The 118,990-nt window shown below is 44.7% G+C and overlaps 7 protein-coding genes, 1 long non-coding RNA gene and 1 pseudogene across 15 annotated transcripts; 7 read left to right on the forward strand and 2 right to left on the reverse strand.

Annotated features, from left to right (window-relative positions):
• The first annotated feature begins 3,500 nt into the window (after positions 1-3,500).
• LOC110486464 (matrix Gla protein) lies at positions 3,501-8,119 on the forward strand. 2 transcript variants are annotated; one of them, XM_021558090.3, is made up of 5 exons: positions 3,501-3,720; positions 5,702-5,796; positions 5,900-5,929; positions 6,169-6,271; positions 7,580-8,119. In XM_021558090.3, the coding sequence occupies exons 2-5, from the start codon at positions 5,736-5,738 to the stop codon at positions 7,728-7,730; spliced, it is 345 nt and encodes a 114-aa protein (XP_021413765.2). In that variant the 5' UTR covers positions 3,501-3,720; positions 5,702-5,735; the 3' UTR covers positions 7,731-8,119. The 2 variants fall into 2 exon arrangements, with proteins under 2 accessions (XP_021413765.2, XP_021413764.2); XM_021558089.3 differs by having other exon boundaries at positions 3,520-3,720; positions 5,705-5,796.
• Positions 8,120-11,940: 3,821 nt separating this feature from the next.
• Positions 11,941-13,722, forward strand: LOC110486465 (bone gamma-carboxyglutamate (gla) protein). Its single transcript, XM_021558091.3, has 4 exons — positions 11,941-12,097; positions 12,331-12,378; positions 12,554-12,647; positions 13,394-13,722. Exons 1-4 carry the CDS (start codon positions 12,037-12,039, stop codon positions 13,494-13,496), a joined length of 306 nt encoding a protein of 101 aa, XP_021413766.1. The 5' UTR covers positions 11,941-12,036; the 3' UTR covers positions 13,497-13,722.
• A 722-nt stretch (positions 13,723-14,444) lies between these two features.
• On the forward strand, positions 14,445-20,882 carry LOC110486466 (WW domain-binding protein 11). 2 transcript variants are annotated; one of them, XM_090196630.1, is made up of 13 exons: positions 14,476-14,684; positions 16,088-16,146; positions 16,764-16,850; positions 17,105-17,136; positions 17,230-17,323; positions 17,449-17,645; positions 17,770-17,903; positions 18,001-18,152; positions 18,262-18,501; positions 18,634-18,756; positions 18,969-19,253; positions 19,390-19,575; positions 19,843-20,882. In XM_090196630.1, exons 3-13 carry the CDS (start codon positions 16,787-16,789, stop codon positions 20,490-20,492), a joined length of 2,157 nt encoding a protein of 718 aa, XP_090052756.1. In that variant the 5' UTR covers positions 14,476-14,684; positions 16,088-16,146; positions 16,764-16,786; the 3' UTR covers positions 20,493-20,882. The 2 variants fall into 2 exon arrangements, with proteins under 2 accessions (XP_021413767.3, XP_090052756.1); XM_021558092.3 differs by lacking the exon at positions 16,088-16,146 and having other exon boundaries at positions 14,445-14,684.
• Positions 20,883-21,166: 284 nt separating this feature from the next.
• Positions 21,167-24,208, forward strand: ddx47 (DEAD (Asp-Glu-Ala-Asp) box polypeptide 47). The gene is made up of 11 exons (XM_021558094.3): positions 21,167-21,345; positions 21,663-21,756; positions 21,900-22,088; positions 22,180-22,251; positions 22,361-22,551; positions 22,671-22,787; positions 22,887-23,033; positions 23,171-23,308; positions 23,415-23,485; positions 23,581-23,710; positions 23,798-24,208. Exons 1-11 carry the CDS (start codon positions 21,211-21,213, stop codon positions 23,966-23,968), a joined length of 1,455 nt encoding a protein of 484 aa, XP_021413769.2. The 5' UTR covers positions 21,167-21,210; the 3' UTR covers positions 23,969-24,208.
• A 528-nt stretch (positions 24,209-24,736) lies between these two features.
• On the forward strand, positions 24,737-91,678 carry LOC110486468 (myosin-10). Of its 5 annotated transcripts, XM_090196633.1 has the most exons (41): positions 24,790-25,193; positions 26,265-26,637; positions 38,782-38,938; positions 59,492-59,519; positions 61,709-61,811; positions 62,225-62,257; positions 65,459-65,551; positions 65,998-66,061; positions 66,902-67,000; positions 67,224-67,367; positions 67,453-67,548; positions 68,509-68,627; positions 68,778-68,930; positions 69,053-69,226; positions 69,312-69,485; positions 70,298-70,412; positions 70,982-71,044; positions 74,685-74,878; positions 81,198-81,319; positions 81,650-81,719; positions 81,954-82,114; positions 82,272-82,380; positions 82,540-82,671; positions 83,006-83,212; positions 83,370-83,507; positions 83,620-83,743; positions 83,836-84,007; positions 84,663-85,020; positions 85,163-85,369; positions 85,455-85,559; positions 86,093-86,245; positions 86,396-86,644; positions 86,779-86,991; positions 87,170-87,382; positions 87,514-87,675; positions 87,901-88,029; positions 88,164-88,376; positions 88,577-88,785; positions 89,069-89,177; positions 89,709-89,881; positions 89,987-91,678. In XM_090196633.1, exons 2-41 carry the CDS (start codon positions 26,293-26,295, stop codon positions 90,141-90,143), a joined length of 6,039 nt encoding a protein of 2,012 aa, XP_090052759.1. In that variant the 5' UTR covers positions 24,790-25,193; positions 26,265-26,292; the 3' UTR covers positions 90,144-91,678. The 5 variants fall into 5 exon arrangements, with proteins under 5 accessions (XP_036797053.1, XP_036797054.1, XP_090052759.1 ...); XM_036941158.2 differs by lacking the exon at positions 70,982-71,044 and having other exon boundaries at positions 24,737-25,193; XM_090196631.1 differs by lacking the exons at positions 24,790-25,193; positions 70,982-71,044 and adding an exon at positions 25,675-26,162.
• A 4,928-nt stretch (positions 91,679-96,606) lies between these two features.
• Positions 96,607-101,020, reverse strand: LOC118938553 (ubiquitin carboxyl-terminal hydrolase 37-like). The gene is made up of 12 exons (XM_090196634.1): positions 100,425-101,020; positions 100,231-100,316; positions 100,089-100,131; positions 99,792-99,911; positions 99,501-99,632; positions 98,521-98,659; positions 98,257-98,393; positions 97,993-98,086; positions 97,817-97,896; positions 97,460-97,597; positions 97,283-97,356; positions 96,607-96,856 (listed from the first exon to the last, which is right to left on the reverse strand). The coding sequence occupies exons 1-12, from the start codon at positions 100,901-100,903 to the stop codon at positions 96,720-96,722; spliced, it is 1,659 nt and encodes a 552-aa protein (XP_090052760.1). The 5' UTR covers positions 100,904-101,020; the 3' UTR covers positions 96,607-96,719.
• Positions 101,021-102,898: 1,878 nt separating this feature from the next.
• Positions 102,899-104,340, forward strand: LOC118938307 (myosin heavy chain, embryonic smooth muscle isoform-like; annotated as a pseudogene). Its single transcript, XR_016485992.1, has 3 exons — positions 102,899-103,051; positions 103,581-103,737; positions 103,832-104,340. The product of XR_016485992.1 is annotated as a myosin heavy chain, embryonic smooth muscle isoform-like (transcript).
• A 7,112-nt stretch (positions 104,341-111,452) lies between these two features.
• On the reverse strand, positions 111,453-112,745 carry LOC118938306 (uncharacterized). The gene is made up of 3 exons (XR_016485451.1): positions 112,033-112,745; positions 111,769-111,862; positions 111,453-111,672 (listed from the first exon to the last, which is right to left on the reverse strand). It is a non-coding gene; the product is annotated as an uncharacterized LOC118938306 (long non-coding RNA).
• Positions 112,746-116,496: 3,751 nt separating this feature from the next.
• LOC110486470 (myosin heavy chain, embryonic smooth muscle isoform-like) lies at positions 116,497-117,845 on the forward strand. The gene is made up of 3 exons (XM_090196635.1): positions 116,497-116,700; positions 116,984-117,092; positions 117,499-117,845. Exons 1-3 carry the CDS (start codon positions 116,531-116,533, stop codon positions 117,733-117,735), a joined length of 516 nt encoding a protein of 171 aa, XP_090052761.1. The 5' UTR covers positions 116,497-116,530; the 3' UTR covers positions 117,736-117,845.
• Positions 117,846-118,990: the final 1,145 nt, after the last annotated feature.

Consider the following 118,990-nt stretch of genomic DNA (forward strand, 5'->3'; position numbering starts at 1 on the left):
GGCACTACAGTCAAAAACATGAAAGGACAAGGACTGGCACTACAGTCAAAAACATGAAAGGACAAGGACTGGTACTATAGTCAAAAACATGAAAGGACAAGGACTGGCACTATAGTCAAAAACATGAAAGGACAAGGACTGGTACTATAGTGAAAAACATGAAAGGACAAGGACTGGCACTATAGTCAAAAACATGAAAGGACAAGGACTGGCACTATAGTCAAAAACAAGAAAGGACAAGGACTGGCACTACAGTCAAAAACATGAAAGGACAAGGACTGGGACTACAGTCAAAAACATGAAAGGACAAGGACTGGCACTACAGTCAAAAACATGAAAGGACAAGGACTGGCACTACAGTCAAAAACATGAAAGGACAAGGACTGGCACTACAGTCAAAAACATGAAAGGACAAGGACTGGCACTACAGTCAAAAACATGAAAGGACAAGGACTGGCACTATAGTCAAAAACATGAAAGGACAAGGACTGGCACTACAGTCAAAAACATGAAAGGACAAGGACTGGCACTACAGTCAAAAACATGAAAGGACAAGGACTGGCACTACAGTCAAAAACATGAAAGGACAAGTACTGGCACTACAGTCAAAAACATGAAAGGACAAGGACTGGCACTACAGTCAAAAACATGAAAGGACAAGGACTGGCACTATAGTCAAAAACATGAAAGGACAAGGACTGGCACTACAGTCAAAAACATGAAAGGACAAGGACTGGCACTATAGTCAAAAACATGAAAGGACAAGGACTGGCACTATAGTCAAAAACATGAAAGGAGAAGGACTGGCACTACAGTCAAAAACATGAAAGGACAAGGACTGGCACTATAGTCAAAAACATGAAAGGACAAGGACTGGCACTATAGTCAAAAACATGAAAGGACAAGGACTGGCACTATAGTAAAAAACATGAAAGGACAAGGACTGGCACTATAGTCAAAAACATGAAAGGACAAGGACTGGCACTATAGTCAAAAACATGAAAGGACAAGGACTGGCACTATAGTCAAAAACATGAAAGGACAAGGACTGGCACTATAGTCAAAAACATGAAAGGACAAGGACTGGCACTATAGTCAAAAACATGAAAGGACAAGGACTGGCACTATAGTCAAAAACATGAAAGGACAAGGACTGGCACTACAGTCAAAAACATGAAAGGACAAGGACTGGCACTATAGTCAAAAACATGAAAGGACAAGGACTGGCACTACAGTCAAAAACATTACAGGACAAGGAAAGGCACTACAGTCAAAAACATGAAAGGACAAGGACTGGCACTACAGTCAAAAACATGAAAGGACAAGGACTGGCACTATAGTCAAAAACATGAAAGGACAAGGACTGGCACTATTGTCAAAAACATGAAAGGACAAGGACTGGCACTATAGTCAAAAACATGAAAGGACAAGGACTGGCACTACAGTCAAAAACATGAAAGGACAAGGATGGCACTACAGTCAAAAACATGAAAGGACAAGGACTGGCACTACAGTCAAAAACATGAAAGGACAAGGACTGGCACTATAGTCAAAAACATGAAAGGACAAGGACTGGCACTATAGTCAAAAACATGAAAGGACAAGGACTGGCACTATAGTCAAAAACATGAAAGGACAAGGACTGGCACTATAGTCAAAAACATGAAAGGACAAGGACTGGCACTATAGTCAAAAACATGAAAGGACAAGGACTGGCACTACAGTCAAAAACATGAAAGGACAAGGACTGGCACTATAGTCAAAAACATGAAAGGACAAGGACTGGCACTACAGTCAAAAACATGAAAGGACAAGGACAGGCACTATAGTCAAAAACATGAAAGGACAAGGACTGGCACTACAGTCAAAAACATGAAAGGACAAGGACTGGCACTATAGTCAAAAACATGAAAGGACAAGGACTGGCACTATAGTCAAAAACATGAAAGGACAAGGACTGGCACTATAGTCAAAAACATGAAAGGACAAGGACTGGCACTATAGTCAAAAACATGAAAGGACAAGGACTGGCACTATAGTCAAAAACATGAAAGGACAAGGACTGGCACTATAGTCAAAAACATGAAAGGACAAGGACTGGCACTATAGTCAAAAACATGAAAGAACAAGGACTGGCACTATAGTCAAAAACATGAAAGGACAAGGACTGGCACTACAGTCAAAAACATGAAAGGACAAGGACTGGCACTACAGTCAAAAACATGAAAGGACAAGGACTGGCACTACAGTCAAAAACATGAAAGGACAAGGACTGGCACTACAGTCAAAAACATGAAAGGACAAGGACTGGCACTACAGTCAAAAACATGAAAGGACAAGGACTGGCACTACAGTCAAAAACATGAAAGGACAAGGACTGGCACTATAGTCAAAAACATGAAAGGACAAGGACTGGCACTATAGTCAAAAACATGAAAGGACAAGGACTGGCACTATAGTCAAAAACATGAAAGGACAAGGACTGGCACTATAGTCAAAAACATGAAAGGACAAGGACTGGCACTACAGTCAAAAACATGAAAGGACAAGGACTGGCACTACAGTCAAAAACATGAAAGGACAAGGACTGGTACTATAGTCAAAAACATGAAAGGACAAGGACTGGCACTATAGTCAAAAACATGAAAGGACAAGGACTGGCACTACAGTCAAAAACATGAAAGGACAAGGACTGGCACTACAGTCAAAAACATGAAAGGACAAGGACTGGCACTACAGTCAAAAACATGAAAGGACAAGGACTGGTACTATAGTCAAAAACATGAAAGGACAAGGACTGGCACTACAGTCAAAAACATGAAAGGACAAGGACTGGCACTACAGTCAAAAACATGAAAGGACAAGGACTGGTACTATAGTCAAAAACATGAAAGGACAAGGACTGGCACTATAGTCAAAAACATGAAAGGACAAGGACTGGCACTACAGTCAAAAACATGAAAGGACAAGGACTGGCACTACAGTCAAAAACATGAAAGGACAAGGACTGGCACTACAGTCAAAAACATGAAAGGACAAGGACTGGTACTATAGTCAAAAACATGAAAGGACAAGGACTGGCACTATAGTCAAAAACATGAAAGGACAAGGACTGGCACTACAGTCAAAAACATGAAAGGACAAGGACTGGCACTATAGTCAAAAACATGAAAGGACAAGGACTGACATTTTCATAAAGTGTTGATGATAAATAGTGGAGTCAGTCCGTGTGGAGTTTGTATGCTACTTGCTCTTTTCATGCCATGCTGTCATGTTGGTAAACAGCAGTAAATATTGTCAGGTAGCTGTGATAGAGCAGGTAACTCCGCTACTGGACTTCCTCTCTATTCCTCTCCTCCATCCCGCTCTCTTTCTCTGTTTACACCCTGTCTGTTTTGCTTCATTCCACTCCACCTTTCCATAATCTGTTTTTCAGTGAACGTGTGAGTGTGTTTATAGAAGAGAGAGGGAGAGAGTGAGTTAAAGTGTGGTCTGATTGAGGAGGTGGAATGGGCTGATAGAAAGAAGGGAGGAGAAAGAGAGAGGGAGGGCTGAGAAAGAGGGAGTAGGGGGAAACAGACGGGTGGGGGGAGAAGAGGTATAACAGTATATAAGCCTTGCTATACAGAATAAAGAAATATCAACCAGAGAGAAAGACAGAGAGAGAGATTGTGAAAGAAACTTTACCAACAGAGTTGACACCATAACTACCTTCTTAGGGTAAGTACAACTATCTCATAGGTTTATAGCTACATAACAATATACTATCCACAATATACTAAAAACAAGATATACATTTGATATAGGTAACTTTGACTTAACTCTAACAGAAATCCCATAAAGGAGGTTAATGTTTAGGTGTAAATACTGGCTGTCACTTTTTGCAACTGAGAATGAAGTGTAACTGTAAATAACAAAACAAACAGACTTTTATCCATTAAAATAGTAATACAGTGAGATGCATGGGTACAGCCTTCAGTTTGTTTGATGTACTACTGAGTGCTGAGTGAATAGGGCTCATTAGCCTGGTGGTGCAGTTCTGTGGGTTAGTAGCATCCTGCATGTGCCTTCCAGGCTGCAGACACGCATAAAAGGCTGCAGACGATGCTGTCAGCACCTCACTAACACAGACACACACACACCCACTCCTTGATATCCTCGTAACCATTTTGCCTGTAAGGTCTGTGAGCTCCCTCCCTGTGGGCCAGCTGTGCCCCATGCCTGGAGGGCTGACGTGTGCCGTTGGGTATGTAAAGGAGGGGCGTTGTACCAGGTTGTCATCCAAACCCTACAAACACAGGAGACGACAGGGGTTTGTTCGGAAGGTTGGGGTCTTGTTGACATCTGGGATGGCTATTTGTACAGGTGTCAGAAACGTGGCAAGGTCACTGTGTGTGTGTGTGTGTGTGTGTGTGTGTGTGTGTGTGTGTGTGTGTGTGTGTGTGTTTGGTTTTCACCAGACATAATGGGATCCGTCCAAAACGTTGACTCAGGTTTGCCAAAAAAAACCTGGAAGCACCTGGATGATAATCAAGACTCTTGGAAGACTGTTCTAAGGACAGATGAGTCAAAAGTATAACTTCTTGGACGACATGGGTGCTATTATGCCTGGCGAAAACCAAACAATGCATTCCACCATAAGAACCTTACACCAACGGTCAAGCATGGTGGTGGTAGTGTGATGATTTGGGGATGCTTTGCTGCCTCAGGACCTGAATGAATTGCCATAATAGAAGGAAACATGAATTCTGCTAAGTATCAGAGAATTCTACAGGAGAATGTCAGGCCATCCGTCTGTGAGCAGAAGCTGTAGTGCAGCTGGGTCAACACACAATAAAATCTACATGAAAATGGCTAAAAAGTAACACATTTGAAGTTTTGGAATGGCCTACTCAAAGTCCAGACCTAATCCCAATTGAGATGTTGTGGCAGGATTTGAAACGAGCAGTTCATGGTTGAAAACCCACAAATGTTGCTGAGTTGAAGCAGTTCTGCATGGAAGAGTGGGCCAAAATTCCTTCACAGCGGTGTGAGAGACTGATCAACAACTACAGGAAGCGTTTGGTTGGAGTCATTGCAGCTTAAAGTGGCACAACCAGTTGTTGAGTGTAAGGGGGCAATTACTTTTTCACACAAGGGCACTGGGTGTTGCATAACTTAATTTCTGAAATAAATTAAATATGAATGTAAATGTTTGGTTATTTGTTCACTCATGTTCCTTTTATCTAATATTAGGTTTTGGTTGAAGATCTGATAACATTCAGCAACATAAATATTCCAAAGTAGAGAAAATGAGAAAGGGGGTAAATACTTTTTCACACCCTCGTATGCCCAAAGAAACTCTGTCTGTACTTCCTGTCTGTACATCACATGAGGGACCTTAAAATCCAGTCACACAAAAATAGCATTGGTTTTAGGAATTTGTTTTGCCCTCTACTCTAGAAATACATACATGTATAGGCCTAGATATTACTATTTTTGTTGACATTGAGAAATAGTGTGTAGTCAATGGATTTATGGCTGCGCTAACATGTACATAAACCCACATACAGACCCATGTAGAATCTTTACCGCCAGTTCACTCGTTTTATAGCTCAGTCACAGTCCCTAACGTACAGTAACGTCATGCGCTCCCTCCATGCCTTCTTTCTCTCGTGGTGGTGGTGGTATTATGACACATTTTAACATGTCTTCTCTCCAGCAGACCAAGAGACCGACAGACCGCCAGAGTGAGGATGAGGACTCTCCTCCAGTGTGTGGCCCTGTGTGTCACCATCTCTCTCTGCGTCTGCTACGGTACATTTCTACAAATCAACACTACGTCAATTCAGAATCTTTTTAGTAAACCTGGTGATCTACAGTGATAAGTCACAAATAACTTTCCCCTTCTTTTCCACAGATTCTCAAGAAAGCACGGAATCCTTTGAAGGTGATTGACCTTCAGATTCTCATGGCAGTAAAACATTCCCACACATTTGATGTATTATAAAAACACTATATTTGTATATATTTTTTTATTTTATTTCATCTGATTTAGAATTCCAGACTAACTAGGCCATTCTGTGAATTCAATATGATTTTGCCACTGAAATCTATATGCCCGCCCCTGTTGAGATGGGGGTAATTTCTTCTAATAAAATGGTTTAATTTAGTTCCATTGCATTCCAGATGTGTTTGTCAGTCCATACCGAGCCAACTCATTCATCAACCCACAGAGTCCACAGAGGGGAAGTGCCTACAACACTCCATCAAGAGGCAGCACTTACAGGAGGTACCACACACATGATCACTGGCCTACACACAATACCCCATAATGTCAAAGCTGAAATGTCTTGAATCAATAACTATTCAACCCCTTGTTATGTTAAGCCTAAATAAGTTTAGAAGTAAAAATGTGCTAAAAAAGCCACATAATAAGTTGCACGGACTCACTCTGTGTGCAATAATAGGTTTTAATGTGATTTTTGATTGACTACCTCATCTCTGTACCCCACACATACAATTATCTGTAAGGTCCCTCAGTTGAGCAGTGAATTTCAAACCCAGATTCAACCACATAGATCAGGGAGGTTTTCCAATGCCTCACAAAGAAGGGCACCTATTGGTAGATGTTGTTTTTCTGTTTTTAAAGCACACATTCAATATCCCTTTGAGCATGGTGAAGTTATTAATTACACCTTGGATGGTGTATCAATACACACAGTCACTACAAAAGATACAGGCGTCCTTCCTAACTCAGTTGCCGGAGAGGAAGGAAACTGCTCAGGGATTTCACAATGAAGCCAATGGTAACTATAAAACAGTTGCAGAGTTTAATGGCTGTGATAGGAGTATCTGAGGATGGATCAACAACATTGTAATTACTCCACAATACTAACCTAATTGACAAAGTGAAAAGAAGGAAGCCTGTACAGAATACAAATATTCCAAAACATGCATCCTGTTTGCAAGGCACTAAAGTAATACTGAAAAACAAAGCAGTTAACGTTTTGTCCTGAATACATAGTGTTATGTTTGGGGCAAATCCAATACAACACATTACTGAGTACCACTCTCTGTATTTTCAAGTATAATGGTGGCTGCATCATGTTATGGGTATGCATGTAATCGTTAAGGACTGGGGAGTTTTTCAGGACAAAACATTTACGGAATGGAGCTAAGCACAGTAAAAAAAATCCTAGAGGAAAACCTGGTTCAGTCTGCTTTCCACCAGACATTGAGAGATTATTTCACCTTCAGCAGGACAATAACTTAAAACACAAGGCCAAATCTACACTGGAGTTGCTTACCAAGAAGACAGTGAACATGACCATGTTTTGGCTCAAGGATATGAATGCTTATGTACATTTATATTTTTGTATTTAAATGCCAATATATTTGCCAACATTTCTAAAAACATGTTTTTAGAAAAAATATCAATTAAAACCATTTAGAATTCTGGCTGTAGCACAACAAAATGTGGAAAAAGTCAAGAAATATGAATACTTTCTGAAGGCAAAGGTAGGCCTCTGTGTTCTTTGTTTACCTGTGTTTCATAATGGTTGACTGTGATTGTAGTTGACTTGTGTCTGTGTTTCAGAACAATGAAGTCTCCAGCGGAGAGGCGCTCGGAGACATGTGAGGACTACTCTCCCTGTCGCTTCTTTGCCCATCGCTATGGTTACCAGCTGGCCTATCAGAGATATTTTGGAGCCAGGAATCCAGGCACGACGGGGAGCCGTGGATTCTGAGTCCCTGTCCATCTTATCATAGCAATTATTCCTGCTATTGATTTACTGTACGCTCATTCAACACACTCTGACATTACGTAACAGGATATTGGTTCGGTGATGTAACAGTGAAAGAGATGTGACAAATATATGAAAACATATCAGTGAATCAATTACGAATATAGTGAGCAATATTCTTGCGTATTTATATAATTCAAGCTCCATTTATTGTATAACTTTATAGCCTACTCACAATCACCACACCCTCAAAGAATAACTGCTTTCAGAAATCTGTGTTTGTGAAGATTAGCTTCACACCCACCTCCATTGTTCCATTTTTCCATCCACACTAAGACAACCGTCTCTGTCTAACCCATATGTATTTATATGTATTAAAAAGTGTTTTTGAAGAGTTTCTTACATTCATTGTCTAAATCCTATGGTGTCACGATATTCCTCAGGGGGGCTTAGTAACCTTACTTGTGGGTTACAGAATTCCACCTCATTTGGTTCCACGTGTTACCGAATTTCAGCTGAATAGGATTTTGAATAGGGAGCAAATGTGTGAACGCTAATAGCTGTCCCAGTTTGACCAGTGTGTTAGCAACAAATCAGAAAAATGTAGTGTGGAAACAATAAAAGCTAAGGGAAGCTACATTTTTGCACCAGCATGACAACGTTTGCACCTGTTTTTAAACTGTAAGTGTAAATGATGTTCAAAGTCAGTTACTATCTGTTTGATTATCCAATAGTTTGTATGGCCTCATCTTCCTCTTTTGGGATGTAAATGTATATATTTTTGGTAGCTTTTTCCCTAACTTTTGCAAATGGGAGCATCAATGGTATCATTAGAAAATGTTAATTTCCAGGTCACATACACAAATAAGTAGTCAGCTGGTCACTGTTTATGTAGACAAGACGCAGCTCCTTGCCCTACCATAAAAACCCGAGGTCATCTGAACACAGTGAATGTCAGTCTCTAGAAGACGAGAGAGACACAAGCAGGACATTGGATCTGGTCATGGCACACCCACGAACAGTGGTGTAAAGTACTTAAATAAACATATTTTCAAGTACTACTTAAGTCGTTTTTTGGGGTATCTGTGCTTTACTTGACTATTTATATTTTTGACAACTTTTACTTCACTACATTCCTAAAGATAATATTGTACTTTTTACTCCATACATTTCCCCTGACAACCCAAAGTCCTCCCTACATTTTGAATGATTAGCAGAACAGGAAAATTGTCAAATTCAGGCACTTATCAAAAGAACACGTGGCCATCCCTACTGCCTATGGTCTGGCGGACTCACTAAACACAAATGCATCTTTTGTAAATAATGTGTGAGTGTTGGAGCGTGCCCCTGGCTATCCGTATATTTTAAAAACAAGAACATGGTGCCGTGCGCTTTGCTTATTATAAGGAATTTTAAATTATTTATACTTTTACTTTTGATACTTAAGTACATTTAAAACCAAATACTTTTAGACTTTTACTCAAGTAGTATTTTACCTGGTGACTTTCACTTTTACTTGAGTAACTTTCTATTAAGGTATCTATACTTTTACTCAAGTGTGATAATTGGGTACTTTTTTTCACCACTGCCCACGAATGGGCAATCACATTGATGTTTTTTTGTGATTCTGCAGAACCAAAATGTTCATAATTAAGGCTTTGCTAGGATAGATTTCTGAACTTTGTCCCTACATGGAGGAACGACACCAGCACTGACCCAGACCCTGAAATTGCACACCGCAATTTGGGGCCAATTCAGCGGTCCAGAAGTCCGACTTGGAAAGAAACTGAGAGAGCAAAATATAGAGGGAAATTTCCCTTAAGAGTTTAGGTTTTTACGTAACGCTACATTCTGCAATGCTGTCAAGCAATAATATGCTACTTAATTAAGAAGTTGAACATGAGTGGGGAAAAGGTAACGAGTAATATAATAGAATGGAACAGAATAGAATATAATGGAGCAGAATAGAATAGAATGAAGCAGAATAGAAAATAATGGAGCAGAATAGAATGGAGCCGAATAGAATAGAATTTTGTTCTACTTCAGTAGTTGAACAATTTATGTGTTTTAGTTATTATATGCGTATCAATGCTCCATACAGGCACTGGATATTCCCGTCCATGTGTATTACTGGTGAATGAATACACAATCAACAATCAATCAAAAAATTGCTTTCAGTTTCTTCATATAGGAAATTACTGTGGTTTGTTATAAAAAAAGCAAAACCTCTGATCAAAAGTCTGTCACAAAATGACGGGTGGCGTTTTCTCTTCTTGTTCAAATAGTATCATATGGTTTTATCAACCAGTAGTTAGTTAGTGGTTTGAATAGGATTTCGTGTGGGCATGCTTTAAAACTCGGACCTCTTGAGGTTGTCTGGTGGTACTGCACATTTAAAGGAGTGTTGTCTTTATACAGTGGGGTCTGAAATTATTGACACCCTTGATAAAGATGAGTGAAAATTACTGTATAAAATAAATAATTCAAATACTGAGCTGTATTCTATGCTAAAAAAAATGGGACATTTTCATTCTCTATTTTCATGTCATCCAACAAATGTAGACGCCTGGAGTTTGCTAAACAGCATTGGCACTTGTATTGGAATCAGTGCTATGGTCAGATGACATGAAAATAGAGCTCTTTGGCCACGTACACCAGTGGTGGGTTTGGCGTAGAATTGAGAATGCATAAGCAGAAAAGAACCCCATACCAACTGTAAAATATGGTGATGGATCTTGAATGTTATGGGCTATTTTGCTTCCACTGGTCCTGGGGCCCTTGCTGAGGTCAACGTCATCATGAACTGTACCCAGTTCACGGACATTTTAGCCAAAAACTGGTTGCCAGGAGGTTGAAACTTGGCAGCAAGTGGATCTTCCAGCAAGACAATAACCCCAAGCACACGTCAACATCCACAAAGAAAGGGTTAATTGGCTACAAAATCAACATTTTGGAATGGTCATCTCAGTCTCTAAACTTGAAATCCATAGAAAACCTGTGGTTTGAATAGAAGAGGGCAATCTATAAGCCCAGACGAAGGATATCAAGGATCTGGAAGGATTATGTATGGAGGAATGGTCTAAGATCCATCCCAACATGTTTTCCAACTAATAAAATAAAATGCCTCATTGCCATTATCCTAGCAAGGTGAGTTATTGAAAGGTATTGAAAACAGGGATGTCAATAGTTTTTACCCCTAACTTTTTGAGAAAAAAAGTATTACTTGAAACAAAATGTCTTTCTCTGAAGAATTATATTAGCATTGGTGTAAAGTCCTTAAGTAAAAAAAACTTTAAAGTACTACTTAAGCAGTTGTTGTGGGTATCTGTACTTTACTTTACTATTTACATTTTTGACAACTTTTACTTTTACTACATTCCCAAGGAAAATAATGTAATTTTTACTCCATACATTTCCCCTGACACCCTAAAGTACTTGTTACATTTCGAATGCTTAGCAGGACAGGAAAATTGTCGGAGTGTCGGAGTGTTGGAGTGTGCCCCTAGCTATCCGTAAAAAAAATCTAAATAAGGCCGTCTGGTTTGCTTCATATATAAGGAATGTGAAATTATTTCTACTTTTACTTTTGATACTTAAGTATATTTTAGCAATTACATTTACTTTTGATACTTAAGTATATTTAAAACCAAATACTTTTACTAAAGTAGTATTTTACTGGATGACTTTCACTTTTACTTTAGTCATTTTTTATTAAGGTATCAAGTACTCAAGTATTACAATTAGGTACTTTTTCCACCACTGTCTATTAGTATAAGATAATAGCGTTTCCACATTTTTTGAGCAACAATTTAACTCAGTAATATGATCAAGGGTGTACATTTCGGCCCCCACTGTGGGTGTGGGAGTTATTAGACACATGTACATATGTTTTTACAACAGTTGAGTATAAAAGTTGGAACACTATTTTTTCATGGGGTTTTAAAAAAAATCGTGTTTTTTTAAAGCATGACCTCACCAAAAAATATGATGAAGCATAAATGTAGAATGTTTTTTCAAATGTTTAGAATATATGCTAAATTATTTGAGAATTCATGGTGTGTGTGTGTGTGTGTGTGTGTGTGTGTGTGTGTGTGTGTGTATCTGTTTACTCGTGCCAGTGTACATTTGCTGTTGTTGTGGGTGTATGATACATGATTCCTCAACCAATCACAAACTCAAGATATTGTGAGGGTCATAACTATAAACTGAGTGTGTGTTCATGTACTGGTGAGAAAGACAAGCAAGACAGAACAGTCTAAATCTCATACTTGTTGATCGTCCAGATCGTGAACCAACAGCAAAGAGAAAGATGAAGACCTTGGCCATCCTTGTCCTCTGTGCTCTGGCATGTGTGTGCCACTCTATTGGAGGTAAGAGCAGAGATAGAGCGACAGCGTTAGTCAAGGTTCTGCACCTGTGCAAAATGTGCAACTATTTTTTTGAATTTCAGCATAAATGGAATAAGGAAAATAATCAAATAAATAATGAAACTTCATATAAATGTTAAAGAATAAATAAAATATGTAAACAATTTATAATGTTGTAGTTGTGTTTTCAGATCGAGATGATTAATCATGTACAATACTGTTTCCTCTCTACACAGACTCCTCTACCTCCACTGCCTCAAAGCCTGCAAGTGAGAAAAGAGTGGGTAAGAAACATCACTAGGATAATTAGTACCAGAATTGCAGGGGTCTGATTGTGTGTACTGTAATGTTGATGACCAGTCGTAGATGCACTGAACATGGTTATTCTAAGTGCAGTGGGATTACACTTGTTTAAATTTATTTCATTTTAAAAAGTGAATATGTTCTATGACCTTACAGGTGTGTTTGTTAAGAAGGACCTGGCCTCCACTTTGGTGCGACAGAAGAGAGCCAGCACTGCCCTTGCAGACTTGTCCCTGACTCAGCTGGAGAGGTACAGTACTGTTCTGTTGTCCCCTGTCTGTCATCTGATAGCCTGGCACACAAGGTTGTTTTCTACAAGGTGCCGAAAGTGTTCCACAGGGATGCTGGCCCATGTTGACTCCAATGCTTCCCACAGTTGTGTGAAGTTGACTGGATGTAATTTGAGTGGTGGACCATTCTTAATGCAAACTGGAAACTATTGAGTGTGAAAAACCCAACAGTGTTGCCATTCTTGACACAAACCGGTGCGCCTGGTACCCTGTTCAAAGGCACTTAAATCTTTTGTCTTGCCCATTCACCCTCTGAATGGAACACACACAGTACACAATACATGTCTCAATTGTCCCAAGGCTTAAAAATCCCTCTTTAACGTGTCTCTTCCCCTTCATCTACACTGACTGATGTGGATTTGACAAGTGACATCAATAAGAGATCATAGCTTTCACCTGGTCAGTCTATATCATGGAAAGAGCAGGTGTTCTTAATGTTTTGTACACTCAGTGTATGTGTTTTGCTGTTAATCAATGTTTGTATGGGAACAAGCATAATTTCCACTTCATTTAAGAATCATTTAAGATGAAATGTGCTCAAATCTTCAGGGAATTTCCTGTTGTTATGGAGTGAAAAGCTAATTATATAAGCCTCTTTCTTCACACTGGATAATATCCAGATTTTCATCTGGGTTTTTTTCTTCCTCCTTTCTTCTTTCACCTCTTCCTCTTATTTGATGTAAACTGCCCAACCCTTCATTCCCAGTCTGAGGGAGGTGTGTGAGCTTAACTACTGGTGTGAGAACATGATGGACACAGCTGGGATCATTGCTGCCTACACCGAATTCTATGGACCAATCCCATACTAGATGTCAACCCACTCCACAAACCAACTTCTATTCTGCAAGGCTTTTTGGAGAGAAATAGGTGTAATGTTCTGAGGATGAAACATCTGAATAAATCTAAATAAATGAAGTATAAATTGCTACGGTGTTAGAGGGAGAGCGAGAGAGAAAGAGGACAATGAAAAGTTATTAAAATAACTATTTGGTAATATTCTGTAGTGTAGTATGGTCAATAAAATTATCTAAACAATGTGTCTTTCATCAAATAATTTCATATTACATAACAATATTCTAACAATGTTATAACATGATATATTGTACGAGATCTGTCATTTCCTAAAGGGAACAAATGAGAAACAGATTAGGCTACACACTTAACGGAGACCTGAAGAAATGACCTCTGTGGTATCAAAGGCTGGTAAAGACCTTGATGCAAAAATAGTGGAGCAACTATAGTGGAGCAAAAAGTTCCATTGGCATGACATTAATGACTTTGTTTACAAATATTGAAAGAGAAAAGTTACATGTACAGATCTTCAGCACCTTCATGAATATAAAAAATCTATGACAGCTGAAAACATTTAGACTACATTGAATGTGATATTGCATGAACAAACATATCTATCTACCTGTGGTGCCTCTGTCAAAACAAAGACACGTTCAAATGCATAAATGATCCCAAGGCTGGGGCATTTAACTTGGTCATCCCTGTCAATAATGTTCGTATTTATGTAAGGTCATCTTGCCTTAAGATTGGTGTAACCTGGCCATTCTACCCCCCAAAAATATGTATAATACAATGCAAAAGGCACTCACTCACCTGCAAGAGAACTTGGTTGAAGCGTAGGCTATTCGTAAGAGTAGCAGTAGCAAAGGTTGCAGGTTCACCCAAAACTGCAGACATGAAGCAAAGACATTGAGTGCAAAACTGCAGTCTACTAGGTCAGCCACTGGGGGGGTTGAGCGTATTTTGTTTGACCTTCTTTTTTGGCGTTTCCGGTTTATCTCACACGAGACTTCCGCCCTAGCTCGCGGCAATCAAAACATGGTGAACTGCATCAATTAGCCAAAAGCGTTTATGTCAGTGTGATCTAAAAGGGTATCACATACATTAGTTTGATACAGGCAACGACATTTATAGTTGACCATTTACCCGATTGGAAAGTAAGAGAGGGGAAAGGCAAACTGCCCACAGTTTTCACGTGGATAAAGGTAGAGTCAATTCAAGTTGGCTTTCTCGTTACCTGTTCATCGAGCTAGTTGACTGGCTAATTTAGCTAGCTAACGTTATGCTGATGTGAAACCTGCAGAATTTGGTGATATAGCTACCGTTGGTTACAAAATTTGCTAACTAACTATTTAACATTTCAGTAAATTAATATTGGCGAGTATTTGCATCATCTATAGCTAGCTAACATTATAACTTGTACAGCGTTGCTAGCTAATTTAGCTAACGTTGGTTGTTAGTTGGGACTAGTTAACGTATACTTCTGACTAGCTGCTATTCAACCAATAATTGTCTTGTGACATTGTGCTGGGAGACGAACTTGTATGTACAAGTATGTTTCTCAGCACAATGTCAAAAGGCAATTCATTATTGGTTTAATCGCAGCGAGAGTGAAAGTTATTTATAATAAGGACCTCTCTGAAATGGATGGCCCTCCCTAGAGCAAAACATATTTCCTCCCCTATAGCCAAAATAATAATCAAAACAAAGTGGATAGCAGAGAACATGTCTAGCGTTTACTCACTTCTTGGACATACCATAGCCTTAAAGATTAATATTTTTTAAATTACAGGCTAAGAATGAACATATGCCTGTGTTCATCTCATCATATTTCTCCAATGCCAAATCAATGTGTCTTGCTTGCAATGAAACTGCCCCTGCTTGCAAGTAATACAATCTGAGACCTCATTAGGAATCTGAGCATGGTGCTTTCCAAAGTTAGGCCTAATTTATCACCCCAGACAGAGTAGACCTACCGATGCAGAAAAATGGAAGCTTTAACTGCTCGCTACTCTTCTTCTGTAGCTCAACCCAATGAGAGGTCAGAAGTGTTTACCTAAAAGCTGTCTGGTTTTAAACATCTTATATTGTATAGGAAGTGAATAACTTAATCAATTGATAGTGACAGCATTAGATTACTTCCCAAGCAAAGGACATTTTTTGTGTGTTTTATGCTAGAAACAATGATATTCCCATATGCATCGGAGTCACGTCTTTCCTGGATATTTTACAGCTTGTTTCTAGCATAAAGCATCGTGGACCAAAGCACTGTTATAGATCACTTTATATAATCAGATTTGTTTAGTCTTTTCTGCCATTTTCTTCAATAAAAAGCTGGCTTATGGCATAACGTCTCCTACCCCATCAATTTGTGTCTTGGTTTTAACTTAGCCTACCTCTGTGTCAGTGAAGTGCTGTTATTTAAAGAGTGGATGGGGGGGAATTGATTGACATAGCAGTCTATAGCCTAAGTGAGTCTGCCAAACATGTAGGCCTACCTCTTATTTCTTAAATAGGCTCCAACACAAAGCCCTCTTGTTGTTAGTAAACTAATTAAAATTAAGAATGTTGAAATTAATTATGCCTACTTGAATTTGCCTACTTTCAGCACAATGAGCTGTCCATTTTCTGATTGATTGTGCCGCTGCTTCGTTTCAGCACCACATTGTAAGTTACTCAAATCTTGCTTATTGTGAGGTCAATAACTCTGATAAATAGGCCTACATCATCATTAATCAAATCAATTATAGTAGTAGCAAGCTATAACAGTTGACCTCCGGTCCTCCTCATCTTCGCACTCTCCTTCTCAAACTTATCTGAACATATCCTATAGCAGTGTTTCTCAACCCTGGTCCTCTAATACTCCCAACAGTACACCGTTTCGTTGTGGCCCTTAACAAACACACCTCATTGAGGGCTTGATGATTAGTTGACAAGTATAATCAGGTGTGCTTGTCCAGGGTTACAATAGAAATGTGTACTGTTGGGGGTACCAGAGGACCAGGATTGGGAAACACTGTTCATCCGTAAGAGTGCAATTTTTGGAAGAAGCCCCTGACTCTCCCTATGAACTGCCACCATAGGCCTACACAGCACAGCCATTGGTTAGGAATCACACAAAATGTTTTTGATCAGCAAGAGCAGAGCAGGCTGGGGCTCATGGTTGGAATATCCATTGCAGGGTGTAATGCAGCCTAGTTTTATTTACACCATCCCAGCAGCTATCTTAGAAATATAACTTTATAGATTTTTATTTTCAGTTGATACTGTATCTTACTTGGCAGGGTGAAGGAGACGCGCCATCACCATGGGGCGACGTTCGACCTCCTCCACCAAGAGTGGGAAGTTCATGAACCCCACCGACCAGGCCAGTAAGTAACGTCATACCCTTTCCGTCGTCATGACTGCTCACATCATACGTTCACCTCAACTTGAGCATGAACACATCCGTGGACACCCATTGTTACTTAAGCTTCAGGGGATCCCATGTATGTGAAAGGAAAATCATTTCAGTGTCTTATTGAGCTCAGCAGCACTATGAACAATAGTAAATGCATCAACGTAGAGGAACTGTCAGGTAACAGTTTCTACATCAAACCTAATGCGGTGCCATTTTCCTCTTCAGGGAAGGAGGCCAGGAAACGGGAGCTGAAGAAGGTAAGACCTTGGCTGACAATTTGAATGTCAATGACAGGTTGACTTTGTATTCTGTCTATAAATCTCACTGTGTTCTTCTTTGCTGCGCCACAGAACAAGAAGCAGAGGATGATGGTGAGAACAGCTGTACTGAAGATGAAGGACCCCAGACAGATCATCAAAGACATGGAGAAGCTGGATGAAATGGGTGAGCCATTGCAAACGGGTTTTAAACAAGGTTGTGCGTTTATTTGTCTTCCAAAAGGATCTTGCTAATAATTTTATTCTCTCCTGTTCACATCTGTTCTCTATCTGTTATTTTTTCTGTGCCAGAGTTCAACCCTGTGCAGCAGCCGCTGCTGAATGAGAAGGTGCTGAGAGACAAGAGGAAGAAGCTACGGGAGACGTTTGAGCGCATCGTACGTTTGTACGAAAGAGAGAACCCAGACACTTACAAGGAGCTACGCAAACTGGAGCTGGACTATGAGAGCAATCGCGGCAAGCTGTCACTCTACTTCGACTCAGTCAAGGTGTGTATGCTATGCTGATGAACATGTATGAATTGCACAGATAAACCGAGCAGTGCTGAGATCATGTCATAATTGTTGCTGTTGTTCACTACTCACACTTCCTCTTCCTCGCTCTGTCAACTAGAATGCTGAACTGGTGGAGGTGGATAGCATCCCACTCCCAGAGATGCCCCACGCGCCTTCCAGCATCCTGATCCAGGACATCCCCCTGCCTGGGGCCCAGCCTCCCTCCATCCTGAAGAAGGGCTCCTCGTTTAGGTGGGCAGTCCCCTGAATTTACAGTGCTGTCTCAGTATCATTCCTGTGGACCATACCACAACCCTACCAGCTGCTCTGTAATATCTCTCTTTCTCAGTAAGGGGATCAGTGCCTCCATGTCTGCAGCGGTGGCAGGCGTCCCTCGGTTACCCCCTGGTAGGAAACCCCCAGGTCCCCCACCTGGCCCCCCACCGTCTCAGGTCCTCGCGCTGTACGCCTCACGTAGGGCCCAGTTTGCAGCAGATGCAGGTACTGCATACACACCTCACCTCTGCATGTTCGTACATGGGATCAGGAGGAATAAATATGCTTCATTCTACTTTCTTATCCAAATCCACCTTTCTCTGCCTACAACCAGATCTGTCCAACCAGGCCTCTGACATGGAGAAAGCCCTGGACACTATGCTGATGGGAGGAGAGAGGGACAGTGGGAGCGAGAGCGATGGAGAGGATGGCGAGGAAGACGACAGCGACTCTGAAGAGGACAGTGAAGGAGATAGGGATGAAGGAGGCGAGGTTGACAAGAGGATGATGGTGGACCGGCAGGAGAACGATAGAGAGAAGGGCAGAGAGGAGGACAGAGGGGACAGACATGCAGGTGAGAGGCGGAGCCTTGTCCGCATATGTGCATGCTTGATCACCCCAAGTGTGTTGGGTTCTGTCTTCAAGTCTGCACTGCTTGGTGTTGTGATATGGCGTTTTACACAAGGTTGTGTGATATGTTTTGCAGGACGCAGTGTGCGGTTTGCAGACATGCCCCCCTCAGCACCCAGGGAGAAGAGCAAGAAGAAGAGGATTGTGAAGAAGAAAAAGGCCATCACTCCACTGCAGGCTATGATGCTTAGGATGGCAGGTATTGTGTCTTCTTCAGTCTTCACACAACACCACTACCACACTTGAACAGGACTTGTGATGCAGATGAATGATTGGATTGTTGACACTATTTTGGAGAATGACCTTTAAAGAGGTTTGTATTCGCTGGAGGATGATTTCTCCATGGGAACTAGGTTATACTTTCTTCCTTCATCCCTTTTTCACTCATCCCCCTTTATTATTTGTCTACAGGGCAGTCCATCCCTGAAGACGAAGAGGAGGAAGAGGAAGTTGAGGAGGAGTACACTGACTCTGACGACTCAGACATCGAGGATAGGGGACCACCAGGTGACAACCAATCTCATCTTATACCCAATCAGCGCATGCCTCCACCCTCTGGACCAATGGGAGGACAGCAACCACCTCTACACATGCAGGGTCCACCAGGGACAGGGCCTCCACCGTTGGGACCACCCCCAGCTCCTCCAATGAGGCCTCCTGGTCCGCCCTCTGGCCTGCCTCCCGGCCCTCCACCCGGTTAGTTGGTTTTATGTGTAGTAATGATTGGAGTAGAGTGTCATCTTGTATGACGTTGCTTCATTACTATCAAATTACTAAAACAAAGCACTATGATGTGATATGTCATATGATATGTCTTGTTTGTCATCCTAAGGTGCTCCCCCGTTTTTGAGGCCGCCTGGTATGCTAGGTGGTCCAAGGGGACCGATGCCCCGGCTACTGCCCCCAGGCCCCCCTCCAGGTCGTCCCCCTGGCCCTCCCCCAGGCCCCCCTCCAGGCCTCCCTCCTGGTCCTCCACCCCGGGGACCCCCACCCAGACTGCCTCCCCCAGCTCCCCCAGGTTTGTGTGGATGCGTGGATGTATTTTTTTGCCTTTAATTGGAATTACATATGACTTTATCCCTTCTCCTTAAACACAGAACATTGTCAAAACATACAAAAACAAATGTAACATAACTACAGTTCAGCAGTACCCAAAGTTAACAGTAATAAAAATATATGTCAACATGGCACATACCTCAAGCTAAAATGAATGTAAAATAAAGCCCATGCTTAATAAAGCAGGATTTCCCCCCACTCTAATCTCCTCTCTTCTCGCTTTCTGTAGGCATCCCCCCTCCACCACGATCTGGCCCCCCACGCCAACTCGCCCCTCCCCTCTCTCTTTTTCCCCCGCCGCTTAACTCCAACGTACTCAGCGCTCCCCCCAGCATTGTCCACCGCCAGAAACCCGGCTCCAACCCAGATGGCTCCCATAGCAACCCCAATGCCTCCATGCTGCCCCCTCCTTCCATGCCTATGTCCATGCGCCCAGGGATGCAAATGCCCCCTCCCCCTGGGACAAGTGCCCCGCCGTCGGGCACAAACCCCACCAGCCACCACCATGCACCAACCATCGAGAAGCGGGCCAACATCACCTCTATCTCAGCCGGAGGCAGCAATCTGGCAACAGGCCAGGGGAGTGGCGGAGCCACCATCTCAGCCAAACCCCAGATCATCAACCCCAAGACAGAGGTCACCCGCTTCGTGCCCACGGCGCTGAGGGTGCGCAGGGATAAAGGGGCCGGGAGCGGAGGAGGGCCTATGGAAAAGAGAGGAAGAAGAGAGGAAAGGGTGGGAGGCCAGAAGCAGCAGTCGATGGCTGCCCCCATGGGGTCGGCCAACCCTACTCAGATGGGCCCAGTCTCTCAGCCCAACATGAAGACCAAGGACCAGATGTATGAGGCCTTCATGAGGGAGATGGAGGGACTCCTCTGAGACTGACAGGGGCTGCGGGGTGAAAAGGGTGGGTGTGTTGAGAAGGAATGAACAGTAGGGGTCATGAAGAACGTGTTAGTGATACCATCAAGCAGATGCTGTTCAGAAACACATTGGTTCCTCTAAATGAAGCAGAAAGGCTTTGTTTTTCACAATGAGACAAGAATCTCCTCCCTATCAACTTACTGTACATGGCTATGATAATTTGGCTCAATCTTTGTGAAAAAGCTAGTGTTTTTTATGACTGTCAAATGTTTATTTTATAGTTGAACTGAGAAACGTGATGGATTTCAAAGAAAGAAAGGGGGCGTTTGTAGGAAAATCCAAATGAGTGTGTATATGCTTGTCTGAAATGGTTAGGCCTGCAACTAAATAAATACTTAAACTCAATTAACTATTTTCAGTCCAATCTTTTTTTAAGCATCTTTTCATAAGTCAGACTACAAATTAATAAACCACCATGATGAACAGGCTCATTCAGCAGGATGCAACGTTTTGGATCATTCAGATGGAAGAACTATGTTGGATAAGGAATCACATCAGCTCTATTCGTGACATTTATATCTGCAACGTTTGACAACTGAATGTGGTCTAAACATTGCAATTAATTGAAATTATTTATGAATTCAGCGGGGAACATCAAGTCCCAGAAATCCTAGCATGAAATCCATTTCCGTACATGCGTAGTTTAGCGTAGACGGCATGTTTGCAAACAAGCATGGCGGACGACTCGGGAAAAAGTGTTGCGATAAAAACAGATGGCGCAAAGGATGAAGATTCTAGTAGTGATGATGATAACAGTAACGTTAATATCGCGGAAAATGACAAGCCAGTGAAGACCTTCAAAGATCTGGTGAGTAACGCTAGCTAGCTAAATGGAAATGGTGGATAAGCTTGGAAGCGAGCTAACGTTAAGAGCATATCAACAAACCAACCTACCGCTGATAAGTTAGCAAGTTAACTGTCTTTCAACCACCAACATACAGTTCAGCATCCTACGCTTCACCAGGTAGAGAGTTGGGTGCAGCTGTGAGGTGATGTGATGTCATTGACAGGCATTTAAAAATCGGGCGCGCATTCAGCCATGCGATTTGTGTAGATGTGTAACATAAACTCCATATTCTAACGTGTTTACATATTCCTGCTATGGCATGCATCTGTTTAATATAGGGTGTAACTGAAGTGCTGTGTGAAGCTTGTGAACAGTTGGGATGGAAGACTCCTACAAAGATCCAGGTAGAGGCCATACCTGTAGCCTTACAAGGTGAGTTCAGTTGGATGGAGGTGGTTGAATGTTCTTGTTTGTTTGTGAGATGTATAAAACGGTTGGTAAAGACCTGTCCTCTCGGGGGAAGGTCTCATGTCTGTCTGTACACTCACGATGCACTTTCTTCTCTCCTATCTCAGGAAAGGATGTAATTGGCTTAGCAGAGACCGGCTCAGGGAAGACCGGGGCGTTTGCTCTGCCCATCCTGCAGTCACTCCTCGCTTCCGCTCAGAGGCTGCACACGCTCATACTCACCCCCACCAGAGAGTTGGCTTTCCAGATAGCAGAGCAGTTTGAGGCCCTGGGCTCCAGCATCGGAGTCAAGACCGGTACGTGGGCATTGGAAGGAGTAGAAACATATTTGATGGAACTCAAGTGTCATGTGACTGTTGTTTTAACTCGTATTTTTTTCTGTTTCAGCTGTTATCGTTGGAGGAATTGACATGATGTCCCAATCCCTGGTCCTGGCCAAGAAACCTCACATTGTCATTGGTGAGAAAATAACTTAATCCAACCTACCCCTTTCAGTTGCATAATATGGTACCATCTTTTAAGTGCATTCCTGGTTGATACGGTGTATTCACCATGTATGTCATAACAGCCACCCCCGGGCGGTTGATAGACCACTTAGAGAACACAAAAGGCTTCTCACTGCGAGCACTGAAGTTCCTGGTGATGGATGAGGCAGACCGGATCCTCAACATGGACTTTGAGACTGAGGTAGACAAAATCCTAAAGGTTATTCCCAGAGACCGACGAACGTTCCTCTTCTCTGCTACCATGACCAAAAAGGTAACCACGTAATAGCTCCTATTATCTATTCCTTTTAGCTTTTCATTTGAGACTTGTCAGAGTATCTTTAACATCTGGCCTGTCACACTAACCCTTCTATGTCTTCTATATTTACCAAGGTCGCCAAGCTGCAGAGAGCAGCTCTGAAGGATCCAGTTAAATGTGCCGTTAACACCAAGTATTCAACAGTAGAAAAACTTCAGCAGTACTACGTCTTCATACCCTCCAAATACAAAGTACGTTAAGTTTGATGTTCTAATGGTAATTTGTCTCTGAGAAGTCAGAAGCTGTGTATGGTTAGTGTTGGATTGTAAGTTAACTGGCTGTGTCTCCAGGATTGTTACCTGGTGTCCATCATCAACGAGCTGGCTGGGAACTCCTTCATGATCTTCTGCAGTACGTGTAACAATGCCCAGCGTGTGGCGCTGCTGCTCAGGAACTTGGGCATCACTGCCATCCCCCTGCATGGGCAGATGAGTCAGGTACCCCCCTTATCCAAACACACTACTGTCTACCAACATACTCACTCCAAATATCATACTCTATAACACTTCCAAATGTTTTACACATCAGTGGAATCTGCATGTATAAATAATAAATGTCTTTCTCTGTTGGTCAGAACAAACGTCTAGGGTCGCTGAACAAGTTCAAGTCTAAGTCTCGCTCTGTGTTGCTGGCGACGGACGTGGCATCAAGAGGACTGGACATTCCACATGTAGACTGTGTTATTAACTATGACATCCCAACTCACTCAAAGGTATCAGTCTTGCTTGTGTGAATGTTTCTCCCTGTCTGCAGTCTCTTCAATGAGGGACCCAACCGAGCAAGTTTAGTGGCATTTTACCGTGTGTGTTTGTACTCAGGACTACATCCACAGAGTGGGGCGAACCGCCAGAGCAGGACGGTCTGGAAAATCAATCACATTTGTCACACAGTAAGGGCCACCTTTATGCTCGCTCTCAACCAATCTTATTGAAATTGGTGACTTTGTCCAAAGATTTTCTTCTGGTTGACATATTGACCTCTCAGGTATGATGTGGAGTTGTTCCAGCGAATCGAAACTCTGATTGGCAAGAAGCTGCCTGCCTTCCCCACGCAGGAGGAGGAAGTGATGATGCTGGTGGAGAGAGTGAGCGAGGCGCAGCGATTCGCCAGAATTGTGAGTCTCAATCAGTGTCTTTTCAGCAATGTCGTCATCCATTGTGATAGCTCTAAAGTCAGTCACAATAACCTCTTTCCCTCTCAGGAAATGAAGGAACAAGGAGAAAAGAGGAAGCGGCCCAGAGGAGAAGAGGGGGATGACACAGAGCAGTCCAGCGGTGTGAGGAAGAAAGTAAGAGGTGGCGCTGGTGGTGGCGGAGGGGGGGGCGGAGGAGGAGGAAAACGTGGTGGAGCAGCATGGAGAGGAGGACGTTAAAGTTGCCAGTAGAGATACACAATACTGTACATGTTGTCAGATACTATGTAATTTTCTTCTTGATATAAAACATCAACATCATCACAACCACCACATCATGGAGACAGGCTATTTAATTACCGATCACTTGTTCAATTTACTAATCAATATTTCCATTTGTAATAAAATGTTTATGTAAAATCAAGCTTATGTTCAGTGAGTTGTGTTCACAATTTGATAATAAAGCTTGGTCAACATGAATGGAATCCTGGTATGATAACATCTTCATGAATTTGTATTAAATCTTTTGAAAGTAGATTAGCAATGCAGGTGACATGAACAGGGTTGAACTATGTTTGTGGAATAATAGCGAAAATAGACTTTAAACCAACAATGACCTATATTTCCCAGAAGAGAATGGTACAAATAAGCCCCACCACTTTGGACACAAGATGGGGGTGTTGCATATCATGATATCTAACCAGTTATTATGTGGTAGCTCATTGTAACATTTGTACCATGTCAAATATCACTCCATGCAATACCCGATGAACATACAAAAAACTTTAGATCGTTATTTGCATCAACAGCGTGTTAATGACAAGGAACAAATATGTGCATTGTTATTTCATGCACTGGTCATAAGGATTTAATCGGGCGCTTTTTTTCTCATGTTGAGGGTCAGGTTGAAAACGGTGTCAGGAACAGGTGGAACGATGGACCAGAAATCATTCCTCTGAAAATAGTTGGTTTTCTCTAGGGTCGTTATTTTTAGCCAATAGGAGGCAAGGGTACTAGAGACTGCAGCATGAGAATCCAATTGTGTTTTAGCCGCATCTAGTAGGCGTGTGCAGTGCATAGACTTTCACAACTAGATACTATATTCACCTCATGTGGCTTCAGAATAAAACACGATTTGTATTTGTTTATCATTAGACGTCTGTTTGTCAGAGGATATCAACACTGTAGAAAATCTAGCACGTAAAGCATCACAATGAGCTATTGAATTCGGATGAACTGATCTATTGGTCAATATTCATGTCTGCACAACCCATCGTAGGCGGAGTAACAGCGGTCAGATCTGTGCGGTTGAGGGGCCCAACCGTAGGGGCAGTGTCTTTGGTGCATACCAAAGCCTAGACAGATGCCTGAATATCAATTGTGTTGTTGCAGAAAGTGTTATTAAAGAGGGAGGTCGGTCTATTCCTGTGAACAGTTGTCCTCGTTTCTTCCGTCACAGCACCAGGTAAATTACCAGCTCTTTTAGGAATAATTGTAATTCTACATGGTTATATTAGCAACTTGAAGACTGTCCGGCTGGATGGATTTAGGCTAAATTGCGTAACTGTGGAGGTACTTGCAATGATGTCGCTATATTACGTTCAGGACTATTGATTACCCAGATACGTTGAATTAAAATATGTTTAAGGCATATATTGCGTTATATTTATTGAATATTTTAATTGAATGAAATTGAAATGATGACTTTAGAGATGTTGCTACACCAAAATTGACTCCCTTGACCAGTACAGCTCGCTGCATGATTTCAGAAGGTTTCTGTTATTATCAAAGTGGTTAAATGTCAGATAACGTGCAGCTATCTGAATCTACGTGATCTATAATAGTGATATAGGTTGTTCAGGGACCTGCTGATCTAATAAATACATGTTTATTGTCTATGTTGATTGTCATGTGTGGACCGATTGCGTACCATTCACAACACCGTTACACCAGCGCGCGAGGTGGCTCTAGTCAAGTCAGAGTAAGACGCGTGTTATTAAATGAGTCAACAAAGGCAAATCAACAACAACAAAAAATACAATTGTTTGGTACTTTATTCTGAATACATTTGTTCAACACGTTGAATACTCTACCTGAAAGTGAGGAATTGCTTTCCATGTTTGGCTGCAAACATCTACTTGGATGAGGAATTTGTGATAAATTATGCTGTAAATAACAATGACGTTGTAGGCCTATTTTTGCGTGTACAGATACAATGTAGCAGTAGTTCAATCTTCTTGGTGTAACAGTTGGGATAATGGGACAATTCTCAGAGTGCAATGTATTTCTCATCCCTGGATTGAGGTACGTTTTCCCGAGCCATATTCGTGCAGGCTCCATGGTGTCTTAATCTACACAGGAATTCTGTCTAACCCCAGTGCAGCTGTAAGCAAGCGGGTCGGATCTGCTGGCTACACCTAGACTTGAAAAGGGGGTAACTTTAATGTCACCTTGATAAATGCAATGCCTGAGAGTGCTTAACATCATGACAAACATGTTGCTATACTGAGTTTCTGTCTGTCTCTGCCTCTTCCAGGTGCCACTCTTGCTCTGGTACCCCCAAAATGGCTCATCGAAGTGGGCTGGAGGACCCGGAGCGGTACCTGTTTGTGGACCGCGCTGTCGTCTACAACCCGGCCACACAGGCTGACTGGACAGCCAAGAAGGTGGTGTGGATCCCTTCAGAGCGTCATGGTTTTGAGGCGGCCAGCATCAAGGAGGAGCGGGGAGAGGAGGTGGTGGTGGAACTGTCAGAGAATGGCAAGAAGGCCGTTGTCAATAAGGACGACATCCAGAAGATGAACCCGCCTAAGTTCAGCAAGGTGGAAGACATGGCCGAGCTCACCTGCCTGAACGAGGCCTCGGTGCTGCACAACCTCAAGGACCGCTACTACTCTGGCCTCATCTATGTGAGTGGTTGTGTTGTTGTACACTGTTAGAAAAAAGGGTTGCAAAAGGGTTAGGATAACGCTTTTTGGTTCCATGTAGAACCCGTTTGAGTTCAATGTAGAACCCTCAGTGGAAAGGGTTCTACCTGGAACGAAAAAGGGTTCTACAAAGGGTTCTTATATGGGGCCAGCTGAAGAACCCTGTTAGGTTCTAGATAGCACCTAAAATAAACACAAATACTGATCACAGTCTATAACCGTTTCCAGATAGTTCAGACCGATGGTCAATTCTCTCTCTGTATCTAGATTACCTGCCATCTTCTTTACTTTCACCTTTAAAGGTGACATTTCTACCATAAACACTGGTGGGTCAGTTTGTTTGTACGACCCCATTCCTTGAGGTTGCCCTGTTTGATCTCTGAGCTGTCTGTGGGGCTCTCTCATCTAATGGGGTCCCTGGGTAGTAAAGCAAACACATTTGGCCCTGTGTGTTGACTATGGAGCCCCAGGGCAGGGTGGCAGACTGGGAGAGGCACTGGCCCACCTCCTGTCACTGCTGCTGCTGTGCTCTATGGCCCAGACTGGCTGCGATAGGTCTGGTTCATTTTTATAGTCGTGAGCCTTTGTCCTCTCACACATGAGCCGTCGGTAGAAAAACCTCCTAAAATCCCAGAATTCCATTAGACGATAGCCAGTGTCAATGATGTATATGATGTCACGCATTTAGGGAGATTCTAAAGCTACCCCCTCCATTCTGGATTCCGTTAACTTTTTTAAAATCTAAGCACACGTGCAATAAAATCCAACGTCCGAGTTTGCATTGGTTTAAATTGGGTGCTTTCACTGTGTGTGAGTTATCTGCAGCTATGTTTCGGTGCTGATGTGTCTAGCTAATGATGTCCTATATACAGTGTATCGTCGTGATCTTGACCCATTTAGTGACATGCGTTCCAGGAATAGAATGTGGATTGGTTATCACCAGAGACATGGTGACGGGGATTCTGGAGGAACTGCAGTCTTTTTGATTTATCTTCTCTACCAGGCTTGATGACGAATTCCACTAGATAGTAGCTTTATGCTTCTCCATGTTTCTTGAAGGCTCTCTTCATCTTTTGTTGAATATTGGCCGTAGTGAAAAATAAACTACGCTGAACAAAAATCTAAACGCAACACGCAACAATTTCAAATATTTTACTGAGTTACAGTTCATATAAGGAAATCCGTCAATTGAAATAAATTCATTAGGCTCTAATCTATGGATTTCTCATGACTGGGAATACAGATGTGCATCTGTTGGTCACAGATACCTTTAAAAGAAATAGGGGCGTGGATCAGAATCTGTCAGTATCTCGTGTGATCACCATTTGCCTCATGCAGCGCGACACATCTCCATCGCATAGAGTTGATCAGGTTGATTGTGGCCTGTGGAATGTTGTCCCACTCCTCTTCAATACTTGTGCAAAGTTGCTGGATATTGGCGGGAACTGAAACACGCTGTCGTACTCATCGATCCAGAGCATCTCAAACATGCTCAGTGGGTGAGCTGTCTGAGTATGCAGGCCATGGAATAACTGGGACATTTTCAGATCCTGGAATTGTGTACAGATCCTTGCGAAATGGGGCTGTGCATTATCATGCTGAAACATGAGGTGATGGCGGCAGGTGAATGACACAACAATGGGCCTCAGGATCTCGTCACGGTATCTCTGTGCATTCAAACTGCCATCGATAAAATGCCTTTTTTTTGTTGTTGTCTGTAGCTAATGCCTTCCCATACCATAACCCCACCTCCACCATTGGGCACTCTGTTCACAACATTGACATCCGCAAACCGCTCATCATCTGCCCGGGACATTTGAAACCGGGATTCATCCGTGAAGAGCACACTTATCTAGCTTGCCAGTGGCCGTCAAAGGTGAGCATTTGCCCACTGATGTCGGTTATGACGCCGAACTGCATTCAGGTTGACACCCTGGTGAGGATGACGTGCACGTAGATGAGCTTCCCTGAGATGGTTTTTGACAGTTTGTGTAGAAATTCTGCAGTTGTGCAAACCCACAGTTTCATCAGCTGTCTGGGTGGCTCGTCTCAGACAATGCCGCAGGTGAAGAACCCGGATGTGGAGGTCCTAGGCTGGCGCGGTTACATGTGTTGTGAGGCCAGTGGGACGAACTTTCCCCGCTGCTACTCTAACTGCCTCGATGCATACAAAGCCCTCTCCCACCCTCCCTTCGGCAAATCTGACCACGACGCCATCTTGCTCTTACCGTCTTATAGACAGAAACTCAAACAGGATGTACCAGTGACTAGAACCATTCAACGCTGTTCTGACCAATTGGAACCCATGCTTCAAGATTCAAGAAAGATTTGGGAATATGGCTGAATATAAACAGTGTAGTTATTCCCTCCGCAAGGCAATCAAACAAGCGGAATGCCGTTACAGGGACAAAGTGGAGTCTCAATTCAACGGCTCAGAAACGAGACGTATGAGGCAGGGTCTACAGGAAATCATGGACTACAAAAAGAAACCAGCCATGTCACGGACACCGACGTCAAGCTTCCAGACAAACTAGACACCTTCTTCGCCCGCTTTAAGGATAATACAGTGCCACTCTCTCGGCCCGCTAACAAGGACTGCGCGCCCTCTCCTTCTCTGTGGCCGACGTGAGTAAAACATTTAAACGTGTTAACCCTCGCTGGCGCAGACGGCATCCTTTGCCGCGTCCTCAGAGCATGCGCAGACCAGATGGCTGGTGTGTTTACGGACATATTCAATCGCTCCCTATCCCAGCCTTCTGTCCCCACATGCTTCAAGATGGTCACCATTGTTCCTGTACCCAAGAAGGGAAAGATAACTGAACTAAATGACTTCCGCCCCATAGCACTCCTATCATCATGAAGTGCTTTGAGAGGCTAGTCAAGGATCATATCACCTCCAGCTTACCGGCCACCCTAGACCCACTTCAGTTTGCATACCGCCCCAACAGGTCCACAGACGATGCAATCGCCATCTCACTGCACACTGCCCTATCCCATCTGGACAAGAGGAATACCTATGTAAGAGTGCTGTTCATTGACTACAGTTCAGTATTCAACACCATAGTACCCTCCAAGCTCCTCATCAAGCCTCGCCCTGTGCAATTGGGTCCTAGACTTTGACGGGCCGTCCCCAGGTGGTGAAGGTAGGAAACAGCATTTCCACTTCGCTGACCCTCAACACGGGCCCCACAAGGGTGCTTGCTCAGCCCCCTCCTGTACTCCCTGTTCACCCACGACTGCGTGGCCATGCACGCCTCCAACTCAATCATCAAGTTTGCAGACGACACAACAGTACTGGGCTTGATTACCAACAATGATGAGGCAGCCTACCGGGAGGAAGTGAGGGCACTCGGAGTGGGGTGTAAGGAAAACAACCTCTCACTCAACGTAAACAAAACAAAGGAGATGATCGTGGACTTCACGAAACAGCAAAGGGAGCACCCCCCCTATCCACAGTGGAGAAGGCGGAAAGTTTTCAGTTCCTCGGCATACACATCACAGATAAACTGAAATGGTGCACCCACACAGACAGTGTTGTTAAGAAGGCGCAACAACGCCTCTTCAACCTCAGGAGGCTGAAGAAATTTGGCTTGTCACCTAAAACGCTGACAAACTTTTATACAGATGCACAATCAAGAGCATCCTGTCGGGCTGTATCACAGCCTGGTACGGCAACTGCTCCACCCTCAACCATAAAGCTCTCCAGAGGGTGGTGTGGTCTGCACAACAACTGCCTGCCCTCCATGACACCTTCAGCATCCGATGTCAGAGGAAGGCCAAAATGATCATCAAGGACAACAACCACCTGAGCCACTGCCTGTTCACACTGTTTTTGTCAGTGGGAGAGTGCCCCACGGGGTGACCTCCCTTCACAGTGGGGCATAACCCATCCCCAGCTGTGCTGTACACTGCTGCCCCAGGCGTTGTGTGTCTGAGCTAGGATTGGCATGCAGAGGGAGCCCCGTGGGTAATGTGGCTCTGTGCGTTGTGGTCAGTGAGGCCCCAGTACGGCATGGTGGCGTAGCCTTGGCTTCATGTGAAGTCAGGGAGTTGAGCCAGTCCAGTGGGTAACAGGCTAACCGGAAAGCTAGCTAGCGATGCTACAACCAGGCCTTTGTGTCAGCATATAATCCCCAGCTGTCAGAAAGCCTCAGCATTCTTTCATGAAAAAAGCGTCCGTCTGTCTTCCGCCCACTTCATTGCAATATGTCTGACTGTCCTGTCTCCTTTCCCACACTCACTCTCTAATTTATGATTTCTCTCTTTTCTCTGTCCTAATGCTCTGACCAACGCCAATAACCTTATTCCTGCACTTCTTTGGGTGTTTCAAATGTTTGATTGTTCAAACATTTAATAAATGTAATGCAGTCTTGGCTGAGCTTCAATCAATCAATCAAATTTATTTTATATAGCCCTTCGTACATCAGCTGATATCTCAAAGTGCTGTACAGAAACCCAGCCTAAAACCCCAAACAGCAAGCAATGCAGGTGAAGAAGCACGGTGGCTAGGAAAAACTCCCTAGAAAGGCCAAAACCTAGGAAGAAACCTAGAGAGGAACCAGGCTATGTGGGGTGGCCAGTCCACTTCTGGCTGTGCCGGGTGGAGATTATAACAAAACATGGTCAAGATGTTCAAATGTTCATAAATGACCAGCATGGTCGAATAATAATAAGGCAGAATAGTTGAAACTGGAGCAGCAGCACAGTCAGGTGGACTGGGGACAGCAAGGAGTCATCATGTCAGGTATTCCTGGGGCATGGTCCTAGGGCTCAGGTCCTCCGAGAGAGAGAAAGAAAGAGAGAATTAGAGAGAGCATATGTGGGATGGCCAGTCCTCTTCTGGCTGTGCCGGGTGGAGATTATAACAGAACATGGCCAAGATGTTCAAATGTTCATAAATGATCAGCATGGTTGAATAATAATAAGGCAGAACAGTTGAAACTGGAGCAGCAGCACAGCCAGGTGGACTGGGGACAGCGAGGAGTCATCATGTCAGGTAGTCCTGGGGCATGGTCCTAGGGCTCAGGTCCTCCGAGAGAGAGAAAGAGAGAAGGAGAGAATTAGAGAACGCACACTTAGATTCACACAGGACACCGAATAGGACAGGAGAAGTACTCCAGATATAACAAACTGACCCTAGCCCCCCGACACATAAACTACTGCAGCATAAATACTGGAGGCTGAGACAGGAGGGGTCAGGAGACACTGTGGCCCACTCCGAGGACACCCCCGGACAGGGCCAAACAGGAAGGATATAACCCCACCCACTGGGGTACAGCTTCTGTACTTGTGGAGGCCAGCTGCCTCTTGGTTGACAGGATGTAGGTGGTATCACTAATGGAAAAACCCCTACTAATTAGCTGTCTTGTCATTCTTGTTTGGCTAATATGTTTCTTTGAGGTTCGAGAACAAGCTTTCACTCGCTATGTGTATGCATAAAGGGTACATTAACCCTCTCTCAAGAGTGGCATTGTGTTCAGGCCTCCCACATAGTCATATCTTGAGTGCTTTGTTGTTGTCATGCCATTGCTCCATGGAGAACTCTTTTGCATGTAAACAACTTAGGTGTTACCATGAACTTGGCAAACACACACACACAAACACCATGGATACCAAACCAGCACCAGGCTTTTCATGGATCATCATGCAGTTACAGTGGTTGTTTTTGAATTAAATTATCCAGAAAGAGTGAGCAACAGCTTCTTTATTTGATAAAAAATATTCTGTTTTGAGAAGGTCTGAGTGGCTTTGTGTTTAAGCTGGTGGTTAAGGTCATGGGCTAAGAGCTATGTAACATTAGTGCCTTGCATTTACAGTATATGCCACAATTCCACTTAAGGCATAGCTCTCTTTCTTTCAGTTTCCCAGGTATTATGAATATGATTATGTTAAAGCCCATTGCATTATCAAATCAAGATAGTTGAACACCCTGCTACTGACTTGAAACTCGTTTTCATTCAATATGTCTGCGCAAAGAGTATTGATCCTATTTCAAAGCATACTTTGAAGGGTTATTAGCTTTTATGAATATGCACTGTCAAGGTCATTCTCCACAGATCAATGGACTAGGCCGTCCTCACCTTGCTGCAGTCGGGGTGCTATTAATTCCAAATGGCAGATGAAGGTGACTGTTATGTCTGCTGTTGCCTGTGTGTTTCTCCGCTGTTACTAAGCCACTGCATCCCTCCCCGGATCTGATTTCACAGTGGAAATATCCCCTTCCCTGGAGCATGGTGCGTGGAGAGCAAGCTAACCTGACCCACTCCCTCCAGCAGCAGGCCTGGCCTACCACTCCGTCCTCCGCTGAAGAGGCTGCTGCCTCCAGCCCCTCCTGAGAGGGAGGGAGAGTGGGGAGGGAAGGGGAGAGGGATTCACATTTTGGTGAGAGGGAGAAAGAGAGGCCTCCTGAGTAGAATGTACTGTAGAATGCATTTATTAGTGTTCTGCAACGTAGCTGAATTTGTGACTGGAGACAAATTATGCATCTATAAGGTATTGTAGGTCTACCCAGAGTAATGGACAGTGTTAACAGTGTTAACTCGCTATTAACACACACTCACATTTAACCTGAAAGTAAGCATAATCAGTATGAAGGGAAAGTGTTATTTTAAATCAATACTGTTGATTATGTTATTATAGAGTTATTATCAGGAATAAACCAGAAACATTGTTGTTTCATCCTGGTCTGGTGTCTAACCATCTCGGCCCTGCTGCAGTCTGGTAGGATGCTACAGTAGGCTCTGAGAGGATTGCTGTGGGTGCAGCCAGGTAGCTCTGCCTAGTCATGGAGGCACTGCCACACTATTAATAGCTCCTGCTTTCAGATCAAGGGAATCCATTTTTAATTAGCTACAATATGGAGCTTCAAGTTAGAGTTACAGAGGGCTGGCTTCTCCTATTAACCTCCCATAAGGTTTAGAAGGAGTGAGCGGAGGCTGATAGAATCATTATGCCCTGCTTCTCTACCAACAGGGATTCTTGTCAGCTCAGCTGCCTCACAGACCAGCTCCGATGAACTGAGACCACCTCTCTCTCTCCTTCCTTTCCCCTCTCTCTCTCTCCTTACAGCCTACTCTCTCTCTGTTTCTCTCTCTTCCTTCCCCTCTCTCTCCTTACAGCCTACTTGCTCGCTCTTTCTTGCTCTCCTTCCTTTCCCCTCTCTCTCCTTACAGCCCACTCTCTCTCTGTTTCTCTCTCTTCCTCTCCCTATGTCATTGTCAGTGTTTGGCAAGGCATTCCCCTGAAAGAGCTGACTGGGCTCCTCTTACATCATGAGCATGCTCTCCAGGGCCGCTTGTCGGTGGCTGGGCTGCTGAGTCATTATCCTTCTGCCTTAATTGCTTGGCTGACTCCTGATTGTTAAGACAGGGTTGCATCTTATGGCTCACACATAGACAACCCATGGGCTGTCTCTCTGTGGTTTAGGATAAGGTCTAGTATGCCATATATTTTGGTGGTCTCATAAAAGTAGAATTATTTATTGTTATATTTCTATTGTGGTCACTTCTGCCCATTGCCTTATCCAGACCCCTTGGAAGAGGTGAATGGAGCCACTGGGCCTCAGGCATGAAATGAGAGTTCTTATAATTAGAAGCCTTTTAAACAGAGGCTCCGTCAGTCATATTTGGTGTGTTACCTCTGTGTTCTATGAACTTACTCTCCCGCTCGCCAAAGGGGTTCATTGGCATGTGAAATGGATAATAAACAAAAGAGAAATAAACAATCAGAATTGAACAGTAAACATTACACTCACAAAATATTATAGCCTTGCACAGTTAAAGTACAAAAGGGAAAATAAATAAACATAAATATGGGTTGTATTTACAATGGTGTTTGTTCTTCACTGGTTGCCCTTTTCTTGTGGCAACAGGTCACAGATCTTGCTGCTGTGATGGCACACTGTCGTATTTCACCTAATAGATATGGTTGTTTATCAAAATTTGATTTGTTTTCAAGTTCTTTGTGTCGGTGTAATCTGAGGGAAACATGTTTCTCTAATCAGCTTCCACCTCAAATCAAATTGTATTTGTCAAATGTGCCGAATACAACACACGCCAAGTAGAGTAGACCTTACCGTGAAATGCTTACTTACAAGCCCTTAACCAACAATCCAGTTTTGAGAAAAAGAAGAGTTAAGAAAATATTTACTAAATAAAGTAAAAAGAAAGCAACACAATAAAATAACAATGACGAGGCTATAATGTGCGAGGGGTACAGGTTAGTCGAGGTAATTGAGGTAATATGTACATGTAGGTAGGGGTAAAGTGACTATGTATAGATAATAAACAGGTTAGTCGAGGTAATATGTACATGTAGGTAGGGGTAAAGTGACTATGTATAGATAATAAACAGGTTAGTCGAGGTAATTGAGGTAATATGTACATGTAGGTAGGGGTAAAGTGACTATGTATAGATAATAAACAGGTTAGTCGAGGTAATTGAGGTAATATGTACATGTCGGTAGGGGTAAAGTGACTATGTATAGATAATAAACAGGTTAATCGAGGTAATATGTACATGTAGGTAGGGGTAAAGTGACTATGTATAGATAATAAACAGGTTAGTCGAGGTAATTGAGGTAATATGTACATGTCGGTAGGGGTAAAGTGACTATGTATAGATAATGAACAGGTTAATCGAGGTAATTGAGGTAATATGTACATGTAGGTAGGGGTAAAGTGACTATGCATAGATAATAAACAGGTACATATTACCTCAATTAACCTGTTTATTATCTATGCATAGTCACTTTACCCCTACCTACATGTACATATTACCTCAATTAACATGTAGGTAGGGGTAAAGTGACTATGCATAGATAATAAACAGGTTAATTGAGGTAATATGTACATGTAGGTAGGGGTAAAGTGACTATGCATAGATAATAAACAGGTTAATTGAGGTAATATGTACATGTAGGTAGGGGTAAAGTGACTATGCATAGATAATAAACAGGGTAATTGAGGTAATATGTAGGTAGGGGTAAAGTGACTATGTATAGATAATAAACAGGTTAATTGAGGTAATATGTACATGTAGGTAGGGGTAAAGTGACTATGTATAGATAATAAACAGGTTAATTGAGGTAATATGTACATGTAGGTAGGGGTAAAGTGACTATGTATAGATAATAAACAGGTTAATCGAGGTAATTGAGGTAATATGTACATGTAGGTAGGGGTAAAGTGACTATGTATAGATAATAAACAGGTTAATCGAGGTAATTGAGGTAATATGTACATGTAGGTAGGGGTAAAGTGTCTATGCATAGATAATAAACAGCAAATGGCAGCGACATAAAAAAAACTGGTGTTAATGCAAATAGTCCAGGTAGCCATTTTATTAACTGTTCAGCAGTCTTCTAGCTTGGGGGTAGAAGCTGTTCAGGAGCCTTTTGGACCTAGACTTGGCCCTCTGGTACCGCTTGCCCTAACCCTATGACTAGAGTGACTGGAGTCTTTTACAATTTTTAGGGCCTTCCTCTGACACCGCCTTGTATAGATGTCCTGGATGTACTGGGCCATACGCGCTACCCTCTGTAGAGCCTTGCGGTTGGATGCCGAGTAGTTGCCATACCAGGCTGTGATGCAACCTGTCCGGATGCTCTCGATGGTACAGCCGTAGAACATTTTGAGGATCTGAGGACCCATGCTAAGTCTGCCTACGGCGCCATCTCTCAATAGCAATGCTTACTGAGTCTGTACATAGTCAAAGCTTTCCTTAATTTTGGGTCAGTCATAGTGGTCAGGTATTCTGCCACTGTGTACTCTCTGTTTAGGGCCAAATAGCATTCCAGTTTGCTCTGTTTTTTAGTAAATTTTTTCCAATGTGTCAAGTAATTATCTTTTTGTTTACTCATGATTTGTTTGGGTCTAATTGTGTTGCTGTCCTGGGGCTCTTTTCTGGATTTTGATAGTCAGTGGGTATCATCCTAATTCTGCTCTGCCTCCAAACAAGACCAAATTTGTTTGGTCCAAACCAGACCAAATCTGAACCAATCATAGACATCTATGTTTCACAAGTTGGGACAAAGTGACAAACTACAGCACAGTAGAGCTCAGTATAGTACAACACAGAACAGTACAATAGAGTACAGTACATTATAGTGTACTCAACTCTAGTGTGCTGTAGTGTACTAAACTATCCGCTACTTTTCTTTGCTGTACTGTGCTGTCCAAACTTGTGAACCCAACTGTAGTTTGTGACTACTATGATTTTTCATTTTAGCCAATTAAATTCCAGCAATGTTGTTCCCGATTTCTCTGAAATTTCGTTACAGATTTTGGTTTTAATCACTTAATAATTCTTGAAAAAATAATAATAATGAAAAACACTAACTAATTGCTAGTCTACCTTTACTTGTTACTTCTATGAACTTTCATTATCCTCCCTACTCATGATGGAGAGAAAGGAGAACATACAGTATCTTAAAGATATGTGGGGGGTTTTGTAACGGAATTCCAAGGCACAAGGCAATGTTTCTTACAGAAGGCAGAACAATTTCTCCAAAATGATTTTTAAAAAGTTTATATTTCTTATAAGCGTCCGGATTAGTGTCTGGCTCCTTGAAAGTGGCAGCTCTAGCCTTTAGCTCAGTGCGGATGTTGCCTATAATCCATGGCTTCTGGTTGGGATATGTACGTACGGGTCACTGTGGGGATGACGTTGTCGATGCACTTATTGAGGAAGCCGATGACTGAGGTGGTATACTTCTCAATGTCATTTCATTTGATGAATCCCGGAACATATTCCAGTCTACGCTAGCAAAACAGTCCTGTAGCATAGCATCCGCATCATCTGACCACTTCTGTATTGAGCTTGTCACTGGTACTTCCTGCTTTAGTTTTTGCTTGTAAGCAGGAATCAGGAGGATAGAATGGTGGTCATATTTGCCAAATGGAGGGCGGGGGAGAGCTTTGTGTGCATCTTTTTTTCCTCTGGTTGCACATGTGTCATGCTGGTAGAAATGAGGTAAAACGGATTTAAGTTTGCCTGCATTAAAGTCCCTGGCCACTAGGAGCGCCGCTTCTGGATGAGCATTTTCTTGTTTGCTTATGGCCTTATAGAGTTGGTTGAGTGTGGTTTTAGTGCCAGCATTGGTTTGTGGTGGTAAATAGACGGCTATGAATAATATAGATGAGAACTCCCTTGGTAGATAGTGTGGTCTACAGCTTATCATAAGGTACTCTACCTCAGACGAGACTTCTTTAATATTTGATATTGCGCACCAGCAGCTGTTATTGACAAATAGACACACACCCCCGCGCCTCGTCTTACCAGACGTAGCTCTTCTGTCCTGCTGGTGCATGGAAAATCCTGCCAGATCTATTTTATCAGTGTTGTCGTTCAGCCACGACTCTGTGAAACATAAGATAGTAGTTTTTAATATCCCGTTGGTAGTATAATCTTGATCGTAGGTCATCCATTTTATTTTCCAATGATTGCACGTTGGAAAATATGTGTTATTGTATTATTCTAGCATGGCAGTGGTGAATGTGTGTGTGTGTGAGGGTAGGGAGGGATCATTCCACTCTTTAGTGGGAATGTCAAGCCCCAGTCACATGAGAATGAGCTAATGTCCCACCAAGGCCTCTGTCATTTCTCAGAACATTAGCCACAGGGCTTGATAAGGAGGCACTCACTATGGCCGTGGAGTTCAGACTGTTTAATGGGGAGGCGTCACTAAGGAGCTGCCAGGTTTTACATTCAACTGGATAGTTCATGATAAGCTAGTCTACTATTTGACTGCCTTTCCCACAACTATTTCTCCCACTTGATCCATTTTCTACTATTGCCTCTATGTAAGGGACTAAAATGTAGAATAATGATTTAATTATTACACTGACATTTTGCAGACCACTTCAGAGCCACTCTAGAGTTAGAAAATGATGATTGAGTAATTATTTTGAATTATGCATGATGATTGAGTTCAACCACAGAGATATTGATCACTTCTCAGACTAACAAGTGTTTATCCTCCTAGATCACACAGTACAATGGAAACTCATCTTGGAAAAACTTCCGGTCCCATTTTAACCTCTTCTAGAGATAAAATCTGTATTCATAACTTACTCTTATTTTGTTAATTTACTGTATTTGTGTTTTGTTTCTCTCTCCCCCCCATAGACTTACTCTGGGCTGTTCTGTGTGGTGATAAACCCCTATAAAAACTTGCCCATCTACTCCGAGAACATCATAGAGATGTACAGAGGGAAGAAACGTCATGAGATGCCACCACACATCTACGCCATTTCAGAGTCAGCATACCGCTGCATGCTCCAAGGTAAACCTCCCCTCTCACTCTGTTTTGTGCAGTGTTTGGAAGGTATAGCTCCTTCCTCAGTGGTCTCGTTCCGTCTCTCTCTTTTGCTGCGACGCAACGGGCATAAAGTGTGACTGGCAGGTGCCCTGCTGAGTTGTGGATTGCGTGGGTTTTGCTGCATAATCCAGGAGATTAGTGTGTGAGGTTACAGAGTCAGGGAGGCAGTGGCATCGTTAGTCATGGTTGAGCTGCCCCCCTGCCTCTGACAGACTACTTATTGACGTGGATCTACTGAGACAGACAGACTATACTGTACCACTTATAGACTACGTAATGTGTAAAAGCTCAACAATAGGCTTGTAGTTTCACAAACCACAAAGAGTACAGTCTATCTGCAAGTTGTGTACATTGTCTGCAAAACATGAATGCCTCAATTTCAGACCATGGCATGTATTTGTTTGCGTTAAGTTAAAAACCACTTGGCGCACATAATTAGCCTTCCTTGAGGCCCCTCTACTGCCCTGCCGACTGTCCTGTATCCCAGGTGGGATGGCATATGCTCTGGACCAGGACCTCACTGGCTCTTTTGCAGATAAGAACCAGTTTAATTAGAGGTGAAAGTTCAGCCTGTTAACATTGATGGCCACTGACTGAGGGACTTGGAGAGTGTGATCCCAGGATCAAGACTTAAGATGCTATTAACTCAACCTGGGATCCTAGGGAAATGTACCACTCACTGTTAATATTCTTCCTCCAGTGAGACGTTCTATCTATCTCTGGCTCCTTGGAAAGGGATACTTTTCAATAGATACAGTGTGTGTTCAGTTTCAATGAGTTCAGAGTAACGTCAGCCTTCTGTACAGTCTCAGTGGGTCTGGTTTTGCCTTCTCAGCTAAGTTCTATTTGATGGAGCCTGGAGCCTCTCTGTCATTACAGCTCCTCAGGCTGGCCCTAACTGGATATATCCAGAACTGTGGCTTGCTGCTCTGGCTGTTCTGGCTTCCACCCTACAGTACTGCTGTCACTATCACTGCTACTGCAGCTTAGAGCTACAGGAAGAGAAAGAATCTCAGGTCTTTTCATCTTCAGGAAGAAGCTGCGCTATTCTCTTTGTACCGGGAAGGGTGCTGGACACATGCCCCCTTAGCAGCCTCGTCCCTGTGTTAGAATTTAGACATTTTTCTTTATTTCTACTATTTTCTACATTGTAGAATAATAGTAAATACATCAAAACTGGGAAATAAAATATAAACTCATGTAGTAACCCAAAAAGTGTAAGAATTTAGATTCTTCAAAGTAGCCACCCTTTACCTTGATGACAGCTTTGTACACTTTTGGCATTCTTTCAACCAGCTTCACCTGGAATGTTTTTCCAACAGTCTTGTTCCCAGTCAGTTCCCACATATACTGAGCACTTGGCTGCTTTTCCTTCACTCTGCTGTCCAACTCATCCCAAACCATCACAATTGGGTTGAGGTCGGGTGATTGTGGAGGCAAGGTCATATGATGCAGCACTCCATCACTCTCCTTCTTGGTCAAATAGCCCTTACACAGCCTGGAGGTGTGTTGGATCATTGTCCTGTTGAAAAACAAATGATAGTCCCACTAAGCGCAAACCAGATGGGATGGCATATTGCTACAGAATGCTGTGGTAGCCATGCTGGTTAAGTGTGCCTTGAATTCCAAATAAATCACAGACAATGTCACCAGCAAAGCACCATCACAGCTCCTCCTCCACGCTTCAAGGTGGGAACCACACATGCAGAGATCATTCGTTCACCTACTCTGCGTCTCACAAAGACAGCGGTTGGAACCAGAAATGTCAAATTTGGACTCATCAGACCAAAGGACAGATTTCCACCGGTCTAATGTCCATTGCTCGTGTTTCTTGGCCAAAGCAAGTCTCTTCTTCTTATTGGTGTCCTTTAGTAGTAGTTTCTTTGCAGCAATTCGACCATGAAGGCCTGACTCATGCAGTCTCCTCTGAACAGTTCATGTTGAGATGAGTCTGTTACTTTAACTCTGAAGCATTTATTTGGGCTGCAATTTCTTAGGCTGGTAACTCTAATTAACTTATCCTCTGCAGCAGAGGTGACTATGGGTCTTCCTTTCCTGTGATGGTCCTCATGAGAGTCAGTTTCATCATAGCACTTGATGGTTTTTGCGACTGCACTTGAAGAAACTTCCAAAGTTCTTGAAATGTCTCTTTGCTTATTTCAGCTGTTCTTGCCATAATATGAACTTGGTATTCGGCCCCCTTGAACTTTGCGACCTTTTGCCACATTTCAGGCTTCAAACATAAAGATATAAAACTGTATTTTTTTGTGAAGAATCAACAACAAGTGGGACACAGTCATGAAGTGGAACGACATTTATTGGATATTTCAAACTTTTTTAACAAATCAAAAACTGAAAAATTGGGCGTGCAAAATTATTCAGCCCCTTTACTTTCAGTGCAGCAAACTCTCTCCAGAAGTTCAGTGAGGATCTCTGAATGATCCAATGTTGACCTAAATGACTAATGATGATAAATACAATCCACCTGTGTGTAATCAAGTCTCCGTATAAATGCACCTGCACTGTGATAGTCTCAGAGGTCCGTTAAAAGCGCAGAGAGCATCATGAAGAACAAGGAACACACCAGGCAGGTCCGAGATACTGTTGTGAAGAAGTTTAAAGCCGGATTTGGATACAAAAAGATTTCCCAAGCTTTAAACATCCCAAGGAGCACTGTGCAAGCGATAATATTGAAATGGAAGGAGTATCAGACCACTGCAAATCTACCAAGACCTGGCCGTCCCTCTAAACTTTCAGCTCATACAAGGAGAAGACTGATCAGAGATGCAGCCAAGAGGCCCATGATCACTCTGGATGAACTGCAGAGATCTACAGCTGAGGTGGGAGACTCTGTCCATAGGACAACAATCAGTCGTATATTGCACAAATCTGGCCTTTATGGAAGAGTGGCAAGAAGAAAGCCATTTCTTAAAAATTTCCATAAAAAGTGTTGTTTAAAGTTTGCCACAAGCCACCTGGGAGACACACCAAACATGTGGAAGAAGGTGCTCTGGTCAGATGAAACCAAAATTGAACTTTTTGGCAACAATGCAAAACGTTATGTTTGGCGTAAAAGCAGCACAGCTGAACACACCATCCCCACTGTCAAACATGGTGATGGCAGCATCATGGTTTGGGCCTGCTTTTCTTCAGCAGGGACAGGGAAGATGGTTAAAATTGATGGCAAGATGGATGGAGCCAAATACAGGACCATTCTGGAAGAAAACCTGATGGAGTCTGCAAAAGACCTGAGACTGGGACGGAGATTTGTCTTCCAACAAGACAATGATCCAAAACATAAAGCAAAATCTACAATGGAATGGTTCAAAAATAAACATATCCAGGTGTTAGAATGGCCAAGTCAAAGTCCAGACCTGAATCCAATCGAGAATCTGTGGAAAGAACTGAAAACTGCTGTTCACAAATGCTCTCCATCCAACCTCACTGAGCTCGAGCTGTTTTGCAAGGAGGAATGGGAAAACATTTCAGTCTCTCGATGTGCAAAACTGATAGAGACATACCCCAAGCGACTTACAGCTGTAATCGCAGCAAAAGGTGGCGCTACAAAGTATTAACTTAAGGGGGCTGAATAATTTTGCACGCCCAATTTTGGCGTTTGAAATATCCAATAAATGTTGTTCCACTTCATGATTGTGTCCCACTTGTTGTTGATTCTTCACAAAAAAATACAGTTTTATATCTTTATGTTTGAAGCCTGAAATGTGGCAAAAGGTCGCAAAGTTCAAGGGGGCCGAATACTTTCGCAAGGCACTGCATGTGTCATTTCATAGTTTTGATGTCTTCACTATTATTCCACAATGTAGAAAATAGTAAAAATAAAGTAAAACCCTGGGATGAGTAGGTGTGTCCTGACCTTTGACTGGTACTGTCTGTGTCTAGTTTTTTTAGCCAGAGCTTAAAGCGATGAGCAGTAATCCTTCCTGCTTCTTAGTTCTATTGAGGAGTTGAGTAGTGTTATGATATTGGCCAGTGACCTCACGTATTCAGTAGGTCAAGTGCTTTACCGGTTGGTCCAATTCAAACACCTCTATCCCCCCACCTCACCCAAAGTCTCATCACTGACTTCCTTTGGTGACCCCCATCCACACATACATTATGGTGTCTTAACCAATGATAGCCATGAAACCCTTGTGACCAATCACCCCCCCCCCCCCCCCAATCATACTTTCCATTAACTAAATATAGGCTTAGTCCCTGCACAGAGCACTCACCCATTGTGGCCAGCCTGCCTTCCAGTTTCAACATGAGAGGTGTTTGAATTGGGGCCCCATGTCAAATCTACCCCCCTCATTGCCCCACTGCCCACAGTCCTGCCACATAGTGGTCATTGTGTACACTCCCTATGGGTTCTACTGTGGAATGAGGTCATCCCTTGTCTTAGCGATCCGCAGCATGCTAAGAACTGAGTCATCGTGGTAGTGTCATGGGCCTCAGATCACTGCGGAGTGCAGACTGTCCGGCTGCCTGAAGAGGGATGCCTCATTATGGATATGAGTGTGACCAAAATAACATTCCCGCACTGGCACATCACACAGAGGAGTTAGTGTGTCAGCTCACTTTCTGAGTAGCTGACCTTATATTGACAGCATATTGTATCTTGCACAGTTGAATAACTTATGATCTGCGTAGTGCTTACAGTGTGTTATACAGATTATTTCATTTGGGAGTGGAAAGGCTGCCTCTATTGATGTTTCAAAAGCCATCTCAGGCTTTTAGGGATCCCCCACTGTTCTGTAATGGCTCTCTTTCTTCTCCTCTCAGGAACTAAACAAGCCAACCTATCTCATTTCCACTTCTTTTCTTTTGTTCCTTATTTTGTTCTGTCTTTTTTTTCCCCTTCTCTTCAAAATGTTCTGGCTCGGAGGACGTTGAAGGAAAAATTCCACTCATCCTGCCAGGGCTTTTCTGGGACCCTTTCACTTACAGCACTGTTAACTGAAAGATACAACCGGGTGGCTTTGTGCGCTCTCTTTACCCAACGTGGTTCCTTTGTGAGGAGAACACAGGAGGACAAGTGTGTGGAATGTCTGTGTTCTGACTTCAGCCCAGACTATGGCTCTAGCATTGCTATGGAAGGTTCACAGACCATTCTACAGTTTATTTTCTGCCTCAACCAATGACCATCTCTCTCTATCTCTGTCCCATTCTCTTCTCCCCTCATTTACAGTAACAGCGTCTCTGGCCCTCTGGCTTCAGTCAGGGGGTTAGTCAACCGAACCGTACCGAGGCCTCACTGCACCTAAGCTGTCAGCAGGAGCACAGCTTGAATAGTTCTAGGTGCTTATTATGGGATGTAGCCCTTTCCTCAGGTCATTTGTTTGTGTTTGACACTCTCTGTCTCTCTCAGACACATGTTTGAGTCTCAGGGACTGCTACAGACGAGGCTCCCTCTCTCTGCTCTGACCCCCTCGTCCGAAGCACGCTCTGCTGCTGACGTGCTCCTGCACTCCAGAGCAGACAGGAGAGAAATGGGGCGGCCTGTATTGTGGCTCACAATGGGGGCTTTGTGTTGCCTGGAGAAGGGGCCAGGGTGCAGTATGGGGAGGACCGACAGGGCTGGGAATAGAGGGTCTTGTGTTGGGGCAGAGAGTGTTGACTGCAGGGAAGAGGTCAGGTCTGAGTGACAGGACAGGTGTGAAGGGCCAGGCAGGACGGGGGTATGGTGGAAGAGGGGACCCTCTCTCTGTAGTGAAATAACTCTGTGTTCCTTGGTGGATGTACTAGAGTTTCAGACAAATGGCAGTGTACACACACACACAATCCCACTCATATAGACACATGTTGGCAGATGCTCCCCTAATGGCAGACAGCTGTGGAGTTCATTCAGTATAAAATTGTATTTCTGTTGGCAGACTCTTGTCATAGATCTCTGATCTCAGACAGCCATGAACTGTTGAGTCTCTCCAATAGGGGGAAAGAATGCACCCTTAATAAACCAGAGACATGAACATGTTCTCCTCAGTTCACTGGTTTTTAGAGGTTTCACTGGTGGGAGGGAGCAGAGTCTGAGATTACAGACCGGGCTTGAATGGAGACCCCATGAAAGCCCTTGACGATGTGGGGAGTTTGCTCAACATACAGTTGAAGTCAGAAGTTTACATACATACACCTTAGTCAAATACATTTAAACTCAGTTCTTCACAACTCCTCACATCCTAGTAAAAATTCCCTGTCTTAGCTCAGTTAGGATCACCACTTTATTTTAAGAATGTGAAATGTCAGAATAATAGTAGAGAGAATGATGTATTTCAGCTTTTATTTCTTTCATCACATTTCCAGCGGGTCAGAAGTTTACATGCACTCAATTAGTATTTGGTTGCATTGCCTTTAAATTGTTTAACTTGGGTCAAACATTTCGGGTAGCCTTCCATAAGCTTCCCACAATAATTTGGGTGAATTTTGGCCCATTCCTCCTGACAGAGCTGGTGTAACTGAGTCAGGTTTGTAGGCCTCCTTGCTCGCATACGCTTTTTTCAGTTCTGCCCATAAATGTTCTATTGAGGTCAGGGCTTTGTGATGGCCACTCCAATACCTGGACTTTGTTGTCCTTAAGCCATTTTGCCACAACTTTTGAAGTATTCTTGAGGTCATTGTCCATTTGGAAGACCCATTTGCGAGCAAGCTTTAACTTCCTGACTGATGTCTTGAGATGTTTCTTCAATATCTCCACATAATTTTCCATCCACATAAATTTCCATCCTCATGAAGCCATCTATTTTGTGAAGTGCACCAGTCCCTCCTGCAGCAAAGCACCCCCACAACATGATGCTGCCACCCCCGTTGGGATGGTGTTCTTTGGCTTGCAAGCCTCCCACTTTTTCCTCCAAACATAGCGATGTTCATTATGGCCAAACCGTTCTATTTTTGTTTCATCAGACCAGAGGACATTTCTCCAAAAAGTAACATTTTTGTCCCCATGTGCAGTTACAAACCGAAGGCTGGCTTTTTTTTTATGCCAATTTTGGAGCCGTGTCTTCTTCCTTGCTGAGTGGCCTTTCAGGTTCTGTCGATATAGGACTCGTTTTACAGTGGATATAGATACTTTTGTACCTGTTTCCTCAAGCATCATCACAAGGTCCTTTGCTGTTGTTCTGGGATTGATTTGCACTTTTTCCTTCCTGAGCGGTATGACGGCTGTGTGGTCCCATGGTGTTTATACTTGCGTACTATTGTTTGTACAGATGAACATGGTACGTTCAGGTGTTTGGAAATTGCTCCCAAGTATGAACTAGACTTATGGAGGTCTTGGCTGATTTCTTTTGATTTCTTTTGATTTTCCCATGATGTCAAGCAAAGAGGCACTAAGTTTGAAGGTAGGCCTTAAAATACATCCACAGGTACACCTCCAATTGACTCAAATTATGTCAATTAACCTTTCAACATTTTCTGGAATTTTCCAACCTGTTTAAAGGCACAGTCAACTTAGTGTATGTAAACTTCTGACCCACTGGAATTGTGATACAGTGAATTATGAAATAATCTGTCTGTAAACAATTGTTGGAGAAATTACTTGTGTCATGCACAAAGTAGATGCCCTAACCGACTTGCCAAAACTATAGTTTGTTAACAAGAAATTTGTGGAGCTGTTGAAAAACGAGTTTTAATGACTCCAACCTAAGTGTATGTAAACTTCTGACTTCAACTGTACGTGCATGGCTATGAGTGACAGTCCTGTTATTAAATAAATTATTATCATAGGTGCTTTATTACTGTATATGTTAGAGGTTATCGGGCTGTTCTAAGTACCTTTACAGAAAAAACACATGATTTCACATGTGGAAAATCACATTATTTCCCATGAAATTTCACGTGTATTAATGTGAAGACATGTTTTGTGGAAAGCGTCACGCGATCACGTTTTCAAGTGTAGTTTCATGTTATCACATGTTGCCACGTTATCGTATTAACTTCACATAAGATCACATGGAGACGTGTTTTTGGACACAAATTCATGTGTTTTTTCCGTAAGGGTCGAGAGGGAAGCTCAACCACCTCAGGTAGAATGGCAGCTTCCCCAGCGCTGCAGGTCTGTCCAATGTTTTACCGGGGCCTGTGTCTTGGGTGGCCACACAATGCCACCTATCCACCCACGGTCTGGGCATGCAGGGCACCACTGGAGACATGGTGTTGGGTGGGTGGGTGAAGAGCGAGAACCAGCAGCATCCGTCTAGAAGTGTTTTCATTGGTCACACATAGCTGGGATAGCTGCAGTCTGAGCCAGGGAGATGAGGTTACCTGAAGCTGCTGCCCCTCACTCACTCCCTCCCTCCCTGGAGCTGCCACCAGCCACTGTTTAGGGCAAGGAGGGACATGTAGGACAGTACACAACCAACTCTTTCTAACAAACACACATTTAGTGGACCTCTGGGGATAAAGTAGCAGCAGTGCCTGAATGTAAATATGCTCCATAAAATGAGAGCAAGGGATATGTCTTGGGACTATTTGAAAGTGACATGCATGGAAAGTGGGCAGATGAACAGTGACAACCAGGTCACTTGGTAATGTGATCCATTCTGACATGGAGGATCTCTGTGGAAGCAGGGAGTGTTTAGATCACTGTCTGGAGAATGTAGCAGTGACTACACCCTTAGAATGTAGATATGTACGGACAGGACTGGACTGCATGATTGCCTCATGGTACACTGGGACAAATCTCTTGGAATATCTGAAGTTGCAATTCAAGGAATTCAGATCAACTACCTGGGTGTACAGTATTACCCCCGATGGCAGCAGGTGTTCTATGCTCAGACTCAACCTGTTTTCAGCATATTTAAGAGTGGAGACAGGTTTGAGTCATTCTGTAGTTCTCACAGTGATGACTGTAGGCTGGGGCTCTGCCAGACTGGGCTCTCTGTAGGTAAGATGAATAACAGTCTGTTTTACAGGGGACTGCATTCTAAACAGCATGAGGTGCATCCGTGTTTAAATCAGTGATGGCTTTCTGTTGGGTTAGTGAATGGGTCCAAACAGGGATGAGCTGTATCAGACGTAGGGATTGGATCTGAACAGGGACTGTATCAGACGTAGGGATTGGATCTGAACAGGGACTGTATCAGACGTAGGGATTGGATCTGAACAGGGACTGTATCAGGAGCAGGGTAGGGTGGCTCCCCCTCTCTATTGTGACTAGCCTAAACATTGAGAACATGAGTGTGTGTGTGTGTCTTCTGCTATTTTGGTGCTGCTGGATGTCTGTCGGGGCAATGGGCTTAGTGAACCAAAAGGAACATTGAATCTTGCTGTTGGTGTGTGTGTACAACACTGCTCAGAAACATAATTTCTAATGCACGTCCCTTGCATGGGTCTCTACTTTGTCTGACCCACCTAACCCTCCAGTGAACAGTAATACATCTGTACTCCTCCTTTGAAGTGAGACCATGACTTCTCATTCCACTCTCCTGTACCTCTATATCTCCTCTCAGAGCAGCTTGCGGTGAATTCAGTGGAATAGAGACATTGTATTCCAGTTTCCAATAAGCCCTAGGATGTTGACACCAGCAGCAGGGCTACATTAGAACCCCATGATGAGCCTCTGTTACTGCTGTTACACATTCACAGGTGTTTCTCATTTCACCCCGCATCAGAAGCATGTGGAAAATGTGCTTTGTGAGGTATGAGCAAAGTGTGTGTGTGTGAGGCCGTTACCCTCTGTGGGGGTCAACAGGCTTAGGTGTGGGAGGAAGGAAGCCTCGCTAGGTGTGAGGGAGGACAATGACTTCCTTCCTTTAATGTGCAGTCTCGCTCTCTCTCTCTAGTCCCACTGGTCACTTTACACAGCCTCCCTTCCCTGTCATATCCACTAGACAGGGAACAGTCCTTCTTTCTGACCCTTATTCCGTTCCTACCAATGATCTCAATTTCCACTGTAATTGAGTCAAACCAATAAAGTAGTCTCTCTCATAGGATCGGAAGCTATTTATTGTAGCTACAGTAGTTACTGTAGCTACAGTAGTTACACATTCCATTCCGGCCTACAATGCCACATCTAGAATACCCTCATCTGTGTATCTGAGTTGACTGATGCCATCCTACCTTGCCCACTGCATGCCCAGGTCTGGTCCACCACGCTGCTCTCTATGCATTACTGTCAGTGGGTTTCCATGGCCTTGAAAGGTGCAGTCTACAGCTCCCCTCCCCCTCTGCCCCCTCACCTCTTCCCCTTTACCCCTACCAGTTGCTGTGGGCCAGTTAGCCTGGCCACCCTCTGTGACATCACAGGAATGTCCTCGCCCCAGGACCCCAGCGTTGATGGTGAGGGGAACCATGGGCATCCGAATTCCAACAGTCATAACTGATTACTGACTGCAGCCCACAATGCACTGCTAGCTGGCAGAACTGGAGGGTCTTCTTCTGATCTCACACTTCTCAGCTTTGTGTCAAACTGGTCTGAAAGTATCACTTTGTAGGTATTTTAATGAGACAAAACCTGGTAAAATATGTTTAAAAAATGAGAAATATTACCCAGTCTCCATTACAACATTCATCAGGCTTGGCGAGCTCTTCATTACCACCAGGATATATGACCAGAATCACCCTCAGACCAAGGAAGAGTCATACTGTGTTGTGAATGCTTTAATGAACTGTGCATGTCGGCCTCTCTCTCTGGCCCAGTCCTCTCAGCAGCAGCACTCCACAGTGTTAGTGTGGGTTATCATAACAGCTCAGAAGCCCAGAGGTGACAGTTACACAGAGCAGGTACAGAGAGGACTAGCCAGATCTAATTGTGTGTTTACCAGTTCACCCGTCTGAGAATGTAGGCTGGTGTGTGTGTGTGTGTGTGTGGAGGGGGTATTGAGATTGGACTAGGCTCCCTGCGTCGCAGCATTGACAATACAGCAGTGAGAAACCCCAGACATGGCAGGGACCTCACTCTCTCTCACATAGACACTCAGTCTTTTGTTCCTCCGGCTTTAAGTACCCCTGGAATCCATCCTGACTGCTCTATATGAGTAAACAGGCCACAGCTCTTTCTATTGCTACTGCTGTACTGACCAGTCCTAGTAGATGATCCATGCCTCTGCTCTACTATGTCTGATGAGTGTCTGTGTGTGTGTACAGGGTGGGTAGGCCTGGGTAGTGCTATACCCTTTGAGTTATGGGGAATACTGGCCATCACTCAGGATTTCTGATGTGTGCAAAGTGGTAACCATGGCTCTAGAATTAGCACTGCGTTTGTTTCAGGTTTTATGACTTCTTTTATTAAGCTAATTTAGAGAGCAGGAAGAAGGATGTGGAAAAAGAGTGTAGTATCCAGTTGAAGTGGTGGTGAGGCGGTTTTGTCATACCAGCTCTCACCCTGTCTCCCCTAGTCTGTGATCATATTTCACTAACTACAGACCCCATGTCAGAATATAATAGAGGTCGACCGATTATGATTTTTCAACGGCGATACCGATTATTGGAGGACCAAAAAAGCAGATACCGATTTAATCGGCCAATTTTTTTTTTTCTTTTTTCTTTAAAAACATGTACATGTATTTGTAATAATGACAATTACAACAATACTGAATGAAAACTTATTTTAACTTAATATAATACATAAATAAAGTTAGCCTCAAATAAATAATGAAACATGTTTGGTTTAAATAATGCAAAGTGTTGGAGAAGAAAGTAAAAGTGCAATATGTGCAATGTAAGAAAGCTAACGTTCCTTGCTCAGAACATGAGAACATATGAAAGCTGGTGGTTCCTTTTAACATGAGTCTTCAATATTCCCAGGTAAGAAGTTTTAGGTTGTAGTTATTATAGGAATTATAGGACTATTTCCCTCCTATACCGTTTGTATTTCATTAACATTTGACTATTGGATGTTCTTATAGGCACTTTAGTATTGTCAGTGTAACAGTATAGCTTCCGTCCCTCTACTCGCTCCTCCCTGGGCTCGAACCAGGAACACAACGACAACAGCCACCCTCGAAGCAGCGTTACCCATGCAGAGCAAGGGAAACAACCACCCCAAGGCTCAGAGCGAGTGACAGTTTGAAACGCTATTAGCGCGCGCTAACTAGCCAAACATTTCACTTCGGTTACACCAGCCTCATCTCGAGAGTTGATAGGCTTGAAGTCATAAACAGCGCAATGCTTGACGCACAACGAAGAGCTGCTGGCAAAACGCACGAAAGTGCTGTTTGAATGAATGTTAACGTGCGTGCTTCTGCCTACCACCGCTCAGTCAGATACTTAGATACTTGTATGCTCAGTCAGATTATAGCAACGCAGGACACGCTAGGTAATATCTAGTAAAATCATCAACCATGTGTAGTTAACTAGTGATTATGATTGATTGTTTTTTATAAGATTTTAATGCTAGCTAGCAACTTACCTTGGCTTACTGCATTTGCGTAACAGGCAGTCAGTCTCCTTGTGGAGTGCAACGGTCGTTATTGCGTTGTATTAGTTAACTGTAATGTTGCAAGATTGGATCCCCCGAACTGACAAGGTGAAAATATGTCGTTCTGCCCTTGAACGTGGCAGTTAACCCACCGTTCCTAGGCCGTCATTGAAAATATGAATGTGTTCTTAACTGACTTGCCTAGTTAAATAAAGATTAAATAAAGGTGTAAAAATATATACTTTTTTAAATCGGTGTCCAAAAATACCGATTTCCGATTATGAAACTTGAAATCGGCCCTAATTAATCAGCCATTCCGATTAATCGGTCGACCTCTAGAATATAACCATTATTTTCTCTGCCTTTTTGACTTGTTTGAATTTGGAGTGGTCCAGCAGGAAGCGTGGAATGGAGTAGGCTACAATCCATACTTGGGCTTTACTGTACTTCTACGGTTAAAGATTAGGGAGGCTTGGACATGTTTTGGGGAGTAGATGGGAATGTTGAGAGATTAGGGGGCTAGTTGAGGGAGGAGGGGAGAGGTTGAGGGGGTAAAATGGGTGGCCTGGGGGGGGGGGGGGGGGGGTCTGGAATGTGTGGAATGAGTAGATTAATTTGTCGGATCCCCAGTCTGTCTCCTGCTGCGTGGCCCAGGGTGGAGATGAGGAGAGGGTTGTATGTCTATGTAGACCTAGATGTAGACCTATGTACACCTACGCAGACGACACCATTCTGTATACTTCTGGCCCTTCTTTGGACACTGTGTTAACTAACTTCCAGACGAGCTTCAATGCCATAGAACTCTCCTTCACTCATGCTGCCAAACATACCCTCGTAAAACTGACCATCCTACCGATCCTCGACTTCGGCGATGTCATTTACAAAATAGCTTCCAACACTCTACTCAACAAATTGGATGATGGTCTATCACAGTGCCATCCATTTTTGTCACCAAATCCCCATATACTACCCACCACTGTGACCTGTACGCTCTCGTTGGCTGGCCCTTGCTTCATATCTGTCGCCAAACCCACTGGCTCCAGGTCATCTATAAGTCTTTGCTAGGTAAAGCCCCGCCTTATCTCAGCTCACTGGTCACCATAGTAGCACCCACCCGTAGCACGTGCTCCAACAGGTATGTTTCACTGGTCACCCGAATGCCTTTCCTTCCAGTTCTCTGCTGCCAATGACTGGAACGAATTGCAAAAATCACTGAAGCTGGATACTCATATCTCCCTCACTAACTTTAAGCATCAGCTGTCAGAGCAGTTTACAGATCATTGCACCTGTACATAGCCTATCTGTAAATAGCCCACCCAACTACCTCATCCCCATATTGTTATTTATTTATTTATTTATTGCTCCTTTGCACCCAGTATCTCTACTTGCACATTCATTTTCTGCACATCTATCACTCCAGTGTTTAATTGCTAAATTGTAATTATTTTGAGACTATGTCCTCTTTATTGCCTTACCTCCCTAATCTTACTTCATTTGCACACACTGCATATAGATTATTCTATTGTATTATTGACTGTACGTTTATTTATTCCATGTGTAACTCTTGTGTTTTTTGTCTCACACTGCTTTGCTTTATCTTGGCCAGGTCGCAGTTGCATCTCTTTCATTCCCGTAGTTGTTGCATGCTGTGTGGAGCAACAGACAACAAGGCCAAGGACATGTTTGTTTCTACCCAACCATTATCTGAACTGTTTTTCGTTGGTAGGGGTATAGGTTCTCCCCTGGTTATAGTGAACTGTTCACTCTGAATTGATGGCAGGAGACTGAGATCAGCCTTCCTGAGCGTTCAGAAAGGGTTTTTCAGTAGTCCACAGCTTGATGAATGTATGGACTGATTTGACCCTGTCCTCTTGTTAGGCCCAGGATAATGGTGGCTTGTAACTTCATTGGGAGGAAACAAAAACTGTGCTGGAATTGCTGATTAATCGATCAAATCAAGGACCTGTGGGTCGCAAAAGAGCTTTTGTTTTATTTCTGAGTAATACTTTGGCTCTGTGCCATGGCTGCAGAGGGAGAGAAGGACTCTGTCAGAGGACGGAGAGAATAAGAGATGAGAGCAACAGTCGGGAGAGAGATGAGCCAATAGAGTGTGAAATTGGTAGAACAATTTTCATTGGCCCCGTCCTGGGTATGTGAAACTGGTACTCTAGGAAACAGCCAGGGATCGAGCATATATGGGCAGAACAGATGGATTCAGTCAGACAGCCCTCTGTGCATGGGAACAAGAGAGACAAAGTCAATGGTTTGATCAATATTTGGTGGCTGTTCAGAATGGAGGAGCTACTGGCTCACTTCACCAGGCAATGGGTTTGGATCAGTTAGTTGATTGATATGAATGTATGGAGCCAATAGATTTCTCTTTCATATGATAATATAATTATTAGCCCTATAGTGAGTATAATAACACAATGCATACTAAATGAATGATTTTGTGGTAGGTATAAAGTATCTATCCTATGTAATAAAGATTACTTTCCCCATTCACATAATGACCTTTAGCTAGCATGCTTTCTGAGAACGTGGAGATCATATGAGCCATGTATTACAGAATGACTTCAGCTTATTGGGTGTCTGGCTCTGTGCTCTGATTGTGAAATGCCTTTTTATAAATGGCCCACAGAGACAGGTAATTGAAGTCAATATCAGATTTATTTATTTATTTGGCTTTAGAAGAGAATTAAAGATGATAAATGACCGTTTGAATGCCTAACCCTTCGTCATTGGAGAGGGAGTAAGGCAGGTGTCAAGGAGAGAATATTAGAACAAGAGAAAACAGGAAGTAGGTAGAGACCAGCATACCATTTTATATCAGTGACTGGATCGACGAATCAATGGCTGAGGTCATAATTATCGCTGACTACCGACGTTCAGCTGCCATTTTGAAAAACGCGATTGGTCTCTGATGTGAATCATATTCTGATCATGTATATCTGAGTTGATGTAGCTCGGTGTTGGGTGCTTCGATTCAAATCGATCACAGCTACAATGTCTGGTTGAAAATCAACAGGACGTGGATGATAACCATCTGAGTTTCATAGAAAGTTATTCTCATGAAAACCCAGTGAAAAGCTCTGTCACGGAGAGGGAGAGTAATCAAACTGGAGCTCTGGAGTCTGGTGTGTCGTCAGGAACCTGGCCACTTCTACTCAGCAACCCATCGATCATCCCTCCTGTTTTACTATTCTCATCAGACGCATGCAAGTAGAAACAGACCGTGAGTCTCTGGGAGGAAAAAAGAGCACCACAGGTCAGAGAAATCGGAGCGCTGAACAATATGGTCATTTATCAGTGCGACTAGTCGCCAGCAGCAGTTCACACTATAGTGACATAACAAAAGGTCGTGCCTATAACACCTGGTAGACATTCAGGTAGCCAGTCAGTTCTCTGATGAAAGGTGACCGACATGAACTATTTATCATTCCAACCATCATTTGAGTTTAAAGATGATCATCCGTAGAGTTATATTTGTTCCTGGGACTCATTGTTCAAATCTGTCATGAGGTCACAGTCCCGGATCTGTGGGCTTAATAAAACCATGTAAGCTCAAATATAATATGGGCTTGGGCTGGGGAGCAATGTACCCATGACGCAGGGTCTAGCAGTGACAGCTGCCCTCTGTGGCTGTCCAATCTGTTAGTCAGAGGGACATGGGGCTGGTAAGGTAAACACAGTGACCTTAAAGGGTATCCAATGGTGACCTTCAGTGTGGCTGAGTCACCCACAGGCCTCCACAGGCCCCCTCATACTGACAACACCTCATACCATGGGCCACCAGGGTGAGTCTGAATGGAGCTGAGGCACAATGAGCTTTTAGGGAGTGAGGACAGAGCTATGACAGAGACACAGAGGGAGGGGGTTGCTATAGGACCAGACTTGTAACCAACACATACTAGCTCGTGTCCCTCTGATCCCTTTTGAGAATGCTCTGTTTAATCTATAACCATCCACTGTGGCTGTCACGATGTCAGTTTTCAGCGTTTGCGACATGCCTTTCTCTTCTAAAAATTGCAGTGGATTCATTAGCTATTCATGATGCACATGCACACAAAGAATCGGTGTGTCCTCAGTTCACCCCTTTCCCACTCTCTCCCTGGCTCAAAGCGTCGCCCCCAGGGTGGGTAGATTTAGGGGCGTCAGGCAGGCTGCTGGTTCAGCAGACAGTGTAGGGGATACGCTCTGCTGGCGACAGAGACCACTCACAGCGTGGTTGTTTGTAATGCCGGGGCTACACAGACATAAAGTTGGCTTGTCACATTAAAATATCAGTGTAACCTACAGCAGAGGGGCTGTGAAATCCAACCCCTTCAGAGATTGGGGAGCACAGCAATACTGGTTAGATATAGATGGAGGTGGTAAGAGGTGTTGGTATTAGTGGAGAGGTCATTCCTCCCATTGATATTAATGTTCAGGAATTCAAGGTACAATTGAAGTCGGAAGTTTACATACACCTTAGCCAAATACATTTTAACTCACAATTCTTGACATTTAATCCTAGTAAAAATTCCCTGTCTTAGGTCAGTTAGAATCACCACTTTATTTAAAGAATGTGAAATGTCAGAATAATAGTAGAGAGTGATTTGATTTCAGCTTTTATTTCTTTCATCACATTCCCAGTGGGTCAGAAGTTTGCATGCACACTCAATTAGTATTTGGTAGTATTGTCTTTACATTGTTTAACTTAGGGCAAACGTTTCGGGTAACCTTCCACAATAATTTGGGTGAATTTTGGCCCATTCCTCCTGACAGAGCTGGTGTAACTGAGTCAGGTTTGTAGGCCTCCTTTGCTCACACACGCTTTTTCAGTTCTGCCCACAAATTTTCTATGGGATTGAGGTCAGGGCTTTGTTTTGCCACAACTTTGGAAGTATTCTTGGGTCATTGTCCATTTGGAAGACCCATTTGCGACCAAGCTTTAACTTCCTGACTGATGTCTTGAGATGTTGCTTCAACATATCCACATAATTTTCCTGCAACATGATGCCATATATTTTGTGAAGTGCACCAATCCCTCCTGCAGCAAAGCACCCCCACAACATGATGCTGCCACCCCTGTGCTTCACGGTTGGGATGGTGTTCTTCAGCTTGCAAGCATCCCCTTTTTCCTCCAAACATAACATTGGTCATTATGGCCAAAGTTATATTTGTTTCATCAGACCAGAGGACATTTCTCAAAAAATTACAATATTTGTCCCCATGTGCATTTGCAAACTGTAGTCTGTCTTTTTTATGGCGGTTTTGGAGCTGAGGCTTCTTCCTTGCTGAGCGGCCTTTCAGGTTATGTCGATATAGGACTAATTTTACTGTGGATATAGATACGTTTGTACCTGTTTCCTTCAGCATCTTCACAAGGTCCTTTGCTGTTGTACTGGGATTGATTTGCACTTTTCGCACCAAAGTGCGTTCATCTCCAGGAGACAGAATGCGTCTCCTTCCTGAGCGGTATGACGGCTGCGTGGTCCCATGGTGTTTATACTTGCGTACTATTGTTTGTACAGATGAACGTGGTACCTTCAGGCATTTGGAAATTGCTTCCAAGGATGAACCAGACTTGTGGAGGTCTACAATTTTTTTTTCTGAAGTCTTAGCTGATTTCTTTTGATTTTCCCATGATGTACGAAGAGGCACTCAGTTTGAAGGTAAGCCTTAAAATACATCCACAGGTACACCTCCAATTGACTCAAATTATGTCAATTAGCCTTTCAGAAGCTTCTAAAGCCATGACATCATTTTATGGAATTTTCCAACCTGTTTGAAGGCCCAGTCAACTTAGTGTATGTACTTCTGACCCACTGGAATTGTGATACAGTGAATTATAAGTAAAATAATCTGTCTGTAAACAATTGTTGGAGAAATGACTTACCAAAACTATGGTTTGTTAAAAATACATTTTTGGAGTGGTTGAAAAACAAATTTTAATGACTCCAACCGAAGTGTATGTAAACTTCAACTGTACGTTTGGAGGATTTCCACAGGAAATGAAACAACCTCTGTATAATAACTCAAGGCGAGACCCAGAGGCAGACGGTTGGAGTCTTAGATGTTCAATAATCAAAAAGGTGTAGGCCAGAGAAAGGTTGTGGACGGGCAAAAGGTCAAAACCAGATCAGAGTCCAGGAGGTACAGAGAGGCAGACAGGTTTGAGGTCAAGGCAGGCAGAATGGTCAGGCAGGCGGGTACAGAGTCCAGAAACAGGCAAGGGACAAAACCGGGAGGACTAGAAGAAGGAGAAAGAGCAAATGCAGGAGAATGGGGAAAAACTGCTGGTTGACTTGGACATACAAGATGAACTGGCACAGAGAGACAGGAAACACAGGGGTAAATACACTGGTACAGAGAGACAGGAAACACAGGGGTAAATACACTGGGGAAAACGAGCGACACCTGGAGGTGGTGGAGACAATAATGAGGACAGGTGAAACGAATCAGGGTGTGACACTGTCGATCTTCCACAGGAATGTTGAGGACTCCGTCCTTACAGCTTCAGAATGTTGTCTGCATTTTAGGAGAAAAGGTTATCCAAACACAGAGGGGCCTCCGTGGCTATGATGTTTGTCCACATTACAAGATGTTTCCATCTGGACTCAAATAGCTTCCTACCCAGAGACCCTCATTGTGTTGACTCCGTGTGTTATATCCCTCCGGATGATATACCTTCTGGTGTCACTGTGTCATGTCAGCTATGTCGCCTATCCCCAAATAACTTTGTGATTTCATTTCCCATACATTCTGGGGTTGAGAGAGTGCCTGTCACATCATTCTGACAGGTCCTGTTCCATTACATTTTTGGGGCTGATAGCCACTCAGATATACTGGCATGCCTCCACAACACCCACTAAAGAGCTTCATCAGAGTCAATCTATGGAGTTGAGTTACTGTGTGTCCAGTCCACAGAGCAGGTTCTTGTTAGAGGAGATGGTGAATAGATGCTGAGTCATGAGTGGGCTGAGGGGGTGAATAATGAGAGGCAAAAGGAGAATCACGAGGAGAGCAGCTGCAGCAGGTATTTCTCTGGCATTTCTCTATTTCTCTGGCAGAGCCCTGATCTATCTAGAATCTGTCTCTATCTATGCTTCTAACCCTGGTCCTGGAGAGCTACCCTCCTGTAGGCTTTTACTACAACCCCAGTTGTAACCTCGTTGATTCAGCTTTTCAACCAGCTAATTATTAGAATCAGGTGCGCTTGATTAGGGTTGGAGCAAAAACCTGGACGCGGGCTCTCCAGGAACAGGGTTGGAACAGGGCCTTTGGTCTAATGCTTTAATATTTCATCATTTATGCCCGCTGAATTCATATTCATTAATAAATAGGCCTGTTTAATTTTGTCTGGCTTGCCGTTCCAAATGAAATGGAATATTGATTTAATTTAGTAGCCCCCAATTGTAGCTAGCTAGGGATCTTATCATACCGCCGTTGGCAGAATAAAAGGTTATGGAAACACTATTATGCACAAGTTTCAGAGCACCTGTATATCCAGCTACATCTGAGACTTAGGCCCAGTACTCTTTAACCTCATCCGTTGCCTGTGTTTACTGGATTAAACACTTGCCTTGCAGCGTGGAGAAAGACGCTTGCCAAGTTGGCGGCTTTCATCTGGGTTTCCCTGTAACTGGGTGTTCAACTTTAGTAGTTCTGTCGTATTGAATATCTTGTTTTTCAATATATGGATGAAATTAGGGCATGATTTGATAATATCAAGCACCTCCTCAACCACAGAGCCAGGGTGTCAGAGCAGTCCTCTGTGGATCCTAGGATTTGTAGTCTACATGGCTGCCCTCAGAGTTTAGGACTAGGCATGTCCAATCTGCTATGGATCGAAATCTCTTTTGAAATCTCTTTTGAAATGAAAGACGTGTTAAGATCTGACCCTGACCCTGATGGTTATGACTGTCTCTCATACAGCTAGAGTCTTTATGAATGGGCTGTAAGGCTGATCTGATCACACTCCACAGTGTCTGCTGGGGCAGAACAGGACCACACTGTCACTGCAGGCCAGGGGACTCCTGTTGACATAAACACTGCATGGGGGGGTGTTCATTTCTTGTCTGGATGTCATGAAATGGCCCGTGTGTGTGTGTGTGTGCGCACTATCTGTAGTGGAATAGGCTGATTCTGACTCCGTCTTTTTGTTTTTTTTCCCCCCACAGATCGTGAAGACCAATCAATCCTTTGCACGTGAGTATCCTACTACTCTGTTGGGATCATTTCTCTAGACATCCTTTCCACTCACATTTCAATGAAACATTTTACATGATTGAAAACAGCTTGCTTTTCAAATCAAATTGTATTTGTCACATGCGCCGAATACAACAGGTGTAGACCTTACTTTACCGTACCAAGCCCTTAACCGACAATGCAGTTCAAGAAATAGAGTAAAGACAATATTTCCTCAATAAACTAAAGTATAAAATAAAAAGTAACACAATAAGATTACATTTCAATAACGAGGCTATAATACAGGGGGTACCGGTACCGAGTCAATGTGCAGGGGTACAGGTTAGTCGACGTAATCAAATGGTGGTAATGACATTGACTAAATTTAACATATCAAAAAATGTGTTATGTGTATGTTTCAGTGTTCCACATCAGAGGTGTATTATCAGCCCAATCCTTTATCTAAACTGCATCATGCTAATGCACCTGATGACGCCTGATGATGTTCTCAGAGGCCTCTTCTCTGCTCCGTCAGTATGCTAGCTGTCCTGCTCCTGAAACATTACCTCATTAAACTGCCCAGTAAGGAAAACAGATCGCCTCAGCCTGCCAAGTCCTGCTCTGACACCATCTCTCCAAGAGGACTCAGAGGGTAGAGGTTGTTTTTTTAAGGTGGGCCGATTCCAGAGGAGACTCAGTGGCTTTATGAGCTGGAAAAGTAACCTGTCTGGCGCTGAGACTGATGTGGCTGCACCTTCAGTAGGGTCTCAGTGACGTGCCCCCTCTTTTCCTTGAGTTCACTTTTGGAGATTTCCTCCATGCAGAGTTGCACCCCAGTCACTCCTTTCAGATTTACAGTCGAGCTCTTAGACTCGGGGAAGAAGGCAGAACAAGCCTACAGTATGTGGGAGTGAAGTGAGCAGCATTAGCATCTGTTAGTTGCTGCTGGTTTTCAGTTATGGACTAGATCTAAAAAGCTTTATGATGTAGTTATGTAACTAAGTTGGCCTTTGAGAAACTTTGTGCGAGTTCTTGAGTGCTATATGCCAATGATCTCATTTAGACCCTCCCATTATCACAGAAATAAGCACACCAATCTTACATCATCTTATAAAGTTGTCATGTCCAATCAGAAACCTACTCTGTTGTACTATCTGAGAGAGAATCCAGTCTTCCTGTCATTGAAAACCAGTGAGGACTGGTTTACATGACGATTAAGTAATTTGGTTTACAGAACAGGAAGTGATCCACTGGGCCACAGACCTGTGGAATCTCTCACCTTAAGAGTGTGACACACTGATGCAAGAGTCACAGGCCTCACACACTGATGATCTGGCTACCTTGTGCTTGAACAAGAAGAGTGACTAATTCAGAAAGTCAGTCTGCTTGGAATGAAGAAAAGTATGTCCCATGCCCAAATCTGATGTTGTCATTTCAACCTAAAACATCTCACTGTTCTCACAATTGTAATGTGACATCAAATGAATCTGAAATGGCATTTGATTAACATATATTACACTATACCCCCATATCACCCATATACAAAGTGTAGAGGAGGAGACTCACATTGAGTTGCACTCTGGCCATTTATCCATTAAGCCAGCATTCTGTGTGGAGAGCTAATAGCTGGCTATGGTAAAGCCACGGGTATGTGGCTGTGTGCTGGTTCTGGAGGGGAGTGAGAGTTGGGTCCTGGCGGACGTCCCTGTCATTAGAGCCAGGCCAAAAGCAGAGCCTAGAAACCCTGGAGACCTGCCCACCCAACCACAGGACCCTGGAGTTCAAATCAGACAGAGCAGAGCAGGCAAAACAAACAACAGTATCAGACTCTCTAGTCTATAGTATGTCCCAGGGCTGAGCAGAGCCACCCCATCTGACATGATGAGCCTATGGGCTGGGCTGGGTCGTTTATGTGTTTTGACTGTACTTGGTTGAGATTATATGTGGAAGCCTTCCAGGAAGCTTGGCTCTGTCTGGCAACTAAAGGCACAGTTATAACAGTAGACAAAGGGTTATATAAGTATTTGCTGGAAGTGTTCAACAGTGCTGAAATGTTATTTATTTTATGAGGCCTGCTTGGTAGTAGACTAGACCAGTTTCTTTGCTCTCCCTCATCCCTCCACCCCACCCCCCTCTCTCTCTCCCCATCCTCTCTTCCTCCTCTGTCTAATCTGATATGTATTGGTCCTGTCTGTCTCCTCCTCACACAGAGGCGAGTCGGGTGCCGGCAAGACAGAAAACACCAAAAAGGTCATCCAGTACCTGGCCCACGTCGCCTCGTCACACAAAGGACGCAAAGACCACAACATTCCTGTGAGTGTTACCATTCCCTACTTCCCTGTTCCCTTCCTGAACTCCTCCTGTTAAACCCTCCAATGTGTCCATGCTGGATCCAAAGGCAGAGGCTTTACCACAGTGTGTACTCAACTTGCTTCTAAACAATGTGTTCTAGTTTAATGACCACTGATGCTAATGGCTAACGCAGCTCCTCCAGTAGAGTCTAATCAGTTTGTTGTTGTGTACCGCCTGAACCTGAACGGTCTCCGCTCCAGCTCTGTGGTGCTCAGTGCCACTCTGTCAGAGCCTAATGTTAGCAGGATAATGTTAGCAGGATAATGTTAGCAGGATAATGTTAGCCACCAGTAGGTTCACTGCTTATGGCTTGTGTTTGACATAAGCACCTCCAGGTCTAACCCTTCCCTTTGTTTATTACCTGAAACAAACAGCCCGAATCCCCTAAAGCGTTGAACAAGCTCCAGGCAAGTGTTTCCCCACTTTCTAAAACACTTGTGCTCCGTTTGGATGTTTTTGCATGCCCTTCCCGAAATCAAACTGTACTGGCTGGTATATGTGGTATTTGTTTGTGCTGGCAAAACGTTTAAGTCTGCTATCAAACCGACAGACTTGCATTACATTGTGTTTTATCAGTTGTTTTAGGTTTATTTTAAGGAAATGCCCAACAGTGTCAACATACAGTAAGCCTTAAAAAGGGAAACAAATATTTTGTCATTTGAAACACAGTGGCTGTTAATTTGCAGTGACCTTACAATAACTAACCCCATATGCATGTGCTTTTTGTGGTTAGGTTCTACTCATATTTATCTTTGTTATTCCCACTTTGAATGTCCATGGCAATGAGGGGATTTGGTGTGAACTGTGAAATCACATCAGACTGTGGCTCTCCAAACCCTCTTCCACAACAGCCCTCTAATATCTCAACCATTCTCCTTTATTCATGCTAGCTTTTCATTTGATTTAGCTCAGAAAGCCTTTGGCATAGCTTCAAATACCTTTCATGCACGGTTAATGCCCACGGCCACACGAATACGGTTTGTGTCCATAATAACACCTGACTGCTCATTCACACACCGTGGATTCCTGTCCTACAGTACAGTCTGTGAGTAGCTGTTGCTTTTGATTGTTCCTAATCAATAAGCACATGTTGGGTCAGTGATGTGGGAATGCTTTGACCTTCCCATCTCCATCGCGATCCTCACCTGGACATCTTGGGGAATGAAATGAAGCTACTATTGTCTCTCTGCTGCATAACATGGGCATGCTTCAGTAACAATGGAGTTACTCACCTGGGACTAATACACCGTGCAGAATGTTTCAGCTTGATTCATGATCCACTGTTCCCCCACAGAGACTTCTAACATTACATCATTCTTTCCAACTGAATACTCCACTGTGCATACTTCTGAGTATAACTGAGATACAGTATTTACTGGCCCTCATTGTCCCCCCACTCAGTTTGCCCAGGAGCTATTTTTCTTTCCCAAAGCCTTTTTTCCCCCTCAGTAAAGCTATGCTTTGCTGAAGCAGATGCTGCTATGATTAAACACCCCGGTTTTACACTCACCCAGGTTGTGTATATGTACTACACAGTGTTGATGTGTGGCGATATCCTGGCTGTAACTCTGTACCTGGGTCCCTGTGCCAGAATACACCAGTCCACTACAGCTCACTGCTCTCCCACACCACGCTGCCTCTGTGTCCAGTTAGGATCCCTATGAGCACGGGCCAGAGGAATGTGGAGCGAGGGGATGATGGGAGGGAGGAGAGGGGAGGCTGGGGTCAAAGTAGCAGATCTGATAGAACAGTGGGCCCCAGACACCCAGTAGCCAGGAACTTGGGGCTTTTTTTGTGGGGCAGAGCAGTGGAAGTATTGCATTGATCTGATACAATGTGTGTGCATTAGGGAGGTAGGGAGGTATTGTGCAGTGTAGTAGGTAAAGGATAAGAGAGGGAGTGATATGTCCACATCACCCTTCCCTATCGTCCAGCCATCAGGAGAGAGCAGTTTGACTGGAGCAGCTCTCTGACTCTGATCCAGACAGTGGGAGGAGGAACTCAATACCCCCATGTGATCTGTACAGTTTAGATCTGATTTCCACCCTGAGTTGAAATCCTGAAAGAAAAATAGTCCTCACGTCCTGTTCTGCCCCGCCAGGCACCCCGACTCCAGTCTCATTCCTGGAAATGATTTATATGTGGAGTCATTGGGGCGAATTAAACACAAGCTACCCCGATGATGCTCCCATCTCTTACATTGACATGTTTAACTATTCAGAAAACATTTAGTCAAGAATGTGTCTTGTCCGGAACCAGGGGTTTAGTGTATGTATGCTCTGTAGTGTGTTTCTCAAACTCTAGAAACCTGAGTTATAGGATGTGCTTCAGGGTTGGCTGCGACACATCTACGCGGTAGAGGCTGCAGTATGTTTAAGTGGGCCAGACCCCAGTCCTTCGGGCAGCAGCCCTACTTCTCTCTGCACCACTCTCTCACTCACCCGTATGTAGGCTGAGCCTGTCCCACATATCTGTGGTGGGGCTGGGCAGCGCTACCCCCCAACCTTTAAAATCACAGAAAACTCTGGCCCACTGGGTCAACAAAAACCAGGCCCCAGTGTCCCATCACCGTAGAGAAACCAGGGTGGTACAGGCTGGCTGGTTGCAGTGCTATTTCTGTTGTGCCCACACAGCCAGCGCCCTGGTTAAAGTGGGTAAAGGGGGCGAGGTGCGGGATGGTGGAATGCCCCCACCGCTCGAGGATTTGGGAAGTAGCCACCGCCCCATCACAGCAGTGCCTCCCGGAAGTGGAGGGTGCATGTGAGCAGCGTCACAACCACAGGAATGTTCTCACCACCCCACAATCTCACTTTAGTTACTTCAGGCAGTGCTGCTTTTTACCCTCTGTCCTCTCTGTATGTGGGGAAGAAGTAGACTAGTGGCCTCTCAAACCCTGTGAGACAGTTGGCTATGCCCTGTGGTTGGCTATGCCCTCCAACCTGTGATGGACATGACCAGCAGCATATAAACAGCATATAAACCTCTGTCTACATGATTCATACAGTAGGCTTGTATTCGCTCTGCTCAATAGCTCGAATTGATCAGTTGGTGTATGTTTTGAGATAATATTATTAAACTGTATAATATTTAGTCCCAGATGTTAATATGAGCATAACACGACCGCCACATCTGATTTAAGAGCATTATGATCAGGCCCTTTGAGGAGGATTCTAGTGCTGCACCATTTTGTGTTCAGTCAAACAAAAATTATTTTTCTCTCCAAAGACTGGTATTGATATTGAGGAATGCATTATTAAAGAAAGCCTCAGTCAAGAGTGCACTGAACCTTCCGTTTTGCAGATGAGCTGAACCATATGGTTTACATTTAGTGTTTCTCAACATTGCATGAAATAATTGGGTACAATGTCGTCTTACTGACATCATACTTTTAATGGGTTATTCATTCAGTAGAAATATAGCAGATGTCTACTGCATAACAGAGGTTCCATTCTCACACTCTCTTTACTTCCCATGTCCACCCTGTGGTGAAAGCAATGGCACTTGTCCATTCCGATTTGAATACATCTTTCATTAGCGGTTCATGGCTGGTTTAGGTAGTGGCGGTATTAACTGGCTCTATATCACTCAGTTTCTCCCTCACTTTACAGGGCGAGCTGGAACGGCAGCTTCTGCAAGCCAACCCCATCCTTGAATCCTTTGGCAATGCCAAGACGGTGAAAAACGACAACTCGTCACGTTTTGTAAGTTCAAAAAGCTACACTTGGATACAAATAGTCTTGAATGTGACAGTTGTACTGTATGTTTTATGTACACATTTGTAGACGGTCTACACACAGACCCTCTGTGTAAATAGGTATTGTAGGACCTGCCTCTCCAGAATACAGTGAAAAAGTGTGTGAAGGAGAACACTGTCTGCTAAAGAGCACGGCAATGTGCTTTCCATGTTCCATAATCCTGGCACACACACACACACACACACACACACACACACACACACACACACACACACACACACACACACACACACAGTGTATCCCCACTTCCGACCAGACCTGACATTCTACGTCACGGATGTCTGCAGAAGTGATACTGTTGACTCAGTGGGGACTTTTGGGCTCACAGAGGCCTACAATGTCACACAATGTTTAGAACTGCTGCCTTACACATTTTGTATCCTTCCCTACAGGGCAAGTTCATCAGAGTCAACTTTGACGTGACCGGCTACATTGTTGGGGCCAATATCGAGACCTGTATCCTCAAAGATGGGAGACTGGGAAGTGAAGGGGGAGGGGATGCAGGAGTCTGCAGATACAGTACATACATAGTCGGGGTTTGGCTCAAGGGGCTCTGGGATTTGTGCCACACTTCAATTCAGAGTGCTCACCAGATTGTAGATAGACTTAGGTTCTTAGAGCTAGATATATTCATACTCAGCCTTTGTTTATTCATGATTAGGTTGACTTTGGAGAATACTGGTTTTCGTTTTCTAAGATTGAATTATATCTGGTCGTTATGCTTGTGAGATATGTCAAATTTGTGTCCCTCAAGAATAGCATGTTGTGCAAGATTTGGCGTTGCAGAAAGTATGATTTATAAAGCAGTGTGATGTGTGCTATACAGGCATTCCTCTTTCTGAGATGGTGGTAGTCAAGGTTTCTGGAAACACGGACTAAATAGCAACCCACTCAGTGGGCATTTCAGTCTCCTGTAAAACTAAGGTCCAGTGATGTGCACAGTTGAGCTCTTGCCTGAAGCCCAAAATGGTCGCTCTTTAGACAAAACACCCTGTATTCAGACACAAGTGATCAGAAACACAGGACTTTACCGTTTTAGGGCCAGCAAATTATGCCCAGTATCTCTAGATTGGGACCGCATTTAACATATTAAAGTCTATTGAGATTGGCATTAACAGAAATAAACACTTATTATTTTACAGTATATCATACGAGTATAGCAAGAAGCAGCAATTCATACCAATCCATTGTATGTTTGAGAAGATTCTGCTAGGCATGGCACAATAACCAGTAAGCCATTTACCAGCACAGGAATGATGGCATTGCTCCTTTGGACCTTGACTCCCTGACTACCAGACCTCCTGGAGAAGTCCAGGGCCGTTCGCCAGGCCAAAGACGAGAGGACCTTCCATGTCTTCTACCAGCTTCTGGCAGGAGCCGGGGAGCACCTCAAAAGTCAGTATCTTATACACCATTCCAATTATAATGATTGTCAGTAGTGTCTCCTGCAAGAAGAATCACAACAATGTCTATTATTTTCAGTTTGTCAGTGCTCTGCGCCAGAAATGGCTCGAACAGAAATAATACCATTTCATTATTTCTCCTCATGTTATAAGTCTTGGCTGTTCTGTTATACTACTGGTTTTTGATTTGTCTCCCTCTACCCCTCTCCTTTCAGCCGACCTGCTCCTGGAGGGCTTCAACAACTACCGCTTCCTGTCCAACGGCAACATTACCATCCCTGGCCAGCAGGACAAGGACAACTTCCAAGAGACCATGGATGCCATGCACATCATGAGCTTCTCCCATGAGGAGATCGTATGTGAGTACACACACGCTAGACCATACATGTAGTATCAATGTCTGTCCTTGCCTCTTGTCTGATTCACTCTCCCTTGTGGTTGCAGGCATGCTGAAGGTGGTGTCTGCAGTACTACAGTTTGGTAACGTTGTCTTCAAGAAGGAGAGGAACACAGACCAGGCCTCCATGCCCGAGAACACAGGTGATGCTATACCCTCAGAGGCCATACATAATCCAACCAACACTCCAGGACTTTGAAATCATCCAGCTTATGTTTGACCATTTCTCACCACACAGCTGAAAAAACATTGTCCCAGTTTACAGTGAGCTTACTCTCTGGGCTGCAAGTCTTCAACATTGATCATCCTCCCACAATATGCTGCTCAGTCTCAAAAACAGTCCACTCACTTGGTCCACGTAACTTACTGCAGAACAGCTTCATTAAAATGATGCTGTAATCAGTATTGGGTCTTAGTGTGAGTCCGCTGGAATCACAACACTAGCAGAGTAGAGTCATCCTTCACCGTTGTGGCTGAGACAAGGATAGCAAAGCGTCAGCAGCTCCAGATGTCTGTCCTTAGTACAGTATGAAGTCTGGCAGCGCAGAGACACTTCACTGAACTGAGGTCAGATTCCTAGGAACTCCTGCAGTGACAGTGTCTTGGCTGGAGCTCTTTGTCCGGTTTTTGTTAATATAAAGACATGCAGGCACATTGTAGCGGTCCATATCAGGTATGTTATACCCTGGGGCTCATGCTACGTGTCTGTATTTTACTTCAGAAGGAGATGGATAGTATTTCTTTCTGGCACGTTGCTCTGCATTAATGGTCAGTTGATAACGGTAAACCATGCAGTTTGGTTGTCATTAGGAAAATGGATGTGTCTCTGCTGAGATTTATCCTTGGTGATTTTGACTGATGAATCATACATCAGACTGTGGCCATATCCTTGGGTAGCTGGGGTGAAATGTAGCGGTAGTGCTTTACTGAGGTCTTTCATTACATATTCCTGTCTGACATTTCCCCAACTGTTTTGAATTGAGACTGGTTAGGCTGCATACAAAGCTCTCTATTTGTACTGTATAGAAGGCTCTGTCTGTGCCCATTTCCAGGGGCAACACTGATGGGTCACTAGTAACCCAATGTCCTGTCTCTCCTCCCAGTGGCTCAGAAGCTGTGCCACCTGCTGGGGCTGAATGTGATGGAGTTTACCAGGGCCATTCTGTCCCCCCGCATCAAAGTGGGCCGAGACTACGTCCAGAAGGCCCAGACCAAAGAACAGGTAGGAGCTGTTCTCCAGTTCCCATCAGTTGTACACTCCTGTTTATGAATTCACTAACACTGATCTATGCAGGTCCATGAAGTTGGCCTTAGCAGAAACAGACTGGTACCCAGCACATTGTCGTCTATCGCTCTCTGGTTCTCTCCTCAGGCTGACTTTGCAGTGGAAGCCCTGGCCAAGGCCACATATGAGCGTCTGTTCCGCTGGCTCGTCCACCGCATCAACAAGGCCCTGGACAGGACCAAGAGACAGGGAGCCTCCTTCATCGGCATTCTGGACATCGCTGGCTTTGAGATCTTTGAGGTAAATTTATTTTCAAGATCATTCATCTCTTGTTGCAGACATATAATCATGTCCAAGAGGGACTGTCTTGTCTTATTGATCTGTAATACTCATCTCTTTCTCTCCCCATATCCCTCCTCTAGCTGAACTCATTTGAGCAGATGTGCATCAACTACACCAACGAGAAGCTGCAGCAGCTGTTCAACCACACCATGTTCATCCTGGAGCAGGAGGAGTACCAGAGGGAGGGCATCGAGTGGAGCTTCATCGACTTCGGCCTGGACCTGCAGCCCTGCATCGACCTCATTGAGAGACCGGTCAGCTTTTCATCTTTACACATATTTTACTCAGATTATGTCTGAGGAACTTCATCAGATTCTTCTCCTTTCTCTCTGTCTGCAGACCAACCCTCCAGGAGTTCTGGCCCTGTTGGATGAGGAGTGCTGGTTCCCCAAGGCCACTGATAAGACATTTGTAGACAAGGTGCTCCAGGAGCAGGGCACCCACCCCAAGTTCCAGAAACCCCGGCAGCTGAAGGACAAAGCCGACTTCTGCATCATTCACTACGCTGGCAGGGTACGTCCACACAGAGCCTGGGTCTTAATACACTGAAATGACTTCCTCTCCTCAGCTCGTCCTCTCATATCGTATCATTGATTGGTGAAAACAAGGTATTTCTGCCATATGAGCTCCCTTTTTCTGCTGAGGGCCTCATTCATTCAAAGAAACTGATTTGCCATTGACATTTTTGTTGCTTTGCCTGGTTAGGTGTTGGAGTGTTGGAAAGATGAAGCAGTGTTTTTGAAATTAGAATGATTGTTCAGCTCCATAATGTCTTGAGAAACATGTTTGTTTTCTGAATGACGTTGTAACCAGTCAATGTTAAAGTGCTGCCTTGAGGCAGCAGACATGTCTCCACTAAAGCTCTAGTTAACAGGTAATTGCCTTAGCACAAAAGTCCAGTTCTGCTCCCAATCTCCACATCTGGTTCACGTTGGTGTGAGACCGATTTGACACTGTTACATAATCAAGGATTTTTCAACTTTCACCTCAGTGTGGTCTCCCATCTGCAGAGGGCCTGTGTACATTCCAGGCCAGACTCCACATGAAATAAAGTTCAAATCATCTTCATCCATTTTCTTATTAAATTTGTCACACAAAATTCAGATGTACATTTTGTTCTGGTCACAGCACCAGTAGTCCTCACGCATGTTAAGACTTAATAAATAGGTTTTGTTTACAGCGCATAAACTCATTTTCTCTTGACCAGGTATCTATTTAATTTGTTCAGACATGAAAGTCAGTGAGACAAGATTATAGGAAGCTGTTTAACACGATGTACCGGTACACATAGCCTGTTTAGCTTACGTCTGTCTGTCTCTCCTCAGGTGGACTACAAGGCTGACGAGTGGCTGATGAAGAACATGGACCCTCTGAACGACAACGTGGCCACGCTGCTCAACCAGTCCACTGACAAGTTTGTGTCTGAACTGTGGAAGGACGGTGAGTGTCCCATACTCTCTTCCTGTTTGGACCATGTAGTTGTCACTTTGTTTGAGTTTGTTTGAAGAATCCCCTTAAAACCTGGAACTTAGGACAGTGTCTATGGAGGGAGTATTTTGTACGCACTCTCATCCATTAGACTTCTTGTCTGGTTCATATTCAGCTGCTCGCTTCTCTGTGATGAGTATTGCCAGCCAAAATATTGTGCGTTTGTGAGGTAACCTGAAATATCCGCTCGTAAATCTCCTCCCGCCTTTTATTTCCCCATTTGGCACATCCACTTGTTTTAAAAAGCGATTGAGTTTCATTATGAGTCATTGGACATCTACAATGTATACAGAAACAACCAATAGAAAGGAAATGACTGAATTGCTTTGTTTTTGTGCATGGAATATTCTACTAGACCAGTAACAGCAATATGTCTGTCCTTTACAATGTACACAACTAATCGTTGTTTGTGTGAGTGTGTATGCGGTAACATAATACGAATAAATCTGTGTCTGCATGGATGTTTATGTAAAGCTGAGTTGTCCCTCACATCCTCCCCTCTCTCTGTTTCTGAGCTGTAGACATTCAGACCTTTCAGAGAGCCTCTTTCTATGACAAGGCCTCTGGTCTCCTTGAGCCTCCAGGTGAATGCACACGTTGCTGCAGCTTTGTAGGGTTCTTCCTGCTCGCTCACGGCTGCACTCTGCACCCTTAGATGCACCCACCGCCTCTAGGCTTTGCATGACCCATAATGCACTGTTGCTAACCAAGACCGTACCTTTCAGCGATGCTGGTTTGTCTGGTGCCATTCTGTCTCAGTCAAATCTCAGCTCAGATTGTTTATTTGAGATACCTGCACAAGGAAACACCAGGATTGTTATAATTTGTTTGGAAGAGGTAGGACCTTGAAGAATACTAGCATGGAGACATCTGCTGGTGTGGAGTAAATGTATGAGAAAAAGCCTGGACATTGCCAGGGCCATGGCTGTTTAATGTATTCAACACTCACCTGTAAACTGACGACAGTAAGGCTTGGAGCTGACTGGAGAGTGATGGATAGAGACCGACTTCCACCTCTTTCACAGGATAGTTTAGCTACAGATCACACTGACTTTGCTGGATTTCATAATCCCTTTAGCATGAGCTAAGCCTATTTTTTGAGGGTACATTTCTTAGCAACTTTAACCTGCATGCCAGACCACTGATCTGATTTCCATAACCTTTTATTTAAAAATATAGATTGTGAAATGAAGCTTTGCTTATAATATCACCCTGTAGATATCGGTGAAGCTGATGTGGAATGACAATGATTGAAGGAGAAAAGATTCATCAGTCAGTGTCACTTAACCTTCGCACACACTCCTTAAACTTCTGTCACCCTTGGATATTGAAGTAAATCCGAGCAGTCACTGAGAGTTAAGGGGAGAGTATGATTCAAAAAGTTGTAATGATTCAGCTCTGTTCCTGTTCCAATCAGTTGTCAGTCTTGACCATTGCCATATGCTTAGAAGCCTGGTTCTGGTTCTCCAAATGGATCAGGGCCCTTTTCATCTGATGACTTTATCCTTTGCACCATCTATGAAGAATGTGTATGCATATGTCCAGATTCTTTCATAATAAGGCAACTGAAGCTTACCATGCCAATGAAGCTTACCATGCCAATGAAGCTTACCATGCCAATGAAGCTTACCATGCCAATGAAGCTTACCATGCCAATGAAGCTTACCATGCCAATGAAGCTTACCATGCCAATGAAGCTTACCATGCCAATGAAGCTTACCATGCCACATTTAAGGACAGCCAACTACACTGTGAAACCATGGTTTCCTAATAAGCCTCTAAAATCACATCAAAGAGGCATGATGCATCCCTGCCAAGGGAAATACTGACTGACCCCAACAGAGGATTTCTGAAAGATATTTCAGTACAGTATATAGATTCAGTAGTATAGCTCTGATTTATAGCCCATTGCAGCACGGTCTGTATGTGTTCACCCTCGTTCACCAAACAGGTCAATTTCAGCTCTGCTGTGTACCTTATGGAAAGAGAGATGGCAATTACGTGTTCATAATTGGAATTGGTGAATGAAAGATATATTACTTTTGGGTTTTGTTGTGCTCTTTGTGACATATCATTCTCTCTGAATACAGAAAGTAATTTATCCCCCAATGTGTTGCTCTAGTGTATGATAATTCACACTTATCCTTCGGTAGCAGTATTTCTCCTTTTATGTTTTTGTTAAATCAAATGCATTAGATTGTGTCATTTAATTACATTGAGACACCCAGTCGGGGTTCCATTTCCATCTAGTTCTTGTTTTGAAAATGATATCGCTTCTTAACTATACAGTGCCTTTGGAAAGTATTCAGACCCCTTGACTTCAAGCCTTATTCTAACATTTTTTCATTTAAAAAAAAAAATCTCCGCAATCTACACACAATCCCCCATAATGACAAAGCAAAAACTGTTTTTTTGATATTTATTATAAATAGAAAACATTTTTCAGACCCTTCGCTAAGAGACTTGAAATTGAGCTCATGTGCATCCTGTTTCCATTGATTATTTTTATATTATCTTGATTGGAGTCCACCTGTGATAAATTCAATTGGACATGTTTTGAAAAGGTACACACACCTGTCTATATAAGGTCCCACAGTTGACAGTGCATGTCAGAGCAAAAACCAAGCCATGAGGCCAAAGGAATTGTCCGCAGAGCTCCGAGACAGGATTGTGTCGAGACATTTCTGCAGCACTCCACCAATCAGGCCTTTATGGTAGAGTGGCGAGACGGAAGCCACTCCTCAGTATAAGGCACATGACAGGCCGCTTGGAGTTTGCCAACAGCCACCTATAGACTCTCAGACCATGAGAAAAAATATTCTCTGGTCTGATGTAACCAAGATTCATCTCTTTGACCTGAATGCCAAGTGTCACATCTGGAGGGAACCTGGCACCATCCCTACGGTGAAGCATGGTGGTTGCAACATCATGCTGTGTGGATGTTTTTCAGTGGAAGGATCGAGGCAAATATGAACGGCGCAAAGAACAGAGAGATCCTTAATGAAAACCTGCTCCAGAGCGCTCAGGACTTCAGACTGGGGCAAAGGTTCACCTTCCAACAGGACAACGACCCTTAGCACACAGCCAAGACAACGCAGGAGTGGCTTCGGAACAGGTCTCTGAATGTCCTTGAGTGGCCCAGCCAGAGCCCGGACTTGAACCCAATCTAACATCTCTGGCGAGACCTGAAAATAGCTGTGCAGCAATACTCCCCATCCAACCTGACAGAGCTTGGGAGGATCTGCATAGAAGAATGTGAGAAACTCCCCAAATACAGGTGTGCCAAGCTTGTAGCGTCATACCCAAGAAGACTCGATGCTGTAATTGCTGCCAAAGGTGCTTCAACAAAGTACTGAGTAAAGAGTCTGAATACGTATGTATATGTCATATTTCATTTTTTTATTTTTTTTATAAATTAGCAAACATTTCTAAAAACCTGTTTGCTTTGTTATTATGGGGTATTGTGTGTAGATTGATGAGGGGGAAAAAACGATGTAATACATTTTAGATTAAGGCTGTAAAGACAAGGAGTCTGAATACTTTCCAAAGGCACTATGTTAGTAATACTCTGAGGAATGCCTTTTTTAGCCCGGAGGTTGTTTTGTCTGTCCTAAATGGAGACAGCCAACTGGTCTCTAAAGGAAGGTGAGCTGCCACACATCACATTGAATAATAACATCTCTTCCCTTCAGTTCCCCTTGATCTCTGCAAAGAACATTGCCTCATATATTGATGCTATCTGAATATGCAAACAAGATGGTATTGTTGATATTTTTCTCTGTATTCTATGACAAGAACAACAACTGATCTAGCTAGTCTATTTACATTCAAATAAAACCAATTGACTGCAGTTTATGTAACGGCGGGGGTGGAAAGGTCAAATAAAATGGCTGTGCTGTTCTTGGAAAAACAGCTGCATTATGAACATGTTTTGAGTTTAGTTGGATTAGGTTTTGCAATAGCTTGGTTCAGTCTTGTTTACTTCGTCTGCTTTTAATGAACACGTAGTCATGCTAGGGCCAACCGCCCATCCCACCCACTCTGGCTGTTAGTCATGTTGTATACATGTTACGCTTGGAAGCCCTCATCTGACCTGGTCATGCCTCTAGTCCTTTGCTGCTTGATTATACAGTATATATGTTTAGTTCACGCAACAGTCACCCCTCTACCAGCGTCTACCCATCTAACTCTGCCCTTGTCTCCTGTCCCTCTTTCTTCTGTCAGTGGACCGTATCGTGGGTCTGGACCAGGTAGCAGGGATGAACGAGACGGCCTTCGGCGCAGCCTATAAGACCAAGAAGGGCATGTTCCGCACGGTGGGCCAGCTCTACAAGGAGTCTCTCACCAAGCTCATGGCCACACTGAGGAACACCAACCCCAACTTTGTCCGCTGCATCATCCCCAACCACGAGAAGAGGGTGAGCAATGAGCAGCACACTAAGCTCCCCCTTTCATTGAACACCAGTCCCTCCCCCCTCTGCCCATTGTAACCCAGACTACAGCCCCTCCACCACCCACCAGAACCACTGTAGCCCAGACTACAGCCCCTCCACAACCAGCCATCAGAACCACTGTAGCCCAGACTACAGCCCCTCCACAACCAGCCATCAGAACCCTTGTAGCCCAGACTACAGCTCCTCCACAACCATCCACCAGAACCACTGTAGCCCAGACTACAGCCCCTCCACAACCATCCACCAGAACCACTGTAGCCCAGACTACAGCCCCTCCACCACCCACCAGAACCACTGTAGCCCAGACTACAGCACCTCCACCACCCACCAGAACCACTGTAGCCCAGACTACAGCTCCTCCACAACCATCCACCAGAACCACTGTAGCCCAGACTACAGCCCCTCCACAACCATCCACCAGAACCACTGTAGCCCAGACTACAGCCCTTCCACCACACACCAGAACCACTGTAGCCCAGACTACAGCCCCTCCACCACCCACCAGAACCACTGTAGCCCAGACTACAGCCCCTCCACCACCCACCAGAACCACTGTAGCCCAGACTACAGCCCCTCCTCCACCCACGAGAACCACTGCAGCCCAGACTACAGCCCCTCCACAACCATCCACCAGAACCACTGTAGCCCAGACTACAGCCCCTCCACAACCATCCACCAGAACCACTGTAGCCCAGACTACAGCCCCTCCACCACCCACCAGAACCACTGTAGCCCAGACTACAGCCCCTCCTCCACCCACGAGAACCACTGCAGCCCAGACTACAGCCCCTCCACAACCATCCACCAGAACCACTGTAGCCCAGACTACAGCCCCTCCTCCACCCACGAGAACCACTGCAGCCCAGACTACAGCCCCTCCACAACCATCCACCAGAACCACTGTAGCCCAGACTACAGCCCCTCCACCATCCACCAGAACCACTGTAGCCCAGACTACAGCCCCTCCACAACCATCCACCAGAACCACTGTAGCCCAGACTACAGCCCCTCCACCACACACCAGAACCACTGTAGCCCAGACTACAGCCCCTCCACAACCATCCACCAGAACCACTGTAGCCCAGACTACAGCCCCTCCACCACCCACCAGAACCACTGTAGCCCAGACTACAGCCCCCACACCACCCACCAGAACCCTTGTAGCCCAGACTACAGCTCCTCCACAACCATCCACCAGAACCACTGTAGCCCAGACTACAGCCCCCACACCACCCACCAGAACCCTTGTAGCCCAGACTACAGCTCCTCCACAACCATCCACCAGAACCACTGTAGCCCAGACTACAGCCCCTCCACCACCCACCAGAACCACTGTAGCCCAGACTACAGCCACCACACTACACACCAGAACCACTGTAGCCCAGACTACAGCCCCTCCACCACACACCAGAACCACTGTAGCCCAGACTACAGCCCCTCCACCACACACCAGAACCACTGTAGCCCAGACTACAGCCCCTCCACCATCCACCAGAACCACTGTAGCCCAGACTACAGCTCCTCCACAACCATCCACCAGAACCACTGTAGCCCAGACTACAGCTCCTCCACAACCATCCACCAGAACCACTGTAGCCCAGACTACAGCCCCTCCACCATCCACCAGAACCACTGTAGCCCAGACTACAGCTCCTCCACAACCAGCCATCAGAAACCCTGTAGCCCAGACTACAGCCCCTCCACAACCACCCACCAGAACCACTGTAGCCCAGACTACAGCCCCCACACCACCCACCAGAACCCTTGTAGCCCAGACTACAGCTCCTCCACAACCATCCACCAGAACCACTGTAGCCTAGACTACAGCCCCTCCACAACCATCCACCAGAACCACTGTAGCCCAGACTACAGCCCCTCCACAACCATCCACCAGAACCACTGTAGCCCAGACTACAGCCCCTCCACCACCCACCAGAACCACTGTAGCACCGACTACAGCTCCTCCACAACCATCCACCAGAACCACTGTAGCCCAGACTACAGCTCCTCCACAACCATCCACCAGAACCACTGTAGCCCAGACTACAGCCCCTCCACCACCCACCAGAACCACTGTAGCCCAGACTACAGCCCCTCCACCACACACCAGAACCCCTGTAGCCCAGACTACAGCCCCTCCACCACCCACCAGAACCACTGTAGCCCAGACTACAGCCCCTCCACCACCCACCAGAACCACTGTAGCCCAGACTACAGCCACCACACTACCCACCAGAACCACTGTAGCCCAGACTACAGCTCCTCCACAACCATCCACCAGAACCACTGTAGCCCAGACTACAGCCCCTCCACCACCCACCAGAACCACTGTAGCCCAGACTACAGCCCCCACACCACCCACCAGAACCACTGTAGCCCAGACTACAGCCCCTCCACAACCATCCACCAGAACCACTGTAGCCCAGACTACAGCCCCTCCACCACCCACCAGAACCACTGTAGCCCAGACTACAGCCCCTCCACCACCCACCAGAACCACTGTAGCCCAGACTACAGCCACCACACTACCCACCAGAACCACTGCAGCCCAGACTACAGCCTCTCCACAACCATCCACCAGAACCACTGTAGCCCAGACTACAGCCCCTCCACCACCCACCAGAACCACTGTAGCCCAGACTACAGCCCCTCCACCACCCACCAGAACCACTGTAGCCCAGACTACAGCCCCTCCACAACCATCCACCAGAACCACTGTAGCCCAGACTACAGCCCCTCCACCACACACCAGAACCACTGTAGCCCAGACTACAGCCCCTCCACCACACACCAGAACCACTGTAGCCCAGACTACAGCCCCTCCACCATCCACCAGAACCACTGTAGCCCAGACTACAGCTCCTCCACAACCATCCACCAGAACCACTGTAGCCCAGACTACAGCCCCTCCACAACCAGCCATCAGAAACCCTGTAGCCCAGACTACAGCCCCTCCACCACCCACCAGAACCACTGTAGCCCAGACTACAGCCCCTCCACCACCCACCAGAACCACTGTAGCCCAGACTACAGCCCCCACACCACCCACCAGAACCCTTGTAGCCCAGACTACAGCCCCTCCACAACCAGCCATCAGAAACCCTGTAGCCCAGACTACAGCCCCTCCACCACCCACCAGAACCACTGTAGCCCAGACTACAGCCCTTCCACCACACACCAGAACCACTGTAGCCCAGACTACAGCCCCTCCACCACCCACCAGAACCACTGTAGCCCAGACTACAGCCCCCACACCACCCACCAGAACCACTGCAGCCCAGACTACAGCCCCTCCACCATCCACCAGAACCACTGTAGCCCAGACTACAGCCCTTCCACCACACACCAGAACCACTGTAGCCCAGACTACAGCCCCTCCACCACCCACCAGAACCACTGTAGCCCAGACTACAGCCCCTCCACCACCCACCAGAACCCTTGTAGCCCAGACTACAGCCCCTCCACAACCATCCACCAGAACCACTGTAGCCCAGACTACAGCCCCTCCACCACCCACCAGAACCACTGCAGCCCAGACTACAGCCCCCACACCACCCACCAGAACCCTTGTAGCCCAGACTACAGCCCCTCCACAACCAGCCATCAGAAACCCTGTAGCCCAGACTACAGCCCCTCCACCACCCACCAGAACCACTGTAGCCCAGACTACAGCCCCTCCACCACACACCAGAACCACTGTAGCCCAGACTACAGCCCCTCCACCACCCACCAGAACCACTGTAGCCCAGACTACAGCCCCTCCACCACACACCAGAACCACTGTAGCCCAGACTACAGCCCCTCCACCACACACCAGAACCACTGTAGCCCAGACTACAGCCCCTCCACCACACACCAGAACCACTGTAGCCCAGACTACAGCCCCTCCACCACCATCCACCAGAACCACTGTAGCCCAGACTACAGCCCCTCCTCCACCCACGAGAACCACTGCAGCCCAGACTACAGCCCCTCCACAACCATCCACCAGAACCACTGTAGCCCAGACTACAGCCCCTCCACCACCCACCAGAACCCTTGTAGCCCAGACTACAGCTCCTCCACAACCAGCCATCAGAAACCCTGTAGCCCAGACTACAGCCCCTCCACCACCCACCAGAACCACTGTAGCCCAGACTACAGCCCTTCCACCACCCACCAGAACCACTGTAGCCCAGACTACAGCCCCTCCACCATCCACCAGAACCACTGTAGCCCAGACTACAGCTCCTCCACAACCAGCCATCAGAAACCCTGTAGCCCAGACTACAGCCCCTCCACCACCCACCAGAACCACTGTAGCCCAGACTACAGCCCCTCCACCACACACCAGAACCACTGTAGCCCAGACTACAGCCCCTCCACCACCCACCAGAACCACTGTAGCCCAGACTACAGCCCCTCCACCACACACCAGAACCACTGTAGCCCAGACTACAGCCCTTCCACCACCCACCAGAACCACTGTAGCCCAGACTACAGCCCTTCCACCACACACCAGAACTACTGTAGCCCAGACTACAGCCCCTCCACCACACACCAGAACCACTGTAGCCCAGACTACAGCCCCTCCACCACCCACCAGAACCACTGTAGCCCAGACTACAGCCCCTCCACCACACACCAGAACCACTGTAGCCCAGACTACAGCCCCTCCACCACACACCAGAACCACTGTAGCCCAGACTACAGCCCCTCCACCACACACCAGAACCACTGTAGCCCAGACTACAGCCCCTCCACCACACACCAGAACCACTGTAGCCCAGACTACAGCCCCTCCACCACCATCCACCAGAACCACTGTAGCCCAGACTACAGCCCCTCCTCCACCCACGAGAACCACTGCAGCCCAGACTACAGCCCCTCCACAACCATCCACCAGAACCACTGTAGCCCAGACTACAGCCCCTCCACCACCCACCAGAACCCTTGTAGCCCAGACTACAGCTCCTCCACAACCAGCCATCAGAAACCCTGTAGCCCAGACTACAGCCCCTCCACCACCCACCAGAACCACTGTAGCCCAGACTACAGCCCTTCCACCACCCACCAGAACCACTGTAGCCCAGACTACAGCCCCTCCACCATCCACCAGAACCACTGTAGCCCAGACTACAGCTCCTCCACAACCAGCCATCAGAAACCCTGTAGCCCAGACTACAGCCCCTCCACCACCCACCAGAACCACTGTAGCCCAGACTACAGCCCCTCCACCACACACCAGAACCACTGTAGCCCAGACTACAGCCCCTCCACCACCCACCAGAACCACTGTAGCCCAGACTACAGCCCCTCCACCACACACCAGAACCACTGTAGCCCAGACTACAGCCCTTCCACCACCCACCAGAACCACTGTAGCCCAGACTACAGCCCTTCCACCACACACCAGAACTACTGTAGCCCAGACTACAGCCCCTCCACCACACACCAGAACCACTGTAGCCCAGACTACAGCCCCTCCACCACCCACCAGAACCACTGTAGCCCAGACTACAGCCCCTCCACCACACACCAGAACCACTGTAGCCCAGACTACAGCCCTTCCACCACACACCAGAACCACTGTAGCCCAGACTACAGCCCCTCCACCATCCACCAGAACCACTGTAGCCCAGACTACAGCCCCTCCTCCACCCACGAGAACCACTGTAGCCCAGACTACAGCCCCTCCACCACACACCAGAACCACTGTAGCCCACACTACAGACCCTCCACCACCCACCAGAACCACTGTAGCCCAGACTACAGCCACCACACTACCCACCAGAACCCCTGGAGACACACTCTGCTACCAGGCCTCAGTGGGCCCTCTGCCTCCATAAACAACAGCTCAGATGGAAGGCTGGAAATGAAACAATAGCAGAGTGGAGAGTTATGGGCTATGTGGGCTTGTTAAGTGTTCCCTAATGTATTCCAGGGGATTTAGACTAGACACGCTTGTTTCTGCAGCGCAACCACAAATGACTGTCATAAATGGATGGTATGGATGGAGAAGAGGATATAAACACTGTTTTTTTGGTGTGAATGTGTTCAAGTAGTTAGTCTAGTCCCTATGCAATCCTAATTGTAGAATGGCATTTTGCATAATATTACACAAATATATTTGAAGTAACATTGTTTCCCTATAAAACATTTTCTGGATGAAATTTTAAAAGCTGAATGAACAGTAACAGCATTTTAATTGCTATTAGTTTAGAATAATCTTCTTTGCATGAAGTTTGGTACTGTACTGTATCTCTCCCTGACCTCTCACTTCAATGCCCCTCCCTCCCTACAGGCTGGTAAGCTAGACCCCCACCTGGTTCTGGACCAGCTGAGGTGTAATGGTGTTCTGGAGGGGATCCGTATCTGCAGACAGGGCTTCCCCAACCGTATCGTCTTCCAGGAGTTCAGACAGAGGTACTGTATTCATTCTACACGCACCTCATACACGCACCTCATACACACACCTCATACCTCATACAGCCTATTTATGTATTTCAACCCAATTGATAAGCTCCTGTGTTTACTTTAGAGAGAGAGATTATACAGTGTCTAGTGGCATTGGTTTCCCATTGCCCTGGGTGTTGTGCTTTGATTATCTCATGGAGCTGTTCTATTTCTGAACAGTGAGGCTTCTGTAAGATCCGAGGCCTCTCACGTCTCTCCTCACACCCTGGTCCTAGTCAACATGGAGGTGTGGTGTAATGACCCAGGGCCTTTACACATTCATGTCCACTCTGTTGCCAGGTATGAGATCCTCACCCCCAACGCCATCCCCAAGGGCTTCATGGATGGCAAGCAAGCCTGTGAGAGAATGGTGAGGATTTGTGTGTCACTATTTTACTGTGTTTAGCACATTGAATACTTGGGAGAGGCTCTTTGTCCTTTTACAAGCTAGAGCACGGTAAGCATGTTAAATGTATATCGACTTCATAAACACCCATAACATGATTTTTCCTTAGTATTTATAGGGCATCGCTTAAATGACACTGTTTATTATGATTTGGCCTTCCTTCCCTGGATTTAAATCTATGACCCATTTTCACTCCAGATCCGAGCCTTGGAGTTGGATCCTAATCTGTTCAGGATTGGTCAGAGTAAGATCTTCTTCAGGGCTGGAGTGCTGGCTCACCTGGAGGAGGAGAGAGACCTGAAGATCACAGACATCATCATCTACTTCCAGTCTGTCTGCCGGGGATACCTGGCCCGCAAGTGAGTTCTCTATATGTAATGGCCTTACCTTTCCTCAATTCCTTCCTTTCGTGACCACTACAACACTTCTTAGGACAGAAAGATGCCACAGATATATGTTTCCTTTGACCTTCTTGGTCAGTATGTCTGACCACGCCTCCCCTCTCTCACCTGACAGGGCGTTTGTTAAGAAGCAGCAGCAACTGAATTGTCTGAAGGTGCTTCAGAGGAACTGTTCTGCCTACCTGAAGCTGAAGCATTGGCAGTGGTGGAGACTCTTTACCAAGGTGGGCATGTCTCCATTACAGTACACTATATCTACTGTATATGGCTAATCTGTCTTTGTAACACCAGCATTGTCACGTCTCTATATATAGCTATATGATAAGGCTCCTAGTCATCTACGTTTGAACAGTGGCTGACCCCAGGTCTGTTCTGTCCCCCAGGTAAAGCCCCTGCTGCAGGTGACCAGGCAGGAGGAGGAGATGCAGGCCAAGGACGATGAGCTTGTCAAGGTGAAGGAGAAGCAGACCAAGGTGGAGGGAGAACTGGTGGAGATGGAGAGAAAGCACTCACAGGTCAGTGTCCAGTCCACACCAACTATAGTAGACTACACTCTTAGCACCTTGTTTTCTATCTAGAACGTGAAATTGTTATTTGGCTGTTCCCATAGGAGAACCCTTTGAATAACCCTTTTTGGTTCCATGTAGAACCCTTTCCACAGAGGGTTCTACCTGAAACCAAAAAGGGTTCTACCTGAAACAAAAAAGGGTTCTACCTGAAACCAAAAAGGGTTCTACCTGAAACCAAAAAGGTTTCAGGTAGAAGGGAGACCCTAAGGATCATCCCTTTATGAATTTCAATTCCGCATTGTACCGTTCAGTCCATTATGCCCATGTTTGCATTGTGTAGCTGATTGAGGAGAAGAACATCCTAGCGGAGCAGCTGCAGGCTGAGACGGAGCTGTTTGCCGAGGCTGAGGAGATGAGAGCCCGTCTGGCCGCTAAGAAGCAGGAGCTGGAGGAGATCCTTCATGACCTGGAGTCTAGAGTGGAAGAGGAGGAGGAGAGGACCCAGGGCCTGCAAAGTGAGAAGAAGAAGATGCAGTCTCACATCCAGGTACTGATGAGACATGGAGGCTGCAGAGTGGAAGCTTGAGAAGATTGAACATGGAAGTGGTTGCACGTGTTTTATGACAGAAAGTACATTTTCTGTGGACCCAAAGCATTTCTACCAGTTATCTTCTTAATAAATGCTGTGATTTTATTTCTTCCAGGACCTGGAGGAGCAGTTGGATGAGGAGGAGGCTGCCAGGCAGAAGCTGCAGCTGGAGAAGGTGACAGCCGAGGCCAAGATGAAGAAATTTGAGGAGGACATCTTGCTCCTGGAGGACCAGAACTCCAAGTTCCTGAAGGTGAGTGGAGATGAAAGGCAGTCTAGGGTTGAGAAATATTGGACCTTACTAACATTATGCTGCTGGACTTTACTATCATTATAAACAACCGGACTCCTCTTTTCCCCTTCAGGAGAAGAAGCTCCTGGATGACCGTGTCAATGAGATGATGTCCCAGCTGACTGAGGAGGAGGAGAAGGCCAAGAACCTGGGCAAGACAAAGAACAAGCAGGAGGTGATGATGGTGGACCTGGAAGGTAGGTGTCCTCTTACCTACAAGGTCTCACTAGTTATAGGTAGTGAGTCCAGACACTTTAACACCATCGGTCTCCTTCCCTTCTCCCCTCAGAGCGTTTGAAGAAGGAGGAGAAGACTCGTCAGGAGCTGGAGAAGGCCAAGAGGAAGCTGGATGGAGAGACCACAGACCTGCAGGACCAGATAGCTGAGCTGCAGGCCCAGATAGAGGAGCTCAGGGTGCAGCTGGCCAAGAAGGAGGAGGAGCTGCAGGCTATACAGGCCAGGTGACAGACTGACAGACTGACAGACAGGGCCAAAGCTGGATGGAAGCCACCTGGAGATGTAGTTCAGCTGTCTTTTGCAATTGGAAGGTGTTTGACTGTGAGGAAGTCTGATTCTCTGACTGAAGTAATTATCACATAGCTGTGTAGCGCCGTCATCAAATTTCCTCCTATTTTAATTGTCTCAACACCTGTCTTTTTATATGCCATATTTAACAATGGTAGGTCTACAGTTGGCCAGACTTGCACCGGTAATCTTGTAATCTGACTATTAAAACCCTATGAGCATTTACCATTTTTATGCCCTCTTGTCATGAAAACAGTGCTGACCAGACCACCCAGCAGCTATTTATTCAGCAGATCTCACTGGGTTGGAATGTGTAAATGTTGGCCCCACGTCTAGTCTGTGTTGAACACTGGCCATTAAAAACACTCTGCTCTTTCAGGACCAACTCACATACTCAATGGTAGTGACAGAAACAAGGTAACTGTGTTTATTTCAGGATATATTGTCTGATACTGCCACCCAGTGGAAAATACATGCATAGTAACTTAGTTCAACTCTCCAACCATAGGCCTGACTATTTGGGGTCCTTTGTACTTGTACGACAATGTTGTATTTTGCATCCTAATAAAGAATTTAAAATGTGTGTGTCAGGGGAGACGAGGAGGTGACCCAGAAGAACAACGCCCTGAAGCAGGTACGGGAGCTACAGGCCCAGTTGGCAGAGCTGCAGGAAGACCTGGAATCAGAGAAGGTCTCTAGGAACAAGGCTGAGAAGCTCAAGAGAGATCTGAGTGAGGAACTGGAGGCCTTAAAGACTGAGCTGGAGGACACCCTGGACACCACCGCAGCCCAGCAGGAGCTCAGGACCAAGCGTGAGCAGGAGGTGACGGAGCTGAAGAAGGCCATCGACGAAGAGACCAAGAACCACGAGGCCCAGATCCAGGAGATGAGACAGAGACACTCCACAGCCCTGGAGGAGCTGTCTGAGCAGCTAGAGCAGGCCAAAAGGGTGGGTGGCTTCACAACAACCCCATGGTCATGTTTAGTCAGAGAAAATGTTTCACATGGTTGAGGTAGTACTTCCTCTGTTTTAAATGTTATGTGTTGTCTGAGCATGATTCCTATTGTAATATCTCTTGGTCTGTGTCCAGTTCAAGGTCAACCTGGAGAAGAACAAGCAGAGCACAGAGAGTGCCAACAAGGAGCTGGTCAGTGAGGTAAAGGGGCTGCAGCAGGCCAAGACGGAGTCAGAACACAAGAAGAAGAAGCTGGAGGCCCAGCTCCAGGAGTTCATGGCCCGGGTCACAGAGGGAGAGAAGGGCAAGGGAGAGCTGGCCGACCGCTCCCTCAAACTACAGGTGAGAGAGGGCCATTTGCAGCACACACACACGTTAACCTCTGCTGGTGATGGTCTCTCAACTGGGCTGTTTGCTGTGTGTGCAGACGGAGCTGGACAGTGTGTCTGCTCTGCTGGAAGATGCAGAGAGGAAGGGAATCAAGCTGGTTAAAGACACCGCTGTCCTGGAGAGCACTTTGCAGGACACACAGGTGAGCTAGACTGGACAACCTCTCAACGGAGAGGAATACATCATGTTTATCTTAAAGGCCCAGTGCAGACAAAATCTTGTTTTCCTGTCTTTTATATCATATTGTACAACAGCTAATGAAACTAACATTGAACAAATTTGATCAGTGTTATTTCCTGGTAGTTGCATAAATTGTATTTTCAATCAGCAAGTCCTTCTAATCAGCAGGTTTGCATGCGTAGGAGCTTCGGCTTTCCATGGTGACATTGCCATGTAAACTGATTAATAGACCAATAACAAAGGGAGATCCAAACCTATCTGCCAATAGCAGCTAGTTTTCAGTTTCCCACTCCCCACTCCCAGACAGTCCCAGTGAAATTGTTGCTTGAAAAATTGTGTTTTGCTAAAAGCTATCTTTGCCCATTTTAATGGAAATCTATTACAATAAAGTACTTCATTGTTACCTAGAAATTATTTGATATAAAAGTGGTTGTATTGGGCATTTTACATTAAGAGGAGGTGGCATTCTGTGTCTCTCTCTGTCTGTGTGTGTAGGAGCTTCTCCAGGAAGAGACGCGTCAGAAGCTGAACATGAGCAGTCGTATCCGCCAGCTGGAGGAGGAGAAGAGCACCCTGCAGGAGCAGCAGGAGGAGGACGAGGTGGCGCGCAGAAACCTGGAGAAACAGCTGTGCACACTGCAGGCCCAGGTCAATACAGCGCCTTACAGCTTAATTGTATCTATTCAAATAATATTACACATTAATTGCAATACAGATGTTATCACCATAACAATCTACCACCTACTGTAGCCATCCTTCAGTGAGCATCATATCATTATAAACTTTATGTATGTGTAGCTGGTTGACACCAAGAAGAAGCTGGAGGATGACGTGGGGATGGTGGAGGGTCTGGAGGAAGTGAAGAGGAAGCTGCAGAAGGACATGGAGCTGGCCACCCTGAGGCTGGAGGAGAAGGGCATCGCCTTTGAGAAGATGGAGAAGACCAAGACCCGCCTGCAGCAGGAGCTGGACGACCTCATGGTGGATCTGGACCACCAGAGAACCATCGTCTCCAACCTGGAGAAGAAGCAGAAGAAGTTTGACCAGGTTTGACTGATCACTCTAAGCCATCCATAATGGTAGCTAAATTGGCTTGGTCTTAGAGCACAGTATGGAATGACATTGTGTAGATAGATGGTGGACATTTCCCTCTGTAAGTCAGTTTTTACCCTGTGTTGTAGCTGCTGGCTGAGGAGAAGAACATCTCTGCACGCTATGCTGAGGAGAAGGACAGGGCTGAGGCAGAAGCCAGGGAGAAGGAGACCAAGTCCCTGTCTCTGGCCCGGGCTCTGGAGGAGGCTCTGGAGGCCAAGGAGGAGTTTGAGAGACTCAACAAGCAGCTGAGGAGTGAGATGGAGGACCTGATGAGCTCCAAGGACGACGTGGGCAAGAACGTGAGTGTTGCACTGAATACTGGTGTTTTGTTCAGCTGAGGGCAGAATGGTTTGCATCTGTTGTTTTCAGATGGACTGTTCTGCATCCTACAGAAATAAACTAGGTTAAACTTAAACTATAAAAGCCAGTTCATTCCAAATAGCATCACCTCAAAGTATCTTCTCTACCATCGTCCAGGTCCATGAGTTGGAGAAGTCCAAGAGGACTCTGGATCAGCAGCTGGAGGAGATGAGGACTCAGCTGGAGGAGCTGGAGGACGAGCTGCAGGCCACGGAGGACGCCAAGCTGCGTCTGGAGGTCAACATGCAGGCCATGAAGGCCCAGTACGAGAGAGACCTGGCAGGGCGAGACGACCAGAACGACGAGAAGAAAAGGGCGCTTGTCAAACAGGTGCATAGAGGACATATCACTTCCATACAAACAAGAATTGTGTGAAAAAATTCCAGGAACAATATGTTGTCATACTCTCAGAGAATGTACACCTTCCCCTCCTCTGACCTGGTCTGTCCTGGTCTCCTCAGGTGCGTGAGATGGAGGCAGAGCTGGAGGATGAGCGGAAGCAGAGAGCTCTGGCCCTGGCTGCTAAGAAGAAGCTGGAGATGGACCTGATGGACATGGTGGGACAGATAGAGGGCGCCAACAAGGCCCGTGACGAAGCCATCAAGCAGCTACGCAAATTGCAGGTAATAAACTCACACTATCTGTAGAACAGACGAGACAAATAAAAATAAATGTAAAAACAAATTGTATGTGTGTGTGTGTATATATATATATATATATATATATATATATATATATATATATATATATATATATATGTGTGTATGTATATATATATATATATATATATATATATATATATATATATCCCATTATTGACCAAAATATATCTCCACTTTCTCCCTCAGTCCCAGATGAAAGACTACCAGAGGGAGTTGGAGGACGCCCGGGCCTCTCGGGATGAGATATTCTCCCAATCCAAGGAGAACGAGAAGAAGCTGAAGAGCCTGGAGGCCGAGGTTCTCCAGCTGCATGAGGTACAGTGGGCTGTAGTATTGCTCCTGTCATAACTCTGTGTTTTGGTCTTCTGTTTCCTGTAGTCTAGACTGGCTCGTCTTACTGTGAGAAATGGTGACCTGTGTTTGACCTCTGTGTGACCTCTGCCCTGTAGGACCTGGCGGCGTCAGAGAGGGCGCGGCGCCACGCAGAGCAGGAACGGGATGAGTTAGCGGACGAGATCTCCAACAGCACCTCGGGCAAGTCTGCCTTGATGGATGAGAAAAGGAGGCTGGAGGCTCGCATTGCTCAGCTGGAGGAGGAACTAGAGGAGGAACAGGGCAACATGGAGCTGCTTAACGACCGCTTCCGCAAGACCACCATGCAGGTATGAGCCAGGAGGAAACCTTTTCAGGTTGCAGACTTGATCATTGTAATCATACTACCCTTGTTCCTCTGACTTTTAGGGAACAATCCATTATTCAGCCCTACCATAAAAAGTACTCTCATCTCTCTCTCACTTTCCCCTCTCTCCTTCATTCCCTGTTTTCCTCTCTCCACCTCTCTCTTCCCCCTCTCCTCCCCCAGGTGGACACCCTGACCCTAGAGCTTGTGGCAGAGCGCAGCATGGCCCAGAAGAGTGAGAATGCGCGCCAGCAGCTGGAGAGGCAGAACAAGGACTTGCGGGCCAAGCTGGGCGAGCTGGAGGGCTCCGTGAAGAGCCGGTTCAAGGCCTCCATCAGCGCCCTGGAGGCCAAGATACTGCAGCTGGAGGAGCAGCTGGAGCAGGAGGCTAAGTGAGAAACACAGCAACTCTCTTATAACAACTCCATACCTTATTAGACAAGGTGAAATAGGAGACCAAGTATCAGGAGGAGTTCATGAGGGCCTTAGAACAAGCTCAGCCCGTTGGAAGAGAGGTTCTTGAATGTGATCTAAATGTTAAAGTGATCAATGTAATGAGTCAAAAGCAATCTTAAGAGATGTACTTGAAGATCTATGACTGACAGCCTTTGTTACAGTGCGGTTCCTGTGGTGCTCTAACTGTCCTATGACCTCATTCCTCTGTCCTCCTATCAGGGAGCGAGCAGCGGCCAATAAGCTTGTGAGAAGGACAGAGAAGAAGCTGAAGGAGGTGTGCATGCAGGTGGAGGACGAGCGCCGCCATTCCGACCAGTACAAGGAACAGGTGAGGAGCTTGTCACGGAAGTTTGGACGTCCCAGATATTAATGATATTAACTTTTTGGGAGACTTAACCAAATTAACATAGAAATTTGAGGAATAGATATTTAATTCTCATTGAAAACAAGTCTAAGAAGCGATAGATCTGTTCTAAGTGCTCCCTTTCTATGCTTTCCATTCTTATGTTTAGTTTTTGCGTCTTTTACTTTCGGTTTTGTACAACAGCTGAAAATATATAGATTTTTGGTTATGGATTCTCTACACAATGACTGCTTATTTTGACACAAACAGAAATTAGGTGAATTCTGCATAGTGCATTTTTAAGGTGTTCCACAACTAAAGAAGGATTTCTATCCAATTCAGTACAACTTGTAAAGGTGGGACAGGATTGGATAGGTGTGAAGATTTAGGATTGGAGTCTTTCCAACAGTAGGTTAATTCCAGTAACCACTGGACCATAGGAATGCTGAGTATTGTAAGTATTAGTATTGACTGTTCATCATTGTTAATGTCTGTTGTGACTCCTGGCTGGGTCAGATGGAGAAGGCCAACTCTCGTATGAAGCAGCTGAAGAGGCAGCTTGAGGAGGCTGAGGAGGAGGCCACACGTGCCAACGCCTACCGCAGGAAGCTGCAGAGGGAGCTGGACGATGCCACTGAGAGCAGCGAAGGTCTCAGCCGTGAGGTCAACACACTCAAGAGCCGCCTCAGGTATTTAGAGCCCCCCCCCCACACACACACAAACAGTTGTGTATATTGGCCAAATTGATGGTCCTCGTTACTAATACCTCTCCTGGCCCCCTCTGTCCCCTGCAGGCGTGGAGGCCCCATCAGTTTCTCCTCCAGCCGCTCGGGCAGGCGTCAGCTGCAGGTGGAGGGAACATCGCTCGACCTCCTATCCGACGATGAGGTGGAAAACAAAACCACGGACGCCAATGCCAACGAGACGCCAGCAGCTCCCCAACCAGAGTAGACGCGCTCCCTACAGCCCAAACCTTACCCCTGTCCTCCTAACCCCAGACACCAGCAGTGGACCCCACTACTCTGCCTTACCCCTCTATGGCAAGCTGCAGGGCCAAGCAAATCCATCACCTCCTCCATATGAATATACCGCACATCATGCCTTGGATTCGTTTTTAACATCAATTGCAAATAATAGTGCATTTAAATTGCATAGGCGTCTGAGTGTGCATAGGCACTCGAAAACAAGTAGCAGGAGTTTACCATAATTATGTTAAGCTACTTCCCTGGAACAGCCATTAGAATCAAACAGCCCTCTAGCTAGAATTAACCACTGTCATTTCAGCTGGTTTACTGGCACACAGGTGGACGACTGCACACAAGTCGGTAAAAACATGTGTCTTTCATGATTGTACAGTATTGGACCAGGATATGTAAAACAAAGCACAGCATAAGCGAGGGAATTATTTTTAAATGGTAGCCTAAATGACGATCACACCAAATTTTTTTCATCAAAACCACCACTGTCATAGAGATACTACAATCCACTTAGTTTAGTATAAAAATAACTATGTGACTAACTCTTTGGTAGCAGGTTTGTAGTGAATTAGATTGTACCACGCCATGTTGCCTCAGCATTCCCCCTATATATATGACCAGCAAAAGACCCTGTTAACTTGACCAATATAACCTTGTCCAATAACCCACCATTTTATATTTGACATATCAATCTACTTTAAGTGGTGTACGATAATGTGTGGAATTAGGTTTGTCAGACTTGGAGCAAAGGCCCTTTTTTTTAGAAAGACAGCCCAAATGTGTGCTTGACATACTATAATATTGCTATGTATAATTCTGGCTATTCAGTTATGTTTTCTGTACCATGTACAAAATACTTAACTCAAAAAGGTCTCTTTGACATCTCGTGTCACCTTCATTTCAATGCATTTCAAATGGCTGAATAATATTAGCATGATTTACAGAAGGGTAATTCATGTTTTATTGAAGTTTTATTGAGTGTTAGAGCGTTGGTTTTAATTCAGTGGTTCAGGGTAGAGCAATCATTCAATTTGAATATGCACACTTGTTGATGCCTTGATTATTAAATGTTAAACATAAATGACCATTTTGTAAATGACTAATTACATATTTGAGGCCTTTATTATTATTTTAAGCCAGAACAAATTGGGGGAAAAAAGGTTTATCTGTTTCCTTTGAAAGACACTTCTCAATAAAGACATGAGGGGGAAAAAAGTGTATAGTGTTTGAACCAGTTTCATAGCTTTAGTGTCATATTATACCATAAGCACCTCTCCCATCGTGTTGGTGTGAACCAGTGTTATAACAGAATGATTTATGGAGCCTTCTGTCTGCCAGGCAGAAAGTAGAATTTCATTGGGTTCAAAGCTTTAACATCCTGAAGGTTGTTATTATTAGTGGACTGGCTGTTGACGACCAGGTATTCATTATCTCCTTTTATTTCTTGTATTTCTAGACTTTTTTTGTTGTTGTTGTAAAAGACCAATAAACATATCCATTATAGAAAAATATTGTTTTTCTTCTATATTTCTTGTGCAACACATTGATGTCCTCTTAGTCTTTCCCACAGTAGTTGTGGGTCAAGACTGTCTCCAAACTGATATGTGATGTATGGTCTATGTTACATTGCCATTCATTGTTCCATTACTTCATTGTATTTGTGGTTACATTAAAACCCTGAGGGAGTACGTAGATAGACTGTGCACAGACACACAATATTGTTGTAATATTAACTTTTTCCTCTTTTTACCCAACATGAATGAATGATAGAGATTGCCTCTTATACAGTGCATTCAGATCGTATTCACACCCCTTGACTTTTTCCACATGTTGTTATGTTACAGCCTTATTCAAAATGGATATAAAAAATCATCAATCTACACACAATACCCCACAATGACAAAGTGAAGACAGGTTTTTAGACATTGTAGCAAATTTATACAAAATAAAAAACAGAAATACTTGTACATGATTATACAAGGTTTGGAACGGAACACACCTGTCTATTTATTTTATTTATTTTTGATTTCACCTTTATTTAACCAGGTAGGCAAGTTGAGAACAAGTTCTCATTTACAATTGCGACCTGGCCAAGATAAAGCAAAGCAAAGCAGTTCGACACATACAACAACACAGAGTTACACATGGAGTAAAACAAACATACAGTCAATAATACAGTATAAACAAGTCTATATACGATGTGAGCAAATGAGGTGAGATAAGGGAGGTAAAGGCAAAAAAAGGCCATGGTGTCAAAGTAAATACAATATAGCAAGTAAAACACTGGAATGGTAGATTTGCAGTGGAAGAATGTGAAAAGTAGAAATAAAAATAATGGGGTGCAAAGGAGCAAAATAAATAACATAAATACAGTAGGGAAAGAGGTAGTTGTTTGGGCTAAATTATAGGTGGGCTATGTACAGGTGCAGTAATCTGTGAGCTGCTCTGACAGTTGGTGCTTAAAGCTAGTGAGGGAGATAAGTGTTTCCAGTTTCAGAGATTTTTGTAGTTCGTTCCAATCATTGGCAGCAGAGAACTGGAAGGAGAGGCGGCCAAAGAAAGAATTGGTTTTGGGGGTGACCCTAGAGATATACCTGCTGGAGCGCGTGCTACAGGTGGGTGATGCTATGGTGACCAGTGAGCTGAGATAAGGGGGGACTTTACCTAGCAGGGTCTTGTAGATGACATGGAGCCAGTGGGTTTGGCGATGAGTATGAAGCGAGGGCCAGCCAACGAGAGGGTACAGGTCGCAATGGTGGGTAGTATATGGGGCTTTGGTGACAAAACGGATTGCACTGTGATAGACTGCATCCAATTTGTTGAGTAGGGTATTGGAGGCTATTTTGTAAATGACATCGCCAAAGTCGAGGATGGTAGGATGGTCAGTTTTACAAGGGTATGTTTGGCAGCATGAGTGAAGAATGCTTTGTTGCGAAATAGGAAGCCAATTCTAGATTTAACTTTGGAATGGAGATGTTTGATGTGGGTCTGGAAGGAGAGTTTACAGTCCAACCAGACACCTAGGTATTTGTAGTTGTCCACGTATTCTAAGTCAGAACCGTCCAGAGTAGTGATGTTGGACAGGCGGGCAGGTGCAGGCAGCGATCGGTTGAAGAGCATGCATTTAATGTTTTACTTGTATTTAAGAGCAATTGGAGGCCACGGAAGGAGAGTTGTATGGTATTGAAGCTTGCCTGGAGGGTTGTTAACACAGTGTCCAAAGAAGGGCCAGAAGTATACAGAATGGTGTCGTCTGCGTAGAGGTGGATCAGAGACTCACCAGCAGCAAGAGCGACATCATTGATGTATACAGAGAAGAGAGTCGGTCCAAGAATTTAACCCTGTGGCACCCCCATAGAGACTGCCAGAGGTCCGGACAGCAGACCCTCCGATTGGACACACTGAACTTTATCAGAGAAGTAGTTGGTGAACCAGGCAAGACAATCATTTGAGAAACCAAGGCTGTCGAGTCTGCCGATGAGGATGTGGTGATTGACAGAGTCGAAAGCCTTGGCCAGATCAATGAATACGGCTGCACAGTAATGTTTCTTATCGATGGTGGTTAAGATATTGTTTAGGACCTTCAGCGTGGCTGAGGTGCACCCATGACCAGCTCTGAAGCCAGATTGCATAGCAGAGAAGGTATGGTGAGATTCGAAATGGTCGGTAATCTGTTTGTTGACTTGGCTTTCGAAGACCTTAGAAAGGCAGGGTAGGATAGATATAGGTCTGTAGCAGTTTGGGTCAAGAGTGTCCCCCCCCTTTGAAGAGGGGGATGACCGCAGCTGCTTTCCAATCTTTGGGAATCTCAGACGACACGAAAGAGAGGTTGAACAGGCTAGTAATAGGGGTGGCAACAATTTCGGCAGATAATTTTAGAAAGAAGGGGTCCAGATTGTCTAGCCCGGCTGATGTGTAGGGGTCCAGATTTTGCAGCTCTTTTAGAACATCAGCTGACTGGATTTGGGAGAAGGAGAAATGGGGAAGGCTTGGGCGAGTTGCTGTGGGGGGTGCAGTGCTGTTGAGCCAGGTGGAAAGTAACCAGGTGGAAAGCATGGCCAGCCGTAGAAAAATGCTTATTGAAATTCTCAATTATAGTGGATTTATCAGTGGTGACAGTATTTCCTATCTTCAGTGCAGTGGGCAGCTGGGAGGAGGTGTTCTTATTCTCCATGGACTTTACAGTGTCCCAGAACTTTTTGAGTTAGTGTTGCAGGAAGCAAATTTCTGCTTGAAAAAGCTAGCCTTGGCTTTTCTAACTGCCTGTGTATACTGGTTTCTAGCTTCCCTGAACAGCTGCATATCACGGGGGCTGGTCGATGCTAATGCAGAATGCCATAGTATGTTTTTGTGTTGGTTAAGGGCAGTCAGGTCTGGGGAGAACCAAGGGCTATATATGTTCCTGGTTCTAAATTTCTTGAATTGGGCATGCTTATTTAAGATGGGTAGGAAGGCATTTAAAAAAAATAACCAGGCATCCTCTACTGACGGGATGAGATCAATATCCTTCCAGGATACCCCGGCCAGGTCGATTAGAAAGGCCTGTATAAGAAAGGTCTATATAAGGTCCCAGTTCACAGTGCATGTCAGAACAAAACCCAAACCCTGAGGTCGAAGGAATTGTCCTCCATCATTCCTAAATGGAAGAAGTTTGGAACCCCAAAGACTCCTAGAGCTGGCCGCCTGGCCAAACTGAGCTATCAGGAACCTGATGATTGAACTCTTTGGCCTGAATGCCATTCGCCATGTCTGGAGGAAACCTGGCACCATTTCTACGGTGAAGCATGGTGATGGCAGCATCATGCTGTGGGGATGTTTTTCAGCAGCAGGGACTGGTAGACTAGTCAGAATCGAGGGAAAGATGAACGGCACAAAGTACAGAGAGATGCTTGATGAAAACCAGCTCCAGAGCGTTCAGGATCTCAGACTGGGGCGAAGGTTCACCTTCCAACAGGACAACGACCCTTAGCACACAGCCAAGACAACGCAGGGGTGGCTTGGGGACAAGTCTCTGAATGTCCTTGAGTGGCCCAGCCAGAGCCCGGACTTGAACCTGATTGAACATCTCTGGAGACCTGAAAATAGCTGTGCAGCGATGCTCCCCATCCAACCCGACAGAGCTTGAGAGGATCTGCAGAGAAGAATGAGAGAAACTCCCCAAATACAGATGTGCTAAGCTTATAGCGTCATACCCAAGAAAACTTGAGGCTGTAATCGCTGCCAAAGATGCTTCAACAAAGTACTGAGTAAAGGGTCTGAATTCTTATGTAAATGTGATAGTTTAGCTTTATGTTTTCTTGATAAATTTGCAAAAAAATCTAAAAACCTGTTTTTGCTGTCATTCTGGGGTAGATTGATGAGAAGAAGAAAAAATAAATTAATCCATTTTAGAATAAGGCTGTAACTTAACTAAATGAGGAAAAAGTCAAGGGATCTGAATACTTTCTGAATGCACTGTAGGTACATTTATTCACTACCATGTACAGTAAAAGAACATTAATTGCACTCGGTCGGTGAGATGTTTTATATTTATATAATTGTAAACATACAGTAGATGGCCTAGAGTGGGTACATGCTTTGTGGTGTAGGCTGTTTCTTCTGGTGGTCTAGGGCAGCCTGGTGGTCTAGGGCAGCCTGATGTCCAGGTGGTCTAGGGCAGCCTGGTCTTCTGGTGGTCTAGGGCAGCCTGGTGTTCTGGTGGTCTAGGGCAGCGTGATGTCGGATAGTCTGATGGTGGTCTAGGGCAGCTTGATGGTGGTGAAAGATAGTCTGATGGTGGTGTAGGGAGAATTGATGGTGGTCTAGGGCAGCTTGATGGTGGTCTAAGGCAGTTGATGGTGGTTTAGGGCAGCTTGATGGTGGTGTAGGGCAGCTTGATGGTGGTGTAGGGCAGCTTGATGGAGGTCTAGGGCAGCTTGATGGTGGTGTAGGGCAGCTTGATGGTGGTCTAGGGCAGCTTGATGGTGGTGTAGGGCAGTCTGATGGTGGTCTAGGGCAGCTTGATGGTGGTGATGGGCAGCCTGATGGTGGTCTAGGGCAGCTTTATGGTGGTCTAAGGCAGTTGAGGGTGGTGTAGGGCAGCCTAATTCGATTAATCTGATGTTTCTTGGTGTGTGGTAGATGCTACTCCAGGTGGTCCCTGAGCGCTGTGCCTCTCCCTGAGTTTAATGATGGGTTCTCCTGATCCTTCTCCTGGTAGTGAGGGGCCTGGTCTCCTTCACCTGCTCCACTTCAATGAGAAATGACAGGGAGATCTTACATGTACATACAATGTCTGAAAAATAACACATACAGAGGGATTACAGGTGAAAGGGACTGATTGTCGTCATTGACTCCATTTGTGACATTCTTCTCAAATTTGTGGCCTAGAGCCTTACCTGCAGACATAGAACAGGATGTAGGCAGTCTGTGAAATCGCCTTCAGCACAGTGGCCTCATCTGTCCTCAAGACATGTGTGTCATCCAGGCAGAGCCACCCACTGCCACGGCTGTCCAAAACATCACTGATGTAGTGGCCTAGGGAACAAGGGAAACAAAATAGAGTGTACATTTAGCTTTCATAATTGTGTGTGCGTGCCTGCATACCTGCGTGCCTGCATACCTGCATGCCTGCATACCTGTATACATGTTGTCTCCCAGATGTGAGATCACACTTGACAATTTGTAGATATTGTCTGGCTGGTGTCTCTGTAAGGAAACACATTTAATAATAGGATTGTTATTTTGTCTACAGGATAGGGGTGCCTTCTATAACTGCCTTATCTTGATCCGTCCACTATCTCAACTATCTCAACTGGATCTAATTATCTGTTATCTGTTCTATTTCTCTCTCTCTCTCTCTCTCTCTCTCTCTCTCTCTCTCTCTCTCTCTCTCTCTCTCCTCACCACAGCGGCTGCCTGCTGCTTTTCCTCACTGTCAGCTGGTTTCTCTAGCTGGTCAGAGGAATTTGAAGCTGGTGGGGGTATATCAAATATAGTGTAAATACAAACCAGAAAGTGAAGTGGAAACCTATCAACAAATATACTCTTAACTTCAGCTTCCGACTTGCTTTCCTCAACAGTCCTGTTTCATGAGAGGGTATTGTGCATGATGTCAGTAACACAATGTCCTACCTGGTCTATCAAGGGTGCCTTTCGGGGAGTTTGCAGGTTTGTTGTCCATGTTGTTTTTCCCCAGGGAGCTTGCCCTGTGTAAATTGATGGCATTGAAAATAAATATCTAGTGTGTGAAAATCATGGTGTGTGTTGGCTACTCAATGTGCAATGTCCCAAAACAGAGTGTAAACCAACCTGGCTCCATACTGGACATGGGCTGTCTTCCCACATACGGCTGGGAGGGTTATTTCTGCAGGGATGGACATGGGATCATCCACCTTCTTTGGCTCCCAGTCGCCTGCAGTAAATCGCTTGATATGAAGCATTAGGACCCTGCTCAGAGACAGACAGGCAGGCAGGCATTCACAAAGACAGACAGACAGACAGACGGACGGACGGACGGGCGGACGGACGGGCGGACGGACGGACGGACGACCAGGTAGGCATTCACACAGACAAAGGAATCAGTCTTGTACTCAATTCAATAACCCAGTTTGGTGAGTTAGATCAGGACTGTCAATTGTAATCTGAGATGATGATGGGGGGACTCACCGGGGCAGCGTGAGGAAGTGCATAGTCACAGATGCCATGCTGCCTGAGCACACCCTGCATGCACACTCTAACGCAGATGGCTAGGTGACAAAGGATAGCAATACAATTATGAACATTATGACATTAATGATAGTGTTCCTTGACATACTAACTCTTGGTTTAAGCTAAGTGCTGACCTTAAAGTAGAGGTCCAGGCTGTGTGGCAGGTAATGGCTCAGGCTCAGGGACAAGTGATTGTAATCCTCCTGACCATACACTATAACTCCACAGCTTCAGAAGTACGGAGAGAAATGCATCAGCTATCCAACACAAACCTTTTGATCCTCTACACACTATCTTAATGCTTTACCTCTGTATCCTGCATATTATGCTGACATTAAACCTCCTTACAAATGTGATGATGACATCAAGGTACACCGTATACAAATGACAGCTGTTACCTGGTGCAGGTACGGGAAGTCTTCAGCTTGAATTCTAACTGCTTCACGGGGCAGGTGTATGGCTCTGGTGAGCCCTTTAATGCCATACCCTCCTCCTTCAGCTGAAAGAGGAGGAGCAACACACATTCATGGGCATCCTAAGAGAAGAATGGGAAAGAAGCAGAAAATACATCAACAACTACAACTGAAACAGAGCTGAGGAAAAACACTGTCACGTGTCCCAGGTTTATTGTTAAGTGAGTCTTTTAGCAAATAATATCTTACCTGTTCATTGTCGTCCTCATAGTCCTCATTGACAACGGAAAGACAGCGCTTGACTGTTTGAAGGATTTTCTTATTTTCCTTGTTCTTAGCATTAACAGTGCCTCCAGAAAGCCTGGCCTGATGTAACTCGGCAAAGCAGCTGTGGAGGGAGACAAAGAGCATGCATTCAGGTTTCACTCTCTCACCTTGGCCACAGATTAGCTCTGTGCTTCTACTTTAACTTCTGATCAAATATGATTCAACTGATTCCTGACTGTGACAGGAAATCATCTCTGGTGTTAATCAGAAGCTGAGTTGGGTGTGGTTTTATCTTAAAAATCATATGAGACACTAAGAGTGTACGAAGGACAATATATATCCATTCATCCATCCATCCATCCATACATACATAGATAGATAGATAGATACATACAAACATACATACATACATACATACATAAAAACATACATACATACATACATACATACATACATACATACATACATACATACATACATACATACATACATACATACATACATACATACATACATACATACATACATACATACATACAGAGAGATATATAGATAGATAGATAGATAGATAGATAGATAGATAGATAGATAGATAGATAGATAGATAGATAGATAGATAGATAGATAGATAGATAGATAGATGGATACATACAAACATACATACATACATACATACATACCACAGGAGGTTGATGGCACCTTAATTGGGGAGGAAGGGTTCGTGGTAATGGCTGGTTCGGAATCAGTGGAATGCTATCAAATACATCAAACATATTGTTTCCATGTGTTTGATGCCATTACATTTGCTCCATTTCAGACATCATTACGAGCCGTCCTCCCCTCAGCAGCTTCCACTGACACATACATTGAGGCGGAACTTGTGTACTGTAACTATAAGCGTCTAGGTGTTTGGGTCAGTGTGTGTACAGGTGGGACAGGAGGGTGAGAGCGAGGCTGTATACCATAGCAGTTTAGAGGAGGGGGAGGAACTCCAGATATTCTGCTGTCTCAGGATGTCTCTGCAAAATGCTGGCAGCCCCAGCAGGCACTGCAGAGCAGAGTTCATGAAGCAGGTGTTGCCAATATTAGGCAACCTGTGGGAAAGAAGCCATCAGTTACACACTAGTATCTGAACTGTGGACCAAAGGTAAACTAATGAATGGATTTGTAATGGATTTGTATTTAAAACAAAAAGCAGAGCTCAGAGATAAGAGTAGGTGTATGTGTGTGTGTGTAGATGTGTGTGTGTTTACCCGAGGAGCTTGGTGTTGTCTTCGCCCTCGCCTGTGCAGCTCTGCTCCCCCAGCTGGGTGCTACTCTTGCTGAACAGGTTGGGAAGGCGAGCCATGGCTTCCCGAGACCTGACCAATGGCCTGGAGGAAGAGAGACAGGGTAGAGGCCTCAGTAGCAGTGGCTCAACACCAATCGGTCTGTTTGAACACTGTTTTAATGTACAGGCATACATATATTCCTTACCATGTCATGGTGTGAGTGACCACTCTTATGTAGAGTTGAGTGAGATGAAGGTGGCTATTGTCTACAGTACTTACCTCTCCAAGGAGACAGAGGAAGCCTTCAGGTCAATGGAGGCCTCTGCAGAGAGAGACCGAGAGACGGAGAGCGGTAAGAGAGAAGCTTTGTCAAAGATGAATTGAGACAAGTAGCACCAAAAAATGGCACCCGTTTACAGACCTGCAATGCCAGCAAATAGGGGTACCATTCTCTTTGTCTGTGGAACAACTGCCCCCACCTCTTTGACCTCAGAGCTCATAAGATCTCTGTAAAGACACACAGACATATGCATTAGGTTAGCTATATTATATTGGCTTTTTCATTTCAATTTAATGGTGTTGGTTGGCATGAAATTTGATATCAGGCTGCAGTACCTGGCAGTCTCACTGTCTTTGTTGGTCTCTCCATGGCGGTGCAGGGGGTTTGGAGAGGAGGACTGGGGGGCAGGGGAGGAGACGTGAGTTGTGGAGGAAGGGCAGGCAGGACTGGGGGGAGTTCCAGAGGAGGATAACTGAGTTGAGACTGCCAGGGAAACAGAAGAAACACTAAAAGTGGAGGAGGTCTGTGATCCTTCCACTGAAGAAGAAGAAGAAGAAGAGAGAGATGACATGTTTAGAGAGGAGAGGGAAGAGAGGCCGAAGAACTTGGAGAGAGTGGAAGGGGATCTGGCAGGGGATCCAGGGGGTGAGGGGGATGGAGTGCCGATTGGTGTTCGGCCAGACAAGGGGTCGAGGGGCGTCAGAGATGTTGTAGAAGGTTTCAAATGGAAAGAAGAGACAAAGGAAGAATCAAGTTGGTGGTGATCCTTTACGTTCTTCTTCTCCCGGTTTTTCCAAACTGACGCAGTTACCATGCTGGCATCCAATGACGTCAGTTTGGGTGGGATTGGGAACGGCGATGGACAGCGGCTCCCAATCCCGAGGCGAACTCTGCACTTCTTTTTCTGTTTGGAGAAACATTATATATGTTATATTTGAACTAGCAGCAAATGTCACACCCAAACCACGTGATCTGACCATAAAATAAAGAACTTGTCGCCCAATCATATTGAATTCTGTATCATAGGCTAACAAATAGCAAAAATACATGTTTATAAAAATAAAACCATTGTAACCATACAGTTATACCCTCTGTCCCAAATCCTGCCATTTGGCACAAATAAATAGACAATGAAACAACTAGTAATAGCTGAAAAGAATAGAATATACTCTAAATTGTAACAGAATTAGACAAATTCTAGCCCAGAATTGACACATACCTTTTTACAGCAACACAAACATCCCATTTCAGTGTATTTGTAGACTGTGCCTTAGTTTGCAGAACATCAAAATATGTTGCCTATTTCACATTGTGATGTCATAAACCAAATTATGATGCGCCTGTCTACGCGTTACCAGCGTAAATAGCCAACAAATCACACACACCAAAATGTTGAAAAATAATTTACTAAATGAATTTAGCATGTATTCAGAGTTATTCCTATTTCATAAAATATACAAAATAACTAGGTTCTTGCCAATACACCTGTTTTTTATTGAGAAAACATTGGATTATCTTTCTCCCACGCTCCCTGGGCCACTGACGCGTGATTGTATGGGATATGGGAAGAGGCTAGGACATTCAAAGTAATGTTACTGTCTATCAGAATCAAAACAACTTTTATTAGCCAAGTGGCCTACATTCACACATTCACAGAATTTGACTCGATGAATTGGTGCTGCCATTAATAGACAAACGTAAAGACACATTTACAGCCTATACAATATACAGTAAACATAAAACATATTTATTAGCTTCTATCTTTTTAAGATACTTAAGAGAAACATTTTATTATGGAAAGTAAAATGCCTATTTCACTTCAGTTTACGCTCATCTGATACAGATCGAATGTAGCTTTGCAATGGTTGTTAGGAGGACCTTTGAAAAAGAAAGGGAGAGCTGCACACTCTAGCGCAGACTCAATAATTTAATAACCTAATGTCCAACCTTTCCGACCGACAAGCTGTCTTCATCAGCGTATACTGTTAGGAGCACTTTAACACAAAAGGATCTATTAATCTCTGACCGTACCTCATTGAAAAGGTGCCACTCTGCCTAGTGACTGTAAACTAAACAAAAATACTAACGTTAGTGCATTTGTTGTATATTTGCTGTTCTGTAAACCCAGTTGGTCACTACCACACCAGTCACAACTGTCAACAGATCATGACATAAATGCAAGCATCATTTGTTCTCGCAGAGTAGATTGTAGATCCTACTACCACCATGGAACAATCCATTATTCAGCCCTACCATAAAAAGTACCCTTATCTCTCTCTCACTTTCCCCTCTCTCCTTCATTCCCTGTTTTCCTCTCTCCACCTCTCTCTTCCCCCTCTCCTCCCCCAGGTGGACACCCTGACCCTGGAGCTTGTGGCAGAGCGCAGCATGGCCCAGAAGAGTGAAAATGCGCGCCAGCAGCTGGAGAGGCAGAACAAGGACTTGAGGGCCAAGCTGGGCGAGCTGGAGGGTTCCGTGAAGAGCCAGTTCAAGGCCTCCATCACCGCCCTGGAGGCCAAGATACTGCAGCTGGAGGAGCAGCTGGAGCAGGAGGCTAAGGTAGAAACACAGCAACTCTCTTATAACAACTCCATACCTTATTAGACAAGGTGAAATAGGAGACCAAGACTCAGGAGGAGTTCATGAGCCTTGAGCCATGAGCCTTAGAACAAGCTAAGCCCGTTGGAAGAGAGGTTCTTGAATGTGATCTAAATCTTAACGTGATTAATGTAATGAGTCAAAAGCAATCTTAAGAGATGTACTTGAAGATCTATGACTGACAGCCTTTGTTACAGTGCGGTTCCTGTGGTGCTCTAACTGTCCTATGACCTCATTCCTCTGTCCTCCTATCAGGGAGCGAGCAGCGGCCAATAAGCTTGTGAGATGGACAGAGAAGAAGCTGAAGGAGGTGTGCATGCAGGTGGAGGACGAGCGCCGCCATTCCGACCAGTACAAGGAACAGGTGAGGAGCTTGTCACGGAAGTTTGGACGTCCCAGATATTAAAGCTACAATATGTCACTTTTTGGGAGACTTAACCAAATTAACATAGAAATTTGAGTTAGAGATATTTAATTCTCATTGAAAACAAGTCTAAGAAGCGATAGATCCGTTCTAAGTGCTCCATTTCTATGCTTTTAGTTTAGTTTTTGCGTCTTTTACTTTCGGTTTTGTACAACAGCTGAAAATATATAGATTTTTGGTTATGGATTCTCTACACAATGACTGCTTGTTTTGGCACAAACAGAAATTAGGTGAATTCTGCATAGTCCATTTTTAAGATGTTCCACAGCTAAAGAAGGATTTCTATCCAATTCAGTACAACTTGTAAAGGTGGGACAGGATTGGATAGGTGTGAAGATTTAGGATTGGAGTCTTTCCTACAGTAGGTTAATTCCAGTAACCACTGGACCATAGGAATGCTGAGTATTGTAAGTATTAGTATTGACTGTTCATCATTGTTGATGTCTGTTGTGACACCTGGCTGGGTCAGAGTGAGAAGGCCAACTCTCGTATGAAACAGCTGAAGAGGCAGCTTGAGGAGCACGTGCCAACGCCTACCGCAGGAAGCTGCAGAGGGAGCTGGACGATGCCACTGAGAGCAGCGAGGGTCTCAGCCGTGAGGTCAACACACTCAAGAGCCGCCTCAGGTATTTAGAGCCCCCCCCCCACACACACACAAACAGTTGTGTATATTGGCCAAATTGATGGTCCTCGTTACTAATACCTCTCTGTCCCCTGAAGGCGTGGAGGCCCCATCAGTTTCTCCTCCAGCCGCTCGGGCAGGCGTCAGCTGCAGGTGGAGGGAACATCGCTCGACCTCCTATCCGACGATGAGGTGGAAAACAAAACCACGGACGCCAATGCCAACGAGACGCCAGCAGCTCCCCAAACAGAGTAGACGCGCTCCCTACAGCCCAAACCTTACCCCTGTCCTCCTAACCCCAGACACCAGCAGTGGACCCCACCACTCTGCCTTACCCCTCTATGGCAAGCTGCAGGGCCAAGCAAATCCATCACCTCCTCCATATGAATATACCGCACATCATGCCTTGGATTCGTTTTTAACATCAATTGCAAATAATAGTGCATTTTTATTGCATAGGCGTCTGAGTGTGCATAGGCACTCGAAAACAAATAGCAGGAGTTTACCATAATTATGTTAAGCTACTTCCCTGGAACAGCCATTAGAATCAAACAGCCCTCTAGCTAGAATTAACCACTGTCATTTCAGCTGGTTTACTGGCACACAGGTGGACGACTGCACACACGTCGGTAAAAACATGTGTCTTTCATGATTGTACAGTATTGGACCAGGATATGTAAAACAAAGCACAGCATAAGCGAGGGAATTATTTTTAAATGGTAGCCTAAATGACGATCACACCAAATTTTAGTTTAGTATAAAAATAACTATGTGACTAACTCTTTGGTAGCAGGTTTGTAGTGAATTAGATTGTACCACGCCATGTTGCCTCAGCATTCCCCCTATATATATGACCAGCAAAAGACCCTGTTAACTTTACCAATATAACCTTGTCCAATAACCCACCATTTTATATTTGACATATCAATCTACTTTAAGTAGTGTACGATAATGTGTGGAATTAGGTTTGTCAGACTTGGAGCAAAGGCCCTTTTTTTTAGAAAGACAGCCCAAATGTGTGCTTGACATACTATAATATTGCTATGTATAATTCTGGCTATTCAGTTATGTTTTCTGTACCATGTACAAAATACTTAACTCAAAAAGGTCTCTTTGACATCTCGTGTCACCTTCATTTCAATGCATTTCAAATGGCTGAATAATATTAGCATGATTTACAGAAGGGAAATTTCAGGTTTTAATTCAGTGGTTCAGGGTAGAGCAATCATTCAATTTGAATATGCACACTTGTTGATGCCTTGATTATTAAATGTTAAACATAAATGACCATTTTGTAAATGACTAATTACATATTTGAGGCCTTTATTATTATTTTAAGCCAGAACAAATTGGGGGAAAAAAGGTTTATCTGTTTCTTTTGAAAGACACTTCTCAATAAAGACATGAGGGGGAAAAAAGTGTATAGTGTTTGAACCAGTTTCATAGCTTTAGTGTCATATTATACCATAAGCACCTCTCCCATCGTGTTGGTGTGAACCAGTGTTATAACAGAATGATTTATGGAGCCTTCTGTCTGCCAGGCAGAAAGTAGAATTTCATTGGGTTCAAAGCTTTAACATCCTGAAGGTTGTTATTATTAGTGGACTGGCTGTTGACGACCAGGTATTCATTATCTCCTTTTATTTCTTGTATTTCTAGACTTTTTTTGTTGTTGTTGTAAAAGACCAATAAACATATCCATTATAGAAAAATATTGTTTTTCTTCTATATTTCTTGTGCAACACATTGATGTCCTCTTAGTCTTTCCCACAGTAGTTGTGGGTCAAGACTGTCTCCAAACTGATATGTGATGTATGGTCTATGTTACATTGCCATTCATTGTTCCATTACTTCATTGTATTTGTGGTTACATTAAAACCCTGAGGGAGTGCGTAGATAGACTGTGCACAGACACACAATATTGTTGTAATATTAACTTTTTCCTCTTTTTACCCAACATGAATGAATGATAGAGATTGCCTCTTATACAGTGCATTCAGATCGTATTCACACCCCTTGACTTTTTCCACATGTTGTTATGTTACAGCCTTATTCAAAATGGATATAAAAAATCATCAATCTACACACAATACCCCATAATGACAAAGTGAAGACAGGTTTTTAGACATTGTAGCAAATTTATACAAAATAAAAAAAGAAATACTTGTACATGATTGTACAAGGTTTGGAACGGAACACACCTGTCTATTTATTTTATTTATTTTTGATTTCACCTTTATTTAACCAGGTAGGCAAGTTGAGAACAAGTTCTCATTTACAATTGCGACCTGGCCAAGATAAAGCAAAGCAGTTCGACACATACAACAACACAGACTTACACATGGAGTAAAACAAACATACAGTCAATAATACAGTATAAACAAGTCTATATACGATGTGAGCAAATGAGGTGAGATAAGGGAGGTAAAGGCAAAAAAAGGCCATGGTGTCAAAGTAAATACAATATAGCAAGTAAAACACTGGAATGGTAGATTTGCAGTGGAAGAATGTGAAAAGTAGAAATAAAAATAATGGGGTGCAAAGGAGCAAAATAAATAAATAACATAAATACAGTAGGGAAATAGTAGTTGTTTGGGCTAAATTATAGGTGGGCTATGTACAGGTGCAGTAATCTGTGAGCTGCTCTGACAGTTGGTGCTTAAAGCTAGTGAGGGAGATAAGTGTTTCCAGTTTCAGAGATTTTTGTAGTTCGTTCCAGTCATTGGCAGCGGAGAACTGGAAGGAGAGGCGGCCAAAGAAAGAATTGGTTTTGGGGGTGACCCTAGAGATATACCCGCTGGAGCGCGTGCTACAGGTGGGTGATGCTATGGTGACCAGCGAGCTGAGATAAGGGGGGACTTTACCTAGCAGGGTCTTGTAGATGACATGGAGCCAGTGGGTTTGGCGACGAGTATGAAGCGAGGGCCAGCCAACGAGAGGGTACAGGTCGCAATAGTGGGTAGTATATGGGGCTTTGGTGACAAAACGGATTGCACTGTGATAGACTGCATCCAATTTGTTGAGTAGGGTATTGGAGGCTATTTTGTAAATGACATTGCCGAAGTCGAGGATGGTAGGATGGTCAGTTTTACAAGGGTATGTTTGGCAGCATGAGTGAAGAATGCTTTGTTGCGAAATAGGAAGCCAATTCTAGATTTAACTTTGGATTGGAGATGTTTGATGTGGGTCTGGAAGGAGAGTTTACAGTCCAACCAGACACCTAGGTATTTGTAGTTGTCCACGTATTCTAAGTCAGAACCGTCCAGAGTAGTGATGTTGGACAGGCGGGCAGGTGCAGGCAGCGATCGGTTGAAGAGCATGCATTTAGTTTTACTTGTATTTAAGAGCAATTGGAGGCCACGGAAGGAGAGTTGTATGGTATTGAAGCTTGCCTGGAGGGTTGTTAACACAGTGTCCAAAGAAGGGCCAGAAGTATACAGAATGGTGTCGTCTGCGTAGAGGTGGATCAGAGACTCACCAGCAGCAAGAGCGACATCATTGATGTATACAGAGAAGAGAGTCGGTCCAAGAATTTAACCCTGTGGCACCCCCATAGAGACTGCCAGAGGTCCGGACAGCAGACCCTCCGATTTGACACATTGAACTCTATCAGAGAAGTAGTTGGTGAACCAGGCAAGACAATCATTTGAGAAACCAAGGCTGTCGAGTCTGCCGATGAGGATGTGGTGATTGACAGATTCGAAAGCCTTGGCCAGATCAATGAATACGGCTGCACAGTAATGTTTCTTATCGATGGAGGTTAAGATATCGTTTAGGACCTTGAGCGTGGCTGAGGTGCACCCATGACCAGCTCTGAAACCAGATTGCATAGCAGAGAAGGTATGGTGAGATTCGAAATGGTCGGTAATCTGTTTGTTGACATGGCTTTCGAAGACCTTAGAAAGGCAGGGTAGGATAGATATAGGTCTGTAGCAGTTTGGGTCAAGAGTGTCCCCCCCTTTGAAGAGGGGGATGACCGCAGCTGCTTTCCAATCTTTGGGAATCTCAGACGACACGAAAGAGAGGTTGAACAGGCTAGTAATAGGGGTGGCAACAATTTCGGCAGATAATTTTAGAAAGAAGGGGTCCAGATTGTCTAGCCCGGCTGATGTGTAGGGGTCCAGATTTTGCAGCTCTTTTAGAACATCAGCTGACTGGATTTGGGAGAAGGAGAAATGGGGAAGGCTTGGGCGAGTTGCTGTGGGGGGTGCAGTGCTGTTGAGCCAGGTGGAAAGTAACCAGGTGGAAAGCATGGCCAGCCGTAGAAAAATGCTTATTGAAATTCTCAATTATAGTGGATTTATCAGTGGTGACAGTATTTCCTATCTTCAGTGCAGTGGGCAGCTGGGAGGAGGTGTTCTTATTCTCCATGGACTTTACAGTGTCCCAGAACTTTTTGAGTTAGTGTTGCAGGAAGCACATTTCTGCTTGAAAAAGCTAGCCTTGGCTTTTCTAACTGCCTGTGTATACTGGTTTCTAGCTTCCCTGAACAGCTGCATATCACGGGGGCTGGTCGATGCTAATGCAGAATGCCATAGTATGTTTTTGTGTTGGTTAAGGGCAGTCAGGTCTGGGGAGAACCAAGGGCTATATATGTTCCTGGTTCTAAATTTCTTGAAATGGGCATGCTTATTTAAGATGGGTAGGAAGGCATTTAAAAAAAATAACCAGGCATCCTCTACTGACGGGATGAGATCAATATCCTTCCAGGATACCCCGGCCAGGTCGATTAGAAAGGCCTGTATAAGAAAGGTCTATATAAGGTCCCAGTTCACAGTGCATGTCAGAACAAAACCCAAACCCTGAGGTCGAAGGAATTGTCCTCCATCATTCCTAAATGGAAGAAGTTTGGAACCCCAAAGACTCCTAGAGCTGGCCGCCTGGCCAAACTGAGCTATCAGGAACCTGATGATTGAACTCTTTGGCCTGAATGCCATTCGCCATGTCTGGAGGAAACCTGGCACCATTTCTACGGTGAAGCATGGTGATGGCAGCATCATGCTGTGGGGATGTTTTTCAGCAGCAGGGACTGGTAGACTAGTCAGAATCGAGGGAAAGATGAACGGCACAAAGTACAGAGAGATGCTTGATGAAAACCAGCTCCAGAGCGTTCAGGATCTCAGACTGGGGCGAAGGTTCACCTTCCAACAGGACAACGACCCTTAGCACACAGCCAAGACAACGCAGGGGTGGCTTGGGGACAAGTCTCTGAATGTCCTTGAGTGGCCCAGCCAGAGCCCGGACTTGAACCTGATTGAACATCTCTGGAGACCTGAAAATAGCTGTGCAGCGATGCTCCCCATCCAACCCGACAGAGCTTGAGAGGATCTGCAGAGAAGAATGAGAGAAACTCCCCAAATACAGATGTGCTAAGCTTATAGCGTCATACCCAAGAAAACTTGAGGCTGTAATCGCTGCCAAAGATGCTTCAACAAAGTACTGAGTAAAGGGTCTGAATTCTTATGTAAATGTGATAGTTTAGCTTTATGTTTTCTTGATAAATTTGCAAAAAAATCTAAAAACCTGTTTTTGCTGTCATTCTGGGGTAGATTGATGAGAAGAAGAAAAAATAAATGAATCAATTTTAGAAGAAGGCTGTAACTTAACTAAATGAGGAAAAAGTCAAGGGATCTGAATACTTTCTGAATGCACTGTAGGTACATTTATTCACTACCATGTACAGTAAAAGAACATTAATTGCACTCGGTCGGTGAGATGTTTTATATTTATATAATTGTAAACATACAGTAGATGGCCTAGAGTGGGTACATGCTTTGTGGTGTAGGCTGTTTCTTCTGGTGGTCTAGGGCAGCCTGGTGGTCTAGGGCAGCCTGATGTCCAGGTGGTCTAGGGCAGCCTGGTCTTCTGGTGGTCTAGGGCAGCCTGGTGTTCTGGTGGTCTAGGGCAGCGTGATGTCGGATAGTCTGATGGTGGTCTAGGGCAGCTTGATGGTGGTGAAAGATAGTCTGATGGTGGTGTAGGGAGAATTGATGGTGGTCTAGGGCAGCTTGATGGTGGTCTAAGGCAGTTGATGGTGGTTTAGGGCAGCTTGATGGTGGTGTAGGGCAGCTTGATGGTGGTGTAGGGCAGCTTGATGGAGGTCTAGGGCAGCTTGATGGTGGTGTAGGGCAGCTTGATGGTGGTCTAGGGCAGCTTGATGGTGGTGTAGGGCAGTCTGATGGTGGTCTAGGGCAGCTTGATGGTGGTGATGGGCAGCCTGATGGTGGTCTAGGGCAGCTTTATGGTGGTCTAAGGCAGTTGAGGGTGGTGTAGGGCAGCCTAATTCGATTAATCTGATGTTTCTTGGTGTGTGGTAGATGCTACTCCAGGTGGTCCCTGAGCGCTGTGCCTCTCCCTGAGTTTAATGATGGGTTCTCCTGATCCTTCTCCTGGTAGTGAGGGGCCTGGTCTCCTTCACCTGCTCCACTTCAATGAGAAATGACAGGGAGATCTTACATGTACATACAATGTCTGAAAAATAACACATACAGAGGGATTACAGGTGAAAGGGACTGATTGTCGTCATTGACTCCATTTGTGACATTCTTCTCAAATTTGTGGCCTAGAGCCTTACCTGCAGACATAGAACAGGATGTAGGCAGTCTGTGAAATCGCCTTCAGCACAGTGGCCTCATCTGTCCTCAAGACATGTGTGTCATCCAGGCAGAGCCACCCACTGCCACGGCTGTCCAAAACATCACTGATGTAGTGGCCTAGGGAACAAGGGAAACAAAATAGAGTGTACATTTAGCTTTCATAATTGTGTGTGCGTGCCTGCATACCTGCGTGCCTGCATACCTGCATGCCTGCATACCTGTATACATGTTGTCTCCCAGATGTGAGATCACACTTGACAATTTGTAGATATTGTCTGGCTGGTGTCTCTGTAAGGAAACACATTTAATAATAGGATTGTTATTTTGTCTACAGGATAGGGGTGCCTTCTATAACTGCCTTATCTTGATCCGTCCACTATCTCAACTATCTCAACTGGATCTAATTATCTGTTATCTGTTCTATTTCTCTCTCTCTCTCTCTCTCTCTCTCTCTCTCTCTCTCTCTCTCTCTCTCTCTCTCTCTCTCTCTCTCTCTCTCTCTCTCTCTCTCTCTCCTCACCACAGCGGCTGCCTGCTGCTTTTCCTCACTGTCAGCTGGTTTCTCTAGCTGGTCAGAGGAATTTGAAGCTGGTGGGGGTATATCAAATATAGTGTAAATACAAACCAGAAAGTGAAGTGGAAACCTATCAACAAATATACTCTTAACTTCAGCTTCCGACTTGCTTTCCTCAACAGTCCTGTTTCATGAGAGGGTATTGTGCATGATGTCAGTAACACAATGTCCTACCTGGTCTATCAAGGGTGCCTTTCGGGGAGTTTGCAGGTTTGTTCCCCAGGGAGCTTGCCCTGTGTAAATTGATGGCATTGAAAATAAATATCTAGTGTGTGAAAATCATGGTGTGTGTTGGCTACTCAATGTGCAATGTCCCAAAACAGAGTGTAAACCAACCTGGCTCCATACTGGACATGGGCTGTCTTCCCACATACGGCTGGGAGGGTTATTTCTGCAGGGATGGACATGGGATCATCCACCTTCTTTGGCTCCCAGTCGCCTGCAGTAAATCGCTTGATATGAAGCATTAGGACCCTGCTCAGAGACAGACAGGCAGGCAGGCATTCACAAAGACAGACAGACAGACAGACGGACGGACGGACGGGCGGACGGGCGGACGGACGGACGGACGACCAGGTAGGCATTCACACAGACAAAGGAATCAGTCTTGTACTCAATTCAATAACCCAGTTTGGTGAGTTAGATCAGGACTGTCAATTGTAATCTGAGATGATGATGGGGGGACTCACCGGGGCAGCGTGAGGAAGTGCATAGTCACAGATGCCATGCTGCCTGAGCACACCCTGCATGCACACTCTAACGCAGATGGCTAGGTGACAAAGGATAGCAATACAATTATGAACATTATGACATTAATGATAGTGTTCCTTGACATACTAACTCTTGGTTTAAGCTAAGTGCTGACCTTAAAGTAGAGGTCCAGGCTGTGTGGCAGGTAATGGCTCAGGCTCAGGGACAAGTGATTGTAATCCTCCTGACCATACACTATAACTCCACAGCTTCAGAAGTACGGAGAGAAATGCATCAGCTATCCAACACAAACCTTTTGATCCTCTACACACTATCTTAATGCTTTACCTCTGTATCCTGCATATTATGCTGACATTAAACCTCCTTACAAATGTGATGATGACATCAAGGTACACCGTATACAAATGACAGCTGTTACCTGGTGCAGGTACGGGAAGTCTTCAGCTTGAATTCTAACTGCTTCACGGGGCAGGTGTATGGCTCTGGTGAGCCCTTTAATGCCATACCCTCCTCCTTCAGCTGAAAGAGGAGGAGCAACACACATTCATGGGCATCCTAAGAGAAGAATGGGAAAGAAGCAGAAAATACATCAACAACTACAACTGAAACAGAGCTGGGGAAAAACACTGTCACGTGTCCCAGGTTTATTGTTAAGTGAGTCTTTTAGCAAATAATATCTTACCTGTTCATTGTCGTCCTCATAGTCCTCATTGACAACGGAAAGACAGCGCTTGACTGTTTGAAGGATTTTCTTATTTTCCTTGTTCTTAGCATTAACAGTGCCTCCAGAAAGCCTGGCCTGATGTAACTCGGCAAAGCAGCTGTGGAGGGAGACAAAGAGCATGCATTCAGGTTTCACTCTCTCACCTTGGCCACAGATTAGCTCTGTGCTTCTACTTTAACTTCTGATCAAATATGATTCAACTGATTCCTGACTGTGACAGGAAATCATCTCTGGTGTTAATCAGAAGCTGAGTTGGGTGTGGTTTTATCTTAAAAATCATATGAGACACTAAGAGTGTACGAAGGACAATATATATCCATTCATCCATCCATCCATCCATACATACATAGATAGATAGATAGATACATACAAACATACATACATACATACATACATAAAAACATACATACATACATACATACATACATACATACATACAGAGATAGATAGATAGATAGATAGATAGATAGATAGATAGATAGATAGATAGATAGATAGATAGATAGATAGATAGATAGATGGATGGATACATACAAACATACATACATACATACATACATACCACAGGAGGTTGATGGCACCTTAATTGGGGAGGAAGGGTTCGTGGTAATGGCTGGTTCGGAATCAGTGGAATGCTATCAAATACATCAAACATATTGTTTCCATGTGTTTGATGCCATTACATTTGCTCCATTTCAGACATCATTACGAGCCGTCCTCCCCTCAGCAGCTTCCACTGACACATACATTGAGGCGGAACTTGTGTACTGTAACTATAAGCGTCTAGGTGTTTGGGTCAGTGTGTGTACAGGTGGGACAGGAGGGTGAGAGCGAGGCTGTATACCATAGCAGTTTAGAGGAGGGGGAGGAACTCCAGATATTCTGCTGTCTCAGGATGTCTCTGCAAAATGCTGGCAGCCCCAGCAGGCACTGCAGAGCAGAGTTCATGAAGCAGGTGTTGCCAATATTAGGCAACCTGTGGGAAAGAAGCCATCAGTTACACACTAGTATCTGAACTGTGGACCAAAGGTAAACTAATGAATGGATTTGTAATGGATTTGTATTTAAAACAAAAAGCAGAGCTCAGAGATAAGAGGAGGTGTATGTGTGTGTGTGTAGATGTGTGTGTGTTTACCCGAGGAGCTTGGTGTTGTCTTCGCCCTCGCCTGTGCAGCTCTGCTCCCCCAGCTGGGTGCTACTCTTGCTGAACAGGTTGGGAAGGCGAGCCATGGCTTCCCGAGACCTGACCAATGGCCTGGAGGAAGAGAGACAGGGTAGAGGCCTCAGTAGCAGTGGCTCAACACCAATCGGTCTGTTTGAACACTGTTTTAATGTACAGGCATACAGATATTCCTTACCATGTCATGGTGTGAGTGACCACTCTTATGTAGAGTTGAGTGAGATGAAGGTGGCTATTGTATACAGTACTTACCTCTCCAAGGAGACAGAGGAAGCCTTCAGGTCAATGGAGGCCTCTGCAGAGAGAGACCGAGAGACGGAGAGCGGTAAGAGAGAAGCTTTGTCAAAGATGAATTGAGACAAATAGCACCAAAAAATGGCACCCGTTTACAGACCTGCGATGCCAGCAAATAGGGGTACCATTCTCTTTGTCTGTGGAACAACTGCTCCCACCTCTTTGACCTCAGAGCTCATAAGATCTCTGTAAAGACACACAGACATATGCATTAGGTTAGCTATATTATATTGGCTTTTTCATTTCAATGTAATGGTGTTGGTTGGCATGAAATGTGATATCAGGCTGCAGTACCTGGCAGTCTCACTGTCTTTGTTGGTCTCTCCATGCTGGTCCAGGGGGTTTGGAGAGGAGGACTGGGGGGCAGGGGAGGAGACGTGGGTTGTGGAGGAAGGGCAGGCAGGACTGGGGGGAGTTCCAGAGGAGGATAACTGAGTTGAGACTGCCAGGGAAACAGAAGAAGCACTAAAAGGGGAGGAGGTCTGTGATCCTTCCACTGAAGAAGAAGAAGAAGAAGAGAGAGATGACATGTTTAGAGAGGAGAGGGAAGAGAGGCCGAAGTTCTTGGAGAGAGTTGGAGGGGATCTGGCAGGGGATCCAGGGGGTGAGGGGGATGGAGTGCCGATTGGTGTTCGGCCAGACAAGGGGTCGAGGGGCGTCAGAGATGTTGTAGACGGTTTCAAATGGAAAGAAGAGACAAAGGAAGAATCAAGTTGGTGGTGATCCTTTACGTTCTTCTTCTCCCGGTTTTTCCAAACTGACGCAGTTACCATGCTGGCATCCAATGACGTCAGTTTGGGTGGGATTGGGAACGGCGATGGACAGCGGCTCCCAATCCCGAGGCGAACTCTGCACTTCTTTTTCTGTTTGGAGAAACATTATATATGTTATATTTGAACTAGCAGCAAATGTCACACCCAAACCACATGATCTGACCATAAAATAAAGAACTTGTCGCCCAATCATATTGAATTCTGTATCATAGGCTAACAAATAGCAAAAATACATGTTTATAAAAATAAAACCATTGTAACCATACAGTTATACCCTCTGTCCCAAATCCTGCCATTTGGCACAAATAAATAGACAATGAAATAACTAGTAATAGCTGAAAAGAATAGAATATACTCTAAATTGTAACAGAGTTAGACAAATTCTAGCCCAGAATTGACACATACCTTTTTACAGCAACACAAACATCCCATTTCAGTGTATTTGTAGACTGTGCCTTATTTTACAGAACATCAAAATATGTTGCCCATTTCACATTGTGATGTCATAAACCAAATTATGATGCGCCTGTCTACACGTTACCAGCATAAATGGTAAACAAATCACACACACCAAAATGTTGAAAAATAATTTACAAAATTAATTGATTGTGTATTCAGAGTTATTCCTATTTCATAAAATATACAAAATAACTAGGTTCTTGCCAATACACCTGTTTTCTATTGAGAAAACATTGGGTTATCTTTCTCCCACGCTCCCTGGGCCACTGACGCGTGATTGTATGGGATATGGGAAGAGGCTAGGACATTCGAAGTAACATTACTGTCTAGCAGAATCAAAACAACTTTTATTGGTCAAATGGCCTACATTCACACATTCACAGAATTTGACTCGATGAATTGGTGCTGCCATTAATAGACAAAAGTAAAGACACATTTACAGCCTATACAATATACAGTAAACATAAAACATATTCATTAGCTTCTATCTTCTTAAGATACTTTAGAGTAACATTTTATTATTGTCACGTTCTGACCTTAGTTCCTTTGTTTTGTCTTTTGTTTTAGTATGGTCAGGGCGTGAGTTGGGTGGGTTGTCTATGTTAGTTTTTCTATGATTTTCTATTTCTGTATTTGGCCTGATATTGTTCTCAATCAGAGGCAGCTGTCAATTGTTGTCCCTGATTGAGAACCATATTTAGGCAGCCTGTTTTCCTTTGTGTTTTGTGGGTGGTTATTTTCAGTCTTTGTGTGTCTGCACCAGACAGAACTGTTTGGGTTTTCACTTTGTTGTTTTGTATTTTGAAGTGTTCTTTCATCATTAAATAAGATGAACACTTACCATGCTGTGCTTTGGTCCGCTCCTCCTTCCACCTACGAGGAGAATCGTTACAATTATGGAACGTAAAATGCATATTCCACTTCAGTTGACGCTGATCTGATACAGATGGAACGTAGCCTTGCAATGGTTGTTAGGAGGACCTTGGAGAAGGAGAGCTGCACACTCTAGCGCAGACTCAATTATTTAATAACCTAATATCCAACCTTTCTGACCGACAAGCTGTCTTCATCAGCGTATACTGTTAGGAGCACTTTAACACAAAAGGATCTATTAATCTCTGACCGTACCTCATTGAAAAGTTGCCACTCTGCCTAGTGACTGTAAACTAAACAAAAATACTAACGTTAGTACATTTGTTGTATATTTGCTGTTCTGTAAACCCAGTTGGTCACTACCACACCAGTCACAACTATCAACAGATCATGACATAAATGCAAAGCAGAATTTGTTCTCGCAGAGTAGATTGTAGATCCTACTACCACCAGGGAACAATCCATTATTCAGCCCTACCATAAAAAGTACCCTTATCTCTCTCTCACTTTCCCCTCTCTCCTTCATACCCTGTTTTCCTCTCTCCACCTCTCTCTTCCCCCTCTCCTCCCCCAGGTGGACACCCTGACCCTGGAGCTTGTGGCAGAGCGCAGCATGGCCCAGAAGAGTGAAAATGCGCGCCAGCAGCTGGAGAGGCAGAACAAGGACTTGCGGGCCAAGCTGGGCGAGCTGGAGGGTTCCGTGAAGAGCCGGTTCAAGGCCTCCATCACCGCCCTGGAGGCCAAGATACTGCAGCTGGAGGAGCAGTTGGAGCGGGAGGCTAAGTGAGAAACACAGCAACTCTCTTATAAGAACTCCATACCTTATTAGACAAGGTGAAATAGGAGACCAAGACCCAGGAGGAGTTCATGAGGGCCTTAGAACAAGCTAAGCCCGTTGGAAGAGAGGTTCTTGAATGTGATCTAAATCTTAATGTGATCAATGTAATGAGTCAAAAGCAATCTTACGAGATGTACTTGAAGATCTATGACTGACAGCCTTTGTTACAGTGCGGTTTCTGTGGTGCTCTAACTGTCCTATGACCTCATTCCTCTGTCCTCCTATCAGGGAGCGAGCAGCGGCCAATAAGCTTGTGAGATGGACAGAGAAGAAGCTGAAGGAGGTGTGCATGCAGGTGGAGGACGAGCGCCGCCATTCCGACCAGTACAAGGAACAGGTGAGGAGCTTGTCACGGAGCTTGTGCTCCATTTCTATGCTTTGCGTTCTTAAGTTTAGTTTTTGCGTCTTTCACTTTCGGTTTTGTACAACAGCTGAAAATATATAGATTTTTGGTTATGGATTCTCTACACAATGACTGCTTGTTTTAGCACAAACAGAAATTAGGTGAATTCTGCATAGTCCATTTTTAAGATGTTCCAGAGCTAAAGAAGGATTTCTATCCAATTCAGTACAACTTGCAAAGGTGGGACAGGATTGGATAGGTGTGAAGATTTAGGATTGGAGTCTTTCCTACAGTAGGTTAATTCCAGTAACCACTGGACCATAGGAATGCTGAGTATTGTAAGTATTAGTATTGACTGTTCATCATTGTTGATGTCTGTTGTGACACCTGGCTGGGTCAGAGTGAGAAGGCCAACTCTCGTATGAAACAGCTGAAGAGGCAGCTTGAGGAGGAGTCCACACGTGCCAACGCCTACCGCAGGAAGCTGCAGAGGGAGCTGGACGATGCCACTGAGAGCAGCGAGGGTCTCAGCCGTGAGGTCAACACACTCAAGAGCCGGCTCAGGTATTTAGAGCCCCCCCCCACACACACACAAACAGTTGTGTATATTGGCCAAATTGATGGTCCTCGTTACTAATACCTCTCCTGGCCCCCTCTGTCCCCTGCAGGCGTGGAGGCCCCATCAGTTTCTCCTCCAGCCGCTCGGGCAGGCGTCAGCTGCAGGTGGAGGGAACATCGCTCGACCTCCTATCCGACGATGAGGTGGAAAACAAAACCACGGACGCCAATGCCAACGAGACGCCAGCAGCTCCCCAACCAGAGTAGACGTGCTCCCTACAGCCCAAACCTTACCCCTGTCCTCCTAACCCCAGACACCAGCAGTGGACCCCACTACTCTGCCTTACCCATCTATGGCAAGCTGCAGGGCCAAGCAAATCCATCACCTCCTCCATATGAATATACCGCACATCAAGCCTTGGATTCATTTTTAACATCAATTGCAAATAATAGTGCATTTTTATTGCATAGGCGTCTGAGTGTGCATAGGCACTCGAAAACAAATAGCAGGAGTTTGCCATAATTATGTTAAGCTACTTCCCTGGAACAGCCATTAGAATCAAACAGCCCTCTAGCTAGAATTAACCACTGTCATTTCAGCTGGTTTACTGGCACACAGGTGGACGACTGCACACAAGTCGGTAAAAACATGTGTCTTTCATGATTGTACAGTATTGGACCAGGATATGTAAAACAAAGCACAGCATAAGCGAGGGAATTATTTTTAAATGGTAGCCTAAATGACGATCCCACCAAATTATTTTCATCAAAACCACCACTGTCATAGAGATACTGCAATCCACTTAGTTTAGTATAAAAATAACTATGTGACTAACTCTTTGGTAGCAGGTTTGTAGTGAATTAGATTGTACCACGCCATGTTGCCTCAGCATTCCCCCTATATACAGTGCCTTGCGAAATTATTCGGCCCCCTTGAACTTTGCGACCTTTTGCCACATTTCAGGCTTCAAACATAAAGATATAAAACTGTATTTTTTTGTGAAGAATCAACAACAAGTGGGACACAATCATGAAGTGGAACGACATTTATTGGATATTTCAAACTTTTTTAACAAATCAAAAACTGAAAAATTGGGCGTGCAAAATTATTCAGCCCCCTTAAGTTAATACTTTGTAGCGCCACCTTTTGCTTCGATTACAGCTGTAAGTCGCTTGGGGTATGTCTCTATCAGTTTTGCACATCGAGAGACTGACATTTTTTACCATTCCTCCTTGCAAAACAGCTCGAGCTCAGTGAGGTTGGATGGAGAGAATTTGTGAACAGCAGTTTTCAGTTCTTTCCACAGATTTTCGATTGGATTCAGGTCTGGACT

Source organism: Oncorhynchus mykiss, chromosome 13 (assembly GCF_057628025.1).
Source record: "Oncorhynchus mykiss isolate SJ-2025 chromosome 13, ASM5762802v1, whole genome shotgun sequence".
Classification (NCBI taxonomy): Eukaryota; Metazoa; Chordata; class Actinopteri; order Salmoniformes; family Salmonidae; genus Oncorhynchus; species Oncorhynchus mykiss.

Excerpts from the sequence above, each read along its gene's own strand:
- LOC110486464 (XM_021558090.3), top strand. The coding sequence starts at position 5,736 with ATGAGGACTCTCCTCCAGTGTGTGGCCCTGTGTGTCACCATCTCTCTC. Across the intron at positions 5,797-5,899 it reads CTCTCTCTGCGTCTGCTACG|ATTCTCAAGAAAGCACGGAA; the intron begins GTACATTTCTAC and ends TCTTTTCCACAG. Across the intron at positions 5,930-6,168 it reads AAGCACGGAATCCTTTGAAG|ATGTGTTTGTCAGTCCATAC; the intron begins GTGATTGACCTT and ends ATTGCATTCCAG.
- LOC110486465 (XM_021558091.3), top strand. The coding sequence starts at position 12,037 with ATGAAGACCTTGGCCATCCTTGTCCTCTGTGCTCTGGCATGTGTGTGC. Across the intron at positions 12,098-12,330 it reads TGTGTGCCACTCTATTGGAG|ACTCCTCTACCTCCACTGCC; the intron begins GTAAGAGCAGAG and ends CTCTCTACACAG. Across the intron at positions 12,648-13,393 it reads TCCCTGACTCAGCTGGAGAG|TCTGAGGGAGGTGTGTGAGC; the intron begins GTACAGTACTGT and ends CTTCATTCCCAG.
- LOC110486466 (XM_021558092.3), top strand. The coding sequence starts at position 16,787 with ATGGGGCGACGTTCGACCTCCTCCACCAAGAGTGGGAAGTTCATGAAC. Across the intron at positions 17,646-17,769 it reads TCTACTTCGACTCAGTCAAG|AATGCTGAACTGGTGGAGGT; the intron begins GTGTGTATGCTA and ends TCTGTCAACTAG. Across the intron at positions 19,254-19,389 it reads GCCTCCCGGCCCTCCACCCG|GTGCTCCCCCGTTTTTGAGG; the intron begins GTTAGTTGGTTT and ends TGTCATCCTAAG.
- ddx47 (XM_021558094.3), top strand. The coding sequence starts at position 21,211 with ATGGCGGACGACTCGGGAAAAAGTGTTGCGATAAAAACAGATGGCGCA. Across the intron at positions 21,346-21,662 it reads TGAAGACCTTCAAAGATCTG|GGTGTAACTGAAGTGCTGTG; the intron begins GTGAGTAACGCT and ends TGTTTAATATAG. Across the intron at positions 22,788-22,886 it reads TCATACCCTCCAAATACAAA|GATTGTTACCTGGTGTCCAT; the intron begins GTACGTTAAGTT and ends CTGTGTCTCCAG.
- LOC118938553 (XM_090196634.1), bottom strand. The coding sequence starts at position 100,903 with ATGGTAACTGCGTCAGTTTGGAAAAACCGGGAGAAGAAGAACGTAAAG. Across the intron at positions 98,087-98,256 it reads ACTTCCCGTACCTGCACCAG|CTGTGGAGTTATAGTGTATG; the intron begins GTAACAGCTGTC and ends GTACTTCTGAAG. Across the intron at positions 97,897-97,992 it reads GCCTGGACCTCTACTTTAAG|CCATCTGCGTTAGAGTGTGC; the intron begins GTCAGCACTTAG and ends TTTGTCACCTAG.
- LOC110486470 (XM_090196635.1), top strand. The coding sequence starts at position 116,531 with ATGGCCCAGAAGAGTGAAAATGCGCGCCAGCAGCTGGAGAGGCAGAAC. Across the intron at positions 116,701-116,983 it reads CAGTTGGAGCGGGAGGCTAA|GGAGCGAGCAGCGGCCAATA; the intron begins GTGAGAAACACA and ends TCCTCCTATCAG. Across the intron at positions 117,093-117,498 it reads CCGACCAGTACAAGGAACAG|AGTGAGAAGGCCAACTCTCG; the intron begins GTGAGGAGCTTG and ends TGGCTGGGTCAG.
- LOC110486468 (XM_090196633.1), top strand. The coding sequence starts at position 26,293 with ATGGCTCATCGAAGTGGGCTGGAGGACCCGGAGCGGTACCTGTTTGTG. Across the intron at positions 66,062-66,901 it reads TGGGGCCAATATCGAGACCT|ACCTCCTGGAGAAGTCCAGG; the intron begins GTATCCTCAAAG and ends CCTGACTACCAG. Across the intron at positions 86,645-86,778 it reads AGCAGAAGAAGTTTGACCAG|CTGCTGGCTGAGGAGAAGAA; the intron begins GTTTGACTGATC and ends CCTGTGTTGTAG.